We start from the raw sequence: 116199 nt of genomic DNA, 5'->3' as shown, positions 1-116199 counted from the left end.
AGCTACCAAGATGATAGAGCACTGCGTGGCCACTGAAAGTGATAAAAATGTGGCCTATCTTAATGCACAGAAATGTGTATATGCAGTAATCCAAAGTGACAAGGGCAAAACAGAAGTTGCCTTTACATAATGATCACAGCTATGTTCAAATCTCAGTGTGCACAATAAGAGCTGGAAGATAATTTAGAAGGCCACAAATAGTTGTAATTTTGAGTTGCCTTGATTTTTTAAAAAGTGATCTATGTATAGAATTTTAAATGAAATTTAGTAGGCAGAATTTTATTTATTTATTTATTTATTTATTTTTTGAGACTGAGTCTCACTTTGTTGCCCAAGCTGGTGTGCAGTGGCGTGATCTCGGCTCACTGCAACCTCTGCCTCCTGGGGGCTCAAGTGATTCTCGTGCCTCAGTCTCCCGAATAGCTGGGATTATAGGCACCCACCGCCATGTCTGGATAATTTTTATATTTTTAATAGAGACGGGGTTTCACCGTATTGGCCAGGCTGGTCTCCAACTCCTGAACTCAAATGATCCACCTGCCTTGGCCTCCCAAAGTCCTGGGATTACAGGCGTGAGCCACCATGGCCAGCCTAATATGCAGAATTAAAAAAAAAAATCCTCCATTAAGGGACTTGGAGATTGTCATGTCATGATTCATTGAGAATGTCTTCATGCAACATTAGCTAGGGAGGGATTCTAAGGCCATGTCTGAGCCCTGTGGGAAAGTGACATGATTGATTAGTGATATCTGCCAATGGTGACGAATGAGCAGTGGTAGTGTGCATGCTATGTAGTTGCCACCTCTTCCAAAGACATTCCCATTCCTATTGTCATTTTATTGTTTTTGTAGATCTTCTGAAAGATGAGTTTGTGATACTGAAGGTACCATGTGCAGGAAGAAACCTCTTTCAGTTAAAAGCTACAGGATTTTGGGCAAGTCGCTGGGCTATAAGATGGTATGAAATAAATACCTTAAGGGAACAAAAGCAAAATTCTCCACAATAACAGTCAGTTTGAGAATAGGTGGGCTCAACAGAGAAGACTTTGTGGCATTCGTGCTGGGTCTTGAAGGATGAGGAGATTTTGCAGGTGACTATGCTCGGGAAGGGTATTTCACATGGAGGGCATAGCGTGGATAAAGGCATGGAGATGAGGAAATAAAAGGCCTCATGGGGAGAAAGCAAAGTGTAGGTTAGTTGTAGAAGATGATTTTGGAAACGTAGGAAATGGAGAATGTCCTGAATGCCAAGATAACAAGTTTGAGTTTTATTTAGTTAGCGGTGGGCTTCTGATGAGTTTTGATGCAAGTGATGCTTAAAGGAAATGAGACTAGAAGGCGATAAGAAAAAGCCTGGGCACCACCACCATGAGGGGACCTGAGGACCCAGAATTTGACAAAATCTCCTGGGGGTGTAGGCTAGCAATCAGAGCCCCGGGATAATGGGGTATGGGAGCTATAACTAAGCCCCGGTGAGACAATCTCCTGAGCTCTATCTATTGTTCAGAGATTTCCTGAGCTCTGAGCCAGGCACAGGGATGCAGAAGCCGTGGGCTGTGCTCTCTGGGAGTTTCTAGTCGATGGAGAAAAAAACAACAAGGCCCTGGGAAACAAATGGAGACCAATCCCAGACAGTGTGAGATCCAGTACCAGGGGAAGGACACCAGCTGGGTGTGCAGCATTTAGGGGCAGAATTTGGGTGAAAGCCAGCAGGTCAGACATCCTGGGGCTTCTGTACTTGCAGGAGGTGGCCCTAGATGACTTCTAAGATGTCCTCTGGCACTGCAGGCCTCTGGCTCTCAGAGGAGAGGCTTTGAGGGAGAGCAGAATTTGACCATGTAGCAGGGAGAAAAGTGGGTTTTTTCAGATATGGGGGGCAGCAGACAGGGCAGACCACAGGCAGGAGAGGACTTGGGATCTGACCGAGCTGTCAGAAGATCAATTGAGTAGGCAGGGGCTGTAGGCCCCAGGGTCTGGCAGCCAAGCAGGGATGCCCTAGCTTGATGCAGTCGATCAGGGACTCTCAGAAGGGATTTGTTGTGATCTGGGTGTTTGGGGAAGGTTAGCCTGGCAGCAGCCGGACTCCTGGAGTCCTACCAGATAAGAAAAGGGTCCCTGAAGCTTTTGTTGGGGAATCTGGAGGCCTCACATGACTTAGGGGATCCCATGAATTCTGCTCTGTTAAAGGATTTGGCAAGATTCCAATGACCTGGGCCAGGCGCGTGGCTCATGCCTGTAATCCCAACACTTTGGGAGGCTGAGGCTGGCGGATAACGAGGTTAAGAGATTGAGACCATCCTGGCCAATATGGTGAAACCCTGTCTCTACTAAAAATATAAGAAAATTAGCTGGGCGTGGTGGCACGCACCTGTAGTCCCAGCTACTTGCGAGGCTGAGGCAGAAGAATTGCTTGAACCCGGGAGGTGGAGGTTGCATTGAGCCAAGATTGTGCCACTGCACTCCAGCCTGGTGACAGAGCAAGACTCCAACTCAAAAAAAAAAAAAAAACTTTCCAATGATCCTATAACTTTTATTTACCTGCTTTCCAAATATGGGGACTCCCCTCAACCCAGGGAAGGCACTCCCTATCTTGTCTTTCACCTCAGAGTCCAATGTACCTCTGGGGACTGCAGGGAGGAATGGGAGCTGAGTTGGCTTGAGACACCATCAGGTAGGGACCTCCTTCTCTGTGCCAGGCCCAGCTGACTTCTAGTCCTCCCTCCCCTCCCCCATTATAAGGCTTGGGGAAGCTCCAGGGCTCTGGCTGGGCAGTGGGTGGCAGTGTCTAGAGTGGAAAATCCCCCACCAGCTGGATGATATCAGTGTTTAGCAGATCTGGTCCTGGCCTTCTGCCTGGGGCCTGAGGACCTGACAAACTTGCCTGGAGCCCTCAGTGTAGGGTACGAAGTCGAGGTCGCAGAGAGGCTATTGGCATGGGGATTTTTTTCCCACTCACTCCCAAATGGAGAGCTGTCCTGGGCCAGGTAAGCAGGCACTGGGCCAGCTCGAGGTCACCTCAGGCAATGGGAAGCTGGTAGCTGGGAAGTGGGGTGGGAGTTGGGGGAGGTGGGAGGAGTGGGGGGGCCGAAGATGAGGGATAGAGGAACTAATAAATCAGACTTGGGGGCTGCACAAGGGCTTGGGACTTGGTCATGGGAGTCATAGGCACTTTAGGAGAACTGAAGACAGAGGCAGGGACGCAGCGGGGCAGAAGAGGAACGAGGAACAGCAGCAGGGTGCAGGCCTGTCCCTCTTCATATGCCTCTGCTCCAGGCCTCTGACCTAGGCTGGTACAAGAGGCACAACCAGAAGCTGGTGCCGCTTACTCTATGAGTGCGTCCTGAGCATTTGCTGAATTATGACAAGCATTTCTCCAAATGTCCTGTTTGACCTTGAAATCCTCTGAAGCTGCTCAAATAGCTGTGACTTCAGCCATTGTCATCCCAGCCCCACCACCAGCACCAGAACTCCCAACACTGCCATCAGCACCACCCTCACCACCACCATCATCGTAACCAGCATCCTAGCTACTGACCTCCTGACCCCCTGACACCTCTATCTTCTCCCCTGAGGGTTTGAGGGTGCTAGGAGTTAGGACTTGAGTCAAAGCTCTAAGGACATAACCTAGAGACAAGCAGTTCTCAATGATTTTGCCCATCCAGAAGACACTTAGCAGTGCCTGGAGATATATTTGTTTGGCACAATGGGTGGACTGCTCCTGGCGTCCAGTGGGTAGAGGCCAGGGATGCTACTAAACATTCTACAGTACACAGGATGGGGCCCATAACAAAGAACTATTTGTTCCAAAATGTCAACAGCACTGAGGTTGCGAAACCCTGGCTATAGATCCTATCTATCCCAGCACTCTGCCTCTACCTTTTTCTGGCCCTCGTCCCCAAATGCACACATTATGCCTCTGGTTTGGGAACAAGACGTAATCTTCTCCACTCCATCTTACGGCAACTTTCTCTCTTATCGCTTGCACCTACTGGCCTCCGATGCTTGAACTAAAAAGTCAATAAGATGAAAGTCTATTGCGGCCACCCTCAAGAAGGAAAAATACACAGAAACAATTGATACACGAAGCACAGGGTACACCCTGGGTTGAGGTCATGGCTGCCCAGGGCAGGGAGGCAGCGACTAGACTAATCCTGGGCGTATAAAAGAGGAAAGAGTGCCCAGGTCTTCACTCCACTGCGACTGCAGAACTCAGAGTGGCTCTTCCTCTGTGGCCAGTTGGGGACCAGCATCATGAAGTGGATGGTGGTGGTCTTGGTCTGCCTCCAGCTCTTGGAGGCAGCAGTGGTGAAGTGAGTCTGGGACCCGGCTGCTGGTGCAGGGAGCCTGGATGGGAGCCTAAAGCCCTGCAAAGGGTAACTGGGCCAGGGGACAACCTGCCTGTCTCTACTCTGGGACTTCTGCTAGGGGAAGGGAAGTCTCCCTTTGCTCATGTTAGACAGGACACATGGGTGGAAGGAGACACAGCCCCTGCCTTCAGGAAACTTCCCATCAAAGGGAAAAGCATGATCCCTTCCCCCATCTGATGAGGAAAGATGGACCTGAAACAGAGGTGGTAAGGGTGACTACTGCCCAAGCAGCCCCTGAATGGCAGGTGTGGATTCTTCCCACAGAAGGGAGCAATCCTTTCTGGATAAGGGATATCTTATCCAGAATCCTTTCTAAAAATTGCTTTAAGGCTGAAAATTTACTGGCAGATGCCAAAATCATCTAAGCAGAAACGCCAGTAAATATAAATCTCTATACCCGAGGGGTCAGGAGAAAACTCTGGAGTAGATGGCATGGCTCACAGGCCAACAGGAAGGCGCCCAGCCTGCCATCTTGTCTGTTATTTCTCTATCCAAGAGTACTTCCTGAGGCCAACAGCTGGCTCCTCTCAGAAACTCCTATCAATATGCATATCTGGTAGAGGTGGTTAATTAGTCTTCGTAGCTCAGGGTGAAGGGGTTTAGCAGAGAATTTCTGGAGAATGCAGAGTCCCCAGGGAATGGGGATTAAGCAGAATTCTGGAGCCTAGAGCAAGGCCAGAGTGGATCCCTAGAGACTCCCAGGCAATGGCAGCAAGCAAGTCTGGGAAGGAGAGTGCCAAGGGGGTGACTGAGCCCATAGGAAGGGACAGAAACCGTGATTTATAAGTTCCAACTCCAGAGCTGATCTGTGCTCCAGACCACCCAGGCCAACTTCCCATGGTCCTGGTGTCCTGAGAGGAGCAGTGATGGGGCCTAGACCATGCAATTAGCAGCTGGGACAGAACTAGGACTCTGTGTCCTGAGTCCCAGCTAGTGCTGTTGCCCTTGCTCCATGCTCTGTCACATCCAGCTGGTGCCAGGTGCCTGAGGGCCACCGTAGAAAGGAACTCTGGGGTGAACTTTGCCATCTCTGAAATCTTCTTTGTTTTTTTTTTTTTTTTGAAACAGAACTTCACTCTTGTTGCCCAGGCTGGAGTGCAACGGCACGATCTCGGCTCACTGAAACCTCTGCCTCCCAGGTTCAAGCGATTCTCCCACCTCAGCCTCCCGAGTAGCTGGGATTACAGGCGTGCGCCACCATGCCCGGCTAATTTTGTAATTTTAGTAGAGATGGGGTTTCACCATCTTGGCCAGTCTGGTCTCGAACTCCTGACCTCAAGTGATCCACCCGCCTCGGCCTCCCAAAGTGCTGGGAATACAGGCATGAGCTACCGTGCCCGGCCTGAAATCTTCTGTTAAAAATGTACATTTCCTGGGCTGGGCGCGGTGGCTCACACCTGTAATCCCAGCACTTTGGGAGGCCAAGGCGGGCGGATCATTTGAGGTCGGGAGTTCGAGACCAGCCTGACCAACATAGAGAAACCCCATCTCTACTAAAAATACAAAATTAGCTGGGCATGGTGGCCCTTGCCTGTAATCCCAGCTACTCAGGAGGCTGAGGCAGAAGAATTGCTTGAACTTGGGAGGTGGAAGTTGCAGTGAGCCGAGATCAAGCCATTGCACTCCAGCCTGGGCAAGAAGAGCGAAACTCTATCTCAAAAAAAAAAAAAAAAGTACATATCCTGGGCGAGGCATGGTGGCTCACACCTGTAATGCTAGCACTTTGGGAGGCCTAGGCAGGCAGGTCACGAGGTCAGGAGATCGAGACCAGCCTGGCCAACATAGTGAAACCCTGTTTCTACTAAAGATACAAAAAATTAGCTGGGTGTGGTGACAGGCGCCTGTAAATTCCAGCTACCCGGGAGGCTGAGGCAGGAGAATCTTTTGAACCCAGGAGGCAGAGGTTGCAGTGAGTGGAGATTGTGCCATTGCACTCTAGCCTGGGTGACAAAAGTGAAACTGCATCTTTAAAAAAAAAAAGAAAAAGTACATATCCTGAAAAGGGTAATGCCTAAAGTCCCTCTTTCTTTCCTGGGGAGGAATCTATGGGATATTTGACAGCAAAGGGCCAGGAGGACCCTTGAGATGGGGCGAGGAGGACATGCATGGTGAAATGAATGGTTTTCTGAATCTCAGCGCAAGTGCTGAGAAGAGCTTTGTAAGAAAGAGGGGAAGAGGCAAAGGGAGGAAGAAACACACACACACACAGAGACAGACAGAGACAGAAAAAGGCTGAGAGAGAGAAAAAGACACACACAAACAGACAAGGGGGAAGAGAGTGGCAGGGAGGTTGAAGCATGCAGTTAAGAGAAGGAGAGAGAGAAAGAGAGGACTGGGAAGAGAGGAAGGAGGGAGGGCCTTACCTCATATGCAACCCTTCTGTAGAGTGCCCCTGAAGAAATTTAAGTCTATCCGTGAGACCATGAAGGAGAAGGGCTTGCTGGGGGAGTTCCTGAGGACCCACAAGTATGATCCTGCTTGGAAGTACCGCTTTGGTGACCTCAGCGTGTCCTACGAGCCCATGGCCTACATGGATGTGAGTCCTGACCCTTCCTGGGGGTAGCCTTCTCTCTGGTATGGGCTGGAGGGAAGGGGCAGATCCCTTCACTCCTCTGCCCATGGAGAAGCCTGGGGCCCCTGGATCCCTCTGGAACTAACAGCCTGCTCCATGGCCCCCAGGCTGCCTACTTTGGTGAGATCAGCATCGGGACTCCACCCCAGAACTTCCTGGTCCTTTTTGACACCGGCTCCTCCAACTTGTGGGTGCCCTCTGTCTACTGCCAGAGCCAGGCCTGCAGTGAGTGCTGAGCTGGGCAGAGAGGGGTGGTGGACAGGGCAAGGCACTGATACCCTCTGGGAAGGGCCGAACTTCCAGAGGGAGCTCAGGACTGAGGGGAGCTCAGTCCTGGGGAGGACCAGGGACATGTGCAGGGCCACACAGCATGCCCAAGCCAGAGGAAAGATGCTGGTCCTGCAGCTGGATGGCCCCTTTGCCTTCCCTGCCAATATGTATCCCTTTGCTTATGCCAGCCCCTAACCCCCCACTCCCTTTTATTCCACTCTCCCCATTCTGTTTACTCTGGGCAATGCCATTCCATTCCACGTGACTAATTTCCAGTCCATTCCATCCCAGTCCATTCTACTCCATTCTACTCCATTCTGTTCTGCTCCACCCCAGTATTTACTAAGTTCTCACTGAAGTGTCTCCAAGAGACACAACAGAACAATATAGGATGTGGGCTCCATACTACAGTGGTTTTGGGAGACAGGCAGTGTTTGCTTTCTTAAGGTTGCCTTGGTCCCTGCTGAAGCCTTGGTGTTTGGGTCCTGACACCTTTGGCCCAAGGGGTCCCTTGATGTCCCCACCCTATGCTATGACTGGCTTCTTGATGAGTGAAGGTGGGGGGCACTTGGGGATGCCCTGGAGGGCTAAGGGGAATGCGGGGATGTGGTGCAGGCCCATTCACTTCTTCATCTGATGAGTAATTACTCAGCACTGCTGTGAGCCACGTGCTTTGCTGGGGACCAGGGACTCAGAGCTGGGTTCTCTGCAACCCTATCCACAGGGAGGCCACAGTCCTGAGGCATCCCAAGATTCTGTAAGTCAGAAGGGGCTTTGGGGACAAGGCTGGCCAGCTCCCATGGGCCTTCCAATGCCACCCCTTGACTTGGCAACCAGGAGTGCTGAGGTCCCAGGATGTGAGCGCAGCCTGAGCGAGAGGCTGAGGTGGGAACCCGGCGGGCCTGAGAGCTGAGCAGCCCTGCCCCGGCCGGCCTGACTCCCCACGCCCTGACTCCCCCGCAGCCAGTCACTCCCGCTTCAACCCCAGCGAGTCCTCCACCTACTCCACCAACGGGCAGACCTTCTCCCTGCAGTATGGCAGTGGCAGCCTCACCGGCTTCTTTGGCTACGACACCCTGACCGTGAGTGGGCATGGGGAGTGGAGGCTGGGGCTGTGACCTATAAGCTGGAGGGGACAGTTAGATGGAGTCCCCTGAAACACGGTGGAATGCTAGTGTTCTGGTGTGCAGGACAGGAGGGCAGGACAAGACAGGTCCATTCAGTCACTCCCCCAACACTCACTGGTGGCCACCATGTGCCAGGCACTGGGGCACCATACTGAACAAGAGGGACATGGTCCTTTTCCTTAAGAAGCATAAGGCCTGGGGAGCTCAGAGAAGAAGGAGACGGGAGAGGAGGTGAGCTGTGGCAGTCAAGGAAGGCTACGCAGGAGAGGTGGCTCCTGCAACACCTGTCAAGAGGCAGAGGTGGCTGGCTACGATGGCTCACACCTGTAATCCCAGCACTTTGGGAGGCCAAGGTGGGCAGATCACGAGGTCAAGAGATCGAGACCATCCTGGCCAACATGAAACCCTGTCTCTATGAAAAGTACAAAAAATTAGCTGAGCGTGGTGGCATGTGCCTGTAGTCCCAGCTACTCGGGAGGCTGAGGTAGGAGAATCTCTAGAATCAGGCGAGCAGAGGTTGCTGTGAGCTGAGATTGCGCCACTGCACTCCAGCCTGGTGACAGGGCGAGACTCTGTCTCAAACAAGCAAACAAACAAACAAACAAGAAAACCAAAACAAACAAAAAAGAAGGGGGCAGAGGTGAGGAAGGGATGAACAGAGGCTTGAGGAGTCTCTAGGCGAACCTGGAGGAGGTGAGTGGAGTCAGACTGGTCACCTCCCCTCGTTTCTGTCCCCATTAGGTCCAAAGCATCCAGGTCCCCAACCAGGAGTTCGGCTTGAGTGAGAATGAGCCTGGTACCAACTTCGTCTATGCACAGTTTGATGGCATCATGGGCCTGGCCTACCCTGCTCTGTCCGTGGATGAGGCCACAACAGCTATGCAGGGCATGGTGCAGGAGGGCGCCCTCACCAGCCCCGTCTGCAGCTTCTACCTCAGCAAGTGAGCAACCAGCTGGCCAGTCCCCACCTCCCGGGGTGCTCCCCCGGCCGCCCTGGACAACTGAGGCTCAGTGCTCAATGCTTTGGGGTTTGAAGGCATCGCAGCGGGCATCTGGCTCCAGTCAGTCTTGCTCCAGGGCCTTCCTTCCTGGGCTTCCTCTCGAATCCGCTCCCAGCCACCCGACCACACCCCACCCCTGCACCTGTCCCCAGTCCCCTCCAACTTGTCTTTGCACTCCATGGCCAGGATGGAATCTCTTCCGCAGTGGCTGAACTTTGCCCTGAGTTTTGCTGCTCTGATTCTCAGCACCCCTTGGACAGGCCTCCTGGTGGAGAAGCGGGTGGGGCAGTTCGCTCACTTCCTTCTGACTGAATGTTTTCTACCTGTATCCCTCTTTTGCATAGTAATGTATTGCTTCATCTCCTTTTATCTATTGTTCTAACCTGGTCCTGGAGTCTTCTGGTCTAGGTCCACTGCTGACCCCCAGCAGGTTGTTATCCTTGCCAGTCAACATGAGCATGTGCAGGCATTTAGTGAGACAGGCAGTGGGTGGGGGTGAGCGGCCTGGGGCCTGCTTTTCTTTGTTCTTCTTCAGAATTAGCCAGCAACTTGCTTTTGCTTTGTTTTGTTTTGTTTTTTTGAGATGGGGTCTCGCTCTGTCACCCGGTCTGGAGTGCAGTGGCGCAATCTCAGCTCACTGCAACTTCTGCTTCCCGGATTCAAGCTATTCTCCAGCCTCAGCCCCCCAAGTAGCTGGGATTACAGGCGTGCGCCACCGTGTTCGGCTAATTTTTGTGTTTTCAGTAGAGACAGGGTTTCACCATGTTGGCCAGGCTGATCTCAAACTCCTGACCTCAGGTGATCCACCCAAAGTGTTGGCCTCCCAAAGTGTTGGGATTACAGGCGTGAGCCACTGTGCCCAGCCTTAGCCAGCCACTTTCTAGAGACAGTTAGCTTCATTGGACTAATCTGGGGAATCTGAAGTTCAAGGACCTCACCCGTTACCAATGTTGCTAACTTCCTCCCCACCTCTGTTTATGATTCCTCTGCGTGTAAACAGAGCAGCTCCACCCAGCTCCACACTCCAGCTACCAGAGAAGCCTCTGGAACAAACATGGAATATCCTTACCCCCCTTCACCAAGACCCTACCTGTCTCCAATCTCAGCAGAAAAGTAACAAGCTGGGCCTGGGTGGGGCTCCCGGTGACATGTCTACCAGAGGCAGGAAGCAGAGGGGAGAGGAGAGCAGAGTGTGGGCTGGGGGTCCCAACAACTAGGGGCCCCCCAGAGGTCAGCATCATTCGGGAGCCTGAGGCACTGGGAATTCCAAGGCCTGGCCAGAAAGCCCCAGTCTAAGGGACACATCCCCGTCCCCAGGGAGCCCCAATCTAAGGGATGCAGCCCCATCCTCAGGGAGCCCCTGTCTGGAGCAGGGAAGGAGCTCTGTTTCCCTGTGGAGGTGACGCTCAGGAGGGAAGTCCTTTTCCATGGCACTCCCTGACTTCCCCTTCCCTTTCTCTCCTGCAGCCAGCAGGGCTCCAGCGGGGGAGCGGTTGTCTTTGGGGGTGTGGATAGCAGCCTGTACACGGGGCAGATCTACTGGGCGCCTGTCACCCAGGAACTCTACTGGCAGATTGGCATTGAAGAGTGAGTCTGTCGTGGGGCCCCGGGGATGTGGCACTTCCTTGGAGTGGGCATCCAGGCCATGTCACACACACACAGTCTGGCACTGCTCTGGGATGGGGCAGAGGACCTCTGAGGCTTACTCCTACAAAGCCACAACTGCCCTCTGCAGGAGTGACAAAGCCGAGCTCAGCCTGGAGAAGAGAGTGGGTGTGGACAACATAGGGAGGGGCAGGACCTGGACTCCCGAACACTAGGGACCCTGCAGTCCAGCCCCATCATGGGCTCACAGATTAGAAACGAAGGTGTGTTAGCAACTAATTTGCTCAAAGTCCTTACAATGAATCAGTGGCCCTGGTTTTCAGTGTTTTTAGAAACTTCCTTGACACTTTTAAGGAATAGGTCCCATGGCATGATGCAGGGGAATAGCCGGATTGATCTTTGCAGTGTCCTCACTTTCCTGAAGAAAGTAGCTGTAGCTGTTTGTCCCACAGTGGTGGGGAAAGCTCACCCCAGCTGCCCCGAACTGGGGGAGTCTTGAGGCTGCCTGTCTTCTCCCCATACAGGTTCCTCATCGGCGGCCAGGCCTCCGGCTGGTGTTCTGAGGGTTGCCAGGCCATCGTGGACACAGGCACCTCTCTGCTTACTGTGCCCCAGCAGTACATGAGCGCTCTTCTGCAGGCCACAGGGGCCCAGGAGGATGAGTATGGACAGGTGTGACTGGTGAGGGTGTCTCTCTTCCCCAAGAGGCTAGTCCAGAGGCATTCATGATTTCTCCTGGGAACACAATAGCCAGCTGGGCGCCGTGGCTCATGCCTGTAATCCCAGCACTTTGGGAGGCCAAGGCAGGCAGATCTTTTGAGCCCAGAAGTTCGAGACCAGCCTGGGTAACATGGCGAGACTCTGTCTCTACAAGAAATACAAAAATTAGCTGGGTGCGGTGGCATGCGCCTGTAGTTCCAGCTACTTGGTAGGCTGAGGTGAGAGGATTGTTTGAGCCCAGGAGGTGGAGGCTGCAGTGAGCCATGATCTCACCATTGCACTCCAGCCTGGGTGACAAAGCAAGACCCTGTCTCAAAAAAAAAAAAAAAAAAAAAAAGCCTAACTCTTGACCTCCATGCCTCTATCTGCCCAAGGCACTGGAGGCAGGGGAACCTGGGACGACTGGGGCTGGGGCAGGATGGGGGCCTGGAGGCTTGTTCAGGAGGGGCCAGTTGCTTTTGCTGAAGGGGAGAGGGAGGTTACTATTAGGCAGGAATTTCTTCTGAGCTGCAATCACTCAGCAGAAACAGAGGAAACGCTTGCTGGACTTTGGGATAAGAGCAAAATGACTGGAATGTGGTGCTGAGTATGTGAGCAACCAGGGCTGACCTTTTATCCGCACCTCCCTCACCTCCACAGGGCCATACTCCTCTGCGCTTGTCTGTCTTGAGTCCAGCCAAGGGTTTGTTTAATTAACTCAAGCCCACTACCACTAATTTTAATTTTGGGAGACCAGTGGGGTACTCATTATGCAGATCTGTGTTTTTCTTTTTTTCTGTTTTTTGTTTTTGTTTTTTTTGAGACGGAGTCTCTCTCTGTCGCCCAGGCTGGAGTGCAATGGCGTGATCTTGGCTCACTGCAACCTCCGCTTCCTGGGTTCAAGCAATTCTCCTGCTTCAGCTTCCTGAGCAGCTGGGACTACAGGTGTACGTCACCACACCTGGCTAATTTTTTTGTATTTTTAGTAGAGATGAGGTTTCACCATAGTGGCCAGGCTGGTCTCGAACTCCCGACCTCAAGTGATCTGCCCACCTTGGCCTCCCAAAGTGCTGGGATTACAGGCGTGAGCCACCGCACCCAGCCATCTGTGTTGTTGTTGTTGTTATTGTTGTTGTTTTGAGACAGAGTCTCACTCTATCACCCAGGCTGGAGTGCAGTGACACAATCTCGGCTCACTGCAAGCTCCGCCTCCTGGGCTCAAGCAATCCTCCCACCTCAGCCTCCTGAGTAGCTGGGACTACAGGCGTGTGCCATCACGCCCAGCTAATTTTTGTATTTTTGGTGGAGGCGGGGTTTCGTCATGTCACTCAGGCTGGTCTCGAACTTCTGGACTCAAGCAATCTGCCTGCCTCGGCCTCCCAAAGTATTGGGATTACAGGCACGGGCCACCGTGCCCGGCCAGATCTGCGTGTTTTAAAATGCCACTTGCAGGCTGGGCATCATGGCTCATGCCTGTGTATGTGTATGTGTGTGTGTGTGTGTGCATATATATATATATATGCACACACACATATATATATAGGCACTTGCAGGGAAAGAGCAGAGGTTCAATCTTTAATATGGGAAATTGAGGCAAGAGGAGTTAGGAGGCTCTGGGATCACTCCAAATCACACCCATTCTATGAGTCTATAGGTATAATGCCAGCATTACCTACACGGGACTTTCCCTTGGAGCTGCATTCTCCAGTCCAAAAACAGGCTTAGGGCTTGGGCCCGGAGCTCAGGCCTGGGATCCAGGGGCTGAGATGATGGGGGCTGGTGGGTGCTATCAGGGGGAGGATGAGTTAACCAGGAACCTATTCCTCTTGCAGTTTCTCGTGAACTGTAACAGCATTCAGAATCTGCCCACCTTGACCTTCATCATCAATGGTGTGGAGTTCCCTCTGCCACCCTCCTCCTACATCCTCAGTGTAAGTCTTGGTCCCTGCAGGCTGAGCCACTGTGATTGGGGGTGGGAGGAAGGGCTGGGGAGCCAGAAATGCTGGGTCTCCTCCCTTGTGCCATTTTCCGACTCTGTGCTTGTACTCATTTATCTTCCCCACTTATTGATTCTAAACCCCCTTCTCTGGAACAAGGCTATGAAATAGAAGATTGTCATCTATGATCAATTATTATTAATTAGCGGGGAGAGGCACTGGGCTCTTTGTTGAGCACTTACTAGGGCAGACCACTGTGCAGAGCACTTTGCTTCATGATCCCATTTAATTGTCACAGTATTTAATGAGGGAGATACTCATTTCTGTTTTACAAATGAAAACTTGGAGGTTCAGAGAGGTTGAGTAACTGACTCAAGGCGACACAGCTAAGGTTTGAATCCAAGTTGGTTTGGCTCCAGGGTTTAACCACCAGGCTGATCTGCTCCAAATTGGGAGCAGGAGGGAGGTCTGTGGGAAGAGAAGTTTCGCATCATGGGGAGAGGAGACCCTGCTGAGGACCACCGCAGCCTGAATATACCTGTTCCAGAAATCTTCCCACCCGCTCTGCTCTGGGGGCTCAGTTGGCCTATGAGCCCTCAAGGCAGAGACCCTGGCTCCCTCAGCTCTGCACTTGTGCTCCCAGCCCAGGGCTCAGAGCTGAGCAGGGCCCAGCTCATGTGTGAACAAATGAATGAGTGCTGCCTTTCTGTGTTGAGCAGAACAATGGCTACTGCACCGTGGGAGTCGAGCTCACCTACCTGCCCTCCCAGAACGGCCAGCCCCTGTGGATCCTCGGGGATGTCTTCCTCAGGTCCTACTATTCCGTCTACGACTTGGGCAACAACAGAGTGGGCTTTGCCACTGCCGCCTAGACTTGCTGCCTCAACACGTGGGCTCCCCTCTTCCTCTTGACCCTGCACCCTCCCAGGGCATTGTATCTGTCTTTCCACTCTGGATTCAGCCTTCTTTTTCTGGACTCTGGACTTTCTCTAATAATAAATAGTTCTTTATGTTGGTCATCCTGTTGTTTTTGGAAGGGAGTTTTCCCTGAGTGGCTAGGAGGTTTCCTGGTGGGTCACTGTGATTCTAAGAGAAATGGGACCTAAGGCATGGCTTGGGATGGGCTCTGTAACCCTCAGAGCTTAAAGTTCATACTTTTCCCCTGGAAAGGGAAGACAGTGGTAGCGCCATCATGGGTGGGTGGGTGGTGGGCGGGGGGAGAGTGTTCCTACTTGAGTCACAGAGAAATCGAGCCTATTTGCTCGAACCAACTCAGCAAGGGATCTTGTCCCTTTGGACTTCATCCCTGTCCTCCTCAGGAGCCTCTTAGCAAAAGATCCAGAAACCAGGAGCAACATGGTATGTGGGGAAGGAGGAGAGAGAGGAAGAAAAAGAGGAGGGGAAGGAGAAGAAAAGCAGGGGAGGGGCGGGGGGAGGAGACAGGGGAAAAGGGGCGGGGAAGAGGAGAAAGTAGAGAATGATGCCTCCGCACCCTGTGAACTTCCAACAAGGGAAGGTGACATGAAAGGAGCTCAGACAATTTCTGTCCAGCAACATGACAGCAAGCTCAGGCTGGTGAGTGGGGCGTGAATGTAGAACCCATAATGCGGGCAGGCTGCCTTCTACAGTCATATTTTACCCTGTCCTTCGCCAGGCTCACCCTGGCCTTGCGCCTTATGATCGGGGCAGGGATAAAAGTGCAAGATCCAGGTCCTGCACCCTACTCCTGAAGAGAAGCTGGAATTTGCCACAGGTGGAGTTTCTATGGCAACAGCACACCATCTGGGACCCTCTCTTTCTTAGACTGCCGAAGGACAGCCGGCTGCAGGTTCCTTTTAGGGGGTCGGACAGGCTACAGAATGTATCGTAGTGAGCCCTGGTTTGGGACATTACTGAGAGGAGAAAGAAAACTTGCAAAGAGGTAGAAGTGGATCAGAGGTTCCAAGTCAAGAGCCTCTTTCCCTGTAAGCCTTAGTCCGCTGAGCGTGACTACAAATCCCGGCGTACCTAGCGGGACTGCAGCGAGAACTACGCTTCCCAGTGGGCGCCGCGGCAGAGCGGCTGGGAGGCGGGGCGGGTGCTGCCCTCTGCCGGGCGCGGAGGGAAGTGTGCGTGGAGTGACAGCCGGAGCCCGGGCGCCGGGCGCGGGGCTCGGTGACAGCGGAGGCGGCGGCCCGGGCGGGACGCAGGGAGCGGCCGCGGCGCCGACGGCGGCGGGAAGGGCGGACGGGGCGGGCCTCCCTGGTGGCGCGGGGCCGGAGCAGCCCGGGAGCAGGTGGCGGGCACAGCTTGCGGGCCAGGCACCCGAACTTGGGACAAGTTGCCGGAGCCGCGGGGCGCGGGCGGCGGACAGATTGACCTTCAGAGCGAGGTGAGCGGGATCGGGGAGCGAGAGGCGCGAGGAGGGCCCGGGACCCCCGACCCAGGCTCCCTGGCTCCTATCCCGTGGGTCCCGGAGACAGGTGGGCGGGTGGGGGATGCCGGCAGGAGAGGGAAACAGGACCGTGCGCGCCGCCACCCACCCGCAGTCCGTCCGCCCCCGGGCGCCCAGCGCGTGGCCCGAGCGGCGCTCCCCGCCGAGCCGGGAGCCCCCTCGGCGCCTCCCTTCAGGCGCGGGCCGGGGGCGGCTTCTCCGCGACCTTATGTAACCGGGCGGGAGGGGCCGGGCGGGCATGGGCCTTCCCGGCCCGGAGCTGAGAGTCGAAGGGGCGGGAGGCGTGATGGTGAACTCGCAAGAAGTTTGAGGGACGCGCGGGCTCCGCGCCCACTTCCCCTCCACCGGACACGGCTGGGGCCGGCGATGCCGGAGAAGGGGTCGGAGGTAGGGGAGGTGTGCGGGGGCTGAGTCTGGCCGGGCCAGCGGGGGAGTGGGAGGGCCGGAGCGGCGCCACGCCCCGGGGGCTGGGCTGATGGGGGGGCGGGTGGAAGTACCATCTCTCCCTCCCTTCCCGTCCCTTCCTCCAGCTCGGTCTCTTGAAGAAGCCGCCCCTGGCCCCGTCCCCTCGAGTCCCTGGGCAGTCTCTTTTTCCCCGTGGGTTATTCCATGACCCTGGGGAACACCAACCCCGGAGCGCTCCCGCCGTGCGCCCCGTTGTCTGCCTCCCCCCGAGTTCCCAGCCGCCTGCCCGCCCCCCGAGTTTCCCCTCCCCCGTCTCGGTCCCGAATCCCGGAAAACACGCCCCCTTCCCCCCAATCCCCCGAGTCCGCGCCGCCCACCCCCGGGCTGTCCCGACCAGCTCTGGCCCAGCGCGTCCGCTCGCCTCCTGGAAGGGAGCGGGCAGATGCCAGCTCGGCCCCCGCCCCTCGGCCCCCTCCCCGCCCGGGGTTCCGGCTTCACGCACGGCTGCCCCGAGCTGCTCCGGGCTGCGCGAGCAGGTTCGCGCCGCAGCCGCCTGGCGCGCCCCAACCCCGCGCCCCGGGGGAGGAAGGGAGGGAGCCCGGGGCGGGGCTTGTCTGAGCGAACCCTGCTGGGCACAGGCCCCCGCCCTCCGCTCTCCGCCAGCCCCTGGCCGCTGCGCCTTCCCCCGAACCCCGCTCAGCTCCAGCCGTCGTTCTCTCGCCTGTCTGTTCTGGGGACGGTTCAGCGCGGAGCTTCTGCACTCAACTTGAGCGCAGTTTTTGGCTTAGAGCTCGCTGGGGAAGTGCAGGTTAATTACTGCCCAGCCCCCATCCCCTGCCCTCCCCCCAATCCCGAGTGAGGGGCTGCTTCATCCCTCAGGGAAAGGGACAAGACGGATGCAGGTCCCCAGTGACACCTCTGGGGTGTGGCTTCAGGCCCCTGCACCCGCCCTGGCCGAGATTCCATTGGCCCAGACCTGGCACTGTTGGGCAGCTGGGGATGAGGTTGGAGGCTGGTCTCTGGTTTCCTTCTGGGTGGACAGATGCGGATGCGCTCGGTTAGAACGTAGTTCTTGGTGCCACGACTGGGAGACAGTCCTCAGGCCCTCCCCTCAGGGAGCGCACTGTCCGGGGAGGGACAGCCAGCAATAGTTCCTGGCCGGCCAGGAGAGGCAGAGGCAGAGGAAGGGGAAGGGTCAGCTGCCTTGAGGTCCCTGCCTGCTAACCTGACGGTATGCTTTCACCATGCCGGTGACCCCAGCCCCAGGACCATGAGCAACTCGCCTGGCTCCCTTCTTTCCGTCTGCCTCCTGGCCGCGGGGCCCGGAGAGCTGGGAGCCAGAGGGTGTAAATGAAGGGCAGGGCTGTTTGGGTGACTCCACGCTCTGCTTCTCCCGGAGGGAAGCCAATGGTGCTTACCATTTACAAGGCCTGTTACAGCTGCAGGGTTATTTTGTCCTCAACTCAGCTCTGGGAGGCGGAGCCAAATGGGGACCCAGGTATCTCGGTTCCGGGTGCCCTGGAAGGAGTTCAGGGGATAGGGCAGGGGACACCCTAGGTGGGCACTGAATCTAGGGAGAGCCAACTGGGCTTTTACGGGCTAATGGCCCTGGTGACTCAGTCAGAGGTAGGCAGGGAGTGGGCCAGGGTAGGCAGGAGCCCTTCCAGGGTCCCACGTGCGCTGTCACAGCCCTCCTCAGCCTGTTTCTGGAAAGCTGAGAAGTAGGCGGAAGGGGACTCCCACCCCTCAAGTCTGGCTGCCCTTTGAGGGTCTAGCTCTTGGCCCTGAGCCCTCCTGGGGCTCTGTTTATGGCTGTAATTGCATCATTAGCTAGAGTTGATAGAGTTACTTAGCACCTGCCCCCACAGGGAGTGGCCCAGCCACCCCCTGGGTTCTGTCTCTTCCTTTTCAAAGTCAACTCGGTTTCTGCAGGCAACAGGGGTTTCCCCAACCACAGCTGTCATGAAAACCAGGTTGGGCCTTTGTTCTGGGGATGGAAGGCAGTCAGCACTTGGGGCCCGGCTTGGGGCTGCCCTGGAGATGACCATGGAAATTGGGTTGGCCTCCTCTGATCGGAGGGCGGGAGTTCAGGGTTCCCAGAGCTGCCAGAAATGTTCACATCCCAGGATGCAGTGAACATATATGCATGTACGGTGTGGATCCTCATCTGAGAGGAGGGAGATGAAAACACACCCACCTCACAGGCTGTTGTGAGGACTAAGGGTACGGCAGTGCCTGGTACATGGTGAGTACATGATGTTGCCTTCTGGGTTGGTGTGGGGTTTGTTTAATGGTTGGAGTTTGTGTGTATGGTTAAAGTGTCTAGGAATGTGGGTAGAGATGAACTGTGAATGTGTGTCTATGAGAGTGTAACAATAAAACAAGATTATATTAATAGAATATTCATCTCTTCTTTTATGCTATACTAGAACAATATTATAATAAGATTGATTATACAATAGTTGCCAACATTTATTGTGTGTTTAGAGTGAGGTGGGAATTACTGTTTGCATTACACTTACTTACTCAGAGAGGTTAAGCAAGTCACTTAAAATCACACAGCCTGGAAGTGACAGGATTGGAATTTTAACCTAGGTCCAATCGACTCCAAAGTCTGTGTTCTCAGTCCCTAAAGAAGACCACTTCTTCAAGGGGTTTCCCAGGAGTTCTCTCTTAAAAGGTGGGGGTGTGGTGGTCTGGGGACCTTCTTTTCTCTATCCAGGGTTTCCTGCTCTAAGCAGATCTTTGGGAGGCCTAGGTGGGAGGATCGCTGGAGCTCAGGAGTCCGAGACCAGCCTGGGCAACATAGCGAGACCTGGACTCAGTTGAAAAAAGAATTTGTATGAAAAAAATAAAAATAAAAAAGCAGAGTGGGAACTTGCTGAGGCCCCTGTCTGAGCACCATACCTGTTTCCTGGCCTTTCTTCTGAGCTGCCAGCATGGGTGACCAAAGGACCTCCAGCTAGAACCTGTCTTGACTGGCCAGGGAAGGAGACTGGTTCAGGCAAGACTTCCTAGGCTTCTTTGGAAGCCCCAGACACCCAGGAAGGGAGGAGGCATCCTTACTGATGGCCTCCTAGGTGCCCGGCTTTGTGCCACGCACTCCACGTCCATTAACGTACAGTGCAGCCCTCAGCAGGCCCTTGTTTAATCAGATGTGCAGAAGAGGCTGTGGGGATCATTGGGTGAGAATGGGATGGCAGTGAAAGTCATAAGAGCACTGGACCAGGAGTCGAGAGACCCCACTGTGCCTCTCACTGGCTGTGTGGCTGGGCAGGTCTCTGCTCTGTTCAGCCTCAGTTTCCATATCTGTGAATCTGGATCATCTGTGGGATTCCCTCCAAAGCGAACCTTCTACAAATCTTTGCCAAAGGCACCAGGGAGGAAGAAAAAGGAAGAGAAAGGAAGGGGTGGTGGGGGTGGGTTGTTAGGGGTGTTTGGGAGATGCTGCAGTCCGCAGAATTGAGCTTTAGCTAAAGACTGGTCCTGGTGAAGCAACCGGGAAGTTTTTCTTGGGACAGCCGTAGCCACTATATATTGAGCACTGGACCAGTGTCACCTGGTCAGGGGGTTGTTGAGAGCATGGGCTCTGGGACCAGGCTATGTGGCTTGCATAGCTCTGCCACTTAACACTGTGTGAGTCTTGGCAAGCTGCTTAACCCCACTGTGCCTCAGTTTCCACACCTAAAAAGTGAGGGTTCTTGCAGCACCCACCTACTAGTGCTGTCATGAGGGCTGAGTATGCCGATATTGATGCACATGTAGTACTTAGAATAGCGCCTAATGAACTTTTATGACTCAGTGAGTTATTTATTTCTCGTTCTTAAGTGAGGAAATAGAGGCATGGAGAGCTCTAGGGAAGGAATAAAGACCTATGGGTTGCAAACAGGCCTCCCCATGTGTCTAACATTCTCTGATGTAATGCTTTACATGGGGCTTCCCACCACTCTCTGTCCCACCGCACCAGCCTGCTCTCCTCATTGAACAGGACGGTGCAGGGGGCTTGGCAATGCCTGCAGCATCTCTACCACCCCTACCCTGCCCCTTGGGTTTCCCTGGGTAGCATCTGGCCTGGCCAATCACCACGCACTCCTAGCTGTGGCTGTCCCCTGCTCTCCTATCATCTGTCCCTCCTCCACACTGCACCAGAGATACAGATCCCCTTGGCTGTGATGTCACTGAGGGCAGAGATAAAATCACAGTGATGGGGTAGGATCTGGGACTGATCATGCCCACAGGAAATGCTTTGCTGTGAAGTGGCAAAGCCGTGGGTGAGAGCCAAGAGGAGCAGAGCCAACAGGCAGGGTCATCACCAGCTTTCCTTCCTGGCTCTTAAGTGTGGGCTTAAGGAGGAAAAATGAGGTCTGGCCACCCATCTTTTGTCCAGCTTTCTTGTCCACCTGGCCCCATAAGATCCAGCACCTGCTTGCCGGGCCATACAGGCCACCTGGTTGGCTCTTATGCATACAGCGGTGGTCCCAGAGTAAGATGTGGTCCCGTAAGGATTAATCCAGGAATTCCACCAGACTCTCCATCCAGAAACCCATGGCTCATATTCCCTCCTCTTAGCCCTTCCTTGCTCCTTCCCTATAAGCAAATCTTTCCCTCCATCAGGGCACACTTTTCAGAGAGACCGGGGCACTGTTCCATCTTACTGCAGCCTGGCTGGATATTGTGATCACCTGAGGAGCTCTTAGACAATACCATTGCATCTGAATCTCTTGGGGAGGGGCCTAGGCATCTTTATTTAATATTTTTTTTTCTGGGATGATCCCGATGCCCTTTCTCTAGGGCAGTGGTTCTCAAATTTGGGCATGCATGTGAACTCCCTGGAGGAATTGTTTAAACACAGATGCTGGGCCCCTCCCGGTGTTTCTGCAAATTCCATGTGGTCTAGAATTTGAATTTCTGACAAGTCCTCTAGTGATGCTAATGCTGCTGGTCCCCAGAGCACACCTGGAAAACCAATGCCTTTGGGTCCTGCCGCTTTGCAGCTACCCAGGTGAGAGCCGCCCTTCTCCTGGGTTCTGTGTCTCTGACTTTGGGCCTGGTAGGCCTGTCCGCTTTTGAAGGCAGGTGCCCAGGGGCACGGACCACTTCTGAGAAAATTTGATGTCCCCTCTATAGTCAGTCCTTCCCATGTCTCCACCTGTCCCCACCTCCCATGAAACTGTCCACTGTTCGGCCTTGTAGCTCTTGGTCCCACTCTCTGGGACAAGTGCTTAAAACTGTGCACTGGTTGATGAAGGCAGGATGAGGCGGACAAACAAGGATGGCACTAGCTGAGGGGCCTCAGAACATGCGTCAGGGTCTGAAGCTGCTGTGAAGGTGCTTGGCGCTAAAGTAGCATTATTGCAGTAATTGGGGAGGTGTTCAGAGAGGACCCTCACTTTGTTGAAGGGAGGCTCTTAAAATACTTCCTGTTATTTCACTTTCCCACCCTATGGAGGGCAAGTATTTGATTCCAGCTTGAATCATAGTTGTTGTTAACAATAAAAATGATAAAGACACACACAGAAATAAGCTGTTCCCTTTTCCTTTCCTCTCCCAGACCAGAGATGTGGGGAGGGTAGGGGGAGGGTCCCTGCTGGAGGTAGTGGAGTCCCTGTCATCTTCTAGGTGGTCCTGGGCCGTGAGAGAGCGGATGGTTGGGAGAGCCTGGGGGCTGGCCCCTGGGGGGAGGGGTGTGGAGTTGTTTGTGGAAACTGGAGGGAGTTGGGGTGAAGCCTGGTAGGAGGTGAGAAGAGGTGGCAGGTCCCACAGCCCTGCTGCAGGGGAGGCGAGGCGGGGCCAGGAGTCGGGGAGAGATTGGTGTCTGAACCAGCCAGTCCTCAGGTGACTGGGGACAGGGGTTTGGTGTGTTTTGGTCCATGCCGTACCCCTAGCACCTAGAAGAGAGCCTCATGTATAGTGGCTGCTCAATACATCTTTGTGGAATGGATGAGAGAATGGGATTGAGCCCGCATCGTGTGCCCAGAAATGCAGACACACAAAAAATGTTCTGTCTACCGTCTCTACCCTGCAGGCGCTTCACCAGCTGACGCCCAGCGGCCTCGCCCACAGGTCCACAAGGCACTGGGCCCTCTGCCTCTGCCCTGTCTTCCTCCCGGCACAGTGATCCAGGCCCAGCCTCCTTCTGGTGTGGGGCTCACAGTCTGTTCCTCCCCACAGAGAGTCTGCCAGCACCTCCCCCAACCCCCCCTCCCCGAGTTCTACCAGTGGGTCTGTGGGGTGGGGCTCCGGTTTGTTTTCTCCTGTTTGCCAAGGGAAGTCACAGCCTGTCCTTTGCCTTGTTTATAATTGCTTTGAGGACAGCACCTGCCGCGGCCCCCCACAGTCCCTGAGGAGTGCAGAGTGGCCAGGAGGTGACACACTATACTGTCCACCCCCTGCCGCCTCTTGTCCCCTCCCAGCTCTAACCAGGTGCACTTTCTGCTGCCTTGCCAGGACGGCGCCGGCTGGCCTTGCTTTGGGGCTAATTGGAGCCATAGAGCAGGGGGCGTCAGAGGGCAGCTGGCGCTGCCCCCATGTTGTCAAGAGGAGGGGACCGAGGCCCAGGGATTCAGCAGCACAAGGCCTTCAGTGTCAACAGGCATGTACTGAGCACATCAGAGGTACCCGGCACTGGGCTGGCCAAGCAGGGCGGATGGGAACAAGATCACAGCTTCTCCCGCAAGGTGCCCATGTCCTAGCCAGGGAATCTTAGTAACCGCAGAGGGCAGAGAGGAGCAGAATGCAAGAAGCTAGTGTAGACTAATGTACTAAACAACATAAGCATGGTGATACCTGCCCTTTGCCCTGAAGAGCATTCTCCTTGGGCCTCTTGCTGGCACAGAGACCTTGACTCAGTGTGGTTTAGGCCCTCAGCCCTTTCCACCCTCTGGGCCCCAGGAAGGGCAACTCTACTGCTCCCTGGGCCCTCTCACCTGGCGGTCACCTCTGCAGTGTCCGTTCTGGACAAGTCCTTCCTTCCAGGAGGACTAGAGGCTGCTGGAGCCTTTGAAAGGAGGCTCTGAGCCACCCACCTGCCACTTGGAAGCCCTGGGGCCATGGGGAGATGTGGTGCTGGATCAGGGCCGACAACTCAGGCCTCCTTGGACCTGCCTGTGACTGAGCCTCCATGCTTGGGCCTGGAACCTGGGGGCAGTGCCTCTGTTCCTCCCACCTCCAGAACCTTCTTTTTTGTTTGTTTGCAGACAGGGTCTCTCTGTGTTGCCCAGGCTGGAGTGCAGTGGCACAATCCTGGCTCACTATAGCCTCAACCTTCTGGGCTCAAGCAATCCTCTTACCTTAGCTTCCCAAGTAGCTGGGACCAGAGGCACGTGCCACCACACCTGGCTAATTTTTAAAATTTTTTGTAGAGACGGGGTCTCACCATGTTGCCCAGGCTGGTCTCAAACTCCTGGGCTCAAGTGATCCACCCGCCTCGGCCTCCCAAAGTGCTAAGATTACAGGCGTGAGCCACCTCGCCTGGCCACAAGCCTTTTTTCTCCCCTCCACCCTCCACCACCCTCTGAGCCTCCATCTAGTTCCACAGCATCTGCAGTCTTGGACTCTCTCTCTCTCTCCCGCTCTTTTTCTCCCCTTCTCTCCTTCCTCTTTATTTCCTTCTCTGCCACCTTCCTTCTTTTGATGTGTTCAAAGGATGACCAGGGCCCACCCCACCAGTACCTTTCTCACAGTCAGCCTCCAAGTCCTGCTGTCAGGGGCCCAGAGGAACGGTCCACGGTAAGGTGAGATGGCTGCGAAGGTGCCCAGCCTGACGCAACCCTCTACCCATGGCCAGCAAGGGGTGTGTGGTGGCTGGGACATCCTGGGCGGGGTGGCAGGTGAAAGAGGCTAGGGTAGCCGGCTCCTGTGGGTTGAGGGGCAGCCAGCAGCCTGGGCCAACTGGGGGAAGGGACCCTCCCTAGACAGCCCCAAGCATTATCACTACTCCAGACCTGTGCCTAACTATAGGTTGTCATCCACTTCTTTGGATCTAATTATAGTGTTTTGCAAAACTAGGTATGGGAAGAAAATACTATAACCAATTACTTATATCTCATTCTTTTCTTTCTTTTAAAATTGCGAAATATAGCATAGTTGCTTAAAAAAGCATAAACATACACATATAATGTAGTAAATAATTATAAAAGTGGACCCCTGGCTGGGCGCGGTGGCTCACACCTGTAATCCCGGCACTTTGGGAGGCTGAGGCAGGCAGATCACGAGGTCAGGGGTTTGAGACCAGCCTGGCCAACATGGTGAAACCCTGTCTCTACTAAAAATACAAAAATTAGCCGGGTGTGGTGGCATGCACCTGGAATTCCAGCTCGGGAGGCTAAGGCAGGAGAATCGCTTGAACCCGGGAGGTGGAGGTTGCAGTGAGCCAAGATCGTATCAGTGCACTCCAGCCTGGGCGACAGAGCAAGACTCCATCTAAAGAAAAAAAAAGTGAACCCCTAGGCAACCATCACCCAGGTGAATAAACAACAGAATGTAGCTTGTACGCCAAAATCAACTCATGTGCCCTCCACCCCCAGAGGTAATCACTATCCCGACTGTATGATAATCAGCTCCTTGCTTCTTTTATCATGTAACCACCTATGTCTGCATCCCTTAGCTGTCGAGTTTAGTTTTGCCTGACTCTGAATTTAATACAGATGGAATGGCGCTGGACATGTTATTTTACGTCGTGCTTTTCTCACCCAACAGTGTATTTGTGAGAGTCACTCATGTTGTGTATAGCCATAGTCTGTTAATTTTCTTTCTTTTCTTTTTATTATTTATTTATTTATTTTTGAGATGGAGTCTCGCTCTGTTGCCCAGGCTGGAGTGCAGTGGTGCCATCTCGGCTCACTGCAACCTCCACCTCCCCAGCTCAAGCGATTCTCCTACCTCGGCCTCCCAAAGAGCCACCGGGCCTGGCCTTTAATGTATATTTCAACTTCAGTAAATATTTTGTGAAGTGGTTGTACTACTTTACCCCTTGCTAGTGGCCCATAGAGTTCCTGTTGCTCCTTAGCCTTATCAACACTTGGTCTTGTTAGACAGTTTAATTTCTGCCATGATGGTGAGTGTGTAACATGTCTCATCCTGGTGTATTGCATTTTCATTCTCATTTTTAAAATATATAATTTTGGGGTATGTTTGCTGACATCTATAATGTATTCATGCATTGGGGTATATATAAGCAATTCATAAGGAAAGAAGCATATATTGAGAGTGCTGGAAAGTTTTTACTGATAGGAATACGTGATCAAAACAGTTGAAAGGTCAGGGTAATATTGAATGCCAGGAAGGGGGTTGGCATGCAGCTTGGGAGTCAGAAGGTGATATTGGTCTTGTGGGGAGACCCTCTAAGTGGCAGTGCCTGCTGGGGCTAAGAAACCTCTTCCCAAAGGGTGCTGAACCCACAGAGTACCCACCACCCTTCAGGCCCTCTTGCCTAGCACATCTGGCGGGGGAGAGGGGGAGACTCTCAGGCTACAGCCCTCAGCAGGTGTACCGTTCAATTTGGAATTGGCAGGTGCCCATCTTTTAGGTGCTTCTAGGGCAGTAGTTCTCCACTAGGGGTGATTTTGTCCCCCTAGGGGACATTTGCCAATGTCTGATGATATTGGCCAGGGATACCACTAAACATCTTAAAATGCACAGGACAGCCCCTGTAACTGATTACCTGGCCCTGAGTGTCTGGTGTTGAGGTTGAGAAACTCTGATCTAGGAAAAGAGCCAGGAAACAGATTTGCCATAAACTTGCTGCATGGCCTCAAGGAAGTCACTTAAGTGATTTGAGCCTCAGCCTCTTTGGAATCTGAAAAATGGGTAGCAAGCGTTGCTGCCCCTCCCCTTCATGGGGCTCTTGTCAGGATGGGGGAGATGGTGAATGTACAGGCATTTTGGGGGAGGCGTCCCTGCAAAGGGGCCTTGTGGCTGTTGCGTTCCGGTAGAGCCAGGCCTTTTCAGCAATGGCCCTTCTTCCTTGACTGTGTTCCCTGTCCACCAAGCTGGAGGCATCAGGTGACTGCTGTGAGCCTCAGTCCTGGTTCGTGCTGCTGTAGGGGCTGTGAGGCGCTTCCCCCACAGTCCCTGCGGGCCCCAGCCTTTTGATGAGGGCTGCAGAAATGAGGGGTTCTCTGGGAGCCTTGGGGCCCAGGACAAATACATTTCCAACTTTGTCCTTAGCTGGATGGGAGTCCAAGGTTGTGGGGGTGATAAGAGGTATTTATCATGTTCCTTATCTGAGGCCCCATTGCAGGTCTTGGGCAGCAAGGGGTGGGAGCCAGAGGTCCTCCCTGGGGGCTCTGCACACCCAGGCCTGGCTCCTACTCATCCTTTGTGTCCTTCCAGAATTTGCCAGCCCAGGGAGGCCCAGGGTTGGACCAGTCTGGGTCCATCCTCCCTGGGCCTCTCTGGCCTCCGTGTTCTGGGTTTCCCTCACATTGCTGGCATCTCCTGCCTTCTCCAGGAGCCACGGCCTGCCTCATCTCCTCTCTGCTGCCCGCTTCCTTCCTGAAACCTGCACTCACGAAAGGGCCCAGTAAACTCATCCACCCTGAGACGCAGTTGACCGATAATAGCTTAACCTTTCTTAATACAGGGTATTTGCTTATCAAAGATGGGAATCCCTTGGCCACCAGAAAGAAGCACTAAGTGAAATCTCTGCCCAGTCTCTTTGGCAGGCTGCTAAAAAAGTGCTAGGGGACTGAGGAACCATTGAACTCGCATGTGTATCAAGAACAGTTGCTGCACAAGTGAAAAGTGTGCGGTGGTGTGGATCTTCCCGGAGCTGCCCAGGGCTCTGCTTGATCTCAGGCTCCATTTCAAGGTGGGCTGTAGTACGGCCTCGACCTGGGTGTCTGGAGGCCCTGGGAAGGCCCAAGGCCAAGACTGCAGGTGTATGGCCAGTCAGGAAGATGGTGAGCTGTGGGGCTTCTGGGTAGAAGGACACATGTCTCTAGGAAGCAGGGCTGGGGTTAGGGTTAGGCCCACCCTGGACCTGGTGGGATTGGGACTCTGGCGAAATTCTTGCTGCTGTGTGTCTCTCCATCTGCCTAGGGCCCTCTGAGGTCAGGCTGGGGTCAGGACGGCCATGAGAGGCCTCCTGTGGGAGGACTGAGGAGCGCTGTGGGCGCCTGGAGCCGGGCCGGTGAGATTGGAGCAGTCTGTGTTGGGTAGGCTGCGGTGTGTGAGAGGCCGTCGGGGCGCAGTTCCCTCTGTGCTGTGAGTAATCCTCGGCCGCATTTGCAGCTCCCAGGGGATTGTGCAACTTCCTCTCGGGCTGAGGTGCAGGGGGCTGGGTGAGAAACAGCAGCCACCGGGGAAATGAGGAAACTGAGCCCGGCCCTGGGGCTGGGGTGCAGCCTTGGCCTCCGGCCCCTGGAGGAGCTGAGCATTCCAGGGGTCTCCTTCCAGGGGGCTGCCCTCTCGAAGGTATGAGAGCACACGCGTGCATGTGTGTGAGTGTGTGCATGTGTGTGAGCATGTGTGTGAATGTGTGTCCGTGTGTGAGCCTGTGTGCATGTGTGTGAGTGTATGTGCATGTGTGCGGTGTCTTTGGGGAGGTGGGCGGGTAGGGATGAGGCCCCTCAGGCTGCACTGGCATTGGGATGTCTTTGAGGAGGGGTGGGGGTCTCTGAGCATGGCCAAGTCCGTGGTGAGGGAAAGAATGGGGAAGAAGGTGGCCAAGCTCCGGAGTGCAGGTTGGACAGCGTGGGAAGTCAGGAGTCAGCCAGAGTTGTGCCTCAGTTTCCTCATCTCTCCAGGCTTGTTTCGAGGGTCTAGTGAGAAGGTCATGGGCAGGATATGCTTAGCATGTCACCGGCCAGGCCACAGTGAATACCCATTTACATTAGGGGCTAGGAGCATATGCCCTACATCCACCTGCTTGAATCCTGGCCCTGCTGTTTTGCAGTTTCGTGATGCTGGTAAGTTACCCTCCTCTGCTTCCTCATCTGTAACATGGAGATGACAGTTGTAGTGCCCACCTTGTGAGTTCTGAAGAGTAAAAGACTTTACTCACATGAAGTGCTCAGAATAGAGCCAGCCTCCCACTAAGTGCCTGCACAGGTTAACACTTCACCAGGACATAGCATGTTTGTGTGCAGATGGCAAAAAACTGCCCAGGGCTCCTGACGATCATTTTTGATGGTGGAAGTTTGAGCTGGAACTGAGATTGATAGTAAGAGCTCATGTTTACCTGGCCTTATTCCATGTCAGGTACTGTGCCCAGTGCTTCATCTGTACCAGCCCCTTCACCCTCAGTCACCCCATGAGGGGGATGCTGCTATCATTCCCATTTTGCAGATGGGGACATGTAGGCCCAGGGGCTAGAGTGACTTGCTCCAGGGCAGCTACCTCAGTGAGGGAGAATGGTCCACTCAGCCCATAGGTGGGCCCCTCACCCACAGCCCTGCCCCTTTTCTGGTTTCCAATAGAAGCATGGGAGAGGAGGAGGATGGAGGGTCTGCTGGGAGGGGTGTGAGGGCTGGCCTTGCAGCCTGTGGGCTCTGGCCAGGGAGCCCTTTCTTTTCTCTGTGCCATCTCCAATTAAGTAATCAAAGTAACCCACAGCTATAAAGAGTTAAATTAATATAGGGAATGGAGCCAGGTGCGGTGGCTCACGCCTGTAATCCCAGTACTTTGGGAGGCCGAGGTGGGCAGGTCCCCTGAGGTCAGGAGTTTGAGACCAGCCTGGCCAACATGGTGAAACCCCGTCCCTACTAAAATACAAAAAATTAGCTGGGCGTGGTGGCGTGTGCCTGTAATCCCAGCTACTTGGGAGGCTGAGGTAGGAGAATCGCTTGAACCCAGGAGGCAGAGGTTGCAATGAGCCTAGATTGCACCACTGCACTCCAGCCTGAACGACGGAGGGAGACTCTGCCTCAATAATAATAATAATAATAATAATATAGGGAATGGTTTATTAGTAGTTGGAGTTGGAAGAGACTTCCTAGGAGAGTGAGCTCCCTGCCAGTGTGTAGTCTTGAGAGAGCAGTTGAAGACCACTCATCTGTGGGCAGGAGGGTGCAGTGGTTCTGAATCTGGCTTCAGATTCACACAGGCCTGGCTTTCAGCTCTGTCTGAGCTAGTTACTGTTTGGCCTCAGGCCTCAGTTTCACCACATTTAAAATGGGGGTGATAGCAGTTCCTGTCTCCTAGGGTGATGGTGAGGATGATATAAGACACCATAGTAAAATGCTTAGCACAGGTCTGGCCTGGAGTAAGTGTCTGACAGATGGATGCCATTATTAGGCGCCTGTTGTAGAGAGGGCCACGTGCCAGGCAGAGAGTTGGGCTGCACAGATATTTTTGGAGGGAGGTTTTTCGAATTGTGGATCAGGGCCACTAATTGGACCCTAATTCAGCCACGAAATAAGTTTGATGGGTCTCCATGAATATTTTTTTAATGAAAAAGAAGAGACCAGAAAATATTCAAGTGTATTGCTCAGTATCAGTAAACATCGTTGTGTAGAACATGTTTCGTGTGTGTGTGTGTTTGTGTGTATGTGTGCCTAGTGTCAAATAAAGTATATTTTTCTGTGAATCATGGTCCAAAACTTTGGCGCCACTGCATTAGAGATTCTGTCCCTCCTGTGCCATGTTTATAGAGCACCTGCTGAGTATAAGGCGCAGCAGCAGTGCTATGGCCAGGGTGCCTATCCTCAGCAAACCTCATGGTATGACTGGAGAATCAGGGCCCAGTTCCTAGCAAGGTGGTTACCAAGACTGTGGGTCAGCAGAGGAGGGAGCAGAGTGGTCAGAGACGGATTCCTGGGCGATGACCTTGTGTCAGGTGGGGACGATGAGAGGAGGTGATGCCTGGGGTGAATGGTTGGCCTGGGTCCTGGGGGCTGGGGCTGGGGGCTGGAGAGCTACCTGGAAAGGTGGGAGGCTGCCATCAGTGGAAGGCTGCAGGGTCAGGCCTGGCAGGAGCTGCCCATGCTTGCTGGAGCAGGGGGTTGGGTGGAGGTTGTCTGGGGGCTCAGGATTATTCAAGAACATTACATTTATTGTGCTCTTTATTTCTATGATTATTACATTGTAATATATGATGGAATAATTATATATGGGTGAGGGCTGTGCCAGTCTCCCTGGTTGGGGTGGGGTGGGGTAGAGAAGGACTCAGCCTTACTGATGCCCCCTCCCCCAGCTTGCAGATCTGTAGTCACTATGGGTGAGACCCACGTAGGCCTGGCCTGCAACCTGACTCTCAGCTTGAGCCCTATCCAGAAGCCAGAAGACTTCCCACTATTTAGATCCCTGCCCTGGCAAGTGCTTGGCCTAGTCAGGGCCTCAGTTTCTCCATCTGCAAAGGAGTCACACTGTCCCCTGAGCAGCCAGCCTCCTGGGTGTTGATGCCCATCTTGTGACCTATTGTGGATGAACCGGCTGCAGGAAGTGTGAAGAGCTCTGGGTGGGTTATGATTGTCGTCTTTAAGGCTGGGAGGATTGGGGAAGGTCATGAGGACATCAGCTGCCTGTCTGGAGAGCCCCTGGCCTCCCTACCCTGTGACCTAGGGCAGTGGGAGGAGAAGCCTGTGACCCATGGCAGGCTGGGGATATCCCCAGCTTTGAGTGCAGGCAGCCCAGTAGGGGCCTCAGATGATGAGACCCAGATCTGGCCTAAATCTTGGAACCTCCAACCTCTAAAGCTCCACTCTTCATTGAGTACCCCAGGAGTCCCAGCTTGAAGGGCTGTGGTGGCAGGTGGAGAGGCAGTAACCTAGGACTGATTGGCAGGGGCCAGTTTCCAGGAGGCTGTGGGTGGCTTCCAACCCACTGAGCACAGAGCCCAGAGGCTCAGGCATGAGCTCCCACAGTAGAATGTGGTGTTTAATGACAGGTCACATATATTGGCACTCCTGTGTGCCAGCGCTGTGCTAAGCACTTTTATATATTTGCAAACTTTATACAATAACCGAATGCAGGTCTTTTTATTATCCCATTTTACAGGTGAGGAAGCTGAGGCTCAGAGAGGTTAAATCTCTCACCCAAGGTTACCTAGCTAGTAAATGGGAGACCTGGCCTGAGGGCCTGAGTTCTGGATTCGGGATACTAGAGTTCAAATCTGGTTAGTGCCGCTTTCTAGCTGTGGGTCCTCAAACAGTGACTGAATCTCTCTGACCATTGGTTTCTTCCTCTGTGCCTTCCTCAAAGGGTTGTTGTGAGAGCTGTGTGAGGTAATGACTGAGAAGTACATAGTACACAATAAGAGCCGAATAAATGGGACCTGCTGCATGACCTGCATGCCAGTAACTGCTGTGTGACCCTGGGCCGGGTGTCTGGCCTCCTAGGTCTCAGTCTCCTCAGTTGTGTGACACAGGGTACTGACCCCTTCCTTGCTCGTCTCAATAGGGTTGTTGAGGATGATGGATGGGTCCTGAAGGAGACCTTCAGTGAAATAGAAGTGGTAGACCAGCGGTCCCCAACCTTTTTGGCACCAGGGACTGGTTTCGTGGAAGACAATTTTTCCACGGATGGACGGCAGGGGAGGGTTTCAGGATCATTCAAGAGCATTACATTTATTGTGCACTTTATTTCTATTATTATTACATTGTAATATATGATGAAATAATTATACAACTCACCATAATGTACAATCAGTGGGAGCCCTGAGCTTGTTTTCCTGCCACTAGACGGTCCCATCTGGGGGTGATGGGAGACAGTGACAGGTCATCAGGCATTAGATTCTCCTAAGGAGCATGCAACCTAGATCCCTCACATGCACAATGCACAATAGGGTTTGCACTCCTATGAGAATCCAGTGCCACCGCTGATCTGACGGGAGGTGGAGCTCAGGTGGTAATGTGAGCGATGGGGAGTGGCCGCAAATATAGATGAAGCTTCGCTCACCTGCCTGCCGGCCCACCACTCACCTCCTGCTGTGTGGTCTGGTTCCTAACCGGCCATGGATTAGGATGGGTCTGTGGCCTGGGGATTGGGGACCCCTGTGCTAGACTACTTGAATCTCCAGAGCTGTCAGGAATTCTTTAGGGTTTGCAGCTGACCGCAGGTCCCGACGGATTGTGTTTGGGCCTGCTTCAGGCTTTCATGTTTCCCGTTGGCCCCTGTAGGCATTTGAGTTGGTGGCTCCAAATCTATTCCAGGGTTTCCCAAGATGTTTTCTGTGGAAAGGTTTAGAGGTCAAGTAGGCACAGGAGACTGTAAGTCAAAGAAAAAAAAAAGAAAAATAGGGGTTGGGGGAATGGGGAGATGGTAGTCAAAGGGTACAAAACCTCAATTAAACAGGGGGAATAAGTTTTTTTCCTTGAGATATATTGTACGGCATGGTGGATGTAGTAAATAGTGATGTATTGTATATTTCAAAATCATTAAGAGTTAATTTTAAATGTTCTAGGCTGGGTGTGGTGGCTCATGCTTGTAATACCAACACTTTGGGAGACTGAGGCGGGAGACTTGCTTGAGCCTAGGAGTTCAAGACCAGCCTGGGCAACATGGTGAAACCTGTTACTACAAACAAAAAAATACAAAAATTAGCCGGGTGTGATGATGGGAGAGTCCCATCTATGGGACTGTAGTCCCAGCTATGGGAGAGGCTGAGGTGGGACGATCAATTGAGCCTGGGAGGTTGAGGCTGCAGTGAGCTGTGATCATCCACTGCACTCTAGCCTGGGTGACATAGCGAGACCGTCTCCAAAAACAAACAAACAAAATAAAACAACAAAAAAACCCACAAAAAACCAAAAACAAAAATTCAAATGTTCTTACCACCCAAAATGACAAGTATTTGAGGTGATGTATATGTTAATTAACTTGATTTAATTATCCCACATGGTGCTCATAAATCATAGCATCACCTTGTACTCCACAAATTTATACAACTACACAAAACCCCAAATGGTTTTCTTTGCTGTAGGACTTGTCAGAGCCTGTGATATGCTAATTTTTGTTGTACATCTCCAATATGTGGTCATGATATATCCTCCAGAGTATCTCAAAGGCCTGGTGTTTAAAGCCCCATTTTCCAGATAGAGAAACTAAGACCTGGAATGAAACTTAGGAAGGGATTTTCCCAGGTTATGCAGTTACCTGTTACAGAGCTAGGGCCAGACTCCTTGCTCCTGGCTCCACGGCCAGTGCTCTGCCCAGGATACCTCTGCCTCTTCCTTCTTCCTTTGTCCTCAGAGAAGTGTTGTGTGTGCTGCTGTTTCCTTCCTGAGAGCTCCTTACCTTTTTCTGGCCCCCTCCTGCTGGCTCCCAGCATTAGAGGGTGTCTGTTTCCTTCTGGGCATTGCTATGAGATGGAGCTATGCCTAGTTTATGGCTGCTGGGAGATCCTTCTCAGACTAATAGATGGCAATAAGGCTTCATCCCAGCTGCAGGGCCCCTAGCAAGTTAATTCCATTTCCTGAGCCTCATTCTCCTCAATTGTGTAATGAAACTCATCATCTTGTCTGTCTTCTGGAGTTTTTGAGAAGTTCAGCTCTGATATCATACATGAACATGCTCTACTAATTTTCAATCCATATGCAGATATCCATGAGTCTGACAGTTCTTATAATTTCTGGGGGCAGTGAGGACATGGGAAAAGGAGGCCCTGGCTGTGGGAGCTAGCATGGTTGGGGCCCTAAAGTTCTGATCCCCTCCCCCGGCCACAGTTGGTGTCTGCTTTTCAGTGTACTGCTGCCTCTGTCTGCTCCCAGTTCCCCTGAACATGTCTGAAGTGGGCCAGTCTAGCTGACTCAAGGGACCCATGTCGCAGGTGAGACATGAAATGAAGCACGATTTTCAAGCTGGGGGCCCTATTTTCCTTCCTAGCTTCCTGCTGGGAGTTGGTGTTAGAGTGGGGAAACAACTCAAGTGACTTGGTGCGTCAGTACAGCTCTGCCTGGAGCAGGGAGTTCCCACCAGCTTCTGCCCAGTCCTTTGATGCCCCCACCCTTCATGGAGGGTGGCCGGTCACCTGGCTTGTGATGTAGGGTGCACGTGGGCATGCCAATGCCTCCATCAACACAGCAGTTAGGGTCAAAATGCTCCAGGTCCTCTGCTGGCTGTGGGGGGACTCTGAGTGATGGGCCAGGGGGTAGGCCAGGCTGGGTTGTGAGGTGGGAGGAGGTGGTGGCTCCCTGTCAGAGAGTGTCCTCTCCTGGAGGGCTGTTTGCCCAAGTTATTCTTAGCACAGACTCATTATAGCGTCTATTTTTAGCCCAGTTTCTAAGTGTTGCCAACATCTGGTGCAGCCAGCACTAAAGGGGGTGGGGGTGGCAGGGGCTACTCCTTTGGACATTTCTGGGGACTGGAGCCTCTGGCAGGAGAGCAAGGACAGAATCTTCTACTTCCTGCACCTGCCACAGCTTGAAGCTTGGCATGCAGTAGGTGTCCTATTCATGCTTGTGTGTTGATTGCTCTCCCAGGATCTCATCCTTCCAGCTCTAGCTCCTGTGAGTGGGTGGGTGGTGGGGATGGTGTTACCACAGCTGGAGAGGATGAGCTGAAGGTGCTCATCAGATAGGCTTTCCCACATCCACCCCTCAGGGGTCCAGTTGGCCTCGGACCCCTGCAGAGAGGCCTCAGAGGAGGGAGGCAAGCCCCAAACTAGGGTGCTTGTGACAACTACCGCTGAAGGAGGAGCCAGCAGACATAGGGAGGGGGCGTACCACTGGGTTGAGACTGCCTGGGATTGAATCCTAGCTCGGCTCTTTCCTAGCTGTGTAAACTTGGGCAACTCATCAACCTCTGTATGCCTCAGTTTCCTCCTCTGTGAGATGGAGATGGGAGTGTAGTGTTGTGAGGATTAAGTAAGATAATACTGTATGAACTGCCTAAATAGAAAGTGCTGTATAATAGAGAGGTGGTATTAGTAGCAGTGGTAGTGCTATATTACTGAGAAGCTCCGTATGTGACATCCTGTTGGGGTGAGTTGGGTAGGAGACCTCTCAGCTTTTCTTTGAGTGAGATGAGGCTTGCAGTGGGGCTCAGAGGAAGTTGCTATAGCCAGGCATCATGACAGTGGTGATGTCTGCAAGGCTGCAGTGGGGGTCAAGAGCTATGTGCTGGGTTGGAATCTGGGCTTTGCCACTCACAGGTTGGGTGACCTTGGATGAGTCACTTAATCTTTCTGAACGCCCATTTCTTTATGTACAAGAAAGAAATGATAATACCTGGGTCATAGGCATGATGTACGTGGAGCATTTTGCTCTGTACTGGGAGCATGGGAGGACCTGAATCCGTGAGACTTTTTTTTTTTTTTTTTCTTAATTGAGACAGAGTCTCGCTCTGTCACCCAGGCTGGAGTGCAGTGGCGTGATCTCGGCTCACTGCAAGCTCCGCCTCCTGGGTTCAAGCAATTCTCCTGCCTCAGTCTCCTGAGTAGCTGGGATTACAGGCATGCGCCACCACACCTGGCTAATTTTTGTATTTTTAGTAGAGATGGGGTTTCACCATGTTGGTCAAGCTGGTCTCAAACTCCTGACCTCAGGTGATCTACCCGCCTCAGCCTCCCAAAGTGCTAGGATGACGGGTGTGAGCCACTGCGCCCGGCTCATGAGACTTTTTTGGGAGTCGGGGTGTTGCTGTGTCCCTTTCCCATGTGGAGGATGGGGTCCTGTTGTCTTGAGAGTCTTGGGAAACAGCTTGGCCTGGAAGTTGGGAGGGCCAGGGCTGTGGTCCTAGCTCTCCCTAAGCTGTGTGGTCCGCACATACTCCCTGCTTCCTCCAGATTTCCGCAACATGGAGAGGCCAGAGAAAACTGCGGTTTTCAGATTCTTCATCACAGTCCCAGAAGGTGCCTTGGGTACTGTCTGGGAGCGTGGGGGAGGCCCTGGTTGGAGGCCAGGTGGGGTGGTCCTCCCCACTGCCCATGCTGCTCTCCTGCTCCTCATACTGACTCCTGGTGCTCCATGGAGCTGCTTCATCCTCATGTTTTACATATCAAGGGTCCAGGCCGACTTTGTCTGAAAATGGGAGTTCTGCTGCTAAAATCAACCTGGGACTTTCTGGTAGGTGACTCCCAGGCTCCTTGTCGTCTGACGTTTTGTGCCCTCTGACTTGGCATGGACTCCCGGAGGGGTGCCAACCTGTATATCAGGGTCTGGAGTGCTGTGGTCACTGGATTCCCTGAGGGCTGGAGTCCCTTGGGGTGTGGAGCGCAGAGGAGGCTGCCTCCAGGGCCTCTCTGGGGCTGGGCTGCCACTCAAGGGTAGAGCTTCCAGCGCTGCCCCAGTCTCCCTGCACCCTCAGGATGGGGGTCTTCTGAAGACAGTAGTCCATCTCGGAAGCAGTGTCTCACAGGAGGGAGGGGTGATATGGGCAGAAAGGCCCTGTCAGAGTGCTGGTATGTAGTAAGTGCTCAAGAAATATTTGAAATGAATGAATGAAATGATACCAGCAAGGCTGCACCTCTGATGTGGTGGTGAATTTTCCCCCACCTCCCTTTTCTTCCTTCTCACCCCTGCTCCCTCTTCCCCATCCTCTGCTTTGTCTGACCAGCCTTAAGCTACCCCAGCCTGGGTTCCAGATTCAGCCTTATTCATAATCTAGAACAAAGACACTTCCCCAGTGTAAGTTACAGTTTGTTCATCTGGAAAACAAGCACGATGGGCTCAGGTTCCGAAGGCACTTTGGTTCTCACCGTCTCTTTTCTCAGGGCATGGGGGTGATTTCTCAGGGTAGGGGTGGTAGAAGCACATGCATACACACACGTACACACACAGACACGCACGCACACACACGCACGCATGCGCACGCACATGCACACACACGCACACGCGCACACACACACGCACACGCGCACACACACACACGCGCACACACACACGCACACACAGGACTCAGTGCAGTGGTCTTGGTGGGGAAAGGTCCTTGCCCTCTGACCAGGAAGGAGCCCTCGGAACTGAGGTGCTCCCAGACTCAGCACTGTTTGGGGCCTACAGGATGTGGTGTGGCCCACTCTAGCTCAGGCTGGGGGGTTCCTGTGGGTGTCAGGAGATGGGTGGCCATCCAACTGTGTCCACTGGGCTGGGCCGCCACTGTGACTTTGTATGACCTTCAGGGAGTGCGGGTGGCATGCATCAGGGCGCCTATCTGTGTCGTTATGACTGGGCGTGAGGGAGGGTGCCACATGTCTAGCCAGCCAGGGAGCAGGGCCAGTTAGCTCCTGTTCCTGGGTGCCTCCTGGCTCTGGGGAGAATAGAAAATGATTCATGCAAAGGGGCCCTCCCTGTTTTGGCCACAGCCTGAGGAGTAAGGTGGCCTGGCTGTCTGCCTTTCCCTGCTGCCCACCAGGTGCCCTAGTTCTCCCCTCCTTCCTCGCCTCAGACCGCGTTTCTCCCTGGGGGTAGGTGGCTGCCCTTCTCTGCAGCCTGACACCCTCTCAGAGACAATCAGAGGAGTAGGCTGCCTATGCCTACAGCTATAAGAGTGAGTCAGCCTAGGGACCGGAGGGGATCAAGTCTCTCTGAATCCTGCGGCCAGACTGTCCCTGCACCAGAGGAAGTGGCCCGATGAGGCCTGGGCTGGGATGCTGTGGTCAGCACTGATACCAGCCGAGTGGCTTTCCAGCTTGAGAAGACCTGCCAGGGACAGGAGAGGACAAGCTCCACCTGCCCACCACCCGCCTCGCCATCCTGGCTGCAGCCAGCTGGTGACTCATTCCCCTGGGGAGTGAGCCAGCTCCTCTCCTGGGGCACCCCAGCACCCTGGTACAGGCTGGGTGGCCAGGAGTCCTGGGTGCCTCAGAAAACCTGTGCTGAGCCCAGGGCCCTGGTAAGCTGGGGAGGGAGGACTGAGGCCCTCTGTATGGGGTGGGGGTCGCAGCCAGACTTCTCTTGCTCCTTCTCCTGGCCCCCGCAGACTTCACCCTCCCTCTGGCCAAAGAGGAGGCTGCAACCCCAGATTACGTAATGGGTCCAAAATGCCTCGCAAGTGGGCAGCCCAGCCAGTGGCTAGACTCAGGAGTCCCCATTCCCCAGTACCTGCCACCAGGGCAAGTTCCCATTCCCTTCCTAGGCTGGGTGGGGGAGTGGGTGGTGCTTGCTCACCCCTGGAAAGAGCTGTGCTGCCTGGGAGGGGGTGGGGAGGCTTTCTCCAGAGACATGAATTCTTGGCCTGACCCCAGATGCCAGCCTGCCTGCCCAGCTCCACTCCAGAGTAACGCTGGGTGCACACACAGCCCCATTGTGTGCCTGGGCCCCGTGCCTGCCCAGGGCCTGGCACCGGCTCTATCAACAGCAGTGGCTCCATCAGCTCCTCAGCAGCCTCTGCCAGTGCTTGAGCCCTTGAGCCCCTGATGAGGAGGAAGAGGGAGGACTAGTGATTAAGGGTATGAGTCCTGGGTGGGGTACCAGGACATTTTGGATACTATCAACTATGAGAGACAAGAGCAGGGAGACTTAGCCCTGTTCCCCGAGGAGGAAACTGAGGCCCTGAGTGGCTTCAGTAAATTGCCCAAGGCCTCATGGCTAGTGAGAGGCAGAGCTGGGGTTGGAGCCCAGAGCTGTGGCTGAGCCCCTTACTGGTCTCGTCACCCAATCCCAGACCAGGACTCAGGAAAAGACACGGTGCCCTCTTTCCACAGCCCCACTTTGGGGAGCCTCTTTCTCGAAAATATATGTCTCCAGGGTAGAAGAGGACCCTGGGACGGTAGGATTTGGAGTCCTGTGTGCTTGTGAGAAACATGGGGGTTCATTTTCAAGGATGGTGCTGGTGGCCAGACAGGCAGAGCAAGTTTCCAGAGCTGGAGGACAGGCTCTGTGCCTCAGTTTCCCTGCTCTACCCACACTGTACATCCACTGTGCCTTCTAGGAGGGGATAGGAATATTGAGGTGAGGTATGGCCGGGGCTGGGGACTGGACCCCCACTCCTGAGCTCTATAGGCTGGTGCGAAGCCCCCTTCACCAACCCAGAACCCCACTCAATGCCTCATGATGCTTCTTCTATTCTAAGTTGGGTCTGAGCTGTCCACCTCCTCAGCTTGAAGAGGCCTCTGAGCTGGGTGAGCCTGCCAAGGGGGCAGCCCAGCTCGGTGCCATGAGGGCCCTGCCTCTGCCGCAGGCCCATGTTCCCCCACCCCCCTGCCAAGGTGAGAGTGCCCAGACATGACCCTTTTGGGGCCTGCCCTGTGTTTTACTTTCCAGGAGAGGCTTATTCACTCAGAGAGGCTTGACCCCCTGGGGCTTGGGGGAGCTGAAGGCTCCTCCCTTCTCCAACAGCCCACCCTTTTGTTCCCCTGTCTGTCCTGGGCATGAAGCCTGGCTCCCTCCTTCTACACCACCTCAGCGCTCTTAGCAAAGGGACAGGGAATTCTGCAGTGACTGCAGGATTGTGAAATGCCAGGGCTGGACCTTGGGGACAGGCAGGGAGGAGAGATGCTGGAAGGGGACACCGAGACTGTATCCCTTCATACCCCATCTGGGAGGCCAGTCTCCTCCATTCTGCTGGCGCTCATTTTCCTGCATGTATACCGTTCCCACCCACCAGTCAGCACACCTTCACCCAAGGCCACAGCGTTGGGGACGTTGAGCCCAGAGGGCCATGTCTGAGTGTCCTCTACCTGGAGCCTGTGTGGGAGAGGAGGAAACCAAGGGACAGCCCTCAAGGAGTTCACACTGCAGCTGAGAAAACCAGAGAGGCGACTTCTTTGTACCTGTTTCTCATTTGTAAAATGAGTACAGTAGTATTTCCTACTTCCTAGTGTCATTGGGAAGGCCAAATGAATTAATACATGATAAAGCCGAGGGCCTGGCCCCGGCTCTATCATGGCTTTAGAAGCCATCCTTGATAGATAGTTTTACAACTCAATACAAGTTTTAGTAGTATCCATAGTGGTAGAAGAAATACAATATATGCTATCAGGTAATGATTTTTTTTCCAAGCTGGACTGTGAGAACCATAGGGCGGGGGCTGTCTTATTCATCCTTGTATTCCTGTGTCAGATACAGAACCAGGCTTGGAACAGAGTAAGTAATTGTTCCCAAATGGTGATTAGAGGTGGGTGAAGTCAGGGTGTGCTGTCTGGAGGAGGAGGAGACCCTGGAGCAGGGCTTCCAGAGAGGAGAAGAAGTTGGATAATCTGTGGGAGAGGAACTGGGGGAGGGTCTGGGGGCCCAGATTGGGTTGGGGTGAGAGAGCAAGGAGGTCCCCTTGGCTGCACCCAGTGTTTGTTTAGGGAGAGGGATCCTGCATGCTTTGGAGGCCCAACTAGAGTGCTTGGACTTTATCTGGTGGGTAGTGGAGAGCAATTGGGAGTGATGGAGCAGGAAAATGATCTTTCTATGTTGCTCCATCTGTTTCATTTTGTTTTTGCTCCCTTGTTCTCTGAGGAACATTTTCTTTCTTCATTTCTCCAAAGACAATAAATCCTCTCTGCTCTTCAGCCTCTTCTTTCTGATCCCTAGTCACCCCTGTCCCAAATCCCTGCGTTCTGTTCTTGGCTTCTTCTCCTTGGCCATCCTGGCCTGTTCTCCCTGCTGTGCTTTTGCCTGGCTTCCCTTTCCTTTATCTGGTCCCTGATCCACCTTCTCTGGAACAGGAGTTGGGTGGAGTTGGACTTGCTGAGAGATGGGTACTGGCATGGCATGACCACATGGTGGGAGCTGGCATGAAGGCAACTGAGCCAGGAGGATATCCTCTATTCTGACATAACTCTATACATCCTTCAGGGAATGACCCTGCCCCAGTTATGTGGCTAAGGCCCATTAGAAAGATCTTACTTTATATTTTTCAACCTGTTTAATGAAAATGTAGATTTCCAAAACAGATAAATTAGGGGGTGATGGGATCTTGTTTTCACGTTTATAAATTTAGTGGAAAGATCAGCACTTTGGGAGGCCGAGGCAGGAGAGTCGCTTGAGGCCAGGAGTTCAAGACTAGCCTGGGCAATGTAATGAGACCCCCATCTCTACAAAAAATAAAAAAATTAGTGGGAGCATAGTGGCACACACTTGTGGTCTCAACTACTTGGGAGGCTAGGTGGGAGGATTGTTTGAGCCTGGAAGGGTGAAGCTGCAGTGAGATGTGATTGCGCCATTGCACTCCAGCCTGGATGACAGAGTGAGACCCTGTCTCAAAAATACAAATAAAAAATAAATTTAATGGAAAGGGATATTGAACCAGATGGGAACAATGCAGACAACTAGTGCTTTTTTCATCTCCTTTTAAACATCCATCCATCTATCCATGCATACATCTATCCATTATATCCACCTTTTCATCCATTATATCCATCCATCCATCCCTCCACCCACCATTATATTTACCTTTTCATCTGTCCACCCATCCTTTTAGGCATGTATCCATTATATCCATCCATCCATCCATCCATCCACCCATCCATCCATCCATCCATCCATCCTCCATTATATCTACTTTTTCATGCATCCACCCATCCATTTATGCATGCATCCATTATGTCCATACATCCATTATATACATGCATCCATGAAATATTTATTGAGCACCTATCCTGTGCCAGGTACCGCATTAGATACTTTATGTTTAATCCTTACAGAAATTCTCCAAGATGGATATTGTCCTAATTTTACACATGAGGATACTGAGACCCTGGGAATTTAAGTAACTTGATGAAGGTCACACAGCTAGAAAGTGACAGATCTGGGATTCAGCTTGACTAGGTTCAAAACACCCACTCTTAGTGTTTAATCAAATGGCCTCTGTTGGTGTCACCAGTGCCTAGTTCTAAGTGTGGAACATAATAGCTGTGTTATTGAATGAACGAGCGTGCCAAGGTTCTGGAATGCTGGAGCTCTATAGCTCTATCCTAAGAGCAGCCTGGGGGCGGAAGGCAATGCTGGGCTTCTAGTCCTATTGGCATTTGCTACCAGCAACCTAATGTTGCCATCACTATCCCCGGTATGGAGGTTTCTTCTCCATGCAACTTGCAACTCTGGCAAGTCCTGTTTTCTTCCTTCTACCTTCCCAGCTCTCCTTCTGAGGGCAGTCTTAACCTTCTGCCAAGTGGGGAAGTTCCAAGTACACATTTGGCCATTGCATCCAGCTTGACCAGTCTCCCCAGTGACTGGTCTTCCCCTAGCTCACACCTGCCTCTCTCCTTCCCTGTAGGGTGGGCTAGCTTGCATTACTCTGATCCTTTTATTGGCCCTTATTTCTAAGCTTTAGAGTTAGCTGTTCAATATCAGGTCATAACTGCCTCCTCAGGGCCCATTGGCTGAGGCAAGGATATGAGTGCAAACAGTTTATTTGGGAGGCTCCCCCAGGGAGCACCAGTGGTAGAGTAGGATTCGTGAGACAGGAAGGGAAGGAAGCTGATAAAATGTGTGTGAAGGAGCAAGGTGACTGTGGGCATCTGAGGCTCACTGCCATTGGAGGTCTCTGCAGAATATGCTTTAGAGTTCCCCAGTCAAGTGGTAGGTGTCTTTGGCTAAGGGGTGGTGGGGAAGGGAGGGCGCTAACTTCATTGGCTCAGGCACCAATTCAGGTGCTGGCACCTGGAAATCTTCAGGTGGGCACTTTTTACATCGTAGGGCCCAGAGCATGTGGCTGGGGCCCTGATAGCTTTTGCCACCTCACCAAAGCCCAGCCCTGGGGGTCTGCCAAGCCTTCTTCCCACATCTCCCTTTCTATGTCCAAGAGGCTTCCCCAGGCAGACCCTTCCCCAGTCGCCAGTTCCACGCTCACTGTGTTTCACAGATACTTAGGGAGCATCTACAAGGTGCCATGGACAAAAAGAGGAAGCTGTCAGGATGCCTCCAGGCGCTCACAGCAGAGGAAAGTGACCTGTGCGACTGAGGCGCCTGCCATGTGCCAGACACTGGCTCGCCCTTCCCAGGCCTTGTGCAAGGCCAGCAACACCCCTGTGGCATGGCATCCTCTCCTAGAGGGAGGTACAGACGTGCTGGGTGCCACAGAGCCTAGAGCCGTCTTCCACTTCCCTCCCAACTCTAGCATCCTGAGACTGTGATTGTAGTGTTTTTTCTGACTTCCTTTTCCTTTCTGTCAATGCCCCTGCCTCTTCCCCTAGCCCCATGGCTGCCATGTGGCTGCCTTTTAGTCAGCTGGGAACTGAGCCTCCTAGTAGCCTCTGTGTCTCTGTCAGGAACAGGATACAATTCAGGGACATTTTGGTGGGGGAGTAATTTTGTGCAGTGGCATACCTGTTTGCCCTGGCACAGGCTGTGTCATGTCTGCTTCTTGGAGAGGAGTCTTCTTCCCCTGGGCTCCACCTGTTCCCATCCCCAGCCCTCCCAGCTTCAGGCTACATGTCTCGTACCCTATAGGGCTGAGGGAATGGGAAGAATTAAAAGAGGGAAGTGGCATGTAGGTAAGGCCTTCTGAGGGGGGGGCTAGGGGAAGGGCAGGAGATGGGGATGGGGCAGGGTCTGGGCCTGGCGGTGTGCTCCCTCTGCAGACATGGTCCCAGGCCACAGGCAGGCACGCCAAGTCACAGCCCCTCTGACTTCTTCCTCCAGCCGCCAGCCCCAGCCTTTCCCCTTGATGTTTCATTTCCAAACCAGGTTTGCTCTGGGTGTGTGTGCTGGGGTGGCAGGGGTAGGAGTGTGTCTGCCTGTGCCATTCCCTACCCTGTGGGCAGGCCCAGCCATGGCAGCCTGAGTCTATCATCTCCCCACTCCGCCACTTGGATAGGAAGGTGGCTGCAGTCACTCCAGGCAGGTGTGTTGTTGGGAGGAGAACAGAGAGGATCGGTTCAGGCATTGGAAGGTGGGGTTTATGTCTCAGGTTTGAGCTCAAGCATCTTGGGTCCAGGGAGAAGGTGTAAGGCAGCTGCTGCCTGAGTCTCAACTCTATGGGGGAAAGCAGAGCAGCTCCGAGCCTTGGGGCCGGGCAGGCAGGAGGGCACGGAGCCCAGATGAGTGGAAGAGAATGATGACGAGAGAGCAGACTTCCCGATGCTCCTCCCCCGACCCCACCACATGCAGAGTTCAAGGCACCCCACTCCTCGCTCTGTCCTGGTAAAGGCAGAGTGCTTCTTATGGTGTTTAAGGACAGGAAAAGGGCTGGAAGTGTGTGTGTGTGAATTTTGCTTCCTGTTCCTTTCATACCTGGGTGTGGGCGGGGGGAGATGGGGGCAGGTTGGGGGGCAGCTCACTCACTCCATCCGGTGGGTGGGTGGCTTGGTGGGCTGTGGGAATGTTGCCATAGGAGGCCATTTCTCCTCTGTTGGGGGGAGATGGTGGCTTCCAGGTCAGGTCTCCTCCTCTGGCTCCCTGACAGAGATGGGGTGGGAATGCCAGCCGGAGCGCACATGGACAGGGCGGGAGCAAAGCTGAATTCTGGGTCTAGGGCAGCTGACAGCATTTGGGAATCCTGGGGTGGGCCCCTGTTAGCTCTTCCCAGAAGCCCTACTCTTGGGCAGGATAGGGGTGGGGGAGGTGTAAGGGCGGTTGGGGGTGGGTGTAGGTGTGTGTTGTGAGGGGAGAAGAGCCCCTGCTGAGTTCCTGGGCCACTGCTTGTGCTGTCTAGTGGCCTCTGCCAGCACTGGCTGCCCCGTCCTGCCCCCACCAGGCGTGACTCAGATCGAAAGCAGAAGCTGCCAGACACTGCACAGGGTGAAGTGAGGCAGAACCAACTGTGCTATTTTGGAACCTGGTTAATTCCCCCTTCTGCCCCCCACCTCCCTGCTCTCAGGGCTCCCATCCCCTCCAGCTGTCTGGCACTTTAGCTTCCTCAACAGGACAGTTGGGGCAGGCCTTGGTTTCCCGTAGCATGGACGTGGAAGGCCATGCTGAGGTCCCTGTCCTTGCTAGGCCCCTCTCCCTGGCCAGAGGTGCTGGATTCTGGGGACCCGCGCTCTGGGGTTGGGGAGGAAGAGCGCCCTCTCCTGGTGGGAACTCGTGGGCAGGGCGGCCCTGGCAAGATGACGGTCACCAGGCCTGGCACCCACTCTCCCCCTGCCCATCTTTGGCCGCTCTCAGGCCAGCTGTCAGCTGCCTCTCCCAGGGGTGTGAGCTGACGAGAGCTTCAGGTGGGAGCCTCTCCCGGCAGTGAATCTGAGGGTTGGGAGGGATTTCCGGACCCAGAGGGAAGATATTTTGGGGCCAAGGGCCTTTCCAGAACCCATGAAATCACACACCCTGCTGCAAGCAGACTGACCCTCCCTAGTTGATGGTTCTTCTTTGGACATCCTCGGCCTGCTTGGGATTCTGGCCCCACGATTTAGGGTTTCTTTGGAGCCCATCTGAGCCTGGGGGGCCCTGTGGTGGTGGAAGAGGTCCAGCCTGCGGTGGTGAAAGAGGTCAGTGGGTGTGTGTTTCTGAGCTGAAAATGGGTGTGGAGTTGAGAGCTGTCACCTCTTCATGGACAGGGTGGATGAGGGTCCCTGGCCCTTCAGAAGCTGTGTCGTTGGGAAGAGGGTGGACTTCACAGCTGTCCCGTGTGAGTATACATGGGAGTGGGCACAGGCCCTGCAGTATGGCTGCCTCTCAGGGAACCCTGAAGTCAGAGCTCCACTCTGCTGATTACCCCCCAGCAACCTGGTGAGGAGGATGTTGGTGTACTGGGGGAGAGAGGAGTCAGCAGGCAGGTGACCAATTAAAATTTGGGTCCTTGCCAACCTCAGGTGAGCAGGACGTAGGTTTCTCATTGCTCAGATGGAGCTGGGGTTTAGGCAGGTGAGAGGCAGAGGCAGCGCCGTGTGGAGGAGAGAGTGGGCTCCTAGACCTGCTGTGGGAGCCTCCGCACTTCCAGGCCTCCTGCGGAGCACACAGGCCCAGGCACACACTGTCCCAAAGGTTGTCTGCTCTCTTCTGGAGCCGCTCTTTGGGCAGGCAGGCAAGTCCTGGTGCAGTGTGTGTGTGCTGGTGAGTGTGTATGTGTGGACAGTGGCTTATGTGTGAGAGGTGGTGTTTGCATGAATGGGTGTGTCTCATATGGTCTGTCTGGGTTGCTTTTCCACTGGTAACCATCTCGGCTCTGAAGCTGTTTCCCCATAGACCTGGATTGTTTTCCCCTCCTGCACGGGCCAGAGCCCCAGCACCCAGCGAGCCAGAGCCCACCTGCAGCCTTGCATTCTGGCCTCCAGCTTGGCTCTTGGGCCTGAGAATCAGGCTGCTCAACTTCCCTGTGGAGCTCAGAAGGGCCCTGCCTGTCCTTTAAAATAGCTCTGTGCTTCCACCAGGGGCCTGTGCTTCCCTGATGTGTCCTCCCACCCGCAACCAATTTTCATGCTTGGAACCAGGGAGCTAAGTCCCCAGAAGACAACAAGTAAAGTTTCTTTAATGTGCCCACACATCTCCCAGGGCAGTTTGTTAAAATGCAGATTCTGACTCAGTGGGTCTGGGCGGTGCCTGAGAGTCTGTTTCTAACCAGCAAACAGGGCGTGCAATGCCTTAAGAGGCCCTCTCCCGTCTAAGGCCCTCCCCGTCCAGCCAGATGGTCGGTGGTCACCCAGGCAGGGAGCTAGTACTCACAGACCACCTCCAAGGTGCTAGGCACATCACATATTTCAGTTCCATTTACCCCCTCACTGACTGTGAGGAAGGTGGCATTACCGCTATCCTGTTGTACAGATGGGGAAACTGAGGCTCTGAGAGGTTAAGCACCTGCCCCCAGTCACAAAGCTGACAAATGGCAAAGCCAGATTTGAATTCTGGTCTGTCAGGGTCCAGAGCATATTCGTGATCCACTAAGCCCGGCTGTCTTCCAGAGGGCAGACTCAGGACAGATGATGCGGTGGAGGTGGAGGCGGGGTCAGAGGCTCTGTTGGGGAACTGCAAGGGTAGTCCTGGGTGGTTTTGAGGGGAAAGGATGTCTTGAGGGGAAGGAGGGTTGAATGGGAGTAGTTCTAGAGGAAACAAGAGCTGAGGGGAGGCTGGTGTCCTGCCCTCACCTGCTTAGCCAAGAGCCCCTTCACTAATGGGCTCAAGACCCCTACCTGCCTCCTCTGGCGCTTTCCAGACAGACTCTCCACAGGGGCACCCAGCACACTGTGGGGAGACCAGGCGCCCCAGTTCCACTACCTACCAACTGTGTGACCTCGGGCAAGTTTTCAGCCTCTCTGTGACTCAGTTGCCCCCTCTGTAAAACAGGGGATATGTGAACGCCTCCATCATGGTGGATGGAGCTGTGGTGAGGATTAAATCAGTAACACATATCAATGCAGAACAGTGCCTGGTGCAGAGTAAGCACTCAGTGTGCATAGTACTAATGCCTCTTGGTTTGCACCTGAGAGAAAACAGGCCACCTTCTGTGAATTTAATGCAATTGTCCATGCTCATAGGTGTTTTTGTCCTTTCTTCCTCCATTCCCCTCTCCACTGTCTTCTTTTGTTGAGGAAGACCTGGCTACTTCAGTTGTACAGTGGTTGTTTCTAAAGTACTCAGAAGCAGGTTCGACTCTTAAAAACAAAGCCAGGGGGTCTTTTTTTACAGCAGACCAGCCACAGGGAGGCTGGGGAGGCTGGGGAGGCTGGGGCAGCAGATGATGGAGGAGGAGCAGCCCCAGGAGCAGGGGCAGGAGCCAGGCACTGGTGGGGTTGGAGTGCTCTGAGGACTTTGGGCCTGGGGCAGGGAGGGCTGAGGCAGGGGTGGCTTAGGCACTGGGACCCTGAGAGCCATTATTAGAACTCAGGACAGATGCAGGGGGTCCTGGGCCTGCGGCTAGGTTTGGGACCAGGAAGCAGAAGCTGCTTTGCGTGCCCGCTGTGTGCCCGGCTGTGCTCGTTGTACCTGCCTCTTCTCACACTTGGAGTCAACAAGGCTTCCCTGCCCTAAGCAGCTGGCAGCTAGCAGAAGATGCTGGAGTGTGGATTCTTTTCTCCTGAGCAGATGGAAAAGCAAAGGCTGGATCCTAAGGCTGCCATGGCTCTGGAGAGGGAGCTCCCCAATGCCGGGGCAGCCAGCACATGGGACGGTGAAACCGGTGCCTGGCTCTTCCCCTCCCAGCCCTGCAGGCCGATTCCACCGGACCAGCCTTCCACACATCCATGCTGCCAGAACCATCAGCACACCAGGCAGGCGGTGGGGAGCCTATGAGAGGTCCCATATAGCCTCTGCATGTTATTTGTGAGGGTCTCGAGGCCCGGAGAGGGTGACAGGACTTGCCCAAGGTCACGCAGCTGGGTGGTGCATACCGATGCAGGTCTTCCAGTCTGACTCTGGCCTTAGGTAGGATTTTGTGCTGGGCCCATGGAGGCTGAGGGAGTCCTTGCAAAACAGACTTATCTCAGAGAGTCAGAGCTTGTGGGCCCCAAGTCCACAATGGCATGAACTGACCAATCAGATAGAGTCTTAGGCCTCATCTTCCCTGGGGAGGGACTTCCTTGACCACATCGGCTGACGTAGCATCCATTAAAACTTAGCTGATCTTCCCTGCAGGGGACGTGAGCAGGTTCGCTGGGGTGGGTCAGAGGGTACTTGGGGCAAGTGGAGTTTCAGTCTCTAAGCCCCTCTGTCACCCTCAGGCCCCTTTCCTGTCCTAGGAGCCATCTATGGCTGAGTCCCACTCCTCCCCCCAACCCTTACCACCCTAACCTCACTATGGTCTGGTGCCAGATCTCTGATCCCTGGAATCACATTTCTGTCTGACCAACTTCATATAGCCTCCCCTTCCGCCGCCTCCGACCCAGGCCCTCGAGTGGGCTAACCGTCTCAGTGAGATTCAGATTTGTCACCCTCTGAGCCTCCTGGGCATGGATGTCTTGGCTATTTAGCAAAAAGTATCTGTGGGTGGGGTCTGGGAGGGCTGAGGAGCATGCAGGCCTCTCTGGGGAACCTCTGTAGGATTCGCTGAGGGTGACATGGGATGAGGGGGGTGCAGGACTGGGAGTGCAGGGGACAACAAGCCATCTACATGGGAGACCTTTCCTATGGGCCCCAGGTTTCCTCTCCTGGGCTGGAGCTGGTGGTGGTCACATACCTGAGAGACCTGGGCTCGAATCCCCACTTCACTGTGTTCTTGCAGTGTGACCTCTCACAAGCTGCTTAATCTTTCCTTTCTTTTTTTTTTCTTTTTTTTGAGATGGAGTCTTGCTCTGTCGCCCTGGCTGGAGTGCAGTGGCGTGATCTCAGCTCATTACAACCTCCGCCTCCTGAGTTCAAGCCATTCTCCTGCCTCAGCCTCCCAAGTAGCTGGGACTACAGGCATGTGCCACCACACCTGGCTAATTTTTGTATTTTTAGTAGAGACACGGTTTCACCATGTTGGCCAGGCTGGTCTCGAACTCCTGACCTCAAGTGATCCACCTGCCTCAGCCTCCCAAAGTGCTGGGATTACAGACATGAGCCACTGCGCCTGGCCTACTTAACCTTTCTGAATCTCGGTTTTTTATCCTGCTGGTGTTGCTGTTTATCCCATCAAGTGTTTGTGGGGATGAATGTGATTGAACAGAGGCCCCTTGCACAGTGCAATGTGGGAGGGACTCGGAGCGTTTGCCAAGTGGGTGATAACTGAGTGTGTGGGGGTCACTGGACCAGCAGCCCTTGAGGGCCGTGCAGCTCTTTCTGGAAAGTCTGATGGGTGGGATGGTGTGGAGGTTCTGAAGAAGAAAAGTGATTTCTCTGAAACTTCCTTGTAGCTGAGGAGACTGGTAGGTGGCAAGGAAACAACTAGAGAACAAAGCATGGCAGACACAGGCAGGAGGCTGGAGTAGATGGAGTGCCCAGGAGGTGGGTGCAGGGGCACAAGGGGTGGGGGTTCAGTCCCACCACTCCCCAACCCAGGAGAAAGCTGGCTGCCTGCTAAGGGGATCCTTAGACTGCAAGCGGCAGCTGAAGGATGCAGCTACACGCGTGTGCACATGGACATGTGTGCATGTGCGCGTGCATGTGTGTGAGAGAGAAGAGAGAAAGAGAGAGAAGCGGACACGGAGAGACAGAGGGTCCACATGGGTGGCTGGGCCGGTCCGTGCATATCACAGGGGTGGAATCCTTTTCTAGTTTCTCCTTTCATGTTCCTATTAGCTACATGTCCCTCGTCCCTGTCCTGCCATGCCCAGTGGCAGTCTTCTTTGCCAGGGCCCAGCTGGTCCCAGTGGGACAGGACAGGGCGACTCCCTGGTCTGCAATGGCCTTTGAAGCTGCTCCCCCTGTTGTCCCAGGCCAACAGTCTGGCCAGCCAGGAGGCGCCAGTTCCCACCCTTTCCTGTGGGATGTGAGCTGAAACTTGGGGCTGATGGGCCTGAGCTGTGGGAACAGGAGGCCATTAAGTGGGCCAGGAGCTTGTGTGACCGCCCTTCCTCTCTCCTCTCCTTCCTTTCCCTCCTCCCCACCTCCTGCTGGTGCTCAGAGATTTAAAAACAAGCCCCTGACTGCCCCCTGCCCCCAGCCCTGCAGTCTCCCGCAGCGCATTCCTGCAGGGGGTCTGGGAGAGGCAGTGCAGAATGCATCCTGGGGTCTTGTTCTGCTGCCACTGAAGCGCATTGTGAGGATCTCCCTTTTGGAGCCTCTGCTTCCTCATGTAATTCATTCTTTGTTTCTTGATCTTTTTTTTTTTTGAGTTGGAGTCTCACTCTGTGGCCCAGGCTGGAGTGCAGTGGCGAGATCTCGGCTCACTGCAAGCTCCGCCTCCCGGGTTCACACCATTCTCCTGCCTCAGCCTCCTGAGTAGCTGGGACTACAGGCACCCGCCACCGCGCCCGGCTAATTTTTTGTATTTTTAGTAGAGACGGGGTTTCACCGTGTTAGCCAGGATGGTCTCGATCTCCTGACCTTGTGATCCGCCCACCTCGGCCTCCCAAAGTGCTGGGATTACAGGCGTGAGCCACCGCGCCCGGCCTCTTTGTTTCTTGATCTTTATTCATCACAAATAGGGGTTGGTCAGTCCTCAGTAAGTGTCCCCACTTGGCAGAGTGGTTCCATTTCATGAAATATACTGAAGACCACATCCTGCATGGCAGCGTTTGTGTGCTGTTGGAGACCAGTAGCACTCAGCCATGGTGATGCAGGACAGGGTCCCGGAGGGAACCTGCCAGGGTGATGGTGACATTCTCCATCTTGATCTAAACAGTGATTACACAAAGCCACACACCTGTAAAAATTCATTGAGCTGTACACTACAAATCTATGCATTTTGCTAGGATAAGTTGCACTTCACTAAAAGGGAAAAAGACCAAAACATGGCATTAAAACTGTTAAAAGCATGTGCGTGTCCCATTGACCTCATTTCTGCTTCTGATATCAAGGACCTTCCAATCAAACAATGCACACTTACCAGGTGTCTTGGGTTTGCTATGTTTCTGTATCGGAAGTTGCCAGCTAATATAATAAAAGGCTATATCATGAAGTATCTCCAGTGTGCCAGGAACTGTGGTAAACACTCCGACTACTTATCCCTTAGAACCCAAAGAAGTGGACATTATTATTGCTCACCTGCCTCTCTCATCTCCTGCAGTGAATGACATGATATACAAGCTCTGGAAAAGAAAGTCTTAAAAGACCCAAGGCTTTTGGAGAGGAAACAGAGGGCTCCTGGTAATAGGAAAAGCTGGCCTGAGGCCTTCCTGCCCCTATCTAGTAAGGAGAGACTGAGGCTGGGGTTACCACTAGGCTGCTCTGCCCCAGTCTGGGCTTTCAGATGGTGTGTGTATGTGTGTATGTGTGAACGAATGGATGAATGGATGGGACACTTCCCCAAAGGAACTTGTGCAGGGATGTCCCCAGTGGGCCTGGACGGAGCAACATTGAACAGTGACCAGAATGGTGACACCTCCCCTCTGCCCACAAATTCACACCTGCAGACAGCTTTCACACCCAGCCTCCTCACTTAGAGCACAACTGCTCTGAGGTAGACGTGGCCCCAGCTGGCAAGCCCTGCTTGACTGATGGGGAGACTGAGGCCATGCCCAGACAATTGAGTCCAGCCCAAGGCTAAGACTTGAACCCAAGCACTTGGCCTTTCCCACAGCATCATATGGGCAGGACTGCTGGCTCCTGGGAGTCGTAGGACACCTTTCCACCCCTCACCCTGTTTGGGTCTGGGCCATCTGATGCCCCCTCCCCAGGCCCTACAGTGACTCATGACCACCTCCGTAATTTGGAATGGCTTTGTCTATGGGATCAGTGATATCCTTGTTCTGTTTCCTAGTAGTTCATCAGGACTTCCTCTGCTGCCTCCTCTGCCAGAGGGGGCTGAGAAAAATCCCAAGTTTGGTATTTTTTTCTCTCTTCCCTTTCCTAGGCTGAAAGGTTCCTAGGAGGCCACAAAGCCCTTCCTTTGCCTCCAGGAATCTCGCACCTGTTCAGGAAGCTTTTGTTTAGCGGTCAGTTTCTTTCCCCAGGACTGACCAGGCAGCTCCCCCACAACTGAGAGTGTAACAGACTGAATCAGAAGAAAACTTCTTCCGACCACAGAGGTGCAGAGCGTCATCGATGGCTTAAACAGGCCTCCCAGCCTCTGGGCTTGCACACTTTGTTGTTTCAGCCGCCAGACATATGTTTTTCTGGGAATACAGGAAATTATCTCTGCTCTTTGAGGAACGGTAGAATTTTTTTTTCTGCCTGTGTTTGGGGATTCCAGACTGTTCCATCATCCCGGACACCCTCTGGCTCCTGGGCTGGATGAAAGAGATCAGCTGCTGAAACTCTTTGATCGCAGGGAGACTTCTTCAGTGAGAATTCCTAAAACAAAACGTGGCCGCCCTCACCCTGAATGCAGGACTGAGGCCAAACTCCCAGCCCCAGGGTTGGGGCGGTGCAGCCAGACTGCCAGGGTCCAGCCTTGCCACTCATTAGCTCTGTGACCTTCAGCAAGTGACAACCTCTCTGGGCCTGTGTTTCCTCATTCCTTGAGTGGGGACAATAATGGTACCCACGTCACTCATATCATGAAATAATTGTGATAATTACATAAGGTGCTTTGAACAGTATCTAGCACACAGTAAGCATTCTATGAGCATTAGCTGTTAGCATAAAATTTTTTTTTCAATTAGAAAGATATACATCTTCATTCTAGAGAAAGAATAACATTCCAAAATGCTTTTAAAACCACACAAAATACTTATGGTTACATCATCCAAAGAAGTCAGTAATAATTTTGTATATTTCCTCCCAAGAGGTTTTTCTATACATATTTTTACATTGTGATGATCAGATTTTATATATAATTTCCCCCTACATCCTATATTTTGTCACCTGACATATCCTCATGTTATTTATTGTAAGTATAGCAGTCCATCAGGAGGGACACACCGTAATTTATTTAACTATCCTATAATTGGACATTGAGGTTAGTTTTGACTTTTTTCTGTATAATGTGAAGTGCATCTTTATGCACAAAATCCTTTTCTGCATCTATGATTACTTCCTTGGACTGGTGAATATTTTTCAAGGCTTTGACATATATTGCCAAATTGCTTTTCCAAAGAGGTTGTACCAAGGTATGCTCTGGCAGTTGTGTTGAAGGTGCCTGGTACCAAAGGCATTTTAAAGTCGTAGACACACTTGGGGAAGGGGGAGTTTTGGAGAAGCGGTGGTGTTGGTGAAGGTAGTTTCCCTAACTCTTCTTTTAAACTATTTAATGTCTGCCCGCATACTTTTTTTTTTTTTTTTTTTTTTTGAGACAGAGTTTCACTCTTGTTGCCCAGGCTGGAGTGCAATGGTGTGATCTCAGCTCACTGCAACCTCTGCCTCCTGGGTTCAAGCAATTCTCCTGCGTCAGCCTCCCAAGCAGCTGGGCCTACAGGCATGTGCCACCACACCTGGCTAATTTTTGTATTTTTAGTAGAGACGGGGTTTCACTGTGTTGCCCAGGCTGGTCTTGAACTTCTGACCTCAAGTGATCTGCCTGCCTCGGCCTGCCGAAGTGCTGGGATTACAGGCGTGAGCCACCGTGCCAGGCTGGTCTGCCCTCATTCTTATGTGATTTTAAAATGAGAATACAACACACATACAGAAAATTATAAATTGTAAGGGAGCAGCTGTACAAATTATTGTAAATATGACACTCTCATGGCACCAAAACCCATATCAAATTACAGAACTTTCCTAATCCTCTTACCCACCAAGCCATCTTGTGTCCCCTCCCAGGCACTCCCCCAAGGGTAATTAGGATCCTGAGTTCTAACATAGTAGATTAATGTTGCGTTTTTTTGAACTCATATACGCAGAGCATGCTGTATACACTTTTGTGCCTGGCTTCTTTCGTTAACATTATGTCTGCGAGAGTCATCTATGTCATGTGTGACAGCAGTGCATTTGCTGTCATTGCTTTGTAGCATTTGATTGTATGGATGTACCACCACTTCAATTTATTTTATTTATTTATTTTTTTTGAGATGGAGTCTCACTCTGTCACCCAGGCTAGAGTGCAGTGGCACGATCTCGGCTCACTGCAACCTCCGCCTCCTGGGTTCAAGTGATTCTCCTGTCTCAGCCTCCCGAGTAGCTGGGACTACAGGCGCACACCACCACGCCTGGCTAATTTTTGTATTTTTTAATAGAGATGGGGTTTCACCACATTGGCCAGGCTGGCTTCGAACTCCTGACCTCAAGTGATCTGCCTGCCTCAGCCTCCCAAAGTGCTGGGATTACAGGTGTGAACCACCACGCCTGGCCCACCACTTCTTTATCTATCTTTCTTTAATGGACATTTGGGTGGTTTCCAGTTTTGGTTCCTATACACACAAACATTCTAGTATATGTGCTTTGGTGAACACGTGGATGCTTTTCTGTTGGGCTTGCATAGGAGGGGGTCCATGGGTCATGGAGTGTGTTTTCAGCTTCCTGCTCCAAGTTTTAAAGGATCATTTAGAGGGCAGAAAAATCCCCAAGGCAGTTCAGGCCTCACAAGCCACTGAATGGACTGGCGTCAGCTGAGAGTAGTTTGAGGGCACTGCATGAAGATGGTACTCCCCTCAGAAGCCCTTGTCTGGGGCTGTGGTAGAAACTGAGTGGGGCCCTGGCCCTCCAGCTCCAAATGCTCGGTGGCTGCTGGCCCTGGCTCTGTGCCTCTGCTGGCCACTCGGTGTCCTCATCCAGGGACCGCGGCTGGCCTAATGACCACTGCACCGAGCAGGGCAGGGCTTGGGCCAGCCCAGGTGGAGCTGGGGGGATTCCTCCCCCTTGGCGACCCACCTTTGGACATGACTGGAAGCACTGGAAGCAGGTCGGGCCCCCCGATAAACCCCCAGAAACTGCTGTGCTTCCTTTCTCCTGTTAACAGAATCACACAAGTCGCTCATATTCCCACTGTAAGAGCTGAGTGCTTCTCCAGTGGAACGAAGAACTATAAAAATCCCTCTTTATCCCTCCCCCTCCATCACCCCTTCCCACTCCCCTCCCCAGCGGTAACAACTCTGAACAGTTTGGGGTGCTGGGAGAGCCCAGAATAGTAGTTAAAGAGTGGGGGCTGTGAGCCAGCCTGCCTGGATCAAATCTCCATTCTGCTACTTAATCAGCTGTGTAACCTTGAGTGAGTTCCTTCACCTCTCTGTGCCTCGGTTTCCTCCAGGAAAAATGGGGACAATACTAGTACTCAGCTCATTGGGTTGTTGGGAAGAAAAAACAGAATTAACATTAGGAGAAGCACATTGACCAGCCCTGACCCATGGCAATCATTCACGAAGCATTTAGCGGCTGGTACTATGATCTTCCTGTCGTCTACACATATACCATTTCATGCTTCATGGGCTCAGGCTGTGCATTTTATTCTGCAGGTTACCTTTTCCACTCAATGCTGTATCTTTGATATCTTCTTTCCTACGCCTGAGACTTTCCTCTTCTGGGCTCCTCTTTCTCATTGCCTCTGTCATGGAGACCAGTGATTTCTCCCTGTCTTTCTCCTCCCTGTGTCCACATCTTCCCTCAGGTATGGCTCTGACAAAACTGGTTCATACTAAGGTGTAAATGACTGACAGGCAAGGCCCACACACAGGCTGGATGAAACCAGCTCTGGCCTGACCAGAGGAGACCGGGATCCCTGGTTATGAAGCGACTGCCACACACTTACCTTGAATCCTCCCAATGGCCCCAAAAGGCAGGTGCTGTGATTAGCAGGTGCTGCGTTTTACAGAGGAAGACAGCAAAGCACAGAGAGGTGAAGTAGCTTTCTGAAGACGCCTAGCCAGTAGGGGCAGTGAGCCTGTGGAACTGCAGAACTCATTTTGGACATGACTAAGCTGGAACCCAGTCTGGGCTTTGAGGCAGAGTCAGCTGAGAGGCTCTGGGTGGGCAGCAGCAGGAGGCAGCTGAAGGGTCCTGGGGGTGTTGATGATGGGGGCAGCCATGTGATGGGGGAGAGGCAGGGATTCTCTGGGTCATCAAACCCTCCCTCTCAGGAGGAGGGTGTTACCTGGGAGAGGCAGGGGAGAAGGCTCTCCAGGGAAATGCCCCATCCCTGGTGTCTACATGCAGTAGGCACTCCAGGCCCCCAGTGTTACTGAACGTGCACACAGTGGACCCTTTCCAGGCATGGTGGATCTGAAGGGCCAGATGGTGGGAGGCGCCAGGGACATTTTGGTTCTCCCACGTCCATCCTCTTAGTTCTTCCTGGCCAGACTGAGTGTCAGGGGAGGCTGTGAGTGGGCCCTCAGGGTTTGAGAGTGAGTAGGCGTGCTTGGAGGCTGAGGGTGGGGGGATTAGCATGTCCTGGACCACCCCCATCGCTCTCTGATCCCCTCAGGCCCCTCCCTTACCCCATACCCATCCCACCTACACCACACTCAGCAACCCAGGCTGGCAACCAGGGCCAGGGGAGAGGGCTGGAGCTTCACTGGAGGACAAGCTTTGTGGGTGTGACAGCTCCAGCGGTGGGGTTAGGGAGCCTCACTACCCTGCCAGCCTCTGTCAGGCGACAGTAGCTAAGGCTACTGACACCCACTGATGCACAGACACCTCGCTGTGTCCACTTCTCCAACGTCCTCTCCCAGGAGGCTCACCCAGATTCTGGCAGGGGGCGGTGGGGCAGGGATTCCCAAGTCCATTGTGCGGATGAGGGAACTGAGGCTGGCCCAGCCAGTGATAGGCAGGGTCCAGCCCAGGCTCTCCTCATAGCAAAGCCAGCTCCAGTCCAGGCGAGGCCAGGCCAGACGCTCAGCTCTTTGTCAGAGAAACAAGGGGATCGTTCTCCCCTAGCCCTCCCTGTGCCGGCTGGCACCGCCAGGCCCGGTGCCCACACCCCCACTAGGGCCAACTGAAGTCAGATTGTCCCCAAGGGTGGGGGGGTGAGCCAGTGCCGTGTGGGTGGGTGTGTAGGGGGTACAGCTGCGAGGGGGTGGGTTGGGCTGGGGTCAGAGCCTGTGAGGTCTGTAGGGCTAGTGTGCGTGTGGTGGGCAGTGGGGGTACAAAGACAGGGATACCCCTCTGTAGCAGCATAGGAAGGGGGTGGGCAAAGGCATGGGTGGAGGCTGCAGCTGTGTTCCTGCTGCAGGATGGGAAGGGAGTGGTGGGCATCTGCTCCTTTCTTTCTGGGGACTGCCCCGTTGGGAGCTGGGCGGAGAGACCCAAGGGGCTGAGACAGCCCCTTTACTGATTCATGGTGTAGAGGGGCAGAGAAGGAAGGAGGGTGGGGTGAGGGCCACGGCCTGCCTTCCTACCTTGTCGGGAAGGCACAGTGGTGGTGGGAGGAGCCCTGGCTGGCAGTCAGGTGGCATGGGCTCCATTCCCGGGCCTGGCAGCCAGGCAGCCTGCAATAAGCTTCCTCCCCTCTCTGTGTGGAGACCCTCTCCTCCCCAGCATGGGCTCAGAGGCCATGCTGCCTGGGGCTGGGTTCCAGCTCTGTCCCTTTCGCTGCCGAAAGACACTTAATCTCCTGTGCTTCTGTTTCTCCTTATCTATAAAAGGAGAGTAATATGCAGAACTACTTCATAGGGCTGTTCCAGGTGAAGGAGTCTGGAACATTGCCTGACATACAGTAAATGCTCAAATAAATTCAAGTTATTCTTATTTCTATTATCTGGTGATTTTCACTGAATATTTGCTAGTTCTTTTTGCTAATGCTGACTAAGTCCAGTGTCTGGCATTAGCCAGAACATGTCAGCCTTTGCTGCTTCCCTTTGCCACCCCCCGAGGTCTGGGCCTCATTGTTAGGAGCTTGAGACACAGCTCTGGCTTCTGGTCCACACTGATCAGTTCACCTGCCAGTCATGTGCCCATCCATGTCTCATGCACTCAGCCTCCCAGGTGCTACATACTGTGCAAGACCTATTAATTTCATATAGTGCTCCAGTCTTCTGAAGCAGAGACTGTTTACTAATGAGAAATTGACTCTCAGAGAGGTTAAGTGACTTGCCCAAGGTCACACAGCAAAGAAGTGGCAGAACTAGGGTTCAAGCCCACATTTTCTCAGTTCAAAAGTCCTTACTCAACCACAAAGTCATACTGCCTCTTGCAATATCCCCAAGATGGGACCCTCCAGCCCCTACCAGGACCTTCATGGGGTCTGGACACACTCAGGAGCCCTGCACCTCTCAGAGTCTCAGCCTGTCTCAGCTGGGGAGGACCTTAGAAATCACTGGGTCCAACCCTTTCATTTTGTGCATGGAGAGATGGAGGCTCAGAGGGGGAAGAGACTTACCCAGGGTCACTTACCCAGGGTCACTCAATGAGCTAGGGACAGAGTGGGCCCAGCTGTAGGACTCATTCTTCCCTGTCTTTCCTTCCAGACTGGGCTGGGGGGCTTAAGTCACACCTGTCCCACTGAGACCTGTAGAAGATTAGGGCTGATGTGCTAGTGGGAAGTCCTCTTTGGGCTCTGGCAGTGCCAGGTGCCTGGAAGTGGCCCTCCCCATACAGGCCTTCCTAAGCCTGTGGACTTGCATTTCTCTTTATTACACTGTAGGCTCCATGAGCTCAGGAACTGCAGTTGTATCCCCATTGCCTGGCTCACAAATAAGATACATTTCTTCACACATGCATTCAGCATTTGCCATGTCCCAGGTCCTGGGCCAGAGGCCCATGGTATAGCAGTGAAAAAGACAGAAAATGCCTGCCCTCAGGGAAGTTTGCATTCCCAGTAAGAAAGAGACAGACAATGAATGAAATAGCTAGGCAAAAATGCATCGTATTTACGATGGTGATAAGTGATATGGAGGAAAATAAAAATAAAAGGGAAGGGGCATAGGGAGTGGTGGTGGGGGGCTTTGTAATTTTAATAGGGTGGTCCTAGAAGGTCTCTGTAAGGTAACATCTGAGCCTTGGAGGAGGTGAAGGAGTGAGCCATGATGTCATCTGGGGGGAGAGCATTCCAGGCAGAGGGAACAGCAAGTGCAAAGGCTCTAGGGTGGGGGCATGTCTGGGATGTTTCAGGGATTTCAAAGTGCCTGGAGGATGTAGCCGGAGCAGATAAAACAAGAGGGAGAGCTGGCAGATGGGGTCAAAGGGGAACATGAGGTGGGCCAGATCCTAGGGGGCTTTTCCAGTCATGGTAAGGACGTTAGCTTTTCCCCTGAGGAAGGTGGGAACCACGGGGAATTGTGAGCAGAGGGGAAGACAGGATCTGACTTAGGATTTAACAGGAGTTAAATGAGTTGCTTTACTGAGTTGCCAGTAGAATGTCCTAGGGCAAGCCAGAGGAGGCAGTCTGAACACTGGGCTGCTCCTGCGGGATTCCAGATAAGACCCAGGATAGGCTGGGCCCACCTTGTGGCAGCAAAGGAGGATGGATCTGAGGTCGGATCTAACAGGATCAGGATGTGGGCGTGACACAGAGAGGAGTGGAAGTTGACTCTTAGAGTTTGGGATTTACCAACTGCAATGAGTGAAGAAGACAGAACCTTCAGTTTTGGTCCAGGAACCAGGAAACTTGGATTCATGTCTCAGCTGTCACCCGCTTGCTCAGCGACCTTGGGCAAATCTCTTCCCTTCTCAGGGCTCGATGTCTTCTCCTCTAAAATGGATGCGGTCCCAGTCATTCTGGCCTCCCCCTGCCAGCCCCTGTGCTTTGAGGAGGACACGTGCCTCATATACCTGCCGCCTCTTCTCGTCCACAGGGAGCCAACGCCGGCAGCCACCATGGCGTCACGCATAGGGCTGCGCATGCAGCTCATGCGGGAGCAGGCGCAGCAGGAGGAGCAGCGGGAGCGCATGCAGCAACAGGCTGTCATGCATTACATGCAGCAGCAGCAGCAGCAACAGCAGCAGCTCGGGGGGCCGCCCACCCCGGCCATCAACACCCCCGTCCACTTCCAGTCGCCACCACCTGTGCCTGGGGAGGTGTTGAAGGTAGGGCCTGTTCTGGCCTGCCCCCTACCCTGTCCCCACTAGTCCCAGCCTCCCCTAGAGCCCTTGCCTTTTCCCCCTCCCAGGTGCAGTCCTACCTGGAGAATCCCACCTCCTACCATCTGCAGCAGTCGCAGCATCAGAAGGTGCGGGAGTACCTGTCCGAGACCTATGGGAACAAGTTTGCTGCCCACATCAGCCCGGCCCAGGGCTCTCCAAAGCCCCCACCAGCCGCCTCCCCAGGGGTGCGAGCTGGACACGTGCTGTCCTCCTCCGCTGGCAACAGTGCTCCCAATAGCCCCATGGCCATGCTGCACATTGGCTCCAACCCTGAGAGGGAGGTGAGTGAGGAGCTGGCCAGTGGCCATGCTGCTTGCAGAGCTCATGCCCACTGCTGTGCTTCTGAGACTCGCAGTCTAATGGCAGAGGCAGGGGTGCCACCTTCAGGGAGACTCAGTCTGAGGTGGGGACAGAGCCCTTCTCAGGGAGCCCCAATCTCAGGGGGGAAGACACAGCCCTGCCCTCAGGGAGCCTCACAGAGGAAACGCCATCCTTACTTTCAAAAGCTGTGCTAGGAAGTCAGGTGCCGTGGCTCACGCCTGTAATCCCAGCACTTTGGGAGGCTGAGGCAGAGAGATCACTTGAGGTCAGGAGTTTGAGAACAGCCTGGCCAACATGGTGAAAACCTATCTCTACTAAAATACAAAAATTAGCTGAGTGTGGTGGTGCACGCCTGTAATCCCAGCTACTCGGGAGGCTGAGGTAGGAGAATCACTTGAATCGGGAAGGCGGAAGTTGCAGTGAGCTGAGATCGCGCCACTGCACTTCAGCCTGGGCGACAGAGTGAGACTCCTTCTCAAAAAAAAAAAAAAAAAAAAAAGAAAGAAAAAAAGAAAGCTCTGCTAGGGAGAAACAGAAGACTTATCCGGGAAAGCCCAGCACACTCCCCAAGCCAGAGACAGAAGTGAGATCAAGGAAGCTCCCTGGGCAGGTAGGCTCCTTAGCAAGAACCGTAGCTTCATGTTGGGCCAGTGGGACCTGGAGAGCTCATCTCTTCTCTGGGCCTATTTCCTCTTTCCCCAGATAAGTAGGTTGGGTGAGGTGGGCTCCAAGGTCCCTCCAGGTCAGTGGTTGTCCCGGTGCCTCTTTCCCCTGCCCACCTCCTGGTGGGCCCTCCCCAGATGGACTTTTCTCTTTTCCAGTTTGATGATGTCATTGACAACATTATGCGTCTAGACGATGTCCTTGGCTACATCAATCCTGAAATGCAGATGCCCAACACGGTACTCCTGGCTAGGGTGGGGTGGGTGTGCAAGGGTTCTAGGGAGGGGGGCACCCACAGTGGCTCTGAGCCTGGAGAGAGTGGAGACAGGGTTCTCACTGGGCAGAGCTGGCATGTTTCTGTAGAGATGAGTCATTTTCACTAAATAATGTGACAAGGGCCGGGGCCAAGAGGAATTATGAAGCAAGAAGGATGTGCCTCAGCCTCTGCGCACCATGGGGCTTCAGAGGGAAGAAGGGGCTGGGGACACAGAGCGGGCCTGTGTGGGGAGCTTTCCAGGTTGGGGAAGGGGCAGAGGGAGGCATGGAGAGCACTGCATGGGTGGAGGGGCAGTGTATCTATAGGAAGGTGTGGAACTAATGCGCTCCTTTGGGGACCTGGGCCTCCCCTCCTTTACCAAGCCCAGGGCCCAACAGGCAAAAGTCTGTCTGTGTCTCTTACTCCATGGGGCAAGTGATCTGGGGCTGGCCTTGTCCCCAACCACAGGAACACTCCCTCTGGCAGCTTCCTGCGTCTCCTGGCAGAGGTAGGGTAGCAGGTGGGGAGGTGCTGGGCTTGGAGTCAAGAGGCCCGGCTTCTGGCTTTTGCTGTGACCTTAGGAAATCCCTCAAGCATACTAAACCCCAGTTTTCTCAGCTGCATAATGGGGGTGATGCTCTCTACCCACAGGATTGTGGGAAGATTAGATGAGGGAAGAAATTGAGGGCAAGCTCTCTACAAAGGTGGCAGGTGTGTGCACTGAGCAGGTGGGATTGCCAGCGCCCCTCCTGCCCACTTTTCTTTGGAGCTCCTGAATCTCAGCTGCTTACTCCTGCCTTTGGGCATGAGCCTTTCACCCTTATCCTGGCCCCAGCCCATGCTACCAAGGGAAAGTCCCCAGTTCCTGTGGTGGGGAGTCAATCCTCAGTCCCGACTGCCCTGGTGACATCGCTGAGTGGCTTAGTAGGAGCTGGCCGGGACTGGTTGGGTCCAAACCTATAGCTAGCAGGGGCAGTGAGGGCTGAGGAGGGAGGGAGGATGCAAGTGATTGGTCCCTTTAGTAGTTCCTGTGTACACTGTGGGGTATCTGGGCCTGTGATTTGTTCTGCATGTTTCTGTGGCAGATCTTTCCAGAGCTCAGATCTCTCCCTGTCAGACTCCTGCTTAAACTTCCCTTGGCTGCCCATTCCAAAACTCCAGTATCTTTGCAAGTCAAACACTGTACTGGGGATCCAGATACATCTGCCCTGCCTGCAGCACCTCCACCCCCACCACTTCTGCCCTTGAGCTGCTGGAATTGTGCTCTGCCAAGCTGCCCTGTCTGCTTGTGCCCTGGTGGCTGCCTGGAGTGCCTTGCCTCACATCTCTGCTCAAGACTCGGAGTTCCACACCCTCCAGGAAACCGTCCAGAAACTCTAGAATTGATTAGATCACCTGCTCTAGGGCTTCCATAATGCCTGGGGCCTAATCCTATCACATATTATTGGTTGTATCACTCTCTCAGCCACTCTAGGCCAGGGGCTCCTTGAGGGCAGGGACTACATCTTATAATAGCTCTGGACTCTGCAGACCTTCAGGTTGAATTGCTGGGTGAAAGGGTCTAAGGTGAATTTTGACACTCCAGGTGTCCCCAGGAAGGACTGCTCCTGGGATGATAGGCCCTAGAGGGGGCTCCCCGTGGAGAGGGGGATACTCATGGGTCTCCCTCACCCCCCACCCCACAGCTACCCCTGTCCAGCAGCCACCTGAATGTGTACAGCAGCGACCCCCAGGTCACAGCCTCCCTAGTGGGCGTCACCAGCAGCTCCTGCCCTGCGGACCTGACCCAGAAGCGAGAGCTCACAGGTACTGCCTCCCTCTACCCCTGTGCCTTTGAATACCCGACTCCTCCCTCCTTTTCTCCCTCCCTCCCAGCTCCTCTCTCCTTCTCTTTTGGCCTCCAGATGCTGAGAGCAGGGCCCTGGCCAAGGAGCGGCAGAAGAAAGACAATCACAACTTAAGTGAGTCCTGGCCTGCCCCTCTCCCTGCCTCCCTCTTCCTTGTTCTCACCTGAGCTGGCTAAAAAGCCACTCCCTGACCTGCACTGGTGGAAGGCTTCCCTGCTCAAGGCCAATTCACTTGCAGATGGCTTAAGCCCTCCCATTGCTGTCGCTCAGTGGTGCCTGGGACTATTAGTGCTGTCTTTCCACTAGACCTCTTTAGGAGTGGGTAGGAAGGATTCCTGTGAGGGAATTCATGAAACCCCCAGTTTATCAGGTTGTTTTCTGGGTTAAGCCATGGAACCTGGGTCATCAGAGTTCTGTGTAGCAGGGAAGAGTCCTACCCCAGGCAGCTTTGCTGTGCTGCCAGCATCACTAGGGCTGATTCTACCTTTCAGCGCTCTTAATTGTGTCTGGCCTTTGCCCTGGACCCCCTAATCCCTGTAGAAATCCCAATCTGTTGGTCACCTCTTACTTCCTGGAAGAACTAAATCTAAGCTGCAGGTTGCCCTGAAGCACCCCTCCCTGGGCTGGGTACTTCTCCCCATGGGGTGGGGGGTCCCCATCCCTCTAATTGCTCCTTCTGGAATCTGTTACCTTTAGTTGAAAGGAGACGAAGGTTCAACATCAACGACCGCATCAAGGAGTTGGGAATGCTGATCCCCAAGGCCAATGACCTGTGAGCAGGTTTCTGAGGGGGAGGGTGATGGGTCTGCGATGGGCAGCAGCTGACAAGTATTATCTGCCCTCAGCCCCGTGCTAGTTACTGGGATGGGAGGAGAATTCCTTCTAGAAGCTCATCTATTTGAGAAAAGATCTCTCCCTCTCCCAAATCAGGAAAGAATCAGGAAAGCTCAAGACAGATGAGTTTCTGTCCTGGAAGTGAGGCTGAGGTCAAGGGAGGCTTCTTGGAGGAGGAGTCATGCTGAGAAAGTTTTCTTAAGGCCATTGGGCTGGCAGACAAGAGGCTGGGCTCACGCCTGTAATCCCAGCACTTTGGGAAGCTGAGGCAGGCAGATCACTTGAAGTCATAAGTTCAAGACCAGCCTGGCCAACATGGCGAAACCCCATCTCTATTAAAAATACAAAAATTAGCTGGGTACAGTGGTGTGTGCGTACAGTGCCAGCTACTCGGGAGGCTGAGACAGGAGAATTGATTGAACCCAGGAGGCGGAGGTAGCAGTGAGCCGAGATCTCACCACTGCACTGCATTCCAGCCTGGGCAACAGAACAAGACTCCATCTCAAAAAAAAAAAAAGACAGGTGTTTGAGGGGCAGGAGGATTAAGAATCCATGGTAGGCTGGGCTGGAGTCTTGGTAGTCTTGGGAAGGAGGCTGCTCTGAATTGCCTGGTTTCATGGGATTAATGAGGTGGGCAGTGGCAACAGAAGTCACCAGGGAGGGCCTATTCTGTGCAAACTGAGATCAGCCACCTCCACCTCCAGGTCTGGGGTTGCTGGGTAAGACTGGGACAGGCCACATAAGCTTTGCAACCAGAGCAGTGGCAAGGATTTGGCCACTCTTCTGAGCATGCACCTCTAATTTGCCTGGCCTGCTGCTGCAGGGACGTGCGCTGGAACAAGGGCACCATCCTCAAGGCCTCTGTGGATTACATCCGGAGGATGCAGAAAGACCTGCAAAAGTCCAGGGAGCTGGAGAACCACTCTCGCCGCCTGGAGATGACCAACAAGCAGCTCTGGCTCCGTATCCAGGTCTGGTCCTGAACTTGGACTTCTTTGGTAACTCTGACCCTTAACCTGGCTCCTGGCCCCAGGGAGCAGTACTTGTACTTCTGAAGTTGGAGACACAGGAATGATGCCCATTAGGAAGGAGGATGTATCCGTTAGGATGTTTTGCTTTGGTAACAAACAATCCTCAGCATCTTTAAGCAACACATATCAGCTGGAGGTTCTGTTCTGTGAGACCCTCATTCTGGGACCCATGCTGCTGGGACCCAGCTCTCTGATGGCACATCAGAGCTGGCTCTTAAAGCCATTGTCACTCTTAAGGTGCCACATATCACTTCTGTTCAATGGGCCTGGCCAATGCAAGCACACTCTACAAGTACTCTAACCTCAAGAGGCAGGAAAATGCAAACCTATCATGTGCCTGGAAGGTAGACAGCTGGAATCATTTGGTGGGTGGCACTAGGAATCTCCACAGGGCCAACCTAAAGAACCAGGAGCTTGGCAGAGTCAGCCCTACCAGCTGGAACTGAGAGTTCTAGTCCTGGCTCTGAGTTGAGGGCCTCTTGTCCTCTTTAGACCTGAGGCTGGCCCTTTACACAAAGGGCGATTGGACTGCACCTTGTTTCTCTTTCTTATGGTAGATGATACAATTTACATTAAAATCTAACACACACAGGCACAAAGTGAAAAATCAGTTTCATGAAGTAACGCTCCGCTCGTCCTTAATGGATGCAATGCATTCTAATAATTTCTATTCTAGTCTAGTCTAGACAAGTCAATTTCAATTAAAAAAATAGAAAGCTGGTCAAGACTCACTACAGTGGCTTCACAACCCACTAATGAGTTACGACTTGTAGTCTGAAAAAACACTGGTCTAGACTCTAGAGCTACCCTATGCTTTCTTCCAGCGGAAACACTTTGGGTCTTGGGTGCCGTAGGGCAGGGGCAAGTGCTGTGATGGAGGCCCAGGGGAGGGGTCCTGGTGGCTGGTGCCCATAGGTGTGTTCCCCAGCCTTCTGTCTGCTCCCCTGCAGGAGCTGGAGATGCAGGCTCGAGTGCACGGCCTCCCTACCACCTCCCCGTCCGGCATGAACATGGCCGAGCTGGCCCAGCAGGTGGTGAAGCAGGAGCTGCCTAGTGAAGAGGGCCCAGGGGAGGCCCTGATGCTGGGGGCTGAGGTCCCTGACCCTGAGCCACTGCCAGCTCTGCCCCCGCAAGCCCCGCTGCCCCTGCCCACCCAGCCACCGTCCCCATTCCATCACCTGGACTTCAGCCACAGCCTGAGCTTTGGGGGCAGGGAGGACGAGGGTCCCCCGGGCTACCCTGAACCCCTGGCGCCGGAGCATGGCTCCCCATTCCCCAGCCTGTCCAAGAAGGATCTGGACCTCATGCTCCTGGACGACTCACTGCTACCGCTGGCCTCTGATCCACTTCTGTCCACCATGTCCCCCGAGGCCTCCAAGGCCAGCAGCCGCCGGAGCAGCTTCAGCATGGAGGAGGGCGATGTGCTGTGACCCTGGTTGCCCCTGTGCCAGGGAACAGGGGCCGGCCTGGGGGCTGGGAGGGCCGGAGGCACCTCCCTCCCACCCTTCAGGCTGCACTGTGTGTGAAGTAGCCACCTGCCCTGCCTCCCTCCTCCCCGCTGGCCCCTGTTTGGACTTAGTGCCTGTCTGGCAGCCTGTGGGGTCAGGAGAAGCACCCCCCGGGCAGCCCTCTTGACCGGCCCAGTGGGAAGAGGCCTTCAGCCCCTCTCCCGGAGATGGAATCGCGGGGCAGGGAGGGGCAGGGTGTTCTAGAGGTGAGAAGAGGGCCTGGTGGAGATGCCCTGTCTTCTGAGCCCGAGCCCCTCATTACCAGTGAAGGACATGCTTGAGGGGTTCGGGAAGCTCCTCATCTGAGGCAACTGGTCCTGGGGGTGCTCAGGCCTGCCTTTTTGGGACTCAGATGGCAGGAGGTCCACCCCGCAGCCTGGTCCTCGGCTCTCCCACAGGTGGGCACCCCCCACTTTGGTGCTAACAGCTCTCCACCAGGTGGTGTGAGCGCGGGGGCTGCCAGAAGCGGGAGGGGTCACTGCCGGAAGAGCAGCTGCCCTCCGACCCCCCACTTTGTGCCTTTAGTAAACACTGTGCTTTGTACTTGCTGGTCCTGTCTCTTTGGAGTGGGTCTAGGGCTGACAGCGAACGGGAGGATTCAACCCAGCGGGCCCCCTCCAGAGTGCGGATGCTGCCTGAAGGGGGTCGGGGTGGGGGGTACAGGGAAGAGGGAACACTCTTGTCACCTGGTGTCCCCACGCCTCAGCCCTGCCCGGGGAAGACGTGGGGTTTGGGTGCTGATGGGGGCACGGTCCCTCCTCACGGCCACGAGGTGGCGCTGCGGCCACGCCGGTCCCACACCTCCAGCCGCGGCCGGAGCGAGACTAGTTGATGTGGCGAGTGGGCTGCTCACAAACCAAGTGCGCCGCCCTTAGCTGCTTATTTGGGGCACCCTGGGTCCGGGGTGGGGGGCATGCTTCTTCTGTCCCACCCCTGTTCTGGGGGTGACCTCCCCAGGTGGGCGGCCACCCGGCTTGAGAAGCTGTAGCTGGGCGCTCTGGAGGCGGCGCTCGCGGTCTGTCTGCCAGACGGGCTTCCTGGTAACTGAGGGGCTGCGTCCTGCTAGGGCTTTGGGGAAAGGGACCCCCGTGAGCTAGACAGGGAGGAGACGGGAGTCCAGGACGGCGCGTGGGGGGTTATGGGCCCGGGTCCCTCCGCCCCGCTCTGGCTCTGGCAGCGAGGCCTGGGCGCGGCCTTTCCTCCGGGCTGCAGTCCTTGGGCCTCTGCTTGGAGACGTTGGTGTTTATGACCTCGCCCAGGAGCGGGACATGGGCTGGGGACAGTCAGGGTTCGAGTGGCGGCTGCTCGAGCCCTGGTGCCTGGCGGGAACGGGGAGAGGGCTTTTCGGGCTTCATCCAGTTCGCCTCTGCTCTCCACGGCCGCTTCAGGCGGAGACCAAAATGGCTCCCCGTCATCGCCCTGAGAGGCTGAAGGAGCCTAATTAAAAAAAAAAAATCCCGGGATGAAAATGGCTAATAGGGCAGTTTCCTCTGTGCCGAACGGGAGATCAAATCAACGTTGAGCAATTAACGTGCGAGGGGAGAGAAGGAAAATGGGCCGGGCGGCTGGGCGCTGATGGTGGCCGGGCTGGCGCAGGCTGCAGGATTAATCTCAAGGTCAGATGGAGCCGGGGATGACCTTGTGGAGCCTGAGCCAGCCGGGGCGCTGGCGCCTCCTCCTAGTTCCAGGTTCCACCCCACCACCTGGGACTTACCCATTCCCTGGAAACCCCTCTGAGCCCCGTCTGGGTCAAGCCCTGAACTCTGTGAGACACCTGATGATCTAGGCTTGGGCTGCCTTGGCCGGGGGGTGAAGGCTCCGGGAAGTCCCAAGGCCGGTCCTTCAGGCCCCTGAGAAGTCTCTCCCGACCCCACTGGCTCTTCCACTTCACTCTGGGGATTCACCTAGTGGAGTGGAGGACTGCCCACCTGCTTCCTCTCACAGCCCTTCAAGAACACGGATAGCCCTTCCTGCCAGCAGAGGTCTGCTAAAAAGAAATAAATATTTAAAATATTTTTAAAAAGGGGGAAAAAAAAAAGATCACTGATATCCCTGCGTCCACCTGCCTGCTGCTTTCCTGCCCCTGGGCTCCTTCAGCCTGGCCATACTCATTGGAGTATGGACTGCACATTCGACAGGACAGAGGGTGTGAGTGGGATTCTGTCCACAAGAGGGTGCCCTGGGCCAAGACTAGGCAGCTGCCCGACGCGGCTGGTGGGGGTGGGGGAGTCTCAGCTTCACTGTACATTCCAAGCTGCCTGCCTGAGTGGCTCCCATCCTGCCTGGGAGTCCTGCAGTCCTACCGATTTGGCTGAGGCCGGCCTAGGGACTACTTCTGGTATTTCAATAAGTCACCAGAAAGTGTTCCTGTTTCCGAGACCAGCCTGAAGGACCCTCACCTTGTGGCTGGAATGGAATCTGGCTGGTGATTATGAACGACTCTGATTCAATAAGAGGAGAATGCATCCTTTAGCAATATTTATTTGGTGGACAACACCTTTCCAAGTGTCAGGTCCATGGAGGAAATTCTTTTTTTTTTTTTTTTTCAGACGAAGTCTCACTCTGTTTCCCAGACTACAATGCAGTAGTGCAATCTTGGCTCACTGCATCCTCCGCCTCCCGGGTTCAAGCGATTCTCCTGCCTCAGCCTCCTGAGTAGCTGGGACTACAGGTGTGCAGCACCACACCCAGCTAATTTTTTATTTTTAGTAGAGATGGGATTTCACCATGTTGGCCAGGCTGGTCTCAAACTCCTGACCTCAGTTGATCTGCCAGCCTCAACCTCCCAAAGTGCTGGGATTATAGGTGTGAGCCACCGCACCCAGCCTTTTTTTTTTTTTTTTTTTGAGATGGAGTTTTGCTCTCGTTGCCCAGGCTGGAGTGCAATGGTGCGATCTCAGCTCACTGCAACCTCCGCCTCCCAGGTTCAAGCAATTCTCCTGCCTCAGCTTCCCGAGTAGCTGGGATTACAGGCGCCTGCCACCACGCCCAGCTAATTATTTTGTATTTTTAGTAGAGATGGGGTTTCATCATGTTGGCTAGGCTGGTCTTGAACTCTTGACCTCAGGTGATCTGCCCTCCATGGCCTCCCAAAGTGCTGGGATTACAGGCGTGAGCCACCGTACCCGGCCTGGAAATTCTTTTTTAAAAGGCAGAGTAGGGCCAGGTGTGGTGGCTTGCACTTGTAATGCCAGCTACTCAGGAGGCTGAGGCAGGAGGATTGCTTGAGGCCAGGAGATCAAAACCAGCCTGGGCAACATAGCAAGACCATTAACTCTAATTTTTTTTAATTAGCCAAGCATAGTGGTGCACACATGTGGTCCTAGCTACTCAGGAGGCTGAAATGGGAGGATTGCTTGAGCCCAGAAGTTTGAGGCTGCAGTCAGCTATGATCATGCTATTGCATTCTAGCTTGGGCAATACAGCAAGACACTGTTTCTAAAAAATAAAAAGGCAGAGTAAGGACATTGGCTGGTGTGGACACAGAAGGGATGAGCCTGTCCAGCCCCTTCATTTTAGGGAGGCTTAGAGAACAAACAGACACGTACAGTGGGAGAGGAAGCAGAGAAAGAGGTCAAAGCTAGGCAGGAGAGGATGAGAAGCAGTAGCTCCCTTGGATCCCTTGTGGGGCCCTCGGCAGGAGCCAGGCTGCTGGGGTAGCAGAGGTGGTGAGGGTGCAGGATGCAGACAGAGCCCCAGCCCCTGACTCTGCTGTCTTCAGCTCCAGTTCCTGCATCAGTCTGTCCCCACCAGCTGCTCGGCCTGCCTTAGTACCTACCTCCTCAGCCTTAGGAAGTTCTGCATGTCCAACTGCATCTGCTGGGCGGCCGGCTCCACCATCTGTAGAACAGGGCCTGGGAGGCGAGAGTTGGCGTGGCAGCCCGGGAGGGGGTTGCAGGGCCTTGGAATGTGCTGCTTGGAATGCCATGTTTCCATTATCCATGGTTCCTTTAAAGCAGAGATTCTTCCTTTACTATTTGACGCCATTAACTTAGATGAGAGTCTGATACACGCTACACACCTTCTCCCCAGACAAACACACACATAGCCTCCTAAAAACTAACCTCAGTTCAATACTCGTGCTCTCAACCCATGCCCTGTGCTCCATCTCAAAGCCCATGCCCCTCCCCTGTCTTTCAAGCTGCGTGGCTCAGCTGGAGCCACTAGAGCCCCTTCCCAGGCACCTGGGTGTACCTCCTGCCCCTCACCTCCCGCCCCTCACCTCCTGGGACTCCTACCTCTCGGGGCCCAGCCCCCATCCCCCTCTCAGACTTCTCCAGCCTCATCTTTTTTCTTTGCTCTGTTCTTTCCGAGGGGGGCAGTGGAATTTATACAATATTTAAGCAGCCAGAGCCGAGTCTGGGAAGATATTATTAATGTAAAAGGGACGGGCTGCAAATGCTTTTGGACCTGGTTACAATTAGAGGGTGATTTTTCTAAAGGTCAATGAATTCAGATAATATCCACAGGGGGGAGAGAAATTTAATACCTTTTTAGTGAATTAATTAATTATAATATTATATCGGCTTGGGGTTCTTTTCCAGAGTGATTAAGGGAGCGATCTGTCTTCTGTGAGGCCGGAGACCGGTGCCTGCCGCCAGCTAGGACCCTGGCGCAGGGCTCAGGGTGGGGGCCCTTCCCTCTCCTCTCACCCCTGCAGTGGCCAAGGAGCTAGGGGCTTGTTAGGCATGAAAGAAGACAGGCCAGACCTGGTCAGGGCTGAGGGTGGTGCAGGTATTGGCCTTTCCCCTTGGCCTGTCTCCTCCACCCCTGGGTCTGGCCCTCCTGCTGCCATGTCACCAAGCCCCATGCCATGGTGGCTGAAGAGCTGAGATGTGGGGTATGGCCTCCTTCTTTACACTTGGAGAAACTAAGGCTCATGGGCTTCAGGGACATGCCTTAGCCCCACTGTAGGTTAGGACAGACTGAGGTGGCAGAGCTGGCTGGAAATACCAAGAAGACAAGAAGGACCTCCCTAATACCTCCCAAACGAGGCCTTCTGGAAAATCTCCACCAGCCAGAGGTCTGTGGAGCTGCCTGGGAAGCTTCTCCATCTCCAAAAGAGGCTCCTTCAGGGTGTATAGTGTGCCCAGCCTCTGCTTATAAAATGAAAATGCCCCAGGAGTATTGATACCTCCAGTTGCTGTGAGGCCTAAGATTTCTGTCCCTGGAGGGATCTGAAAGTGGCCAGGGAGTGGTGCTTTTCACCCATTTATTCATTTATTCATACTCAGTCAAATGTTCATTCAACAAACATTTGTGGCACACCTGCTCTTGTGCCATCAGAGACCTAAATATCACCTCTTGAGCCCCTGCCCACTTCATCTCAAGCCCCAGCTGCTCATCTAAGCAATGGAGGGTGGGGTGGGGAGACCTCCATGGTCCCTTTCTGTCCAGACAACAGTCGTAACTCAACCTGAAGGCAAGAAGACTGGCTGGGATGCGGTGGGTTTGTGGAGCAGAGTGGGCGCTCATTCACTCAACACACCCTGAGCACCCACTTTGAGCTGGCCCTGTTCTGGGTGCTGGGGATATGTGGGTGGATAAGGGCCAGCTGGTCCTGGTGACAGAGTGGGTACAGGGAGGCAGATGTGAGCCTGCAATCATGATTCTGTGTGGGTTCAGCAAAAGGAGTAGAAGTGACATTAAGCTGGGTTGTGAGGGACCAGACTGACAAGGGGAGAGGGAAGGCGCATGGAAGGAGAGGGAGGGGCATTCTAGGCATTGGACACAGAGTGTGCAAAGGCCTGACAAAGGAGAGTACCTGCAGATTAGAGGGGATGGTGGGACAGTAGATGAGGCTGAGTGGGTAGCCATCTTCGTCCCCACCCACGGGCCCAGGCATGTTGACAGGAAGACAAGGCCACAGGTCGGGTCCAGGAAGGCAGGGAGCAGCAAAGCCAAACAGACTTGCTTTTTTTCCCTTGTTTTTGAGACAGGGTCTCGCCCTGTCGCCCTGGCTGGAGAGCAGTGGAGTGATCATACCTCACTGCAACCTCAAATTCCTGGGCTCAAGGGATCCTCCTGCCTCAGCCTTCTGAGTAGCTGGGACTACAGACACACACCACCACACCTACCTAGTTTTTGTATTTTTTGTAGAGATTAGGTTTCACTATGTTGCCCAGGTGGTCTCGAATTTATGGGCTCAAGCCATCCTCCCGCCTCAACCTCCCAAAATGCTGGGATTATAGGCATTAGCCACCACGCTGGGCCCAGATTGCATTTAAACGCTGGCTCTGCCGTGACTTGCCATGTGATGGAGCCGCTCTGTGCCTCAGTTTCCCTATCTGTAATGGGAGATTGCAATGTCTACCTCCTAAGGATGTTGTAGGAATTAAAGGAATGACTGAAGGGAAGAGGTCGGCCCTGCATTTAGCACATGATGTGGCTCCAGATATCTTGGCCTGTACATGGCCCTCGAGAGGGTGGGTGGGTCAGGGCCATGCCTTCTGTTGTGCCCGAAATTCCTTTTTCCTCTCAAGGGGGTGCCAGCAAAGGCCCTACCCTGGGGACATTTTTTTGGGGGAAAATCAACATTTTCCTCCCCGCATGACTCAGCTCCATCTTTCCCCACTCCCTGCCTCTGTCCCTCTTCTCCGTCCATGCAACACCCCCTCCGCCCTGACTCCCCCGCAACAGCCTCCTCCCCCACCCTCTCCTCTCTCTCCATGTGCGGCGGGCCGGGGAGGGCCTTTCCATTGTACTATCTTTGGGCCCTAAATTAAAATTGATGACATCTTGAAATGAGCAGTGAGGGTAATTTTGCTTCTGAGCCAGGATGCTAATGAGGCCCCTTAATGGTGCAAACGTGGAGCTGACGGAGCTGACGGGTCGTGTGTCACGCGCCGCAGCGAGGGGGGTAATGGCCGCGGTAAGTGCCGGTAATTACACCCTGTCTTGCTGTATTTTGGCAGGCCTGGTGGGAGAGTGGGGGCTCAATCACCACTGGCGGTGGCACCCCCCACCCAGCACGGGACTGACGGCCAGAGATACCCACTTCCACCCAGCCAGGCCCCTCGACTCCAGCCTCACCTAGAATGAGGGGCCTGGGCAGAGCCCCCTTGCCCCATGCACACATGGCATGCAAAACACATAGTCACACATGCCACAGTCAGACCATTGTGCACCCCCACCCCCACTCCACACATAACTCCACAGCCTGGGCACTCCCCCAGTATGCACAAAGCACATGCATAGACACACACACACATGCACACTCACCCGTTATGCTCCCCCATACAGTTCTACACTCTGCAGATACACACTGCTCCACATACACAGCCTGCACAGCACACACACATGCATGTGCACACAAATACATTCTCAAAGAGCACACATGCGTGGAGCGCCTCCTGTGCTCTATGAGCTCTATGTCTGCCAACTCTACTCCCAACTCTTCTGAAATGGGTGTTATTCTCATTTTATGACACAGAAACTGAGCCTTGGGAGATTCAGCAACTTGTATAAGATCACACAGCTAGGCAGCGACAGAGACAGGACTGGAATCCAGCTATTTTTACTTTGCAACCTTTCCAGCCCCCATATTTCCGCCTATGTATGCATGCATATACACCTCTCACTGTACAAACACATGCACGCATGCACATGTGCACAGTCATCACCCGCAGATCACATAGATCCTCGGAGCACCCAAAGACGCATATGAAGGCATTGTTCAAATACCTACGCGTTGCTGACACACATATGCAAGGTGTGCTTGGTGTGTACACACAGATGTGCACTTGTGTCACATGGTGTTTGCATCCCTCACACATGGTGAGCAGGATATCATGGAGAAGGAAGCCTAGATTTCTACATGGGGAGCTAGGCATATAGCCTCTCTGGGCTTCGGCATCTCAATCTCTAAAGAAGGGGAAATAAATACTACTCCACTTCCCTGCCCAGCACTTAACTGTTGTTAAGGCAGAATGACAGCCACACAAAGGACTGTGACGTGCCCTCCTACAAACCCCCGGCAGAATCACACACTGGGTGCACGTACATGCATTGTACGAGTGTGCATGAACTGTCCAAGTGGCATCTAAGCTCTCTGTACATATAACATTGTATTTAGACACATCTCTGCACACACACATCACAGCACCTGTGCTGTGAATACACATCAAAGCACCTGTGCAGTACCCTAAGTGTACCTGCCAGTGAAACTGGAAATCCCACAAAGCCCATGGGTACTTGTCATGTGTATATACTACATCCCTCCCTCCTCCCTCCAAAAAATATGTATCAATTCTATGATTATGGTAGAGGTTAAAAGTATAGACTTTGGAGTTTGACTGCCTGGGCTCTGCATCACTTTATTTGCTGTGTGACCTCAGGCAAATTACTTAACCTCTCTGTGCCTTATTGTCTTCCTCTGTTAAATGGGGATAATAAGAGTGCATCTGCCTCAAGGGATGCTGTCAGATTAAATGAGTTGACAGATGTAAAGCACTTAGTGCCTGGCGTGCAGTAAACCCCAGTGAGTGTTGTGATAAGGTGTACAACTACAACAAAGGAACGTATCTCGGGGTGTAACAAGCACCAAGGAGCAGGCAGTGGAAGGCAGAGGTGGGAACACTCATATACGGCTGGGGCAGTCAAGGAAGGCCTCCTGTAGGAAGAGGGATTAGGGCTGAGCCTTGAAAAACTGTAGTTCCGTTTACTGAGTTCCTGTGCTGTGTCAGGCCCTGTGCTACGTGCTTTATATGAATTATCCCAGTGAGCCTTCTGCGAACCCTGGGAGGTGACCATGGTTATGTCCATGTTAGAGATGAGGAGGAAAAGGTGCAGAGAGACTCGGTAACTTGTCCAAGGACAACAAGGGCCTAGATAAGAGAAGGAGAGGAGGCACAGGAATTCCAGGCGGGATGTGCAGCTTGTGTTAGAAATAGAGCAACAGATGGGAAACACACCCAGAGGGCCTTCCTTGCTACACTGTCACAGTTTCCAGTTAATGAGAAGGGGGTGAGCATCTGGAGGGGGCGCTGACCTAATTGCTGTGTCTCTTGCAATGACAACAGGGACCTGTGGGGGGTGGGAGTGGCTGGCACTGCCCACAGCATGCTCAGGGCAGGGGCCAGAGCTGGGCACCTGATTCACCTCCCTTGCCCCTCCCCCACCAAGAGCCAGGGCCTGACCCAGTTCGGGAAGAGGTGGGTGCTCCCGCTTAGGCCCTGGAGACCAGGCCTGGATCCCTGGAAAGGGACCTGGACAGGTGAGAAGCATGGAGGAGTTGGTGAGGGGTCAGTGAGCAAATCTCTGCCCACTCCACCCTGAAGCCAGCACCGCCGCACCCCAGGGCTGGTTCCTGGAGATGCCTACATGAGGAATAAGCTGTGGGCCAGGACACTGAGGCTCCCCTCAAACCGGCCTTAATATCCCTGTTGCCTCATGTCCATTAAACTGTGCAGGGCCTGACAAGCTCATTCACCACCCCTTGAAGAGATCATAGATTTTTTTCCCCTCAATGTTTCTCATGGGCTGTTCCTATTTGTAGTGCAGCTCTTGACGTTCAGCAAACAGCTCCCCACTAATAGCCTCCTGTCCCCCAACCCCACAAATAACCTCTAGCCCTCCTCACCCACACACCCGCCCTTTTTTCTTGCTAGCATAGAGAAGGGGGCTAGGTGGGGAAGGAGAGGAAGGGCCGTGGCTTCCGAGGTCCGGGACGTGGGTTGGCATCCCACCTCCTCCCCTTCCTAGTGTCGGGGCTTGGGGAAGTCCTCCACCCTTATCTCTGTGCCTTTGTTTTTTCCTCTTTGGTCAGGTGGGGACAACAAGGCAGCCTCCCAGGCTGGGGTGTCTCCGGGGTTGGTGCGAATCACATCCAGCAAAGTACTTGGCCCATGCTGGGGTGGGGGTGTTACCCAAGGAGGGATCACAGCGTTTATTGTCCAGATCAGGAGACTCTGAAAGCGGAAGGGGACACTATTAATGATCACACCAGGGCAACACATGACAAGTGGGACTGTCTTGGGAGCAGCAAGATGCGTGATCACTGGTCTATGAAGTGTCTGCAGCCTTTCTGTCCACCCCGCCTGGTGGGATGGGCTGGGGCGTCTGTGCACACACACGAAATGGCTAGGGCTGGGCCACCTTGGGGAAGCAGAACAGGCTGGGTGCGGAGGTGTATAGAGAGGTGGGAGCAGTCTCAGGTGCTGGAGGTGACATCCTAGACACAAGGAAGGAGGAGCTGTTGGGAGTGGCCCCCAAGGCTAGACAGAGGAGAGGAAATCTGAGGGTGGGAGACAAGGGTGGGGGGACTCAAATCTGCAGACAGGCTTGGAGGTATGAACAACCTCCATTCCAGATCGCAGTGACAGCCGCCCTCGTGGAGCACCTGCTTGGCAAAGAAGGCACTGCTCTGAGTACTTTTCATGCATTTGCTCATCCAATCCCCACAACAAGCCTATGGAGAGGGTACTTCCTTGTCTCCATTGTACAGAGGAGGAAACTGAGGCACAGAGGGGTTGAGTAACTCGCCCAATGCCACACTGCTAGGAAGGACAGAGCTGAAATTTGAGCCCAGGCAGCCTGCTTCTGTTCCCTGGGGACCCTCCCTTCTCCTGGCTCTGCAGAGAAGTTAAGCTGTGTTGCTGGGGGGCAGATGGCTCCACAGAAGGGGCAAGTCCCCTTCCCAGCCCAGGTCCCAGTTTCCAACACTGTGGGACCCGGGAAATTCTGCAGGAGGCTGCCAGGCTAGGGGAGAGCAGCTTGGCTTTGGAGACGGCCTGCTTGGACCTGGCTCCACCCCTCACTTGCAGTACGAACCTCCTGGGTATATTTCTCAATTTTGTGGAGCTGGTCTCCTCAACGTGGGAGAGGCCTGTTCCGTTGGGCGTCGGGAGGTTCAATATTCTCAGCTGTGGGAGGCGACTGGCGTGAGGTGGGCCTTTGGAGAAGGCTAGTTCCCTCTCACTCTCTGAGCTGGGCCTATCCTGGGCTCCCCTCACCCCAGGGAGGAAGAAACTCAGCGCTTTGGAACACCTGCTTTACTCCTTATCTGGGCCAGGGGTTTGAAGGAGGAGGGCTGCAAAGGCCAGGATCCAAGACGCTCAGTGATCATTTGTGTCATGATTATGGAAGGGCAGCTAGCTTCAGGCCAGGGCGGTGAGTGCTATTCCAGCTGAGGCTCTGGAGCAGGCTGGGCTCAGGCACTGGGCTGGGTGGTGGGGCTGCCACCAACTCTGTGCCCCTCAGGTACCTTAGCTGGTAGGTCCTAGGAAAGGGGTGGGGGACAGAGGGGGCTGCCTCCTAATGAACAATTAGTGTCTGCTGCGTGGCTAATCATGTGGTTCCGTGTAATTAAGAAGTTAATTAGTGCTGTGTCAATTAAGGTTTAATTAGTCCCCTCTTCAGAGAAGCCTGAAAGACCCTCCTGCTGGAAGCTTCTGGAATGGAAGGTGGGGGAGTGAGAGGCAGATGGAAGAGGGGACAGTGGGTGTGGAGGGGGCTCCACTTCCTTTTGTGCCCCTCCCAGTTCTGGGATCAGTGACTTGCTGCCACCAGCGCCACCCGACCAGCCCTGGTCATGATGACTTTGGGGCCCTACAAGGCTCTCTTCTACCACCAGGGCTTGCTCACCCCAGAGTGATGCTACCCTGTGGTGCTCTTGTGGAAGGCCCTCTTAAGCCACTGCACCCGGTTCTCTACATCTGCTTTTGGGTAACTTTCTTTCTCTTTTCTTTTTCTTTTTTTTTTTTTTGAGACAGAGTTTCGCTCTTGTTGTCCAGGCTGGAGTGCAATGGCATGATCTTGGCTCACTGCAACCTCCGCCTCCCAGGTTCAAGTGATTCTCTGCCTCAGCCTCCTGAGTAGCTGGAATTACAGGCATGGCCACCATGCCCGGCTAATTTTGTATTTTTAGTAGAGACGGGGTTTCTCCATGTTGGTCAGGCTGGTCTCGAACTCCCGACCTCAAGTGATCCACCCACCTCGGCCTCCCAAAGTGCTGGGATTACAGGCATGAGCCACCATGCCTGGCCGTCCCTACTCTTTTTACCACTCCCTTCTTCCATGATGGACATCATTGAACATAAGACTTTCAAGCACATCTTGGATAATTTCTTTAGGACATGACTAAGAGAAAAGATGAGGCTTTTGGTTTGATCTTCTACTAACCCCCCTCTGCCCTTGCCATCTAATCAGAATTGCTTGGGGCCATCGCTGCCCTGACGGCCTCTTTTCTCTAGTGTCTGTTCAACCCGCTGCAGTCGCCACATGCCTGCTTCCACTGCCTTTCATCTTTTTACTCTTGATGGTATTATGAGCACAAATTGGCTCCACCTTCCAGGAAGTTCTGACCTGGACAGTTCCCTGGTGCTTCCGCGAGGAAACCCACAATCCTTGGTGGTCCCTGTGTCGTATCCCCAGCCTGGCCGTTGGCTACTTCTCTGAGTTCCCACAATCATTCAGCTGGACAAGGCTCCTCTCCTGTCCAGAGGTGCCCATCTCTGACCTTCTGCAACTGCTTCTGTTGGATTTTCCTCTGAACTCCAAATTTCCCGAACCAAACACCAGCTACTCCATGAAACTTTTCCTGATGATTCCCTCCTCTCAGAGTGATGTTTCCAACTTCAGAGCAACAAAGGATGAAGGAGGCTGGTAGAGATTATGCCTCCTGCTTGACCTCCTGCCAGGTGTGGGCGGGATGGCATTGCTGGGCCATGGCAGCGTGTGGTCAGTGAGGGTTGTGCAGTAAGCCCCCTACTCTCTGAATGGAAGGAAGCACTCAGCACCATCACTCTGACCCAGAGCCATCCTTGCACTTCAACAATCATTTCTAAGCATTTTCTGAATGCCAGGCCCTGACCTAGGTCAGGAAACAGACAGATGAATAAGACTAACCCTTGCCTATAGTTTAGTAAACAGCCCCTTAGGAAGCAACGTGGGGAGTGCCTGGGGCTCCTGGGAATGCAAAGGAGAGGCCCCCAGCACCACCTCCAAGGTGGGCGCTGCTGGTGTGACTGGCACGAGCCTTCGTCTCCCTCCTCCCATCCCCCAACCCCGAAGGGGTAGCAGGAAGACCCACTAGGCGAGGGAAGCAGAGAGATTTGGCTCGAGGAGGGAGGAAATGAAATGGAGAACAGAGATAATTGTTCCCATTTGGCAACTTTTTCTAATTAGGGACCAATTATGTCCTTGGGTACCTAATCGGGGACCTGGTAGATTCTCTAATTTGCTAGGTAATTACTGGCCAGTAGTTCTACCAGCATGAAATTTGGGGGAAAAATACGTGATCACAACAATTGAATTTTCTCTGTTTCAGACGCTTTGCCCAGAAGACAAGCTGGGTGCTCTGAGCTCTCTTTTGCCTCTGTTAATACTGCCTCCCGCCACCTGTCTCTCCTCAGGCTTCCACTGGGCTGTGTGTCCTTCCTAGTCACTGAGCTCCAGGAGCTGGCAATCTAGCTGGAAGCCATCAGCCAACACCACAGGGATATGGGGACATCTGTGTTTTTGTCTCCCTTGAATTCATCCAGTTTTTGGTAACATGGAATTACTAGGTGTGGGAAACTGTTCTAGGTAACACACATACACAGGCACAGACAGCTTTATTAAATTCCACAACCCACTGATATGGGCATCATTGTTAATCCCATTTTACAGATGAGAAAACTGAGGTACTAAGAGGTCAAGTTAAATATAGGAATTTACCCTAAAGAAATGATCCAAGATGTGCTTGAAGGTTTTATGTTCAAGGATGTCCGTCATGGTGTCATTTATAATGTCCAACACAATCGGAGCTGGGGCAGATAGTCCGACCTTGAGTGCTCACACGCTATCCCATATTGTACCTTTCCATTAAATTGCTCTGCCTCAGTTCTCCTCTGTGAAATCATTCCTAACCACAATGCAATACCACCTTACTCCTGCAAGAATGGCCATTATCGAAAAATTAAAAAATAATCAATGTTGGCGTGGATGTGGTGAAAAGGGAACATTTTTACACTGTGGGTGAGAAGGTAAACTAGTACAACCACTATGGAAAACGGTGTGGAGTTTCCTTAAAGAACTAAAAGAACTGGCTGGGTGCAGTGGCTCACGCTTGTAATCTCAGCATTTTGGGAGGCTAAGGTGGGGGGATCACGAGGTCAGAAGATAGAGACCATCCTGGCTAACATGGTGAAACCCTGTCTCTACTAAAAATACAAAAAATTAGCTGGGCGTGGTGGCACATGCCTGTAATCCCAGGTGCTTGGGAGGCTGAGGCAGGAGAACTGCTTGAATCCAGGAGGCTGAGGTTGCAGTGAGCAGAGACGGTGCCACTGCACTCCAGCCTGGGCGACAGAGAGAAACTCCATCTCAAAAAACAAAACAAAACAAACAAACAAACAAACAAAAAGAACTAAAAGAACTACCATTTGATCCAGCAATCCCACTCCTGGGTATCTACCCAGAGAAAAAGAAGTCATTATACGAAAAATATACTTGGACACACATGTTTATAGCAGCACAATTCACAATTGCAAAAATGTGGAACCTGCCCAAATGCCCATCAGTAAACGAGTGGATAAAGAAACTGTGGCACATATATATATATATATACATATATATATATATATATACACACACACGTATATATATATATATACACACACGTATATATATATATACACGTATATATATATACACACACATATATACATATATACATATATACACATATATACATATATATACATATACATGTGTATATATATGTATATATATGATGGAATACTATTCACCCTTAAAAAGGAATGAATTAATGGCATTTGCAGCAACCTGGAAGGATTGGAGATTATTATTCTAAGTGAAGTAACTCAGGAATGGAAAACCAAACATTATATGTTCTCACTTATAAGTGGGAGCTAAGCTATGAGGATGCAAAGGCATAAGAATGATACAATGGACTTTGGGGATTCTTGGGAAAGGGTGGGAAGGGGGTGAGGGATAAAAGACTACAAATTGGTTCAGTGTATACTGCCTGGGTGATGGGTGCACCAGAATCTCACAAATCACCACTAAAGAATTTACTCACATAACCAAATACCGCCTGTTCTCCAAAAACCTATGGAAATAAATTTTTTTTAAAAAAAGAACTAAAAACATGCTATGTACAGAAAGAAAAAAGTCTACTTCATAAAAAATAAAATAAAATGGCTTTATTGAGCTATAAAGCCATTTATTGCACCTATTTAAGTGTATAATTTGATGAGATTTGATGTATGTATCCACCCATGAAGCTATCACCACAGTCAAGATAGTGAACATATCCATTACCCCCAAAGGGTTCCTTATGATCCTTTGTGATGCCTCCCTTTTGTTTCTCCCTATCCCACCTCCAACCCCAGGCAACTACTGATGTGCTTTCTGTGCAATAGATTAGTTTGTACTGTTTAGAATTTCACAAAACTGGAATCATAGAGAACGCACCTATTTTTCTCTGGCTTCCTTTAGTAGGCATAATTAGTTTCGTCTGTGAATCTAATGAGATGCATAACTGAGACACATTCATGTTGTTGCATGTATCAGTATTTATTTCCCTTTTAATGGCTGAGTAACATTCCATTGTATGGATATACCATAATTTGTTTATTCATTCAAATTTAAAGACATTGGGTTGTTTAGAAGTTTGACTATTGTGAATAACATTGCTATGAACATTTGTCTACAAATATTTGTAGGGACAATTGCTTTCATTTCTCTTCAGTAAATACCTAGGAGTAGAATGGCTGGGTCATGAGGTGGGTGTATGTTCGACTTTTTAAGAAATTGCTGGTCGGGGGCGTTGGCTCACACCTATAATCCCAGCACTTTGGGAGGCCGAGGCAGGTGGATCATGAGGTCAAGAGATCGAGAACATCCTGGCCAACATGGGGAAACCCTGTTCCCTAAAAATACAAAAAAAAATTATCTGGGCATGGTGGCATGCACCTGTAGTCCTAGCTACTTGGGAGGCTGAGGCAGAAGAATCACTTGAACCCGGGAGGCGGAAGTTGCAGTGAACCGAGATTGCGCCACTGCACTCCAGCCTGGCGACGGGGTGAGACTCCATCTCAAAAAAAAAAAAAAGAAAAGAAATTGCCAAAATGTTTTCAAAGTGATCATATCATTTTACATTCCCACTAGCAATATATGAGAATTCCAATTCTTCCACAGTCTCAATAATATTTGGTGTGGTCAGTTTTTAATTTTGGCCATTCTAGTAGATATATAGTGATATCTCATGTTGAGTTTAATTTTAATTTCCCTAATAACTAATGATGTCTAACATCTTTTCATATGTTTATTTGCCATCTGTATTTTTTCTTCGGTGAAGTGTCCAAATCTTTTGCCAGTTTTGTTGGGTTGCTTGTTTTCTTTATTGAGTTTTGAGAGTTCCTAGTGCATTCCTGATACAAATCTTTTATCAGATATCAAATCCTTTACCACTTTCCTGGTAAGGAGTTCAGAGAGCCCCTCCATTTTTCTCACAGAGAAACTAATGCTAAGGGAAGGAAGCACATCAGTCAATACGTTTCCAGCTAAAAATAATAGAAAACCCAACTAAAATGCTTAAGAATGATTCTATAACAGGATATTCAGAGATAGTGTGGTTCCAGGGTTGGTTAATTCAGTGGTAAAGATGTCATAAGGAGTAGATAGTTTTCTTCTTTCCACTCTGGAGTCCTTGAGAGTTTGTCTTGACCTCTTAGACTGGCTCCCTTCAATAGGCCCAAAGTGGCTCTTTTTTTAAAAAATTCATTCAAATATTTTTTTGAGCAGTTAAGGAGATACAAAGGTGATTTAAAACATGGTCAGAGGTGAGGCAAATGCCCAAGTAATAGAAAGCAAAGGGCAAGGTTCACTGAATCGTAGCAGTCAGAGAAAGTGCTTTTGGGAACGAAATTGTTTCCAGCCTGAAGAGCGATGGTGGCAAATCAAAAAAGGGGATTGACATTAAAATAGAAGACTTCAGTATAGATTGTTGGTGACACTCAGTATCGACTATATTTGTCTCTCCTTTTCCTGTCTCCCCATCTTTGGGCTTAATTTACCAGTAGTGCCCAGGACTGTTCCATGTGCTTTTTCTATACTTGCTTGCGTTTTTGTTTTAATGTCTTCTACAGAACGAGGTCCTTTGAGTGTTTTAGGAGTCTTTTCCTGTTTTTTAAAGGATTCTTGTCCTTTTGATCTTGGTGTTGACGATGGTTTTGAGACTTTTTCATTTTGATCTGACTTTTGTGCGTTTCTGGCTGGAGTGTCTTGTATAGATTTCTTCACTGGTGCTTCTTCAGTTTCCTCATCATCAAAATCATCTTCTTCATCATCATCATCATTATCATCTTCATCAGCAGCAAGTTTTACTTATTTTCTGTGGAATCTTGCCACCACTTCCAGGGGCAGACTGCTTTCCAGATATACTTAAGAGTTGCACATACTCCTGCTCTTCACCTTCTGACTCTGCATCTTCCTCCACAGCTACTAAGTGCTGTCCACTAACATGCACTGGCCCTGAACTACGCTTCAACCACAAGACCACTAGTGGTGTTATTTCAAAGCCCCTAAGGGAAACCATTGGTTGTGCAGACATTTTCAAAGTTGCTAATGTTACTTTAATTGGACTGCCTTTGTAATTCACTGCCTCTGCTTCAACAATGTGCAATTCATCCTTTGCACCAGCCCCTTAACTGACTGTTCTTAAAGGTAACTGGTGCTCATTTTCATCATTATCCACCTTAAAGTGATACTCTTTGTCGGCCTTTAGTTCACAACTGAAAAGATAGTTCTGGGACCTCAGTAGGCTCATGTCCATGTCCATCAAATCTTCCATCAGGTGGTGCCACGCACTTAGGTGGGAGAGAAGGCAGATGGAGATAAATGACCACTGCTGGAGAGAACAGCTGCACAGGAGAGAGTCACACCAGGGTGGCTCTATTTTTATAATCAGAAAGTTATAAAATAATTTTCAAATATTTTATACCAGACTGTGACTTGTTTTTTCATTCTCTTAACAGTGTCTTTTGGAGAACAGAAGTTCTTAACTTTGATAAAGTTGAATCCATCAATTTTTTAAAAAGATCTGTACTTTTGTTGTTCCATCCAAGAAATATGCAGCAAACCCAAAGTCACAAATATTTTTCTTCTTTGTTTCTTCTGGAAGTTTTATAGTTTTAGATTTTGCACTTAGGCCTATGATCCATTTTAAGTTAATTTTCGCATATGGTGCAAAGTATGGTTCTCTCTTTTTTTTTTTTTTCTGATGGATAGCCAATTTTTTTTTTCAGATGGATAGCCAATTGTCCTAGGACCATTTGTTGAAAAGATGATCTTGCTCCATTAAATCATCTTGTCACCTTTGTTAAAAATAAACTGATCAAGGCCGGGTGTGGTGGGTCATGCCTGCAATCCCAGCACTTTGGGAGGCTGAGGCTGGTGGATCATTTGGGGTCAGGAGTTCCAGACCAGCCTGGCCAATACAGTGAAACCCCATCTCTACTAAAAATACAAAAAAATTGGCCAGGCGTGGTGGGTCATGCCTGTAATCCCAGCACTTTGGGAGGCCAAGGCAGGTGGATGACCTGAGGTCAGGAGTTCCAGACCAGCTTGGCCAACCTGGTGAAACCCTGTCTCTGCTAAAAATACAAAAATTAGCTGGGCATGGTGGCAGGCGCCTGTAATCCCAGCTACTCAGGAGGATGAGGCAGGAGAATCACTTGAACCCAGGAGGCGGAGGTTGCAGTGAGCCAAGATGGCACCATTGCACTCCAGCCTGGGTGACAGAGCGAGACCCCGTCTCAAAAAAAAAAAAAAAAAAAATATATATATATATATGTATATATAAATACAAAAAATTAGCCAGGCGTGGTGGTGGTGCACACCTGTAGTCCCAGCTACTTGGGAGGCTGAGGCAGGAGAATCACTTGAACCTGGGAGGCAGAGGTTGTAGTGAGCCAAGATGGCACCACTGCACTCCAGTCTGGGCAACAGAGTGAGACTCTGTCTCAAAATAATAAAGAAAATAAATTGATCATATATGTATGGGTTCATTGCTGGACTTTCTATTCTGCAAATCTACTTGTCTGTCTTGATTACTGTAGCTTTATAAATCAGGTAGTATAAGTCTCCCAAACTTCTTCTTTTTCAGAGTCTTTTGGCTCTTCTAGGTTCTTTTTCTCGCCATATAAATTTTGGAATCAGCTTATTGACTTCCATGTAAAATCCTGCTGGATTCTGACTGGGATTGCACTGAATCTATAGATCACTTCTGGAGAGAATTGACATTTTCACAATATTGATTTTTTTATTAATAAACACAGTATATCTTTCCATTTCTTACTTAATTCCGCTCAGCAATATACTTTACTTTTCCAGTGTACCCAGTCTTACACATCTTTTTTCAGATTTATTCCTAAGTATTAAATAGTGTTTGATGCTATTATAAATGTTTTTATGAGTAATTTTGGATTGACTAGCAGTTTATACATTTTATCGATTTTTCTCAGAGAATAGGCTTTTAGTTTCATTCATTTGATTTATTGTTAGTCTGTTTTCTATTTCATTGATTTCTGCTCTGTTCTTCAATGTTTGTTTTCTGCTTATTTGGGGGATTATTTGATTTTCTTTTTCTAGTTTTGTCAGGTAGAAGTTCTGATCATTGATTTGAAACCTTTCTTTTTTTCTAATAAAAAGATTCTGTGGTACAAATTTCCCTCTAACTACTGTTTTAGCTGCAACCTACAATTATTTATTTTATTTATTTGTTTATTTATTTATTTATTTATTTGAGATGAAGTCTTGCTCTGTTGCCCAGGCTGGAGTGCAATGGCACGATCTCATCTCACTGCAACCTCCACTTCCCAGGTTCAAGCGATTCTCCTGCCTCAGCCTCCTAAGTAGCTGGGATTACAGGCGCATGCCACCACGCCTGGCTAATTTTTGTACTTTTAGTAGAGATGGGGTTTCACCATGTTGGCCAGGCTGGTCTCGGACTCCTGACCTCAAGTGATCTGCCCTCCTTGGCTTCTCAAAGTGCTGGGATTACAGGCATGAGCCACCGCGCCTGGCTACAACCTACAAATTTTGATATGCTGTGTTTTGCTTTCATTTTCATTCTGCCCTAAATATTTCTTGGCGTTCCTCTGCCCGGCCGCCCACTCTGGGAGGTGAGGAGTGCCTCTGCCCGGCCGCCCAGTCTGGGAGGTGAGGAGCGCCTCTGCCTGGCCGCCACCCCGTCTGGGAGGAAGTGAGGAGCACCTCTGCCCGGCCGCCCACTCTGGGAGGTGAGGAGCGCCTCTGCCTGGCCACTCCGTCTGGGAAGGGAGGAGCGCCTCTGCCCGGCCACCCCGTCTGGGAGGTGAGGAGCGCCTCTGCCCGGCTGCCACCCCGTCTGGGAGGAAGTGAGGAGCACCTCTGCCCGGCTGCCCCATCTGGGAAGTGAGGAGCGCCTCTGCCCGGCCGCCACCCCATATGGGAAGTGAGGAGCGCCTCTGCCTGACCACTCCGTCTGGGAGGTGAGGAGCGCCTCTGCCCGGCCGCCCCGTCTGGGAGGTGAGGAGTGCCTCTGCCCGGCCGTCACCCCGTCTGGGAGGAAGTGAGGAGCACCTCTGCCCGGCTGCCCCGTCTGGGAGATGAGGAGCACCTCTGCCCGGCCGCCCCGTCTGGGAGATGAGGAGCACCTCTGCCTGGCCGCCCCGTCTGGGAGGTGAGGAGTGCCTCTGCCCGGCTGCCACCCCGTCTGGGAGGAAGTGAGGAGCACCTCTGCCCGGCCGCCCCCTCTGGGAAGTGAGGAGCACCTCTGCCTGGCCGCCACCCCGTCTGGGAGGAAGTGAGGAGCGCCTCTGCCTGGCTGCCCCATCTGGGAAGGGAGGAGCACCTCTGCCCGGCCGCCACACCGTCTGGGAAGTGAGGAGCGCCTCTGCCTGGCTGCCCCATCTGGGAAGGGAGGAGCACCTCTGCCCAGCCGCCACACCGTCTGGGAAGTGAGGAGCGCCTCTGCCTGGTCGCCCCGTCTAGGAGGTGAGGAGCGCCTCTGCCCGGCCGCCCAGTCTGGGAAGTGAGGAGCGCCTCTGCCCGGCCGCCCTGTCTGGGAGGTGAGGAGCGCCTCTGCCTGGCCGCCACCCCATCTGGGAGGAAGTGAGGAGCGTCTCTGCCCGGCCGCCCCGTCTGGGAAGTGAGGAGCGCCTCTGCCCGGCCGCCCCCTCTGGGAAGTGAGGAGCGCCTCTGCTCGGCCTCCCCCTCTGGGAAGTGAGGAGCGCCTCTGCTCGGCCGCCCCGTCGGGGAAGTGAGGAGCGCCTCTGCCCGGCCGCCCCGTCTGGGAGGTGAGGAGCGCCTCTGCCCGGCTGCCACCCGGTCTGGGAGGAACTGAGGAGCGCCTCTGCCCGGGCGGCCCCGTCTGGGAAGCGAGGAGCGCCTCTGCCCAGGCGGCCCCGTCGGGGAAGTGAGGAGCGCCTCTGCCCGGCCGCCCCGTCTGGGAGGAGAGGAGCGCCTCTGCCCGGGCGGCCCCGTCTGGGAAGCGAGGGGCGCCTCTGCCCAGCCGCCCTGTCTGGGAGGTGAGGAGCGCCTCTGCCCGGCTGCCCTGTCTGGGAGGTGTACCCAACAGCTCCGAAGAGACAGCGACCATCGGGAGCGGGCCATGAGGATGATGGCGGTTTTGTTGAAGAGAAGGGGGGAAGTGTGGGGAAAGGAAGGAGAGATCAGATTGTTGCTGTGTCTGTGTAGAAAGAGGTGGGCATAGGAGACTCCATTTTGTTCTGACTAGGAGAAATTCTTCTGCCTTGGGATGCTGTTGATCTATGGCCTTTCCCCCAGCCCCCTGCTCTCTGAAACATGTGCTGTGTCAACTCAGGGTTAAATGGATTAAGGGTGGTGCAAGATGTGCTTTGTTAAACAGATGCTTGAAGGCAGCATGCTCTTTAAGAGTCATCACCACTCCCTAATCTCAAGTACTCAGGGTCACAAACACTGCAGAAGGCCGCAGGGTCCTCTGCCTAGGAAAACCAGAGACCTTTGTTCATGTGTTTATCTCCTGACCTTCTCTCCACTATTATCCTATGACCCTGCCATATCCCCCTCTCCGAGAAACACCCAAGAATGATCAATAAATACTTCAGAAATTAAAAAAAAAAAAAAAAAGAGAAAAAGAAAGTAAAAAGAAATAATGCCAGAAAAAAAAAAAAAAAAAAAATATTTCTTGGCGTGTGGTGGTGGTGGGGGTAGAAAGCCATGAAAGGGCCTCCCTCCCGCAACCCTGCGCCTGCACCCGGGACTGCCCCCTTCTGTGCAGGGCCCCTACTTTCTCCTTCCTTTCCCTGCAGCTGGATGCTGGGGCTTTGGCAGCAACCCTGCCGGCCCAGGCTGGATCTGGAGACTACAGAACTACAGGGGGATCCTGGCTGGGAATGTGTATGGTAAGGGCCTTTCAGAAGATGCGTCTCACATGGGACTTTCAGGAATGTGCAGACACTGTAGTCACTCAGGGGCTCCCAGCTTCCAGAACTGGAATGTCAGCAGGCTTCGTGAAAATGCTTCTAGTGGCCTTCATGCTTTGCAAGGCAGAGGATCTGATGGGGCCCCGTCTTAGTCCACTTGGGCTGCTGTAACAAATGAGTGGCTTATAAACAACAAAAATTTATTCCTCACAGTTCTGGAGGCTGGAAGTTTGAGGTCAAGTGTCAGCATAGCCAGGTTCTGGCGGCGACTCTTTTCCCAGATGCAGACGGCTAACTCTCACTGTATCTTCATGTGGTGGAAAGCAGAGAGCTTGCTCTCCTCCTCTTATAAGGATGCTCATCGCATCATAGCGATCCACCCTCATGACCTAATTACCTCCCAAAGGCCCCACCTCCTAATACCAACCTATGATGGCTTAGTGTGTCAACATATGAATTTTGAGGGGACACAAACATGTGCACCGCAGGTCAGTTGGCCATTGTGTCTGTCATTTGCCTATGTATCTTCAGACACATTCCTTGCCCTTTGTCTGCTCTGCTCTGCACCACAGGGTTGATGGCCCTTGCAGCCTCTGTTTCTCGGGCTCCTATTTCAGCTGGCTTCCATCTGAGTTCACCCAGTGGGGCCACTGGAGGGAGTTCACAAGCTAGAAGGAAGGGAGAAGCCAGGGAATTTGTCTCCCTTTCTCTGCCTTGGGTGGGCTCTCCAGAAGCAGCTGTCTCCTCTGCAGCTCCAGCTTCCCCAGGCCGCCTTCCACAATCACAGATTCTGCTAGACAGCCCCCTCACCACTGTGGTTTTAGCTCTTTCCACGTGGTTCTGGCTTCTGGGCTCTGGGAACACCTAACACTACCTCCTCCTATTTTCTCCCTATCCCTTGTTGGTATTGCTAATCTCTGGGGTGCCTCATCATACCATTGGCATCTTGGTTCTTCCATCATTCATGTAACCTATTCCCTGTATTAACAGCCTCCCCCACCACACACACACACACACACACACACACACACACACACACACACACAATTTGGAATACTCTGAATTGTCCTAACTGGCTCCAACTGATAAATTCATCATCCAAAATGGAATGCCCCCTTTGGCTAGAGTTTTAGGAAAAGATCCCCAAGAGGTGGCAGGCCTCCTTTATGGCTCAGCTACCCATCTGTGGTCCAAGTTCAAGGTATTATCAAGTTCAGGGATGCCACATTGTCCCACTTCAAGGGGCACCATTCATATAGAATTGAAGCCCTTCTCTGGGTAGCAGGGTTGCTTTCACTCAACATACTGGCAAGATGAAAGGCAGATTTTAGTAGAAAGAATCACTTGGGGCCAGGCGCGGTGGCTCACGCCTGTAATCTCAGCACTTTGGGAGGCCAAGGTGGGCAGATCACCTTAGGTCAGGAGTTCGAGACTAGCCTGGCCAACATGGTGAAACCCTGTCTCTACTAAAAATACAAAAATTAGCCAGGTGTGGTGGCAGGTGCCTGTAATCCCAGCTACTCAGGAGGCTGAGGCTGGAGAATCACTTGAACCCAGGAGGTGGGGGTTGCGGTGAGCGAAGATGGCGCTGCCGCACTCCGGCCTGGGGGACAAGAGTGAAACTCCGTCTCAAAAAAAAAAAAAACGAAATCACTTGGGGCCTCTGTCTTTCGGGGAATGAGATGTGTCTTGAGCATCTGTTTTTGTTTTGTCCTCCCAATGCTTCCCTGCTTCTTCTGGAACAGTATACCCCACACTTTGGGAACTGCTCCTCTCCTCCTCCATGTGGTTCTGATGAAGCCATCAATTACCAAAGCTCCTTCTCCAACAGAGGTAAACAGATGACCCAGGCTTGACCAATCAATGTATCCAATGAAACACTGATTCATTCAGAGGATGGTCATGTGATCCCAGAGAGCCATCCAGCATCCTGTCCTGGGGTCGAGAAACTATGCAAAGGGTCCTTTCTCTCACCAGGGTTGCCAAGATCTCTGGTTTCTGTTCACCTTGTTTTATCCCCACCCACCAATGTGGAGGAGATCTATCTTCAACAGGAGACATTGAGGCCATCACACAGGGAATCTCAGAGTTGAGACACAAGGAAGAAGACAGAAAGAATCCCAGTGGCACTGGGTCCCCAGCTCCCATCCTGATTCCTGAAGCTCTTTCTTTAATTTTACAAATACCAGAGTGTTCCTTACGGCCATGAGAGCCAATAAATTCCTTTTGTGCTTAAGTTGGTTTGCACAGGATTTCTGTCACTAACATGGTAGACACAGAGCTCTCTGAATTCCTTACCAGGAAAGTGAGACTTTAGGGCAACCCCTCCATTTGTCTCACAGAGAAACTAATGCCAAGAGAAGGGAGTGCATTAGTCAGTATGTTTCTAGCTACAAATAGTAGAAAACCCAATTAAAGTGGCTTAAGAACGATTCTATCACAGGAAGTTCACAGGTAGTGTGGCTCCAGGGTTGGTTAATTCAGGGGTGAAGGTGTCATAAGGAGTAGATAGTTTTCTTCTTTCCACTCAGGAGTCCTTGGGAGCTTATCTTGACCTCCTAGACTGGCTCCCTTCAATAGGTCCAAGGTGGCTTGTTCTGTCTGGGTTACGGGCAACAACCGCTTAGGGCAGAAATGGGAATGTCCCTGTCTGATGTCCTAGAAGCCTCTGGAGAGTTTTACTCTGTTTCATTGGCCAAGATGGTGTCACATGCTCATTCCTAAACCAGGCACTGACGGGGGGATGAGACCAGCATGATTGGCTTAGAGCAATCATGGTTCATCCCCTGGAGCTGGGGTCTGCTCTCTTTGAATCTCATGACTGCTTGGAGAAGTGTAAACTAAATCAGGGGTCTGTTAAAAAAAAAAAAAAAAAAAAGGAAGAAGGCGAGGCACACTGGCTCATACCTGTAATCCCAGCATTATGGGAAGCTGAGGTGGGAGGATCTCTTGGGCCCAGGAGTTCAAGACCAGCCTGGACAACATAATGAGATTCCATCTCTACAAAATATAAAAAAGTAGCTGGGTGTGATGGTGCATGCCTTAGTCTCAGCTACTTGGGAGGCTGAGGTGGGAGGATCACTTGAGCCTAGGAGCCTGCAGCATCACTGCACTTCAGCCTGAGGAACAGAGAGAGATTTTGTCTCAGAAAAAAAAATAAAATAAAAAAAGAAGAGGCAAATGGCTGTTGGGTAGGGTAGTTGAGACAGCTAGCTGTCCCCTCATATCTAGTCACCCTTTCTTCCACAGTAATAGAAATTTCAGCTGGGCATTTGGCCACCCAGAATAAAGATGACATTTTCTAGCCTCCTCTTATGGTTTGGCTGTGTCCCTACCCAAAATCTCATCTTGAATTGTAATCCCCATAATCCCCATAATCGCCACGTGTCAAGGGTGGGACCAGATGGAGTCAATTGGATCATGGGGGCAGTTTCTCCCACGCTGTTCTGGTGATAGTGGATGAGTATCCTGAGATCTAATGATGAACATGTAAGCATCTGGCATTTCCCCTGCTTGCACTCACTCTGTCCTGCCGCCCTGTGAAGAAGGTGCCTGCTTCTCCTTTGCCTTCTGCCATGATTGTAAGTTTCCTGAGGCTTCCCCAGCAGTGCGGAACTGTGAGTCAATTAACCTTTAAAAATCTTTTCTTTATAAATTACCCAGTCTCAGGTATTTCTTCATAGCAGTGTGAGAATGGACTAATACACCTCCTTTGCAGCTGAATGTGGCCATGTGACTAAGTTCTGACTAATGGGAAGCTCACAGAACCTTCACACAGTGGCTTCCAGGAATCTTCTTGAAGAGGGCTCTGACATGAACCTTCTAAACAGGACAGGGGCTGAAACGCACCTTCTCTATGTGGTTTGTTCCCACGTTCACCTCACACTGAAGCTCATCCCCTGTGGCTGGACCAGGTAGTAGAGTCCAAGGGAGAGGAGGTGGGGAGGGGCTTTGTGGCAGACCCTGGGGCTGAGTCCCCAAAGATAGCCCCCTTTCTCCCTGCCCAACAGTGAGTTGGGTTTGTCTGGCCATCAATCATCACTCCCCTTGGTGGGTGAGGGCAGGTTCTGCCAATGCCTGCCTGTTCGCTGGTCCTTCTCAGGGAGGGGCATCCTGGCCCCCTTCTGCCTCTGGGGGCTTTTCTTCCACAGCCCAGCAGGCTAGGAGCGCTGGAGAACACTCCCTGCTGGGAACGGTGCCCAACCGGCGACCATGGGTTTGCTGTGTAAATATGGCAGTTCCTTCAGAAGCACGTGTCCAGTTGCCCACGGTAGTAACCAGCTTGATAACACTCCTCACTCCCCTACTGGTGTTTCCTGGAACCCCCTCCTAAGCAAATTATTTGCATTTCAATTCTTGTCTAGAGTCAGCTTCTGGAGGAGTCCAACCTGAGATGGAATATGATCCAGTGTGGGCAAAGATGTAAATAGAAGCCTGTTGGGGCTCCTGGAAATCGTTCCCTCCCTGCTCTGGTAAAAGGTGAGGGAGGAGAAGGCCCCATTTTCCACCTGCCTTTTTCTTTTTTTGAGACAGAGTCTCGCTTGTCGCCCAGGCTGGAGTACAGTGGTGTGATCTCGGCTCACTGCAACCTCCACTGGGTTCAAGGGATTCTTGTACCTCAGCATCCCAAGTAGCTGGGATTACAAGCATACACCACCATGCTCAGCTAATTTTTTGTATTTTTAGTAGAGACGGGGTTTCGCCATGTTGCCTAGGCTGGTCTCGAACTCCTGAGCTCAGGCAATCCACCTGCCTCGGCCTCCCAGAGTGCTAGGATTACAGGCATGAGCCACCGCACCCAGCCCACCTGCCGTTTTTGTTCTTGAGGGATGCCATGTGTAAAGACACAATGCTTGGGGCTGCAGTAGCCATTTTGTGACTAGGAGGGGAGCCATGGACCACATTCTGGGCATGACGGAGCAGGAGGTTGGAAGCCAGGATCCTTGATGGTGTCCTGGAGTTTCCTGATCAGCTCAGGGTTCAACCACTTCTGCATTTCTAGTTAAGGAGACAATAAATGTCCTTATAGTTGAGGCCATATTTATTTGTGTTTTTTGCTTCTTGCTGCCGAACACATCAATATTGACACAAGCCTTGTCCCAGAGGTGTTACCTTTGAAATCAGGGCCTCCCACTGCTACCTTGAGCCCTTGGGGTAGAGCAGGAGGCAGAAGGGGGCACAGGTTTGAACTCCACGGTGGCTGAGGGCCAGGGGTCCTGGACGGGAGAGGAACATGGGGACAGCTAGTGTCTGGGGTCCCAAGGATAGGGGATGGGGAGGGCAAGAAGGTAAGTCCTCCATTAATCCGTGCCAGGAGGACCATTGTTATTGTTATTATCGTGAAGCATCTCGAGGCTCACACTCGTCCTGGCCTGGCTGGGCCCCCCTAATGGTCCCATAAATCCCAGCCATAAAGAGTAATGGAGGGAGACAAATGACATAATTAGGAATAAATCTCAGCACGGTCTCTATTCATCAGCGTCCCTAGAACTGGCCAATCTTCCGAGCCATTAGCCAGGTCCTAATTAATGCTGAGCTGCCCAGCTCTGTGAAGGCTCCATGCCCGGGAGGGACCCGGGCTAAGGGGCATCACTGCCCCCACAGCCCACAGCGGGCGACCTTGGGAGGGTCCGGGGGCTGTGTGCCTGCAGCCTGCTGCTTCACCTTTCCATCTCCAAGGACCTTACTTTGTCCACACCCTCCTGTCTGCCTCCTTGTCTCTGTCTCCTTTTCTTCATCTTACTCCATCTCCCCAACTACCTTCAATCCTGTGTTTCTCTCTTATCAGATGGCCGCACTTTGTGTTGTTAGCTATGGAAGATCTGAGTTAGAAGGAATTGTGGGGGCCACCTGTAAAAACTCTCTAACATCTGTCCTTTCTGCCACCCTGTCAATACCTGGGCAGGGACCTAATCTACACCGGCTCCCCCAGAACAGTCCTTAGAACAGGGATGACCCCCGCCCTGCCCACTGCTGCGGTGGTCCATCCTTCCTGGGGCAGTTCTTGCTAGCAGAGTATTCTCTCATTCCTGGAGCTGGGAATGCTCTTTCTGCTATGTCTGCTTCTCGGTCTTACTCCTACCCGCTGGAGGCTGAAAATAAGCCACACTCTCCCCCTCAAGCTCCAGGTACTTGAAGGCCATCCTTGCCTTCTCTTCTCCAGCCAAATGTGCTGGGCTGCACTCGACAACTTGAGGTTTCCAGCCGGGTCTCCTCTACTCAGGGACTTCTCTGTACCACCCATGGTAGTCTGACCCCATGGTAACTTCTGTTGTTTTAATCTGTTAGCTTTCCCCCCGTTTTTCTTATAGCACCCCTACCTTTTTGGGAGGCTTCCCTTCCTTGATTCTATCAGGTTCTGGAGGGGTGGCCAAGTAGCCCACTCTCCCAGGCCACAGAGGCAGCACACGATGAGGCCTGGCCAGCCGCAGCCCTCCGTCCCCTGGCACCATGATTGGCTCAGGGATGAGCCTGTTGATGTGCGGGGCCAATCAGAGTGCCTCCCTGGCCTTTGCTATGTGGCCCCAAGGCAGTAGAACTGAGACGGTGCCAGGTGGACACTGTGTCTACCCCTTCCCACTCCACGTGTGTCTGTCTGCAGTAGGAGGAAATGTACCCCGCACCCAGAAAGAAGCAGACCCGGAGCTGGCAGGGATTGTGAATGGGAAGGTGGCTACGGCCTGGGGAAAAGCGGTGAAACCGGGTGAGAGGCAAGGAAGGGCTGGGAGATGGCTTTTCTGCAGAGGAGGCTGGGGTGATAAAAGGGCTGTAACTGCAGGTGCCATCCCATACCGCGTGTCCTCACCAGCCTGGGAAAGTCAGAGCACAGAGGAGCATCTGCACAGAGATGGCAAGGGACTGGGTCTGTGAGCTCTGTCCCCATGACCCACTACTCCCCGACTGTGGCCTGAGCCTCCTGTCCCTGCTTCTCCTTCACCTCTCTTTGCCCAGGGCCAGCCCCTAGGATGACTAAGCTCTTTTCCCAGCTTGGTCAACAAGTGGAGTCCCGCTGCCTCCTGCTCAGCCCTGGGATTGTGTGCAGCAGTCGGCCTGAAAACCCCCGAGACCAGCCCCAGCCCCCATGACTAGACTGTCACCCTGGGGAGCAGGTGAAGCCATTGAGGGTGACAGCATGGGGCAGGGGTGGACCTGCTCGGCCCAGTGTCAGAACTGCTTAGCAGTGTTCCGTCCTGGCAGCTCTGGAGCCATGGAGGCCACGGGGCCTGAAGCTCAGTTTGCCCTGCTCTGAGTATGAGAACAGGCTATGCCAGTTAAAGTTCCAAATACAGGGAGAAGCTGATGGAGACTATGGAGGCAGAGGGGTCCGGCTGATTGCCCTCCCCTCACAAACCAGCCTCTGGCTCAGCTACTTGCTCTGCCGTGGGGCCACCCCTGTTAGGTTTGGCACACAAGATCACTGAGTGGTCACGGACAGTACTAGCCATGGATGGCTTAACTTGGACTCACCACCTTCTCTCCCACAAGCAGGGGGTGCTTGCCTTGGTTTAGACAACCCGGGGGGCGGGATGGCCTCTTAAGATGTCTCCCGGGCAAAAATGGCCTGATCTGCTGCTCCAAAGATGAAAGAAGACTGGAGAGAGGCAGGTGTTCCCTGGACACTGTGGCCACCATTACGGCTGCAGTCTACCCGCTCTTCCGTCGTACACACAGGGAACTAAGGCCTGGGGAGGAAAGGGCCTCTTCCCCAGGGCCCACAGCACAGCCAGGCCTAGAACTGTCTCCTGGCTCAGCCCAGCCATTGGAAAGCAGAGCCTGGGAGCCTGTGGTAGACCATGAGGAGAGGGAAGGGCCCAGAGCCAGGGCTTTTGCCATTTGCTGCCCGGCAGGGATAAGGGCCACCTGGGCAAAGACAAGGGAGGTGAGGAAGGCAAGGCAGGCGTGGGACGAAGCTTGAATGGATAGGCATGAGTCTCCACAGCCCAGCCTCAGGCTGGCCAGGGGTGGCGGCGGCTGCAGGCTGTGAAATGTGTGAGTGTGTGTCTGTGTGTGCGTAGATGTGGTGTGAGTGTGTGTGTGGGTGCGGGTGATGGAATGCATGAGCCTGCGGAATGTATGTGAGTACGTGACTGTATGGAAAGTCTGTGTGAGTGTATGTGTGTGCGCGTATAGGTGTGAAGTGGGTGTGTGTTTGGAGTGTGTGTGTGTGTGTGAGAGTGTGTGTGTGTGTGTGTGCTGGGGGGGCTGGCTAAATCCTTCCCCTGTCCCACCCCAACCCAGCTTAGCCTCTAGGGTTTCAGCCACTGTCCTAAAGAAAACAGCCTGGAGCCTGCAGCAGGAAATCGCTGTTTGGATTGCAGAGGCGCCTCTTCCTGCCACAGCCCTGCGGAGCAGGGAGGGCCAGGAGCAGGCCTTCCTGCCCACCTGGACCAGATATCGAGCTGGTCAGGAGCCCCTTCATCCCCCGATCTGGGCTCCCTAACACCCTTCAGACCCCAGCCTTGAGGACCGAATGGGAAACCCTCCCACCGTTGTCTCTCCAGGGCAGTGGGAGAAGTGGATGCCCCCGAGGCTGAGTGAGCCGAGGCTGGAACACCCTCATAGAGGAAAGTCGGGCAGTCCTGTCAATGGTAGGTCCAGCAATCCCACATTCACGAACATTCTGCCGATACAGCTCATTCATACAAAAGGGTGTGCCTCGCTGAGCCTGATTTGTAACAAAGCGCTTGAGAGCAGATTAAGCAGAGCTGGGGGTCCCTGGACTGTGGCGCATCCATCCAGGGCAACTCAGCCAGCTCTCCGTGTGCTGGGAAGGAAGCTCCCCAAGACATGGCCAGGTGGGAAAAACAGGGTACAGTAGAGTGTGTACAGGATCCTCACATCTTCGTAAAAAAGGAAAACACATACATGTAAATGCTTGTGTGTGCACAGATTAGACTTTCAAACTTTCCGTAACTTGGGCAGGCAATAACTAAGAAAATATGTAAAAATACGCACAAATAGATACATGAGTGCTGGGGGTGCCTCTACCAGCTTGATTGTGAGACCCCAGGCAGATCCCTTCCTCTCTGTGTCCTGAATTTCTTGTGTGCTCTCAGAGGTCAGAAAACCTTGAAGATGGTGAAGTGAGGCGTGTGTGAGTGGGGATGGAGTGGGGAGGGGGTGGGGGGCTAGTTCTCGTTGCCTGTTAGAACCTCCTCCTCCTGCTGCAATGAAACCCACTCCCAAGGCCATAGGCTGCTCCCTCCTGTGACATTCCTTAAGAGAGTTTGGATTTCATCTGGCCCTTTTCCCCAGTCCCCCTTCCTTCCTTCCAGAATCCCTCGGAACCACTCGAAGCCTTCATTCCTGGAAGCAGTACCCACTAATACCCCTGCGGGCCCCGTCTCAAGGCCTTCATCAGCTGAGTGTTCTCCAAGTCGCCCTAGCTGTCTCAGAGCCTCTCATGCCCCCTGGACCTCTCCTGGCCTCCTACAGGTCCAGGATATGTGTGGGGGCTGCTGGTCCAGCCGGCCCCTTACATCGGGTTCCAGCTGTCCCCAGTGCGGCCCTGCGGTCCTCATAGCCACCATTGCTTCTCAGGCCCTTCCCTCTGCACACCAAGGCCGCCCCACAGATGGCCGTAGGGGCCCATGCAGTCCTGATAAGGCTTCCTTCTTTCTCAGATGCCTGGCAACAGAGGGATGCCTGAGGCTGGGCGTGTGACCCCCACTAGGCCTCCAGTGAAGCCCAGGGGCAAGTTTGCACTGCCCCAGGCCTGGAGTAGCCCCCTCCCAGGCACCCCTCTGGCACTGTCATGGGCATCACCTACGCCTTGGAGCGACTTCATGGGGGAAGAGCTGAAGCTGGAGTCAGCAGGAGATTAATTAATCAAAACCCGAACACATCTGCTGTTAATTAATTCCATGCCAAGGTTAACTCTTCCCTCTGGGCTTCCCCTCCCTTTGGTGGGAAGAGGGAAATAATGGTGGGAGACAGCACCCCCTTAACCTTCTTCCCTTAGTGGGAAACATGAAGAAGGGAGGGGAACGTGAAGGGCAGGGCAGTTTCTGGGGTAAAAAAAGCACAAGAGGCAGGGCCCCCAGAGGTCAGGGCAGCCTCGTCCATGTGGGTGCTTTTTAGGGGTGGTAGGGGGCGTTTGCTTTTGAGAGTCAGGGTCCATGGCAATTAGTCATGAGTCCTGAGGAAATCTGAGATGGACAAATATCTTTATTTACAGCAACAGATAGAACAGACCCTCCCTCCCTTCCTTCCCTTTCCCCTTCCAGTCTTTTCCATACCGTTCCCCCTCCCGCCCCACCCCAGGCTCTCGCCTAGCCCTGCCCTCTGGGGTCACTGCGTGGGTTAGGCCCTCACAAAAGCCTAGGAAAGGAGACTGGAGAGGGCTGGCTGAGGGTGGGTGGGGCGTCTCTTTTCACATTTTTCTGTCCTCTAAGCCCGGGGTGGAGGAGAGAGGCAGGCACCAGGAGCAGGGAGAGGTAGAGAGCCACGGCCCCACCGGCCCACCCTCCCCAAGTAACTTTCACAGTGTTCTGAAGCCCTGGCTGCCCCCTGCGGCCCCCACCCCAGCCCTGCCCCTAAGTTGTCCTGTCAGGTCCTCAGCAATGTATGAACCTGGTAACCCAGTAAAGAGTTCAGGCTTCTCTGCCATGGGCCCACCACCCACGGCTGAGGAGGTGGCCCCTCTGAGTGCCCCCCCACCATTTTCAAGGCTGGGGTTCTGAGAGGACATGGGTGGGTAGGAGAGGACCAGGGAGAGGGGGCTTCTCAAGCCTTGTGTGACAGTCCTGGGCCTGGCCCCACTCAGAGGGACCCTGCTGGAATCTGCAGGGGTGCCAGGCTGGCCTAGCCCCTGACAGAGGCTCAGGAGGAGAAGCAGAGCCCACAGCACTCCATGCAGATCTCCAGGCAGTCCGCGGACTCGCAGCAGGCATCCAGGATGCCACAGTCCAGGTCGCAGGGCAGGTCGCAGTCAGCACACTCGCCGGAGCCGCAGCAGCAGCAGCAGAGGCACGAGTCCTCTGAGCTGCAGGAGCCGCAGGTGGCGCAGTCCAGGACGATGTTGCACAGCGTCAGGAACTCGCAGAACAGGCAGGACAGGATGCAGTGGACACAACAGTCTGTGGGGTGGGCGGTGGAGAGGGGGAGGGGTGAGAGAGGGGGAGGGGTGAGAGAGGGGAGGGGTGAGCGTGTGTGAAACAGCCAGGGGCGTGGGAGGCCCGCAGCAGCAGCAGCAGCAGCAGCAGCAGCAGCAGCAGCAGCAGCAGCAGCAGCAGGGACGCTGAGTGTTCACTGTGCGCCTGAAGCTCACGTATCCGTCCCCATAGTTCCATTTTCTAGGTGATGACCCCGAGGCACAGACAGTTAAGCACATCAGAGCAGGCAGTCTGGATCATCCTTGCTCTTAGCCACCCTCTGTTTATTTGTTTAACCAACATATGGAGTGATACATGTTCTAGGCACTGTTCTGAGTGCTGTGCATGAATTAGATTCATTTAGGCCTCCAATGACTCTGTGAGGCAGGGGCTATTACTAGCCTCACTCTACAGATGAAGAGACTGAGGTTAAGAGAAGTCAGCCCGGCCCAGTGGCTCACGCCTGTAATCCTAGCTCTTTGGGAGGCTGAGATGGGTGGATCACCTGAGGTTAGGAGTTCGAGACCAGCCTGGCCAACATGGCGAAATCCCATCTCTATTAAAAATACAAAAAATTAGCTGGGCGTGGTGGCACACCCCTAAAATCCCAGCTACTCGGGAGGCTGAGGCAGGAGAATCGCTTGAACCCAGGAGGTGGAGGCTACAGTGAGCTGAGATCGCGCCACTGCACTCCAGCCTGGGCAACAAGAGCTAGACTCTGTCTCAAAAAAAAAAAAAAAAAAAAAAAAAAAAGAGAGAGAGAAGTTAAGTCTACACCCAACCCAAATCCTACCACCTGGCTCATCTCTCACCTGGACACCTTCAACAGCCTGCTTACTGGTCTCCCGACTCCCTGGCTTTGACCACTGCCACCTGGCATCTCTACTCCACACCGCAGCCAGAGGGATCCTTTAGAAATACCTGTTGGATCCTGGCCCTCCTCTGCTCAGACCCCTCCCATGGTTCACATGTCGCTTGTGATAAAAGCTGAAATCTTTGAAGTGGCCTCTGAGGGCCGCTGCAGTCTGGCCCCTGTGCCCTCTTAGTTCTCTTCTCCCACTCTTCTCCTCCGGATGACTCTGCTCTGGCCACGCCAGCCTCCTGGCTGCTCCTTGGCCATGCAGGCGCTGATTCCTCTGCCTGGAACAATCTTGCCACAGGCACGTGCTTGGCTGACTCCCTCATCTCCTTCTTTGCCCAAATGCCACCTCTCACTGAGGCCTTCCACCACCCGCTTCAATACTGCAACCGGCTGGCTCTGCCTCACACTCCCTGCCCAGCCCTACCTGACTGCCTTCTTCTTCCCTCAGAGGACATCGCCTCCCACTGTACTACACGGTTTCCTCATATTCATTGTCATCTCCTTCTACTGGATATGTAAGCTCCAGCAGGGCAGGCATCTTTGCCCATTTTGTTCACTGAAAGATTACAAGTCCTTAGAACAGCACCAGACACATAGAGGTGCTCAGTGAATAGAATAGAAATGCATGAAGCTGCGCTGGGCACCAGCTGGGAGGTGGTGGAGCTGGGACTTGAATCCGGGCTGCTGGCTCTAAAACCCACATCCTGCAGCCCTCCGTGTGCTGGGGCCAGGCCATGGGGCACAGTGTGCAGCTCTCCTGGCCAGGGGGCCCCCTGGGAGGCTCACTGCGCTATGGAGGGTCTAACCCTGTTCTCCTGCATTCTTGTGTGGAGGGACTAGGGTCCTGTAATCTCTCTCCACTCTGGATAGGGTAGTTATCTTCAAATGTCAATCTCATGAGGTCACCTTGTTTAAAACCCTTCAGTGGCTCCCTACTGCTCTCCAGATAGTCTAGGTTCACTGCCTGGTTGGCAAGGACCTCCCAGGACCCCTGCCTGCCAGGAGTCTCACCTTTGGCAGTTCACCCTCCAGCCACACTGGCCATTTCTCAGCTCTGTGCTCATGCTCTCCTGGCTGGAGCCTCCTTCTGGTCTTTTAAGGCATGTTCAGACATCGCCTCCAAGCCTTCCCAGGATTCCCTCCCCAGATTTCTGGGCTGGTGTGAGTGGTCCCCCTGTGTTTGCGTAATCCTCTGCGTGAGTTTATCACTGCACTTATCACATCGTATGGCGATTACCTATCTACGTCTCTCATGAGAGCTTTATGAGGTCATGAACCAGGTATCCAGCACATAGCAAGTGTCTAGGACATTTCATTTTATTTTTCTTTGAGACAAAGTTTTGCTCTTGTTGCCCAGGTTGGAGTGCAATCTCGGGCGCGATCTCGGCTCACTGCAACCTCCGCCTCCCAAGTAGCTGGGATTACAGGCGCCCACCGCCACGCTGGCTAATTTCTTGTATTTTTAGTAGAGACAGGGTTTCACCATTTAGGCAAGGCTGGTCTCAGGTGATCCACCCGCCTCGGTGGATCCCAAAGTGCTGGGATTACAGATGTGAGCCAACACTCCTGGCCAGGACATTTTAAATGAATAAATGGCTCCTTCATAAATAAGACTGTTGGGACCGGGCTCGGTGGCTCACGCCGGTAATCCCAGAACTTTGGGAGGCCGAGGCGGGTGGATCACCTGAGGTCAAGAGTTCGAGACCAAGCTGGCCAAGATGGCGAAATCCTGTCTCTACTAAAAATACAAAAATTAGCTGGGCATGGTGGGATGTGCCTATAGTCCCAGCTACTCAGGAGGCTGAGACAGAAGAATCGCTTGAACCCGGGAGAAGGAGGTTGCAGTGAGCCAAGATTGTGCCACTGCGCTCCAGCCTGGGTGACAGAGCGAGACTCTGTCTCAAAAAAAAAAAAAAAAAAAGACTGTTGGGCAGAATCTGCTTTGCAGAGTGGGAAGGTTTCTGAGCATGTTATGTGCAAGTGTGTTTTGCAGATGCCCAGGCCAGGGTCCCTTCACATGGACAGGAATCACTGGAACATTCTGAGGTAAGGGTCAGGCCATCACTGAGCTCAGGCAGCTGTTAGCCATGTTCAATTGATAGCTGGTGAGGAAGCAACTGGCTGCCCCCGTGGCCCTGCAGAGGATCTTTGTGTTGCAGGCGCATCGGCTGGCTGGGTGTCTGGATCCTCTGACCTCCTACTGCACCTTGCAGCCCTGCCCTGGCACCATTTTATTCTGCTACATGTTCTTTTTTCCTCCCTAAACAGAAAACTTCTGTTTCCAGAAACAGAGTGGCTTAAGATGGATCAACCCAGGTGGCTCCGTTCCTTGTCACAGCAACTCTGGGAAAGCAGGGATGGGGAGGGGTTTGGGGGGTGGTGGGGAGGTGGCCTTGAGAAGGCAGGTACACCTTTACCCAACAGGTGTACTTTGCAAGGTTCTAAGATTTGATCATGCATCAGGTTCCCTGCAGGGCTTGTTAAGCTCCACCAGAGATTCCAGTCCAGTAGGTGTGGAAGGAGGCTGAGATCCTGCATTTCTAAGCAGCAGCCTGGTGAAGGTGCTCCTGTGGGCCCATGCGTCATGCTTCGAGGAACCCGGCTTTGGAGGCCTCTCCCAGGGAGAGATGGGATGGGTGCTTACCTTCCTGTGCCTGGAGGGGGATCTGGGAAGCGGTGGATTTGCTGCTGCTCTTACTCTTCTTGCTGCCCTGGCTGGCGAGAGATGGGTGCGTCTGCAACTTCCGGTGGGCCTTGGGGCCACCCAGGGCACCATTCCCCGCCTGTCTGGTGCCGCCCAGCTCTGAGGGGTGGCCAGAGCCATTCGGCAGAAGTGGGGTGCAGCCCAAGGGGTTCCCCTGAGGCTGGCCTGGAAAGATGAAGAGAAAGGGTGATGGGAAAAGGGTGGGGGTCATTCAGCCCCCAGAGCGATGCTTGAATCCTGCCTGCTGCATTCTTACATACACCCCAAAGCACCCAGCCAGACCTGTATCCTGCAGATGGGGAAACTGAGGCCCAGAGAGAAGAAATGACTAGTCCAGAGCCAAGCCATTAAATTAAGTTGGGCCTAGCTCCTGATTCTCAGTTCAGTGCTCAGTCCAGAAATGACAGATGTGTAAGGGCAGGGGCTCGGAGCCCTGGACCTCTCCTTTGTTCCTCACACAAAATCCATTCTCCTGCTCTTGTCATCCTGGGGTTTTGGCAGAGTGGTGGCAGTGGTGGTGCTGGGGAAGAGGGGTGGTTTGGCTGGGGTTGGGAGCACAGCAGTGAAGCAGTTAATCTTCACCTCGGCCTCTGCCAAGCCCCCAGCTGTTATTGCCCTTGGCGCACTGGGTGATTTATTGGAAACATCTGTTTAGAGATGAACGCCTGGCTCTGGAATCCAGGGGCTCCTCACTGCAGCCCCTTTACCTCCTGCTCCTTCCTCCTGGTGCCTCCACTCAAGCCTTTGCCCTCCGCACCCCTAACCCCATCCTGCCTCTATAAGCAGCTGGCAGAGAGTCTGAGGAGGGGCCCTTGGGGTTTGGGAGAGGAGGGAGGGAAGAAGGCAAGAGGAAGGGCAGTGGGGAGACCTCTGAAGCCAGGACCCCTGGGTCCCCATTGCAGGCTGAGGGACCAGACTTCAGCTTTATCAATGGGGTACAGGCAAGGTGACCCTGGAGACCCCCTAAACCCCGAATTCCTTCCTACTGCTCACTCAGGGATGTTCAGTTCTGGGTGAGAACCGGCTGGCTCAGTTCTGTTCTCAAGAGATGAGGGGAGGTGTGTATGGTGGGGGTAGTGAGGAGGGACTGAGGAGGGTTCACTGAGAGCTCTGGGGCCCCTCAGCTATGCAGGGGTCCTGACTCCTGGGCAGGACCCTGTGGCCCCAAGGACCCTCTGTAAATGTGGGGCACTTCAGTCCCTCAGGAGCTGAGATCTGGATCCCCATCTCCCTCCAGGCCTGGTCTGTGTATGTGAATTGTGTAGGAGGTGTCTTGGGGGCCCTGGAGCCCAAGGAGAGGGGAGGGTGGCCTCGGTGCCTCCCTTGGCTGAAGAGGCCGGGTCTTCCAGTGATGGCAGCAGTCACAACATCGCACACTGCATGCTTCCTGCACGCCAGCCCTTCTAAGTACTTGCTGCTCACGGATCCCCTCGGTATTGCTACTCTTCTTTTACTGATGAGGAAACTGAGTCCCGGAGAGGTAGAGGTACAGTAAGTTGCCCAAGGTCACACAGCTAGCAAGTGTCAAAGATGGGATGAGCTTAGAGATTAGGAGCTGGGGCTCAAAGGGCAGAGGCCAGCATGGGGGCAGAGGCTGGGAGACAAGCAACTAAGGAATAAGCTGCTATTATCACACGACAATCACTACCCTCATAACTGGTGTTATGTACCAGGCACAGTGCTAGAAGCTTTAGGTGGAGCAGCTTCTCTTTTTTTTTTTTTTTGAGACGGAGTCTAGCTCTGTGCCCAGGCCGGAGTGCAGTGGCGCAATCTCAGCTCACTGCAACATCCGCCTCCCGGGTTCACGCCATTCTCCTGCCTCAGCCTCCCAGGTAGCTGGGGACTACATGTGCCCGCCACCACGCCCGGCTAATTTTTTGTATTTTTTAGTAGGGATGAGGTTTCACCGTGTTAGCCAGGATGGCCTCGATCTCCTGACCTCGTGATCCGCCCGCCTCGGCCTCCCAGAGTGCTGGGATTACAGGCGTGAGTAGGTGGAGCAGCTTCTTTAGGCGTCGCAATAGATCTACTACTGGCCCCATTTCACAGATGAGAAAACAGAGGCCCAGAGAGGGGAAAACTTGCCAAAGGTCCTGTAGCTGGGAAGTGGGGTGGGGAGGGCATGAAGATTGGGAGAAAGGAGCTGAGGACAAGGTGGGGGGTCGGGGGAGGGTGGGAAGCAGGGTTCTGGAGAGGCTCCATGCTGGGAGCCTCCAGCAAGAGGTGTGGCTGGTGCCTGCATCTGGGTAAACAGGGTTAAGGCTATGGGAAGTGGCCGGGCCTGAATCATCAGGCCCCCACCTCTTGGCCCCACACAGGGTGACTGGGCCAAGTCCTTGGCCAGCTTCGGTGCCCCTTGCCCTTCTGCCTAAACATGGGCACAGTGACCAGAGGGCGGGAGTGTGCGGTGAGCTGAAGGATCTGGGTGATGTGGACAGACACAGAGCTTGTCTGTGGCCATGGCCATGGGGGCTGAGTCACAGAGCAAACACTCAGGGCTCACAGACACAGGAGTGTCTGTCCCATTCCCACCAGACCCCCTCCTCCACTGCCAAGGCGCTGACCTCTTTGTCTCAATTCTGCTGGTGGGTGTGCTGGAGGAGACCGAAGGCCGTGCACTAGTAAGCCTGACTTCCAGGGAGTCCAGCTTAGCCCCAGATGCCCTGGCTGGAGCAGGCTCCCAGCTCAGCCATGCCAGCTGGGCATGCAGGCAGGCACTGCAAAGAGTGTTGGGCCGGGAGACCTGAGTTTCCCAGCTTGGGACCAGGGTGGGCCGTTCTCTGTGCCTGTTTCCTCACCTGTAAAATGGGCTTCGCAGTAGCCATCCTGCTGCCTCATTGCAGGCTGATCAGGAGAGCAAGTGAGCCCACTCAGGGAAACAAAGTTGGAAAGTAAAAATGTGTCTAAAGATGTGGGCAAATCTTCGTTAGTTATAAAATGACCCCAGCTGTTGCTTCTCCTGTTCTTGAGGGTGAAGGTGGAAAATTCTCTCCCTCCCCTCAGGACCTCCTTGGAGAACTCGAGCCAGGCCTGGGAATGGAGCTGAATTTTGTTCCTTTCACCCTAGAGCAACTGGTGGCTTCTTCCTTTTACCCCTGATTCCTGGAAGGATGGAGATGCATCAGGCTCTGGCTCCCTGCCCGACCCCAGCCCCGTAGCTCTCTTCCTGAGGCAGGGGGTGCCTCTCTCCAGGTAGCCGCATGCTCTCTGTCCTGAGTCATTTTGCCTGGAGCCTGCCCACACTCCCTGCTTCCTAGTCACTTTGCAGTGGAGGTCTTCCCCTTGACAGAAAGCACAGTGACAGTGCCCTTCCCCTTTCTGCTGCCTGTGCTGCCACCCTCAAGGTTCTGGCCAAGTGGGTGCACCCATTTTTGCCAACCCATTTGGGTTGAGTTCCCTAGTGCAACCCTACATGTTGCCATCCAACCTCCTGGCCCCCTAGGACTCACATGTCACAGCTTCTGTGGGGACGTCGAGGTCAGTGCTGTCCAGGGCCTGGGGGATGCCAGGGCCATTGCCTTGGGGCATGGGGGTTGCCGCTTCCTCCAGGGAGCCCTCCTCTGGCGCTGCCTCCGCAGGGTGAGTGGATCCTGTTACTACCTCCAGCCCAGGAAGGAAGGACAGGGTCTGAGCTAGGAAAAAAGCAGATGACTGAGGTCCATTTTCCTGGGGCCTTCCTGTTTGCCCAGCCGTGGGCCCCGCCCCACAGCCCAGCATGCCCACTGAACCCTCATTCTTTGTCTGTCTGCATCAGTTATGCAGCCCTTACTCTAGCTGACAACAGCACCAGGTTCCAAAATAGAAAGCTCCCAAACCACAATCTGGGAGTAAGCAAGGGTGTGCATGCATTTGAGTGTGCGCACGTGTGCATGTGGTGTCGGGAGGGGCAGAGATGGCAGAATATAAAGAAAAGTAGGGAGAGGAGGCAGAAACACAGCGCAAGGGAGAACACACAGACGGTCAGCAACGGAGAGATAGAGACAGGCATTGAGAGTGACAGGGAGAATCAAAGGGACAGTGAGAGGTAGAGGTAAAGGGAGATAGAGCATTGGACTGCGAGAGACTGGGCACGGAAAAGAGATCCACAGCGACCCAGTGACAGACAGCCTGGGACGGGAGCGAGACGCAGCAATAGTGCGGAAGTCAGTAATGGAGAGAAAGATAGAGATGGGGCAGGGGCAGAGGTGACAGAGAAGGTAGCACTGTGTGATGCAGAGCGCGGAGAGAGACAGGGGAGAAACTGGGTCAGAGAAGATGATGGCAGGGGAGTTAGAGGGACCTGGGGGTGAGGAGCAGGGAGGGGCTACAGTCAGGAGGAGGACAAGGAGCCGGCCGGAGCACTGGGGAAGAGGTGAACCGCAGCCACATGTAATTACAGTGGCTCTGTGCAGGGGCGGCAGGCGGCAGAAATGGAGCCACCTTCAAACCCACAGCTCCCCAGCCTGCAGGACTAGGGCCCCTAGGCTCAGGGGGAAAAAGGGATGGGGGATGGGAGGTGAGGGAGGGAGGAAGAAAGGGGTCCGAGCTTCCACACACTCAGCCAGGGGTCAGGGGCGAGCCCAGGCTGTGGCAATGAAAGGGTGTAGGGTGCAGCCTGGGCCTCTCATCAGACCTCAGCCTATGCAGTTAGTTGGAAGGACAGGGATCTAAAGAGGGTGGCCTTCCATCTGCCCCCTCTCCACATACCATGTTGGGAGAAGGAGCAAGGAGACACAGAAACAAGAGACCCAGAGACGCAGAGGCCAAAAGAGCATGGGGAGAGGTAGGGTGACACAGAGGGGGACACGGGGAGAGGCAGGGTGACACAGAGGGGGACACGGGGAGAGGCAGGGTGACACAGAGGGTCATACAGAGGGGGACATGGGGAGATGGGGAGATGGGGAGATGACGAGAAACAGCAGGGAAGCCCAGAGAGTACACACCCCACAGACAGACCAGAAAGAGACACATGCAGAGACAGAGACACAGAGAGACACAGGGTAGTCTTGGGAATTAAAGTGGAATCAATCACAGAGAATAATGAGGGGTTGACACAGAGAGGGAGAGAGGGGGTGGGGGAGAGAGGCAAAGAGAGGGAGATGAGAGATGAAAGAAGAGAGGAGGGAGGTAATTAGAGGGATCAGTGGAGGCTTGGGCATGCAGGCCTGGGGGATGGGAGTTGGAAGCATGTTGAGGAGAAGATCCTGTGGCACAGCCCTCTGTGCCCATGACCCTCAGTGACCCTCATGACCCTTGTTCCAAGGGGTCTGGTCCCCCACAGCCAGGGGAATGGACCCCCAGAGGCCCCATGTGGGAAGCACAGAGGGCGGCAGGCCCAGCAGGCATGCTCTCACCTGCCCAGGGAAAAACCACAGGCCTTGCCTCTAGACAGGAGCTGGGGCAATGGGGAGGGAGGGCTGGCGCTCCTAGGATGCGTGCAGGGCAAGAGAGTTATTTGCTGGGAACCCTTCCCGGGGCCCATGGCTCCACAGAGGCAGGGGTGGGTTCCTTCCAGCTCCATCTGCTCTTTGGGCCTGTTGAGAGCTCCCCTCATAGCTGGGTTAATCATTGAGAAATCAAATGGCTTTTGGATGATCAGAGGATTTGGACAAGAGGGAGCATGCAAGTGGAGATGCTGGTGCTAGATGGTGCCTCTCCTAGCCCTGAGCCTGGTCTACACCAGCTCAGATATGGCTCTTGAAGGCTAAGACCAAGTTGGCATGAAAAGGGAGGCTCAGGGTCCTAATTTCCAGGAAACCAGGGGCCTGCCTAGCTCCAGACCCTGGCCCCCAGAGGCATCTTGCTATGGCCCTGGGCCCTGAACTGGGGGACCTGACTCTCCCACAGGGTGTAATGAGACAGAAAGACCTGAGTGAGGAGCGGAAGACCCAAGCCCTACATTCACCAGTTACCAGCCTGGCAAATTATCAGAGTTGGGTTACTTTGCGTGGAAAGGGCAGTCCTAATGCTCATGCCACAGGGTTTCAAGGAGGAAAGAAAATGCTCATCAGGGGGTTGTTCGCAAGCCTTTCACCCACAGCCCTACTACTCTTCCCTCCTTCCCTCCTTCCCTTCCTCTCTTCTTTCCTTCCTCCCTCCTTTCTCTCTTTTTTTTTAATGAGTAGTTTGGCTTCTGACCTTTCCCCTTCCCTCCCTCCCTCCCTCCTTCCTTCCTTCCTTCCTTCCTGTGCTGTGTGGTTTAACATTTATTAAGCACCTACGAGGCACCCAGCAATATGACAAGTACTGGGTATACCCGAGTGAGAAAGACCAGCTCACTGCCTCGGAGTTCTCGATTAGGGGAGGGGTGGGCTGGTGGCTCTTACATACCCAGAGGTGCAAGAGTTACACTGGGGCATCTGGAAGAATGGTGGAAGCACAGAAGACGGACACCTAGCTCAGATGGGTGAGTGTGGCAAGCAGGCTTCCTGGGGCAGGCAATACTCACACTGAGTCTTGACCAATCAGCAGCACAGAGGGGGAGTTTTGAGAAGAGCAGCAGGAATCAAGACCCCCGGAGTGAGCCGCTACAGAGTGAGCAAGGAAGCCACATGCTCTGGGGTGGTGTTGAGGCTGGGAAGCCTAGAATGATAGCTGGGGCATGACAGGCCTGGTGGTCACTTCCCAGGCTTCCTGCTGAGGTCACCAGGGCTCACAGAGGTGACACTGAGTCTTATGGTAGAGAGAGCCAGGACTTCTGCTCCCTGCCCTGCTCCCCCTCCTCCCTGCAGCGTTAGAGAGGGAGGAAGGCGAGGAAGAGGGTTTAAGGAGCCTGGAGTTCACATCTCCACCTGCCTTACCCAAAGCATCTCCGCTCTCTGGGCAGCCTCTCCTGACAGTCACCTACAGGGCTGGTGACCTTGGATCTGGTGGGAACAGGAAATTATAGAGTGCAGACCAAGGCCCGAGGAGGCCCATCCCGCAGGAAGCCTACCAGGCATCAGACCGTGGAGGAAAAATGAGGAAGGAAAGAAAACCAAGTCCAATAATCCTGATCTGGAGACACACAGAGGGACAGAGAACATCCGGAGCCAGGAGGGGCCGCAGAGGGGACCCAGCAAACCAGCACTGAGGGCAGAAGAGGGAGCTGTGCCACATATCCAAAGACAGGGAAGCAGAAGGAAAAGGAAGAAGCAGCTGCAGGAAGATCTGGTCTGCAGAGGAGACACTGCCTGGGTGGCCCAGACCCCTAGGTGTGGACTGAGAAGCAGCTCCTGCTTGGAACAGATGGGGCAGAGGTGCCAAGAGCCCAGTTTTCCATTCTGTAACCAAGAGACACCGCTGTCCAGCCACAGAGGGGAGAACAACTCGGGAGAAACTTCTGGAGGGTGGAAGTGTGGGGTATGCAGGAGACAAGGGGGTGGCCAGCAAAGGCGAAGGAGGCCCCCCGTGTGGATGTGCAATTCATGTCCTGCAGAAGGTGCCTGCCAAGGGGGTGAGTGGATGTGGCTGAAGTCCTTGCCCTCCTAGTAGGTGCCATCTGCTCACCCAACTGCACAACTGCTCCATCTGACCAAGGGGGTACCTTTTTCTAATCTGCACCGGGTGCCACACATGCTGGTGGCATCTCTGAGCAGAAGCCCCCAGCCCTGTACCCCTCCTCTCAAGGGTGACTATCTACAAAGGGGAGATACGGAAAGGCAACAGCCCCTTTGCTTCAATACGCTCTCATTCCTAACACGGGATAAGATTCTGGTAAATGCCTGGAGCTCTGGAAAGACTCCCCAGGTGGGAGTGGGAGAGTCATGTTTACATCATGAGCCCAAGAGGAAAGGCTGAGACTCACACCCTCAGCAAGGACTCTATGGGCTCTCTCTGCCTGCCATCCACCAAGTTGAGGGGTGGTCCTGAACCAACAGGGAGTAGGGGGGAACCTCTTTCAGGCGGGATGGTTTCAAGCCTGCACAGTGCCCATGGGAGTTTCAGCCAAAAGATCCCTGGCTGGTGTGGAGAGAGGCCCGTGTTCCAGAGCTCCACTGCCTACTGCCTTAAGTTTAGCCCTCGTCATTGTCTTTGTGGACCGTGGATCTGGGCTTCCCACTTGAAACTCTGACCATCTCTGGAGAGGGAAGGCCAGAACCTCATATGGTCAGAGAGTGGTGGCTGGAACCCCACACTTCAATCTTTCCTTGGCTTGGCATTCAAGGCCTCAGTCTGGACCTTCAATCTATCAATGTACCAGGATCCTGTGTTCCAGGCAGACTAGCCTCTCCATGGTCTGGGCCATTGCCGGATCTTCTGACCAGTCCACCCATGCTTATACTATTCCTGTTGACCAGAAGGTCCTACCCCTCCCACTCTCCAAACCCAACTCATCCTGGACCAAGCTCAAACTTCACCTCTTCCTCTAGACAGCTTTCTCTGACCCAGTTGCTAAGAATTTAGCTCCAGTGTCCCCTCTTGTTAATTATAATTTGCTAGTGAAATCCTGGCTTCTCAACCAGACTACAGCCCTCCCAACTCAATCCCTTGGAGTGGTGTCCATATTCATCTCTGCATCCCCAGGGAGCACTCGGCAAATGCTTATTGGGGAGTACTTTCTGGAGTTTGGAATGCCCCTGTCAGGGGAAGGAGAAAGAGAAAGGGATGAAGACTAGGGGTGGCATCTGGACCTGAACCCCAAGAAAGTCAGAGAGGGTGGACTCCTTTGATGCACACATGGTTGATGCTAATCCAATGGTCACACTCCCAGGCCACCAAGCTGAAAACTAAAGAGGGCCTGAGCTGGCCAGTTAGTCTGGGACAAGTTGGTTTTATTTTAGGTCTGAAGGCTCCAAATCCCCAGGAAATTCAATTTAGAACCATGAACAGGAATGTGATGCCCCAATGCTGGGCAAAAATGTGCCTGTGGGCTAGGGAGCCAGGCTCCCGGGGCTTTCCTGGGTGGGGAGGAGGCTACTAGGAGAGCCAAGGGTGTGGGGACTTGGCCACCTGCCCCTACCAGATCTGCCCTGAGTCCCCTTGTGCCCTGCCTGCATCTGTGGCGGCTGAGGGAGGGGGCCGACTTGCTCCCTGGCTGTCCTGCCAGCAGAGCCTCTGGGGCAGCGCTGTGGCCTTGCTGTTCTGTCAGCACTCAGGGAGTAAAGCGTGGGGGATTCTGGTCTCAAATTCAGGCGTCTGTGGGGTTTTGGCTGGGTCTCCTGCGGTTTGGGCTTCCTGGGCAGCAGGCTCACTCTCCCAAGGCGGTGGCAGAGCGAAGCCTTGAGTTATGAAAGCCGCATTGTCTGGCCCAGCCCAGGCTGGGGAGAGGGTCTGCTGGGGCTCTGGGGGGCCTCAAGTTACAGCCCAGGGCTTAACCCTCCCAGTTGCCCACGCTGACCCCGGTTCTGTGCAGTTAGCCCTCTCCTCCCGCTGCTGGAGCTGAGAATGGCTTCAACAAGGAAGGGGATCTTGGAAGGAGGTAGTGGAGGGAGAGCAGAGAAAATGGATAAGGGGAGGGAGAAAGCTGGAGAGAGTAAGAGGACGAGAGAGCAGGAGGCTGAGGAAGGGAGGAGGCAGGAGGGAGGCCCAGCGGGACAGGGAAGGTTCCCAGACTCAGAGAAGGACCCTTCCAAGTGCCCTGCCCCCAGCTGTCCCTCTGGGCTGAAGGAGTCCAGTTCTTGGAGGCGCTCATCTTGCAGAAGGCCCTGTTGCAGGGGCCCCACAGAGACAGCAGGCAATTTGAGGCTTGGCCAAGATGGGCTGTAGACACACTGGCCTCATCTATGTGCTGGCTGTTGGCCAGACATCTTCCACTTGTCCTCACTCTGGTTTAGAGGACCCCCCACCTCCACAACTAGGCGTCCATACCAAGTAGGTGGGGAGTGGAGAGGGGCCTCCTAGAACAGGCAGGCAGGCCGGCTTCGAGGGCGCATGTGGAGGCTGAGGCCAGAGAAGGGAAGGAGCTTGTCCAAGGCAAGGCAGGGAGTTCGTGTCAGAGGTTCAGGAGCAGACCTTCATTATTCAGAGTCAAAGAGGGGAAAGGGGGAATGGCGCTGGTGGGGAGGAAGGCAACGACTTAGACAGTGGAGATTCCAATTATGAAATCCGGGTCCACACTCCTGCACGCGGTTCCCCTGGCCCTGAACACATCCCAGAGGTTCCTGACTGCTCCCTGACCCGGACTTCCATTTGGGAGTTTCGGCTTAGGCATCTGGCCAGTGAGGGGAAGGGACTGAGAACCAGGGCCAGCAAGGCCCCTACCCCAAACCCCTTCAGGGAGTCACAAACCGTCCTTGGCTTGAGAGGCTCCCCCAGGAATCGCGGGTAGGTTACAGACGGCGCCAGGCGCGGGACGGGGCATTTCACTTGGGCTGTAGACACTGGGTTGGGGTGCGTGTGTGCGCACAGGGCAGGGGCGGCGGGGACTGGCCGGCACGAGAGGGAAGGAAGGCGAGGGAGAAGGGATGGCAAGAAAGAGGGGAGGGGCTGGGTCCTGCAGCGGCTCGCGGCAGACAAAAGTTTTCGGGAAGCGCTGGGCTCTGGTTGGGCTGGGGGAAGGGAAGTAGAGAAAGATTCAGACAACGCCCCCTCCCCCACACCAGGCCCCCACAAATATTTACACACTGGGCAGAAACAGTTGAGACACAAATCCCAGACGGACAGACAGACACCGCGGAGTGTATGTGTGTGTGTGTTTGTGTGTTTGTGTGTGTGTGTGTCTGGTGTCGGGAGTTGCGGGGAGTTGGAGCCAACTTGGCACAGCCGCAGCCTCTGTTTAGGGCCCTGCCTCCCTCGCCCAGCCCCCTACTCTCCTTGGACCAAGTCCTCAAACCCAGACTTTTCGTCCCTACCCCCACCAAGCTCCCCGGAACCGTCTCCCCGCGTCTGGGGACGGAGGGGAGAACTAATAACTGGCCCCTTCAGCCGCCCACCCGCCCCTGTCCAGCTTCGCTCGCCACTCTCGGTCCTACCTGGGCCCGGGGCTGCGCTGGGGGCTCCATAGGGCGCGTCGCAGCCAGAGGGGCGCTGGCCGCTCACCTGGTACATCGGCCCCGGACCTGCGGAAAACAGGGCTCAGCGGGCGGCGCCGGAGGCGGGCAGGGGGCGATTCCCCCGCAGATGCGCGCCTCCCACGTCCACTCACTCGTGCGAGCCGCGCTACGCTCTCTTCCAGCCGGATTCCCGCGCGCGGCCCGCCATGCGCGCCTGCTCCGGGCGTCCCCGCCCGGGTCCCGCTCGCTCCCGGGTGCTCGCCTGGCGCCCCCTCCCCTCTCACTCGCTGCTTTCTCCCATTTCGGTGCCAGCTCACGCCGTTCGCCCGTTCCTTCTTCCTTCTCTCCCTCCAGCCCCCCTCGCTCCTCCCCTACTCGCCTCTCCCCTCCCCTCTTCCCTGGCCCACCCTCTCCCTGCCCCCTCCTCGCCTTCCCAGTCGCCCCTCTGCGGGTCCCCTCCCCCGCGCCGGGCTTGGCCCAGCCCGGAGCCGGACACGTCTGTCCGCGGGGCGCCCGAGGCCCGAGCCCCCACAGGAAGCCGGCTGGGCGCGCTTCCTCCGCGCTCTCGGAGCGGGGCCTCAGTCTCCCCAAATCCCTGCTCTCTGAGGCCCGGAGATCCGCGGGCTGCACGTTTTCCTTTGCCTGTCCAAACTCTGCAAAAGTTTCTGGAAAATCAGGAGAAAGAGAAACCTCAACCACTTCGTGGAACTGTCTGAATAATTGCGGCCTCCAAATCTCTTTGCCCCAAAGATGGGCGCGATCAAGTTTCTCAGTCACCTTTTACCCACCCCCTCGGTCTCCTCCCGGGGTCCTAAGCCAGGCACAGGGATCTGGGCTCCCAGGCCACTCGCCCACAGCGCCAGAGTTGTCTGTCCGGGAAATCCGGTTAGTGACCAACCAGCCTCCCCTGTGCCGCAGCAGCCCAGAGCATCCCCGACCCTCCTGCCCCTACCAGCTGTGCGTGGGAATGTGTGTCAGAAAACCGACTTTGGGGGCAAAGAGAGGTCCTCCGAATTCAGCCCTTCTTTGGGATCCAGACTGAATCCGAGGGCTTCTAAGATGAGGGTTCGGGGAGAAAGGGGAGGGAGGGAGCCTCTCCCGGTGGGGCCAGCCGGGCGGTGCGTCTGGATGGTGAGCCGCGGTGGTGGGAAGGAGCCGCTGCCAGGCAGTCCGAGAGGGTTCAGGGACCCTCAGCGCGACCCCGGAACCTGGTCCCCGAGAAAGGGGAAGACTTTGGAGCCTGCGGCTCTCCAGGTGGGGCTGGGCGGGCCCGTGGGATGATGCTCAGGTG

General features: G+C 53.6%; 3 protein-coding genes and 1 pseudogene across 11 annotated transcripts in view; 2 read left to right on the top strand and 2 right to left on the bottom strand.

Annotated features, from left to right (window-relative positions):
- Positions 1-4250: 4250 nt before the first annotated feature.
- PGC (progastricsin) lies at positions 4251-14449 on the top strand. Its single transcript, NM_001145471.1, is given in 9 exon segments — positions 4251-4309; positions 6752-6902; positions 7046-7163; positions 8172-8290; positions 9077-9276; positions 10804-10923; positions 11466-11613; positions 13473-13571; positions 14297-14449. Coding segments are annotated over 9 exon segments (1167 nt in total).
- Positions 14450-15031: 582 nt separating this feature from the next.
- Positions 15032-67506, top strand: TFEB (transcription factor EB). Of its 3 annotated transcripts, none has more exons than XM_003776834.4 (9): positions 15032-15152; positions 60215-60446; positions 60530-60784; positions 61646-61726; positions 63429-63549; positions 63648-63704; positions 64287-64362; positions 65248-65395; positions 66406-67506. In XM_003776834.4, exons 1-9 carry the CDS (start codon positions 15133-15135, stop codon positions 66883-66885), a joined length of 1470 nt encoding a protein of 489 aa, XP_003776882.1. In that variant the 5' UTR covers positions 15032-15132; the 3' UTR covers positions 66886-67506. The 3 variants fall into 3 exon arrangements, with proteins under 3 accessions (XP_003776882.1, XP_009240137.1, XP_054413447.1); XM_009241862.4 differs by lacking the exon at positions 15032-15152 and adding an exon at positions 15672-15948; XM_054557472.2 differs by lacking the exon at positions 15032-15152 and adding an exon at positions 16277-16398.
- A 6251-nt stretch (positions 67507-73757) lies between these two features.
- On the bottom strand, positions 73758-84760 carry LOC112133806 (nucleophosmin-like; annotated as a pseudogene).
- Positions 84761-99505: 14745 nt separating this feature from the next.
- Positions 99506-116199, bottom strand: part of MDFI (MyoD family inhibitor) — a 17336-nt gene continuing 642 nt past the window's right edge. For 2 of the 7 annotated variants that reach the window (XM_054557469.2, XM_024248547.3), the window contains exons 2-5: positions 114888-114974; positions 107466-107648; positions 103957-104181; positions 99506-100435 (exon numbers count right to left, since the gene is read on the bottom strand). In XM_054557469.2, the coding sequence (XP_054413444.1) occupies positions 100179-100435; positions 103957-104181; positions 107466-107648; positions 114888-114963 (741 nt within the window). In that variant the 5' untranslated portion in view covers positions 114964-114974 and the 3' untranslated portion in view covers positions 99506-100178. Of the gene's footprint in view, positions 100436-103956; positions 104182-107465; positions 107649-114887; positions 114975-115060; positions 115278-116199 lie in introns of those variants that run through there. The other 5 variants (XM_054557467.2, XM_002816869.6, XM_054557470.2 and 2 more) reach the window with 5 other exon arrangements.

Source organism: Pongo abelii, chromosome 5 (genome assembly GCF_028885655.2).
Source record: "Pongo abelii isolate AG06213 chromosome 5, NHGRI_mPonAbe1-v2.0_pri, whole genome shotgun sequence".
Taxonomy (NCBI): Eukaryota; Metazoa; Chordata; class Mammalia; order Primates; family Hominidae; genus Pongo; species Pongo abelii.
This window is presented reverse-complemented; position numbering and strand designations above follow the sequence as displayed.

Bases quoted from the DNA above. Each gene is read 5' to 3' on its own strand.
- TFEB (XM_003776834.4), top strand. From the start codon at position 15,133: ATGACAGCAAGCTCAGGCTG. The intron at 60,785-61,645 runs GTGAGTGAGGAG...TCTCTTTTCCAG, and splicing joins GCTCCAACCCTGAGAGGGAG to TTTGATGATGTCATTGACAA. The intron at 64,363-65,247 runs GTGAGCAGGTTT...CTGCTGCTGCAG, and splicing joins ATCCCCAAGGCCAATGACCT to GGACGTGCGCTGGAACAAGG.